Source organism: Talpa europaea (genome assembly GCF_964194135.1).
Source record: "Talpa europaea genome assembly, chromosome: 12".
Taxonomy (NCBI): Eukaryota; Metazoa; Chordata; class Mammalia; order Eulipotyphla; family Talpidae; genus Talpa; species Talpa europaea.
Genome location: NC_140079.1, coordinates 84495691 through 84639869, shown reverse-complemented (window position 1 = coordinate 84639869; position 144179 = coordinate 84495691). Strand labels below are relative to the sequence as shown.

At 45.3% G+C, this 144179-nt stretch overlaps 2 protein-coding genes across 2 annotated transcripts; one reads left to right on the top strand and one right to left on the bottom strand.

The window, feature by feature from the left end:
- Positions 1 to 34062: 34062 nt before the first annotated feature.
- On the top strand, positions 34063 to 113783 carry BAIAP2L1 (BAR/IMD domain containing adaptor protein 2 like 1; the record flags this gene model as incomplete). The annotated part of the gene is made up of 14 exons (XM_084250511.1): positions 34063 to 34248; positions 59046 to 59121; positions 63771 to 63857; positions 89379 to 89440; positions 89544 to 89615; positions 90857 to 90994; positions 91974 to 92126; positions 95099 to 95266; positions 97612 to 97756; positions 100223 to 100430; positions 101322 to 101399; positions 102771 to 102951; positions 113145 to 113182; positions 113708 to 113783. Exons 1-14 carry the CDS (start codon positions 34198 to 34200, stop codon positions 113781 to 113783), a joined length of 1533 nt encoding a protein of 510 aa, XP_084106637.1. The 5' UTR covers positions 34063 to 34197.
- Positions 113784 to 115585: 1802 nt separating this feature from the next.
- On the bottom strand, positions 115586 to 124849 carry BRI3 (brain protein I3). Its single transcript, XM_084248897.1, has 3 exons — positions 123982 to 124849; positions 123216 to 123318; positions 115586 to 115893 (listed from the first exon to the last, which is right to left on the bottom strand). The coding sequence occupies exons 1-3, from the start codon at positions 124121 to 124123 to the stop codon at positions 115761 to 115763; spliced, it is 378 nt and encodes a 125-aa protein (XP_084105023.1). The 5' UTR covers positions 124124 to 124849; the 3' UTR covers positions 115586 to 115760.
- Between the last annotated feature and the right edge of the window lie 19330 nt (positions 124850 to 144179).

The window sequence follows — 144179 nt, the reverse complement described above, 5'->3', positions numbered from 1 at the left end:
TGAACTGGCATGAACTAAGTACAAAAAAAGGTGATAAATAAACCACAATGCCAGTTTAGTGATTTGCCCTGAGACAGACATCTGTCAGCTGTGCAGGTGGGCAGGCAGTACCTCCTCTATCTGGCTGACCTCAAGGAGAGCAAAATGACCACTTCTTGTCAGCCACTTTGGTTGGACAAAGTATCTTGCAGATTGATTGTACTTTCTTGGCCAGGAGGCAGGCCACCTAGAGAATTGTGATGTCCCAAAATTCACTTGACTGGCCTGGAATCCTACAAGGAGAGTGAGATAAAGTAGGGTGGGGGCCTGGCTTAGGCAGTCTGGCCCCCTCCCCTGCCCTGGGATCAGCCCTGACAAGACAGCTTCAATGCCTGAGCCAGGACACCCCCTTCCAACCCCAGCTGGACGGCTCTGCCCACAACTATCTCCAGGCCTTGGCTCACCAGGCCCCTTCTTTCTGCATGTCTTTCTGCAAACAAGGTATGATTCAATTGGCCATGTTTCCACTGACCAAAATGGCAAGCCCATGCCAGGCTGCCTCCTGCCCCCAAGCCCTGAAGTACAGGCGTTCTGGATCTTTCCAAATCCTCTTGCTTTACACTTACTCACAAATTCTGGATCCCACTGGAGGTAAATCCCAGCCAGGGCAGAGATGTGACTTCTCTGTATAGCATCACTTTCAGAAGCAGATCTCAGGAAAGCTAACAAAGTCCTGACAGCAGGACCCTCTTGGAGAGATGGAAGAGGTTGGGAGCCATATAGTGTTCTAGGGAGAGAGAGAACCCAGGTTGGAATCAACCAACATGACTAGTAAATTACCTTCAGGAAACACAGAAGAATCATGGGATGCCCCTGGAAGGTAGGTTGACCTGATGAGCCAGAGAAAGAAAGTTTTCAACATATGAACCTGGGTGTGTGGTGGGACCTGGGGCATGAGCTCTGCCTCTGCAGTGAGGAATACCCGCTGTCCCGCAGCCCTGCCCCAGACCACCCTTCCTGGGTACCCGCTTGCCTCCCGCAGCCATGTCTTTCCTTGAAGGGTTATTGGTTATCTCTCAATAACCACTTCCTGTTCCTTTCCATTTTTAAGCTTTACAAATGAACTTTGAACATTGCTTTTAAAAGTTAAATCATGAATTTGTGTGCCACCCCCTTAAAACCAAAATAATCTATTTTTGCAAATGACAGCAACATCAGACGTCTTCCCTTAGTCATCTGTCTTTCTGACTGACACATTTTTAGGGACAGGCAGTTGCAGTGCTTAATTTATGTCTGTGTATTGTAACGAGCTTTGTGGGTTCCCTTTGAGCCAGGAGTTACAGATGGCTGGGTGTCTCCCTCCTCTACTTGCCTCGGTCGCCTCACCTGGGGAAGAGTTCCCCTCAATCCTGACCTTTGTTTTGCATCTGTCAGTGCCTCCCTTCTCTCCTCCCCTATGTAACCTGGGCTCCATATGGGACCGTTTCAGGTGCCAAATCCCCACACATGGGTGGACACTGTGAGAGTGGCTGTAGCCAGGACCTTGTTGATGCATGAACTGGGAAGTCTGGATGCCACAAGTACCTCACCCCACACCTCCTCCTCTGAGGGCTGCTTCCTCTGCTCCATACCCCCAGGCCCAGTTGGAATCCCTAACCCTACACCTTGGTATACAATGCCCGCTGCTCCCTCTATGGGCGTGCCACCTCGCTGAGCAGATCGTAGGAGCTCATGCATGATTCATAGGCCGCTCTTGGCCTGGGAGTAAGCACCCAGGGAGAGAATCATGAGGCCCACAGAAGCACTCTGGTTCAGGGAACATTCTTTCATTGATGCACATCTGTGCTGCCTGGAAGTGCATTAAAGGAAATCAGATGAGCTGCTACTTCTAAAATAGCTTTTGAATGTGCAAAGTGCCCAGGGAATGTGGGGAATGGTGTACAGCTGCTAGGTGCTGGGCTCCTGGGGCTTCATTCAGCTTAGTCCTTGAAGCACAAACACCACGAGCCCTATAGCAGCCCTCCAGGTCGCCTGGGGAGGATGGAGGCCTGTCCAGGCAAAGGCAGGGCCACCGAGACTCCCAAACCCAGCCTGCACTCCCTCACCGAGCTCTGCTCTTTCAGTTCTTAACCATTTCAAAAACAAGAATGACTCTGCCATCCTAGCCTAACAAGGAGAACCCCTAAAGCCTTCATTAGGGCCACAGACTCAGGCAAAGCAGCCAAGAGTCCCTACATCCTGGCTCAGAGGCAGGAAGCCACTGCACTGGAAGTCAGACTCTGCCTCTTGCTCGCTGTGGGATCTCGGAAGCTCCCTTCTTGCTGGGTTTTAGTTTCCTCCTTGGGACTCTGAAAGCTCTTATGTCCCTAATGTTCCCTGTGAGCTTCTGCAACCAGGATGTTGGCTGCTTTCTGCGGTGCCAGCCACCACCCCTACTCATCCCAGGGCACACACTGCCACCCTGCCTTTCTTTGTCCACTCTGTACTGCAGATAGCCGCGTCCCAGGCCCGCTAGTACTCTGGCTTCTGGGTGGTTTGGGCAGGGGAGACGCCGACTGCGGGGCATGGAAGATGCTCAGCATCTCCAATCATCAGGGAAATGCAGTCAAAACCATAAGATACTACCTGATAACCATTGGGATGGCTGCTATTAACAGGGAGGAGGAGGGAAAGAGAGAGAAATGAGGGAGAAGGGAGGGAGGGAGGGAGGGAGGGAGGGAGGGAGGGGTGCCACAGGCCTGGGGGTATTCCCTGTCCTAACAGACCCAAACACCAAGGTCTGAACCTTATCGGGGCCCAAAGGAAGTTCCCTACTCCCCTTATTCCAAGCCCAAGGTGCAGTTTGAGCTCCCCTCCTCTGCTTTCAGTTTGGTTCTGCTTTGGCTTCTGCCTCCCAGTGGGAGAGCATGCCGGGCAGCAATCCCTAGCACAGTTGGGGGGTGGGTGACATGTGGGCTGGGATGCTGCGCTCATGAACTAGAGACCACCTCTAACTGCAGTCTGGGCAGGGGCCTCAGGACAGTCGCCACCCATCCCTTGGGGACGTCACTTCCCTCCTCGGCCAGCCATGGATGTGGACAGCAGGCCCCAGCCCTCCACGCAGGCCCTAGCACAAGTCTCGGTCACAGACTCCTCTTACCACATAGATGCGGAGGAAGTGAGGCAAAGAGCAGAACCGAGGGCCCTAATCCCCTCTCTGTATCAAACTGTGTTTTTATTCTTTGAGCAATAGGATTACAAATTGCCTTGAGACAGAAGCCACATACCCTTTGAAATGCAAGTCCTAACCTTGCTTAGCTACAGCACACACTGTTTTCTGCCCAGGAAAAATGGCAGGGGTGGGGTGGGGGTCAGTGTGGGGCGGAAAGCAGTGAGGTGGACCCCGGTGGACCACGACCAACAGGAATGAGCCTCAGAGGCTTGGGCACCTCACATCACTTTCATTCCAGAGAACCTCCCGCTACCAGCCTACACCATTCATCAAGCCCAGAGCAAAATTAGAAGGGGGTCTATTCTGTCCCCTACTCTGGATAGTCTAACAGTGAGAATTCAGGGTCACTCCATTTTGTAGGGAAATCTAACTTATTTGGCAACTCTGGCCTCCAAGGAATTCTCACTGACCCAACGTGTCTGAATCTTCAAATTTAGTTCTATTTCTTCCCCTCCCCCCGCCCCACGTGGGGTCCATAGTGACCCATTTTCCCACCTTCGGGATGCTTTTTAACAAATGATATCCAGGCAAAAGTTCCTCTGGGCCAGAAACACTCCCCCTCAGAAATGCAAGCCTAGCTTCCAGGTCAGGGACACCCCCAGTGTGGAATCTTGCAGACTCCCATCTACCTGGGCTCTGCATGGCCACCCTACTCCTATGGCCTGTGTCCCTAAGGAGCCTCATGTCCCTCTAACAGGAGGGACCTTGTGGTCTCCAAGGTAATTCAGCTATCACTGTCTAGGACACCCGAAGGACGGGGCATGGGCATCTGTCACCTGAGTCCTCTCTCCACCCAGAAGGGACCCCATGATCTGGACAAATGGGGTACCTCTTAAGGTCAGGCTAAAAACGACTTTGCAGCCCTTAACTTCATGAAGCTTTGAGACCTCCTTGGTTGAATGAATTTTTGTGAAAATCTGGTCCTCCAATTCTGTGCCTCCTCCTAAAAATAGTCATCCCATCTCAGGGTGTTTTTCACAGTGTCGCCCCTATGACACCAGTGGTATTCTAAGCTTCTGAATTCCTTTAGTAACATGACATTCAACAGTTAGCTGGTATGTGTGGCTCCTACCACCCTGCCTGGCACCAAGTAAGCTCTCAAAAGAAACTTCTTGGTTGACAAAAGTGAAATAAGGTATGGTGTTCCCTGGGCAATTATGCCAATGCAATGCCAGCACCAACCACTGAATCAGCACAGATTTCGAGGGTTAAAGCCACAATACTCATGCAAACTGCTCTCACTTCAGACACCAGCTTCAAGAGTAAGTGTCCCTAAGCCACTTGTGATTCTGAGAAACTGGCCACAAATCAGGTGGGTTTGCACCTGATTGTTTGTTCCCATGAGCTTCAGAATTTCCTAGTATGACTCACAGAGCTCAGGTAAGTGCTGTACTGACGGCTACAGTGTTATTACAAAGGATACGTGGCTGGGCCAAAGGAAGAGACTCATAGAGCAAGATCTGAGAGTGTCTCACACGCACAGCTTCTGTGCCTGCTCCCCTTGGAATCTGGGCATGTCACCCTCCAGCACATCTGGTGTTCACCAACCAGAAAGCTGCACCCACCTCAGGGGCCACAGTTTATATTGGGGTTTCATCACAGGCATGATTGGCTGAGTCACTGCCCACGTGATTGAATTCAATCTCCAGCCTCCTCTCCTCCCTGAAGGCAGGGCTGTGCCTTAGTTGGGTTGGTCAGGCTGCTATAATAAAATACTATATAATGCATGACTTGGAGAATAAACACTGATGTCTCATAAGTCCTGGAAGCTGGGAAGTCCTGTAGCCATCTTTTCATTGTGTCCTCACATGGCCAAAAGGCAAGGGAGCTCCATGGGGTCCCTTTTATAAAGGAGATAATCCCATTCATGTGGGCTCAACCCTCATGGCCTAATCACCTCCCAAAGACCCCACCTCCTAGTTCTGTTGCCTTGGGTAGGGGGGTAGGATTTCAACATATCAATTTGAATGGGACATGAACATTGAGATCTATCAATAGCAGGTTGATATCACCTGGTTCAAGGCTCCAAACCCGTAAGTATATGGTTGGCCTTTCTGTTATGCCAGCCCCTGAGGTTTGCCTCTCACTAACATAAATTCAGGTGTGGTCCAAGGAGACCTTACTACCACTTGGGAAATTCCAAGGATTTAGAAGCTCCTTCCAGGAACCAGGGGCAGAGGCCATTCAACTTTATTTCTACACATCAGTTCAAATCTTGGTCATTATTTTAATAGGAAGTGTCACTGGACACAACCTGAGTTCTCAAATTCTGATGATCATTACCCAATTTAATCTCCAGGTCCCATGCAACATCATCCTCAAAGTAACACAACACTTTGATGAAAAGTATCAAAAGAAAAAAAAAAGGATCAAAAGATACTCTCACCAACACACTACAGTCGGGGGGGAGGAGAAGAGGGATTAGGGTCAGAAAAAGGGGGTGGGAATTGTATGGGGAATATAACCAAAATGAAAATGCATACATTATGCAAAAATGAAAAATGATATAAGAATTATATAAAATAAAATAATTTATTAAAAAATAAAATAAAGAAATATTAAAAGCAATCCCAAGGGAGTTAAAAAAAAAAAAAGATACTCTGACCTATGTTTCTGGCTCCCAAAGAATATTACACCTCGGTGCTTCTTAATACACCTGTCCCCATTTCCTCTCGTTTTGTGTCCCTCATCCCCTACAGCTGCCAGACTCCTCTCTCTACTCCTTAAGCTCAAATCCTCCAAGAACTCTGCCCTGATCTGGGCCCAGTAGCTCTAGACTTTCTCTCCTCCCCCAAGGAATAAGCTGCACCACCAGCCACACCTCCCATTTCATGAATGAAAAGAAGTTTTCCCAAACTTGATGGTTAATTTTCTGTGTTGACACTGTTCAGGTGTGTCTGTGGGGGTGTTTCTGGGAAGTTAGCATTTGATTCAGTGGATTTAGTAAAATAGATTGCCTTGCTCAAAATGGATGCTCATACCCAGTCTCCTGAAGCTTGAATAGAACAAAGGCAGAGGAAAGAGAAATTCACCACTTTTTCTTGCCTCACTGCTTGAACTGAGACGTTTCATTTCATCTCATCTTCCAGGCACAAAATTTCCTGGGCTTCCAGTATGCTGACAGCAAACCGTGGAATTTCTCAGCCTCCATAATCACATGAGCCCATTCCTTATAATAAATCCCCTGATACATACATGCAATATGTCATGCACACATGTGTGTAAACCTACATGCATATACAGATAAATGCACAGATATAACAGGATATCCTATTATAGGATATGTATGTGTGTGTATCCTATTTCATACATATGCATCCTATTGGTTCTGTTTCTCTGCAGACCTTGACAAAAGACAAGAAGATGTTTGGTGTTCTCTGCTATGTCATTCTGCCACCTGGTCGATTACAGCAGAGCAATTCATGTTGGCACAGGTATCTGAAAGTGGAGGTGAGAAGATAGCTAATCTCATTTAATGTGATCTTTACAGCATCCAGGGATGATTCATAAAAAAAACGCTGTCTTGCACTGCTAGGGAGGAAATAATTGCAGCATGACTGTGACCTTCTCAAGCCCCACAACCTGTAGGTGACAGGGCCCACCGCCAGCATCGGGGTCCTGACCCTGAGAACCAGGAGTTTCCAGACCCATGCTGAGACTTCACATGTGAAACCCCGACCCAGAAACACTGCAGGATCTTCAATGATTCAAATAAAGATGGAGCCAGACTTAAACTCCATTTACCAAAATGGACATTGCTGAGAATTTTTTCAGTGTGAATTTTAAAGTTTGAACGTGAGGGGCTTCTGGTGAACACTCAGTTAATCAGAGCCCCACCCCGGTTCCTCAAGTCCTCTGATTTCAGGAGTGCTCTGTTCAAATCTCTATTTCTAACTAACTCTGTCTCTGGATTTCTAAGCAATCCAGATACTCACTATTTGGAATGAAGAGGATGATCTATATGTCTGCCTGGCCTCATTAGCAACTGCAGTCTGTCTCCGTTTGGAGAAGCTTCTACACATTCCGGGTCATTATCCTTCACAACTCACCTCACCCACAAATACATGCAGTGGAGGTGCCCTTTCCTGCCTGGAGGCCTCCCCACAAAGTCCCCCCATACATTTTTTTACAACACTTTCCTGCCTTTGAAAAGGGTCAGCGCACAGCTCCTGCCTGGGAAGCAGCACACAGCTCTCACTGGGGAGGCCTAACAAGTTCACATCCAATCTCTATAACCCACTGGGTAATCTTAACACGTCGTTGGACTTGCTAGGCTGTTTCTCTGCCCACAAATTGGGGGCAAAGGGGACTCCCATGCCAGCCCTTCCCGGAGGCTGCGAGGAGAACACATTTCTGACAATGTGAAGGGGCTACCTGGCAGCAGAGGGGGCCTCTGGACACCCTTCTCCTTGAGACAGACCCCCCCCAGCCCCCAGGATGTGCCTTTAATAGCTCCTGGGGTGGGGGAGGGTGGTGAGCTGCCACCAGGTGGTATCAGCTCAGGCTGGTGGAGACAGAAGAACTCTACTCCCCTCACCTCGCTGTGGAGGCTGGGGGGACCCTGTGAAAGTTTCCCAGGTAACACACATCCAGCGACCTTATAAGTCAGACTTGGAAGACTTGTTCTGTTTACCTCTCTAAGGGAGGAGGAGAGTAGTGATGTTTCATCTCTCATCTCCAGTTCCCTCTACCCCTGCACTGGGCATTCTGAGTAGAAACCAAACTCATGAATGCCCAGCTGGGATCAATTTGGCAGACTCACAAGGAGTGAGAGAAACTAATAAGATCCACTCAACTTGAAAGTCGGTTTTGCACCACTATGTCCCTTTCTCCCCCAAGAAATTTCACAACTCGACACAAATGAGAATGAAGAAAGAGGAATTTGAGGTGAAGGAGCATTTCCAACTCTGAAGGGGTCCGTGAAAGTGTGCCTTCCTTTCTGTGGCCAGTAGCCCCAGGGAGACATACACGGAAGCTCCCTCCCTTTCACTTGCCATAAAGGAAGCGTCCCTCCATGACAATGGACCCATCTCAGAAGGACTTTGTCCATCTGATGTTGTCATTTGAAAGTTGTTCAACAAGAATGATACCTGCAGCTGCAATTTAGCTTGCATTACCTGGCATCAGTGGGTGCCCAGTAAATGTTACATGATGGATGGGGGAGGTGGGTGGAGATGAGTGGGTGGGTGGAAGGGTGGGAGTGGATGGGTGGGCTGGGTGGCTGGAGGGGTGGGTGTGTGGGTGGTTGGATAAACAAGGAATCAACTGTTCACTGGTCCATCACAAATTCATTAAAACTCTTTCATAATCATCTAGGTGAGGAAGAGTTGTTTATGGAAAGGCAAGAACCAAATTTGTAAACCCTACTGTCGGCTACACAATAATTCATGCTCATCTGCGTCTAATAAAATATGGAAGCAATTTTACAGGAACATTTTGTGCTTTAGCGATTCATTTAGCTGTTTCCTCTAAGGGGCAAGTCATATATTCTCATCCAGATGTGTGGGGAGTTCCATGAATAAATCTGCAAATATCAAGATGAGACGTTCCCCCGCCCCCTGTCCCCTGGGAGTCTAGTTAATGAAAGCATGAAAGTGGAGACCAGTGAAAGATATTCTGGTCCCCACCGCTTCTCTCAGCCGGTCACCAGACCCAGGCCACCTGAAACTGCCAGAGGAGCTGCCCCAAAGTCACTCTCCCTGGCCAAGTCCACGGCCATTCCATGGCAGGTCCTGGAAGAGATAAGCTATTCTCCACCTCACTGCCCTCCTAGGAATGCCACAGCTGCTACCCCCATCCCCCCAGGCCCATGGGGCCACTTCACTGGGCTGCCTCTGCCTTATGAGCTGCCCCCAGACTCCTTGCAGATTTAAGAACTGATGAATACAAATGAGGAATGCCTGCCCAGAGTGCCTATTGCTCCGTTTATGCCCTGATTTTCTGGGTCACCAATTTTTTTTAATTAAACTTTTAATTTTGAGATAATTGTAGATTCACATGCAGTTGTAAGAAATAATGCAGAGAAATCCTGAGTACATTTTATTGAGTTCCCTCCTCCCCACAGAGGTAGCATGTTGCAAAACTGTGGTACAATATTGAGTCACCATTTTTTTTTTAATATAACATTCAACCCTATTTCCTAACAGATAATGGGAAATATATTTTTACCAAATTGAGACTCTTGAGCCTCCCACTCCCAAACCTGCTGGTATGACTACCCAACATAACCCTTTGATAAAAGACACTCGAAGCCCAAGGACACATTCCAAAATTTAGGATTTTTCTCTCTCTCTCATCCTTGCATTCTCCACCCAAACCAAAATAGCAACCAATTCCAGCAGGTTCTGTACAAAAAGTGCTGAATCCGCCCACTTGTCACTCTCTCTACTACAAAGACCCTGGCATTAGCCATTGTCAATACTCTTCAGTAGAACCAGCCATGGAACATGCAGGTCCCAGTGAAAAGTGAACACAGAGTCCCTTGTTCAGACATTATTAAGAATTTCAATATGGTGGCAGCACAGCATTAAACCAAGAGAGGGACCCTTCTGTTTAGGGATCTGTGAACCGTGCAGGCCCCACCCCACAAAGTCCACCCCAACCTTCAACCAGATTGCTCAGGAACATACTTGCAGGGAACAAAGTTGGATTGTTGATATAATGCAATGACAGCTGCATTGCAGGGAAGCCGAAGTCATCTCAGAATCTATTACAGGATTGGGGCCTGTGTTGTGTGACTTAGGGGAGGACGGTGCTCTGGATGGGATATTTTCAGGAATCGGGGATTATTCTTCTCTAGAAGGGAGGAGGGTTAGATCTATGACTGGTCAAAAAAGGAGTCATCACCACTTTGGACAGGGTGGGGGAAATTAGGTTAATTTTATGGTTTGTACAATGTCTGTGTTTGGTCTTTGTTCAGACACGATTTCAGAGGGATCATAGAGGGCCCTCATCTGAGTTTGTGATCTGTGTTTATGTCCAGCAGAATCATTTTCTCTGTCTCACACATCATTTCTGGCCCAACTGCCTGCAATCCACCCTAAGGTGCTCCCTGCCCCTCGGCCGCTTACAGGGGCCTTGTCGACACCTCAGTCATATCACACCACTCCTCAGCCTAAACTACCAATGGGAGTTGAATCCCCAAAAAGGTATTTCTAAGCCCAAACTTCCAGTACCCGTGACTGTTGGGGTGGGGGGAGATGGAGCCCGTTGAGGGGAGGGTGAAGGTGGGGCAGGAGGTGAGGCTGGCGCGGTTTGCTGGCATTTCCTGTCATGTTTTATAAAATATTAACATTCTGTTGCATAGGTAAATAATCCCAGGAAGCAAAACGAAGTGGGTGGATAGAGAAATTTCAAGAGGAAAACGGAGCACTGAGCAACGACTAATCAGAAACGGAAACGTGAGCCACACCTGCTCCACGGGAAGGCAGACAGGTAGCTCCCAATCCAGTGTAGATGTAAGGGAAGAAATCAGAGGCGGGCAAGGTTGGAAATGAGCGGGGAAAGAGACCTGAGAGAAGAAAATGGAGCTTTCACACCACCCCTGCTGCGTCCAGCCAGGAGGAGCTGCTCCCGCAGGCCGCTGCCTCGCCTCCGGCCTGGTCAGTGCAGGTCTCTGAGTCATACACCGGCAGTGGAATTTTATTTATTTTACTTCAGGTAAGAGAAAATATATAGAACAAAAGCTCTCTTCGGCAACCTCTTTCCCTCAGCGGTGCCTCAGCCCCCGGAAGGCTGTAAACAGAGTCTATGGCTGCCCTGGGCTTCTTTGAAAGTCTGAGGAGATTCACGTCCGCTGGCCTCTGGGTGGAACCAAAGGAGAGCTGGGCCTCGACTGCTGGCTCCACCCTGGTGGGAGGACTGCAGAGAAATGGCTCCTTCTGCTGGTCGGGTCGATGGGAAAACTGACTGGAAAGGCAACTCCCGGCTGTTTCCCACGTCTCCTAATTAGCACCCTCAGAAGCAATCAGGATCCAGAGCGAGGGCTGAGGCAAGAGACTTTCCTGGAGTTGTGAGTTCTCCTCCACCTTTTAAAAATTTATATCCACCATATACATTACACTTTACTATTTATAAAGGAGTTTTGCAAACATGGTTCCACCCACCTGTCTCGTCAGTCCTCTAAGGTTGCCCACTGTGGGACTGCAGGCCAGCTTGCTGCCTTGTGCTAGGGGGCAGGCCACCATCGTCATCTGCCTGGTGCTGTCTTCTCTCCTTTGGCTTCGCTTCCTGCTGAGGCCAGGGATGATGAGACTCAGGCCAGCCCAGCCCTCCTCGTAGGCCCCCTCCTCCCATAAATCCCAGAGGGAAAGGACTGAGCGGCAACATCCTTCCTGCTCCCTCTTCTCTCAAGAGGAAGCCAGGCCATCCGTCCAGGCCAACTGGGTCTTGGGCACTGGGGATGCATGTGCTTACTCTCTGCTTCTTTCTGATTGCGTTCACAGGTGTAGGTAGATGCAAACAATTGGCCTTTTGTTCCAGATCCCTAGACCTTAGGAAGGAGGGTAAGCCACAGGGTCCAGCCCAGATCACAAAGTTTCAAGCCCTGGAATGGGGAAGCCAGACCAAGAGACCCTTTCTTACATAGGGACCATGCAGGAATGGGGAGATGGACAAGGCCAGAGGAGGGCATTGTTGAATTTCCTGATGTATCAGTCAGTAAAAGTTAGGTTACACTGCTGTAAAAACCCTCACATCTCAGCAGCAAAGAGAGAGAAAGCAACAGAGATAGACAGAGATAACAAAGGAGGAAAGGAGGGAGAGAGAACGAGAGCTGGGAAGGAGGTAGGAGAGGGTTGGATTTTCATTGCTATTTTTTTAAGATTTATTTATTTATACAAAATCTAGGGTACAAGTCAGAGATGTGGGGGGGTGAGAGGATTCACCAGAGACAGAGTGGGGAACAGAACGGGCAGACTGACAAAATGCACTGCTGAGGGGAGCAGTGGGCGAGACAGGAGAGGTCTGCTGTGCCATGTGTGTATCTCCCCTGCTGGCCGGGATCGAACCCGCGCTCCAGAGGCTGCAGACAGCTTCACAGCACTGTGCTCAACCCTCTGCACCACCGGGGAGGCCCTGATTTTCATTGCTTTTGTTGTCTGCAAGGCAGCTCAAGGCATTCTAGGACCAAGACTAAAGGAACTGCCCCTATCTGGGACATGGTGGGTTCTCTCAGAGCAAATGGGTAAAGGCAGAACAAGAAAATGTCTCTTAAAATTTCTGCTCCAACACAGCCTGTGCCACCTCTTCTCCATTTCCAGTCTCACAGCCAAGCTTGAGGTCAGTGGTCTGGCAAAAGCAGACCAGATGCTCCTTCATCCTATCGTCTCCTCACGGCGTCAGAGAAGATGACAATTCCCAGGCTCCCTGCCAGGGGACTGGACCTCGGCACTGGCTTCCGGATGACAGACTATGCCTAGGACCCATGCCTTCCATGCCCATCCATGACCACAACCCCCTGGACAACCTCCCACATCCTCTCTTCCCTCCATGGCCACTGTGAGAGCTGTGCTTCCAGATGGCAGTGTCTTGAAATGGGAGGAGCAGTGGTCCTGGGAGCAACACTGGGAATCAGCGCTCAGCTTGCTCCTAGGAATACTCCCAGATCTGTAGCGCCCTGAGATGTGAGGGGCAGGCCTCCATCATGCCAGGGCCTGAGAGCCTACAGCCCCCGCTTGACTCAGGAGTCAGGGCTGAGAAACAGGGAATCTGGGAGGCAAGCCTCAAGGGTCTCCATTTGGGTTGCCCCCAAAGCAGAGCCTATGGCAAGGATTGGGTGTCGTTCCCCAGGAGGTGACACCAGGAAAGAGGGGTGAGGGAGCAATAGAATGAAGCAGGTGTGCTGACGTCTTAACCTCAGCCTGTGACCTTACTTGGAAACACATTTTTGCAGACACGAAGAGGAGGAGAAAAGTCGGAATTATTATTTTCATTTGCAGGTAAAGAACCTGAGACACAGGTACCTGATGTTTTCCCTGGTGGCACAGGTAGGGAACAGAAGGGCCAGAATTCATACTAAGTTCATCTGATTTCCAAAGCCCACAGTCCTCTTGAAGAAGGTGATTTTTTTTTTTTCCTTTTGAAACCTGAGCAAATCCACTGTCACAAGCACACCTGATATTTTTAAAGAGAAAACTTCCTTCTTTTAAAGGAAGAAAGCTGGCTGAAGCATTGTTCATGCTTGCGATGCATGGCCTGAAAATGAAAGATTTATTTGTTCAAAGAAATTGCATAACCTTGGCCATGGATTCACATGATTTGGGACTTTGAAGGTGTAAAATGAACGAGCTCAGATTCCTGACACTGATACCGTATACTCTCCCTTTTTAAGCTGGGGGAGATTTGTATGTTTTGCTCTTGACCAATTTAAGGGCAGTGCTAGCTGCTGTGACACACACACACCAAGCTGCATCAGGACTCAGAAACACTGCTCATCATAGCAGCTACTCACTTCGAGTCCTGAGTGGGGGTCTGAACTCATGGGTGGTCTCCTAAGTGGTGATCTAGCAACCCAGGTGCCTACCACCTATGGCTCCTCAAAGGTCACAGCGCTTGTCTGCATCACCCCAAGGGAAGGAAAGAGAAGGCACGCCTGGTCTCACTAGGGGACCACACCACCTTTCTCCCAAACCAGGACACTTTTGGGAAGGAAGGGGGTGTTATTAAGAATTATGTCAGGGCCTCCCCGGTGGTGCAGCGGTTGAGCGCTGGGTTGCGAAGCTGCCTGCAGCCTCTGCAGCCGGTTCGATCCCCGGCTGCTCCCTGGCCACTGGAGGAGGGTCCCACATGGCGAGCAGACCTCTCCTGCCGCCCGCTGCTCCCCTCAGCAGTGTACTTCGGTCTTTCTGCCTGCTCTGCTCCCCTCTCTGGCTCTGGTGAATTCTCTCACCCTCCCGCGCTTCTGACTGTACCCAGTGCATGTATAAACCAAACAAACAAACAAATAATAAATAAATAAATAAATAAATAAGACATGCCTCTAGAAAATTAAAAAAAAAAAAAAAGAATTATGTCAAGACAACAGGTTTAAACATCAAGTCCGGGCAAACTGGTGCTATGACCTCCCTACTTCTTAACCAACTTGATCTGGAATTCTGATTATCCGTATCTATTTTGCAAATGTGCGGTTGTCACGGTTCAGCAGGGCGGTTCTTGCTTGGAGCCCTCACATGCTTGCAATGTGGGGGCTGAGGTCATCATGAAGCCTTCCATATCCGGTGCAGCACCAGGAAGACACGACCGGGTGGACCCCAGGCCCCTGTACTGCTGTGTGATTGATCTCCAGCGGGGCAGCTCCAGGGCAGTCAAAAACGACACCAGGCAGCTCTGGCACCAAACAACGTGTCACTAGGGAGAGAGGCAGGCTGAAGTCACACCACCTCCTGTGTCCTGGGCTCAGAAGTCACCTGGCTTACTCTGTTGTTCAAGGGTGTTACAAAGACCCTTTCCTGGTTCAAAGAGGAAGGACGCAGCTTCCACCTCTGACGGGAGAGCAACAAAAACAGATGGGACCAGAAATGGTGTTGACGTCATTTTGGGAAATTGCAATCTGCCACGTGTGTGCCCACCAAAATATAAGGTATGGGCGCTGCTGGGAGCTGGAGACAGGCTGGGCAGTCCCTCCCCACCTGTTTTTGTTTGTTCAAGTTGCTATAACAGAAATACCACAGACTGGATGGCTTCAGAACAACAGTTTATTCCTCTCCGTTCTGGAAGCCAAAATTTCAAGATCAAGGCAGTGGAAGATTCCGTGTCTGGGGAGGACCTGCCTCTGGTTCTTGGATGGTGTCTCTTCACTGTGTTCTCACCTTGGTAGAAGGGAGCTCACTGGGGCATATTCTGTAAGGGCGTTAGCCCATTCACGAATACTCACCACCTAATCACCCCCAAAGGCCCCACCTCCAAACACCAGAGCCTTAGGGGTTAGGATTCCAACATATGAATTTTATGGGGCACATTCTAAGCATAGTCCCAGCCCAAACCTAAACTCTAGCAGGCAGTGCAGGACTGTGGTGGGCACTTGGCCATCTCCCCCTTGGGAGCACCCCACTTGGGTCATCAGGCCTCAAGAGGATGCCCAGGTCCTGCGTGGCACCTGTGGAAAGTGGCTCCTGCTCTGTCTGGGCAGCACATGGCCTCCTATGGGATGAAGACCCAGGAATGTGGGTGGTCGCAGCTTGGCCTGGGCTGAGTGTCCCGCCATCGGTCAACACAGGCCAGCAGTTCACAGTTAGCCCATTGGGAAGATTTTATTTTGAAAAATGATGGTATTATTGGTGTCTAAAATTCATAATTAAATGAACTACTTTGTAAGTGTACCATGGAAAAATTTTTAAATTTCAGTTTAAAGAAAACTGACTGTTTCTGCTCTGATTTAGTTGGAATCTCATGAAACTGCAGCAAAGCACAAATTGTGCTTCCCAATGCCAGGGTATGCTACCACATAGATAGAAAAGAAACAGCTCCTAGAAGGTTCTAGAAGGACCCCCTTGCTGCATACCTAGTAACCCTCTATGCAGCCACTCAAGGCCCCTTACCCAGGCTCAGCACATAGCAGTCACTTCCCAGCCCTGTCTGCTCCTTCCTTAAGTTCTAATCACATCTTGTCTCACTTGGTAGGCATAGCTTTTGGTTCTGTTTTTCTGGAGACACCTGACTAATATAATTTCATTTTTTGTGCTTATAAATCTTCCTTTTAAAGAGATTTTTTTTTCTTTTCTCCGTCAGCTTATCATCAGTATTCTACAAATATTACAAGGCAGAAAGTAATTAATTCACCTGCAAGAGACAGGGAATTCCTACTTGGAGATCAGGCTTTTGCCCTCTTGTTTAACTAGGAGTTTCTATTGAGGGAACCATTTGAGCTTCATTTGTATAAAAAATGACAGCAGTTTTCTAAAAACATCTGACATGTGTCCCAAGGTGTGAAAATGAAAGTTCTCTCAGGCAAACTGAAGTCAGTCCTCTTTAAACTACATTCTAATGAGAAAGTCCAGTTCTCACGAGGGCTGAGAAGACAGCTTTCCCATTAAGCATTTTCCTTGCGTAAATGGAAGTTCCTCAATGAAATCCTTGGGCCCCTCTGCTCCTGGAAGGCAGAACCTTCTCCTGACTCCTTCCTTCCTGCCACCGTCAGCAGGTCCTGACCATGATGGGCAGCCCACCAGGACCCAAGACCATGTGAGTCTCTTCCCAAATCCTCTCTTAGTGGCTCCATGTTGGTAGTTTGCAATCAGCCTTGCTCTTCCCAGTAAGCTCATCAGGGTAAGACCACAGTGGGCTGTAAACAAAAGGGATTAAGATGCTCCCAGACCTTCTCAGTCCCAATTCCCCATCTTTGGGACACTCAGCCCCATGCTGCAGGTAGGTGGATCAATACCTGCTCCCTGAAGCTGTCCCCACCCCACTGGGTCCATACAAGCCCGCATGGCTCCCCAACAACTGAGCCAACCGGACCTGGAATCAGAAGGTCATGTCTAGATCCTGAATGTCACTGAAATAGAGACCCACACGAACAGGTCGGGGGTGCTGGAGGCTGCTTCGTAAATGGCTGGGACTTCAAGTGTGGTCCCAGTAAGGAGCAGTTTCTTAACTTTTACCAACAGAAGCTTGTTCCCAAGGGGCACATGGCCCAGGAGAGCCGCAGCCACAGCAGGCCTTCCCAGGAGAGCCTTGGAGCTGGAGTCACAGGTGAGGTCACCTTGCTGGGTGAGACAGGAGGGACAAGCTCAGGTGAGAGGAGGGCTCGATCCAGGGCCCCGGACTCATGCAGGTCCCACTCCTGTCTATCTGTCTGCCTGTCAAGCTGTCTGATACCCCCCTCCTACAGATGACCATCTGACAGCTCCATGTGTATGCTTCTGTTTAACATGTTCGGAAACACCTATGGGCAGCCTTGTGATGTGCTCAATGGCAAGGGGTTGTGGGCCTCGTGGCATTTCTTCCCATTTCCAGGAGGCACAGTCTTTGAAAACTCGGCTGTGTGTCCATCGTCATGCCCACTGCTGCACACAATCCTGTGGTGTGTTCCAACCACTCACCTGCCAACACCTCCAATCCCCAGGGCACAAACAATGGCAGGACAAGCATCCTTGGGTGCTCTCTCTTACAGACTTGTGAGCGCCCATCCCAGGTCAGAGTCAGCTGCCCTGGGGGTGCGATCCCAGGTATGTCCTACATGGTTGTGGAGATGTCCTTCTCTCACCTGTCTGTAGGGGGATGGTTGGAGCAGGGCAGGGGGTGGGTGAGAACACACCTGGGAAAGCTTCAAGGTGCTATTCCATGTCAGAGCACATTAGTTCCTTTCTAGGAAGGATACGTATGAATCAAAAACAAGGGATCACGCAGAAGTCTGTGCACCGAGAGTAAGAACACCCCCATCCAGCCCAGTCTCCACGGGGAGCCAGTGGAAATGAGAAGAATGCCTGTTTCTAGAAAGCTGAATGACATTTGGGTCCTCAATTAAGGAAGTGGTTACACCTCCTTAGAGTGGATCCAGTCTGGAGGCAGGTCCTTTGGGGGATGATGGAATTAAGAGGGAAGGGCCATATGCTGGGGATAACCCTGCATGATCCTCAAGAGGGATGCATAATCGTCCTAAGATGTGGGTTTGAATAGTGTGGGGGCTTCAGGCAATAGCTGGGAGATGGCTCCCCCTGGTGGCCAAGGCAAGTAGGCATTCTGAGGCACATCTCCCAAACTTGGCACATGGAGGACCACCTGCTGAGGGGTAGGGGCGTTTGGAACAGCAGCTAGGACAGAGAGGCTGGTGCACAGCCCACGTTGCTCCTGTTATCGTCACCTGTGGGAAGATTCCAACTTGATTCATTGTCAAGAATAAAAACCAACAGTCTCCCAATTTGTCATTTCTCCTCAAAATATCTGTACTGGCCAGCTTAAAAATTGCTACCCTTGAGAAGTATATTTCCCTCCAGTAATAGAATTTTTAATTTAGGAAAGACCTGATTTAGTAGGTCTGGGCACAGGGAACCAACATCAGAATTTGCCTCCAACATATATTGTACAATTTTTCAAACTTAATGAAAAATTAAAAGAATTTTACAGTAGAATACTCACATACCCACACCCTCCCCAACTCTCCAATTAACATTTTTATTATGCTCACTTTGTCAATAGCTACTCAATTATCCATCCTTCTTCCAAGCCAACAAGCCATCTTATTTTCTTGATGCATTTCAAAATGAATTGTGACATCAGTGCATTTCAGCCCTAAATACTTTGGCACATGTATTATTAACTAAAGTCCAGTATTTATTTACAGCCCTTTGTTTTTCCTTTTGGGGTGAAATATGCATAAAATGAAATGCACAGATCTTAAGTGCAGCGCTCCATAGATTTTGACAAATGCATTTGCCCATGTTCCCATCAAGACGGAACAGCACCATTACCCCCAGCAAGATTCTGAAGCAGAGTAAACCCAGGGGGAAAATACAACTCGAAAGCAGACACATGAGGGAAACAATAATAACAAGATTTATTTACTTAGGGAGTGAGAAAAGGGAGCGCAGAGAGAGAATGAATAGGCCCACATGTCGCCACACGCAGTCTGCCCTACCCAGGGAACATCCATGGTGTGGCAAGCAGAGACCAAGCAGGAGCTGCCGTGCAGGCTGCAGCTGCCCCGCTCAGCAAGGCAGGGGGGACCAGCCACACAGATGAAGGGCCAATCCTACCCACAAAGCAGAGCACAGGAACCAGGGGTCTAACCGACACCATCCACCAAGAGGAGATAGTTCACTGACCAGAATCAAGGTGCCGAGACTGGACATGAGGCAGAGAGGAGGCCTGGTGGCCACTGACAAAGAGACTTGGCACTGGGACTGGAGTGCAAACCGACTGTGTTCTGGCCCTTCTAAAGTCTTCTTGACCACTCTTCTCCTCCTCTCACTCCCAACAGGAAGTCAGGGGGCTGGAGTGCAGAAAACTCCCCGTTCCACCTTTAAGCATCATCCATTGTGTTGGAGGCTGTTGTCTTTGGGTCACAAGGCAGGGCCAGGACAACCAGGAAGGCAGCTGGTCTTCTCACTGCACTGACATGGTGCAGTGCAAGGACACAGTGGCCACTGGCTTCAGCACACTTGGCTGACTAGCCCAGCACACCCAGGCTGATTGTGTCCCACTCCCACCTAGTGGCTGTGGCTCAAACTTCTGCTCTGGCCAAGGAGCCCATGGCCAGCCCCCAACCTCTGCACCCCAGCCTGTCCATGCAACCAGTGGGTGCATGCACAGTGCCATAGAGCACCCTGGCATACCATGCATGTACGCCTGAGGTTGCTCCTGAACAGGAGCATGCCCAGGCCAAATCCACCCACCTAGCAGATGTGCGTGCAGGCGACCAGCAGTAGGCAGAGTGCAGCAACTGCACTGGAGTCCCAGGCATTCTAAGGCACCAGCAGCTGTCTATGGGAGCTGGAAGCCCCAGAGCAGGGCCATGAGGGCCGGAGCCACTTGGGTCCCCATCCCACCAATGTGGAGGCCACTCCTCCAACCATTTCTCTGACCCCTCCCCAGTCAACCAACCCATCCCTCTCCTCCAGACAACTACTGTTCTGATGGTTCCTATTAGTTTTTGCTTGTTCTAGAACTTAAGATAAATGGAATTATAAAACATGTACTCTTTGGGGAAGCAGCATCAGAATTTGCAGGGCACCCCTGATGATCCTAAAGTACCCATAGGATTGGGAACCCCTGCTCTGGCCCAGGGCCCTTTCTTCCCTTAAACATGAGGGAACTGGGGCTCAGAGCAATTTGGCATCAGGTCACAGCTAACAGGCTACAGATCCAGACTAAAATTCAGGTATTGTACCCCTGCTATTAGCTTCTTTATACTGGGTGATGAGAGGGCTTCTAGAATAGCCATTCTAAAATTATAGACCCATCAGAATCCTGCAGAGCTGGGTAAATCCCACAGGTCTTGAATGAGTCCAAGAATTTGCATTTCTAACAAGGCCCCAGATGACACTGATGCTGCTGGTCCAGGACCAGAGTTGAGAGTCACTGTCCAAAAAATTGAAACCAGTGCTGTCACTCCTACAGCTGGCCCACATGATGGACATCAGAACAAACAAGAATTGGGGGAATGAGATGCTGGCACAACCACCTGGCAGTGGGGTGTCCCCCAAGCTGACTTTCTTAAGATCTTTCTGCTCAGCAATCACTCTACAGGTCTCCACTGTGTGTGTATTTCAGCAAATGTCTCTTCACTTCACTCATTTTCTCATTAATTGGAGGGGCTCTTCCTCTCTACTGAATCATTTACATGTGATTTCAACTTATGCCAGAGCCCCTCCTCCCTTTGGCCTGGTTTATCTTGTAGTTCTCAAAACCCACAGGCTACATCTAAAAGTGGGGAGCAGCCTTGTTCAGAGCTGCCCTCCAAAGGACAGAGCCCCTCACATGCTTTATAGGCAGCATGGGGTGAAAGAGATGCTGTTTGGGGAACGTGCCCTACCATTTTTTTATTTTAACACTTATGAATTGATATTAACATGTGCTGAGAAAATAGCAAACCCCTGAATTTGCACCTACTAGATATTTTAAATTAAGTAGTTCACCTTTAAATAAAGTTAAGTTTAAAGAGGAATTGATTTGAGGAACCAATGTCACGCTAAAACAAACAAGGACCTTAGGTATGTGGCAAAGTGAAGACCCAGGAGGCTGAATGAGTGGGCTAAGAAATGCTGGGTCAGAAAATTCCAGAAAAAAGGCAGGCTGTGGAGCCTCAAGAGCAGCATGACCTGTCAGGGAAACTCTTGCTTTTCCTGCAAGCTTCCAGTGATTGCACTAAAACATCAAAGTAACTCTAGTTATTTGTCACTTAAATTTTGTGGCTTATCGTGCATATTCTCCATATCTTAAGATAACTTATTTTCTTTAAAATCTGTGAATTAACCTATTTGCTGCCATTTTAAAGTATGATTTTATAACATTTTGAGACTAGAATTCTTTTCCTTGAGGAACCTATTTTCAACTTTATAATGAAAGTCAGCTGGATATAAGATTCTGCATGTTGAAAATTACTTTAGAGACAATTTCCAATATCTCTTTTTACTTATAAATGAGTCCTGTTCTTATTAAAAAGCAACTTTATTCAATTATGTTGATTCCTTTGTTTATTTTACACTCCACCTCATTCCATGTAGATTTGAGACAACTCTAGCAAGAACACATTTGATAAAATAAAAATGTAAAAAGTAAGACTGGAAATTAAAAGTGGAACTTGAGGTGAGAAAAAGTAAAAAAGCAAATATGCAGGCTCTACAGACTCGAGTCGCCAATAAGTTATAGTGGAGTTTCAGATTTGGCTCTGAGTTTCCTGGCCACTGAGGAAAAAAGAGACAAAATCTTTGCATAATTTCAACTTTGGGGAAAGAGGAAGTAGCAAATCAGCTACCCAGGGAACATGGAGCATTTCCCAGAATTTAGCAAAACATGAAATTTACTAGGATGGAGGGAGCGTTCACAACTGTAATGGATCATGCGCTTGATATTCCTAAAACAAAGAGAACAGAACAACCTCCCTGACACCATCCAGGACATCGGTGAGCTGGATGTTTTCCGTAATACACATCTAAAGTCCTCAGAATCAGGGCCTTCCTGGTGGCGCAGAGGTTGAGCGCTGGGCTGCGAAGCTGCCCACACCCTCTGCAGTGCGGGTTCGATCCCCAGCCACTGGCGAGGGTCCCACATGGCTCAGACCTCTCCTGACATGCCCAATGCTCCCCTCAGCAGTGTATTTCGATCCTTCTGCCTGTTCTGCTCCCTGCTCTGGCCCTGGTGAATTCTCTCACCTTCCCGCACTTCTGACTGAACCCAGTGCTTGTATAAATAAATAAATAAGTCTTTAAAAAAAAATAAAGTCCTCAGAATCAGCCCCATATGTGCTGCTGCACTTAAAGGTTTCCCTTTATAACCAACTAACTTGCTATATGATATTAAACTGTTGATACCCTTGTTCCCTCAACAGCTCCCAAATATATATTACCCCAACTCCAGTTCATATGTCCAATACCGCCCCTCATTTCTGCGTGAGGACTAATAGGAATTTTAAACTTAACAGGGCCAAAACTTCTGGTCTTTCCCTCCCAAACTTGCTTCATCTCACCCTCACTTGATGACATTTCCGTTCTTTTATCTGATGAGGCCAAAGCGTAGGATCTCTGCCATCTCCCGTGCACCCTCTTGGGAAATCTCATGATTCCATCAAAAAATATCAAGGATCAGACCATCTGACCACTTCTCACCACTCCTGCTGTCACCACCCTCCACGAGCCCCCAGTAGCTGTCACCTGTCTGGCTGTTAATAATGCTCTCACTTCCATCCTGCCCACCCCCGTTCACTGTCTAGTCTCAGCCCAGATGCCAGACTGATGCTTTGAAAAGTAGATCATATCGTGTCATGTTCAAATAACCACAATGGCCTTCGTCTCAGCGTCCTTACCTGACCCCATTACTCCCCTGGCCTCACCCTGCATTTTGCTCCGCTCATACCGCCTCTGTGCTGCTCCTTGAACTCATCACACCCACCTTCTCCTATTTCCCAATTGCTCCCCTGTCTGTGACACTCTTCTCCAGACACCAGCACAGTTCACTTCCTCTTCAAAGCTTCCTTCTCAGTGAAGCCTGCCTTGATGGCCCCCTTTAAAGTTCTGTCTTCCTTCCCCTCCACTCATCCACACCCTTTCAGTACCACTTATCCTGCTCAAACTTTTCTCTTTCCTGTGGCTCTAATCTCCTTCTGCAATCTCTATTATTATGGCATATAATTTACTTAGTTCCTGTACTCATCAGAATTAGCCAGGTTTTGCTGTGGGTAAAAAAAAAAAATCCAAATTCTTAGGGACTTGAAAAATCAAATACTGATTTCTTGTTCATGATACATGTCTCAGCGACCTGGGCTAACTGCATGAGCTCCATCTGAAATGTGACCTGTTTCCATGGCATCAAGCAGAGGGAACGCTCTGGAGGGTCCCACACAGGGAAGGTTTAAGGGGCAATTAAATGCTCTGGTCAGGAAGTAACATCACTTCTCATAATTCATTGATTAGAACTGGCCACAGGGCTCCTCCTTTACTTTGACTAGGAAGTAAAGTTCCTCCAGCAGGGGGAGAACTGGAACAATCTAGAGCATGGTACAATGGCTACTATGGTTTCGCCAAATTTTACCATTTGGCATCCCCTCCACAACGTGAGTTTCACAAAGGCAAGTACCTCTAGATCCTAGAACAGTGCCTTGCATATAGTAGGTGCTCAGAAAATACTTATAGAATGCTACACGCTTAGAGTCATATCTGAAAAGGGAAGCCAGGAGTTAACAATAAGCCCCAAATCAAGCTCATATATTGCAAACGTACAAGAAAGAGCTTCTTAATCTATTTCTGTGCTGTTCTTGAAAACCATGAAATTATCTTCAAACGTTTGCCAAGGAAGAATCCTTTAGCTTTCATCAAGGTACCTCCCAAGGTACCTCTAAAACAGACCAAGAAAACTGACTCAGGAAGGTACAACGCCAGGAACCATGAGCAATATTAACTAGGGAGTAAAGAATACCACCTCGCCACGCCTGAGCCTCCTCTTCCACACACGGACCTGGGGTTGGATCAACTGAACAGGTGTGCGCCCCAGGCAGGGGCCTCACAAAGCCGGGCTTCTCCACAGGAGCTCACCTGTGCAGCCAGCGCGCCATCTAGTGGACACAGTGCTGTGCTGGCTCCCAGGAGGCAGCTGGCGCTCCCCGAAGATTAAGAGGCTTCAGGTCTCTGCAAACTGCAGAGTAAAACAGACGTTCCGGCCCACCCTGAACTCCAGGGCCGGGCTGCATGGGGTCATCATCTGTTCATCCACACCTTCTACCCATCCACACCTCTGATTCATGAACAGCAACCGAAGGTCATTCAGGAGGGACAAGACTGGACAAGTTGGGGGAGGCACACAACTGAAAGAGGCGCCTATCAACTGAGGAATCGAATTATCAATGCAACATTTTAGAAAGTCACCACTAGTGCAAAAAATAAAAGCTCCTTGATGAAGAAAATAACAAATGCCTAGGTAAAGACAGGCTTGGTATTCCTGATCTCCCTAGCTGCCTGAGGCTCCAGCCAGGCCTGGCCCTGGGAGAGCTCTGGAGGGACGAGGAGGCACTGACCACACTAGATAGGTGGCCAACCTGGGTCAGAGCTAGGGGCCAGCAGCACACCAGAACCAAGGATTACGTGACTTGGAAGAGGATGACCCATCCCAGTCCGGGGGCGTAGGGCTCTGTGCGGACCCAGGCAAGAAGGTTGGTTTGTCTCTCGGCTGTGAGGAGGCAGGGCTGAGGCTGGGGGCAGAAGGAGCTCAAGACCCAGCCGCTGAGCCTACCCTCAAGGGCCCACTGTCTTTTATTTGAGACCCATGTGGACAGGAGCGGAGCATGGTCACATGTCGCTTCACGACATTCGGGTCAACGACAAACCACGTACATGACGGTGGTCCCTGCAGGTCACACCCTACAGCCCAGGGTGTGGCGGGCTGTGTCACTGCGCTCCAACATGACTGGGGTAAGGGAATTTAGCAACCTGCTGCAGGTGTCCTTACCCACAGCTAGGGACGCACCTGCAGCTCCTGATCACTGGCCTGAAGTGACAGGAGGTTTTCCCCACCCTGAGATGCTCAGGTCCATCACAGGCACGTCACCCCACAGTTGCCTGCACGGCTTTGGCATCCTTACCCACCCACTAGAGGCTCCTCCTAGGTGGTGACGTTTATCTCCAAGGCGAACAGGGCTGCCTCCCTTGGGTCACATGCCATGTTTGTTAATGATGTCACATCCCACCCAGCTTCATCATCGGTGTCACTCAAGGGTGAGCTGCTGGTCAAAGTGAGTCAGGCTTGACCCACCCAAACTGGCAAGACTCTGGTTCTGAGAATGACCTGGTCTTGGGAGAGTGAAGCTGGAGTGAAACCATACAAGCAGACATAGCAGCTGACTAGAGATATTGATGAGGGGGTGTCTGAGACACCCCAACTCTCATACAGGGTCTCGCAGACATCTCCATCAGTGCCATAGGTGTACAGCTCACCGGGCCTCGTTCCCATTCTCAAATGAGAAGAGGCTCAATGTGGGGAGGCGTGTCACCCAAAAACATATGGGAAGCAAGTGACAGCAGGCTTTGCTGGCTGCCTGGTGGCAGAGGCAGTGAAATAGGGCTGGGAGCACTCATTCCTAAGATGGGAGGGGAGAGGGAGATTCCACAGAGAGGTGGGCAAAATGCTGCAGGCAAGAGTCTACAGGTGACTAAGACTCCTCCATGCAGCTGGCCACCACAGCCACCAAGGCTGTCTCCTCCAAACAGTGACCTGGGAGCCTCTGGTGGCCCCAGGAACAGTGTCCCTCAATGCTCCCCAGTCAACGGGCACATCTAGGGTTTGTCCTCTTCTCCACCCTTGCAATTGCTAGAGGCCAGTGACTCAGAAGGGTGGGCCACCCAGAGAAAGAAGAGAGACAAGGCGGGGTCCGGGAAGATGGGTGAGAGGAGTTCATTCTGCAAATAATAACATCAATAGTAATAATAATAATTTAAAAAACATGAAATGTATTTGCACAGCAGTTGCACAACCTATGAGGGGTGTGGAAATTGCATGTGACTTTGCCAACCAGCCTCAGAGCCTGAGGTAGGGGTGGCATAGCAGCCTGCTCATCTCAGCTGAGCTGCAGTCTCTGTTGACAGTGATATGGAATGATCTGAAAATCAAAGGCAGCCTGCAAGGAGGGAGGGAGGCAGGCTGCAGCCTCAGAATGTGGACCCAGGACCTTCCCTGGGCCTTCCCCTAGGCAGCCCCAGCCTCTCCAGACCTCTTGCCCTGTAGTCTCAAGATCAGGGTGACAACTCAGCCTTCTCAGTTGCATCTCACCCCTAGGTGCTCCAAATAGGAGGCTGTCTTCCAGGGCCAGGCCATGGCACCTCCTGAGAAATGCTGCAAGGGAATGCATGACCTTTGGGTCATCGGGAGGACTGTCACTCCCATGCCTACTGATTGGGACACAGCCTTCAGGGACATGATGCGACCTGCTCCAAGTCCCGCAGAGGTCATCATCACTGAGACAGAAACTAAATTCGCCAGACTTGTGGTCTGATGTCCTTCCCACTATGTCGGGCACAATGGCATCACAGTCGATCCCATGTCAATGGCAGCAGGAGATTCCTGTCACTAGGTCCCATGGGGGCAGCCTCAACAGCCTAGGGTTACCCAGTGTTGGTCTAAGGCTTAAAACAGCCTGGAAAGATTATAAGGCACAGATGCTGCCCATTTTCCCAGCTGCTGATCCTACAGAGAGGAAGAATCCACTGAGTTGACACAGAAACTGCTTATAACCCAACAGCTAGCTCCATAGGAATGGAAGGAAATACAGAAACACAAATATTTTGTCTGTTTAATATCAAAGATCCAAATGCTTCAAAACCTAAGGAGGTCTGAATAACATTCTGTGCTGAGATCTCATCTCCTTTCATGTTTGGATGAAAGCCGCTGCTATAGGAGAAATTTTCCAAGAATTATGAACTCAATTACAGGCCCAGAGATGGATCACGATTTTAACTAATAATAATGTATGAATACTTTCCCGTTTGGGACCTCTGGGGATATTGGCATTGTTGCTGTTTGGGGAACAGTGACTGATTCAAAAGCAAAGTGGAAGATTTATCTTAACAAGGTTTTTATTTGCCAACGTTGAAAAATGACTCAGACATGTATTTCTCAGAAAAGTAGCTGTGAAATTGTTCTTTGATTAAAGTAAAATAAAAGTGCTTTTAGAAAGTGGCCTAAGAATAAACACACAGACATGAGGGAATTTTCCAAGAGACCCCTAATTTTAATTACATTCATCCCTCTAGTCTCCATAATTATATTCTTATTTGGCAGTCCATGGATCTTTTTTTGATCTCCAAAATATGGTCATCCCCCAAATGAAGAAGCTTCCCTGTGTTAAAAGTTTCAAGAACCCATTTCTCACTATTTGGATTTCTTTTTCTTTTTTTTAAATATATTTAAAGAGCAGGTTCATTAGGGAAAGGGACAGAAGAGTAAAGGATACTTGCATGGACACAAGCAGGCAGAAAGAGTTGCCCCAAAAAGGGGCAGGTTTGCTGAGAGAGGCCTGCATGGTCGCAGGCGGGCGGCCTTGAGGAGAGCTGCCTCTGCTAAGGGAGGTCAGTGAAAAGAAGCCCTGGCAGGTACAGGTCACGGGCAGGCAGGAGGCTGCTGCCCTGCAGAGGGAGAGAGTTGGTGAAAGGAAGCACCTGCATAGTCACAGGTGGGCAGTAAGATTGCTGCCTGTTTTTTTTTTTTTTTCTCTTGAAGGCGCATTATGTTTGTAGTTGATTTCAACACAATCTCAAATTCTCCCAGATTTTAATAATAATACACGTCACTAGGAAGCTTTCAGCTGCAAAGAACAGAAAGTCCAGTGCTCACTGATCCTACTGGGGTCCCACTCTCTCTCCACACACCAACCTCAAGTCTCAGCTCATGAAGTCCAATTCGTCGGTTACTTTGAGTTTACAAGATGGCAGCGTGTCCTTCACAAACCTACATCTGCTTTCTAGGAAGCTATCAGGGGACAAGCAAATGGCTGCCTGAAACTCAACTACTACACTTTTCAGCATATTCTTGCTGACTTCATCTCTTTGACCAGTACTATATCTATTTGTCTCTCCTCTCTGCAAGGGAGACCAGAAAAAAACAAGTTTTTTGCACTCTACACATGCTAGAGAAAAGGGGTCATTGAATATCCGTTGTGATATGCTTGCTTGTTGCCTTCCAAGACTATAGAAACCACAGACTTTAAATATCTCTAAATACAACAAGCCATGCATAGATTGCACACTTTTAATTGGTGAGTGCATCCTGCTGAAGTGCATTAAGGTAGTGAAATTCCTTCCAACAAATTTGTAACTTCCATCTCAGCCCAGAGTGCTGCCTGACATCATAGCCAAACTTGTGCTAAAAGTTTTATAGTGATCAGATTTTAATGGGGCATTACAACTGGCCTAAGTGGCGAAGTCTGCCTTCATACTCAGCAGAGTTTCCATTGATTCTTAAGCCTTTTTGTGCTTCTTGGTCAATGTCAATATGTTAGGGACATTTTTAAAGAAATATATAAATTACTACTCAAGGTTTTTGCTTAATTATTTATAATTGTATGCATTTGCCTAATGGAAATTTTGGATTTATGCTGAATTTCCAGATCTACGGGGCTAATACTTCCCCTTTTAGCAAAACGGTAGCATTCACTCATCATTTATTGCTCTCATAGATCCATGGAAATTCAGGGTCAGAATGGAGGTGGGGGGTAGACAGAGGAAAAGGTTACAGAAGGTCTGAGTTGTTCTGGAAACAACTTCACTGGAAATGCCAGGGCCCAGTATTACAGGGGCCTGTGTGGTGAGGTGAGGTGAGGTGGCACCTGGCAGGCACCTGGCTGGCACGTGAACACAAACGCGGTTTTGTAGTAAGGTGGTGATGGAGACAAAAAGTTCATCAGAGATAGGCCTTTGGTCCCCCTGAGAGAGAAATTAAAGTGTTGAGAGACAAAATCGGCCCAGTGGAAAAGAATATTCATATTCCACCCTTTATCCTCCCCTGCTGTTCATGTTGGGGAACTGCTTTATAATCCCAATGTTTGCCTTCTGGCTTTGTTGCTCTGACAGTCACAGCAGGAAATGAGAATTATTAATCCAGCTCAATAGACTTCTGTAAAAGCACTTTTACCAAGTCTTCCTTCTCAGAAAAAGCCTCAATGGAAGGCAAGTTTGCTGCAGAACATACTGAATTTATCAAGGAAAAATATGGGGTAGCCTGTATAAGAATCCATGTCCTAACAAGAGGAAACTGGCAGACATGGTTGATCTTTAGAACTTGGTAAACAAATCTGCTCACGCAAAGAAAATCTGGAACTTACTCTGTTGATGTTTTCCCAGAGGAAAATCAAGAGAAGGCCACTGAAGTTCAGCCAAGCAGATCCACTTCCACAAACCTGACCATTTCCCCATGAATCCAAATCACTGGGGAGTTTTCAGGACAAGAGACGAGTGTGTGTCCCTTTCTGCCCTTAGAAAAGTGAAGAACGTCCAGGTGACCTAGGCCTTTGCCAAAAAGCCTTTCCTCACAGAAACCAATATGCAAACATCACAATCAGACCTGTGGACAGACTTTTCTTTTAAAAAACAGATAATTTTAGAACAAAATGTAATTTGAAGACCAACTATCGTATTTCAGAGGTGAAAAAACTGGGACCAAAAAGTGAAAAGTGCCTTGCTAGCCCTACATTCCTACACAGGCAAAATGGAACATGATCCTTGGCCTCCTAAGCCAGTGCTTATCACTTCATGAGCAATCTCAAATGAAATCAACAATGGCCCTTTCAGGCTTTTGGCAGACTGGAAGCCAGAATTCCTCCAGTTACAGATGCTTAACATTATGGAAAAAATATAAGAAAAATATTTTATCATAGCTAAGAGAAAAATATTTTATCATTTATAAGAGAAAAGGAAATATCAGATACCAAAAACACAAGAGAAAGGGTATGGATGGGAGCATGGGAGCTGGAAATATTTCCAAGTGTCAGGCCTTTCCAAGGTGATGTGTTTTACCTGTGTAAGGACTTCACCTGTGGCCTGTGTAGACAGAGAGTAGACACCAAAGATACATTTACCAGATGAGCCAAGAAGAGGAGCACTAAGAATATTTATTGCCCCTAGGGGAGGACAGGAGACTTGAGTTGACTGGGTTTTTTTAGTAGGAAAAAAACAATATCTTCAGAATAACTAATCCACCAAACCTTGACATGGAGCAGAAGCAGAGTCTGAAATTTATATTCTTCAAAGGGGAAATTACACTCTTCAATGGGGAGCTCCTTGGAGAACCTGGCAGGAGAAAATGCAAAATTTGTCTGGAGGAATAGTCTATAACTTAGGCCCTATGGGTTTCCTACAGACAAAATGGATCACCGGGAAAGATAACCTCATAGTAGAATATAACCAAAACAGATATGAAAATGATAGGCCCACCATGACAGAGAATCAGCAGATACAACTGTAGCTGAATGAATGGATGAACAACCAAACTAAACAAAACCCACACAGAAATATCTCATAAATACCACTAGAAATACTGTAAATGATTAAAGAGATGAAGGAATAGAAACCACAAGGAAATAAAACTCTGAAAAAAGAAACTGAAAGACCTATGTCCCTTATCAATGTCCCTTGACAGTCAGCAACAAAATACTAACAAACTGAATCCAGGGCCAATGAAAAGGATTATATACTGCGACTAAGTGGAATTTATCCCAGGAACGAAAGGTTAATTCAAAATACAAAAACCGGGTCTGCCTAGCGGTGCAAGAGGTTACGCACTGAACTATGAAGCAATCCGCAGCCTCTGAAGCACGAGTTCGATCCCCGGCCAGCCAGGGAGCAACGCACATGGTGCAGCAGACCTCTCCTCACTCACCCGCTGCTCCCCTCAGCAGTGTACTTTGGTCTATCTGCCTGTTCTGTTCCCCACTCTGTCTCTGGTGAATCCTCTCAACCCCCTCCCCCACTGCATCTCTGGCCTGTACCCCAGCTCTTGGATGCATAAATAAATAAATCTTTTTAAAAAATACAAAAACCAATCATTGTGATAACCCAAATCAACAGAGTAAAGAACCAAAGCATACGTAATCATCTGAATAGACAAAGAAAAAGCATTTGACAAAATCCACCACCTTTTCATGATAATAACACTCAACAAACTAGTAATGGAATGGAATTTCCTCAATCTGTTAACAACTAGAATTAATAAACAAGTTTAACCAAGTCACAGATTACAAAACCAATATACAAGAATCAACTGCATTTCTATGTACCCACAATGAATGATCTCAAAATGGAAATAAGAAAGCAATTCATTATAATATCCAAAAAATAAAATACTTAGGAATGATTTTTTTAAATATAAAATTTATACTTTGAAAAGTACAAAGCATTGTTTGAAGAAATGAAAGACCTAAACAAATGAAAGGGTATTCCATGTTCATGGATCAGAAGAATTAAAATTTTTAAGGTGGTAACACTTCCCAAAACAATTTATAGACTCAAATAAATCCTTGTCAAAATCCTAGATGTTCCTCCTGCATAAATTAGCAAGCAAATCCAAAGAATGATATGAAAATACAAAAGCACCTAAAGTAGCCAAAATAATCTTGAAAAATACACATACACAAAGTTAAAAACTTACTAGAAAACTACAGTAACCAAGACAGTCTGACAGGGCGATGGTTGGATAGACATATAGATCAATTAAACAGAATAGAGAGTCTAGAAAATCTTTATACTTATGGTCAATTGATTTTTGACAAGGGTGCCAAGACAATTCAATGAGGAAATATTCACCTTTTCAATAGATAGTACTGGTTTCCTGCCCCTAAATGTGTGGTGCTCACTTCCAGAGGCCCAGCAGCTATTCTGCAGCCCAAGGATCTGGGCAGGTGGGGAGTGTCTGCAAGGCTTTCCCAGCAGGTAGAGAACTGTCTAGTTGCTCCTCCCTCCTTCCGAGTCATTCCTTTCCATTGATTCACTTCCCTTCTCTCTGAACATCATGAAGTCTCAGAACAACTAAGACTGCATTTTTAAGTTTGCAGAAAACTAAGAATATACTTGGATGGCCTGATAAGAATGGCCTTTTGAGAGTGCTCCTACTTTTTCACACCCACAATATCTTTGACAATACCTCTCCTATAGTTGCCACATGGTCCTCCTTAAATTCTACTCCTGTGTTCGTGTTTAAGGCTTAGGTCAAGCCCAGTTCACTCTACACACTACAGCTCCCAGCAGAGTGCCTGGTACAGAGCAGAAAATCAATATCCGCCCTTTTGTTCAACAAACACCTATCAGGCACCTGTGCGCCAAGCACCGAGCTGAGGCTGGACTGCTCTACTCAATGTCAGTCCAGACCAAGAACTGACCATTCCCAAAGACTTCGAAAGGAAAAGAATGAGCCTAATCAGGAAAGTAATTCCATTAAGGAGAGTTAAATATGTCCAAATAGGTGTTCGAGATTTTTGTACAATTATGATCCTATGATCAAATTCCAAACTTGGCAATCAGAGAAGCTTGCTCATTTCATGGTGGTTTGTTAAAAATCTGTCTTTTCTGGCTCTGAACCGCACTCCTGAGCTGTGGGGTCTCCAAGGTTAAGCCTCTGTTCTCTTTCCAGCTCCTCGGTTGACTGCCTGGCAACAGAGAGTGAAATGACCCCATTCATCAGAAGGCACAGAGGAAGTTCTTAGACAAAAGGGGATCTGCCAAGTTAAGGGAGAGTTTCAAGTTAAATGAAAACTAACAGACATACTTGAAGAGGATAACACCTGATGGTGGTAATTGTGAGGTCACGCCTGCATCTCACATGTGGCAAATAAAATCCATTTGGCAAATTTCATGAGCCAACTGCTAAGAATCTGTTAAGGAAGGAGGTATCTGTTTCCACTGTCTGAAACCTAGGGCTTATGTGTTATTCCCCCAATATCCAAGAGCACATAACCATGTGGATTCTGAACGTGGTATGTTTTACAGCTTGCAAAGTCCGATAACATTGTTTCAGAGTCCAAGTGTCACTTTCAGTTCCAAGTCCAACAGCTTTTCATACTCTTGGTGTTCCCCTCTGGGCCACAGTGTCTTCTTTGGGTGCATTTCCTGTGGACTTTACCACAGGAGCAGTTTAGATGCCTCATATCCTAACAGTCCATAAAAGATGCAACTGCAATCAGAAGTTTTTTTAAACCAGAATAAGATCTCCGGCCCTTGCAGGTTGTGTGAATGTCTCTGATGCTCAGGGACAGTCTCCCCTGGATGAAGACTGTCCAGATCCTCAGGGTCTGGGCTGGGGCTGGGTGGGAAACACAACAGGGAGCCCCAGGCGCCCCTCATCCACTCTTCTGCGCCTTGAAAGGAAGAGTTACCTCCACAACCCTCAGCTTGCCACGGTTTTATAAATCGTGTAATGATTTCATGAATAGCGCTGTTTAGGTCGTATTGAGTTAAAGTCGTTCTTAATGTAAAGTTTAAAGACGTTCTGGCATTTACTATTCTTGGCACTTATATTTTCCATATATCAGGAACTTCGAAAATGTCAGCCGCTTCCTTCGTCTGTGAGGGCCCGTACCCCGAGGTCCCCTCAGATCTTTAGGGTCTGCAAAAGGGATGCGCCGAGAGGGGTCAAGCAGGGAGACCAATACAACCCGGGGCCCCCAAAGATAGGGTCGGGGAGGAGGGGAGCGGTGGCGGAGAGCGTGGCTCCCGGGGTCTCCTGAGTCACGCCGCGCAGGGCACGGAGGCTCTGGGACCCCGGAGGCCTGACTGTCCTCAGCCTGGGCGGGCCCTGCTCCAGCAGAGCAGCAACGCGAGCACAGGACGCCTCGCGGGTGCGGCTTTCCGAGTCCCCAGGAGCTCTCGGCAGCGGCGCGAGGACGCGGCGCGCTTCTGGGGGAGAGTCCGCGCGCTCCGCTCCGCTCACCTGCGCGAGCTGCTAGGCCCCGCCCCCGCCGCCTCAGGGGGCCCCACCCCCCCACCTCACCCCACCCACTCGGCCCCGCAGGCCTCCGCCCCCCGACCGGGAGGCTCGGCCCCGCCCACCAGGGCCCGGCCCGCCTCCCCCCACCCACCGCGGCCTCCTCAGGTGCGCCGCCCCGCCCACCCCGCGGCCTGGCCCCGCCCCCAGGGCCGCCTCAGGTGGGTCGGCCCGGCCCGCCCAGCTAACCTCGACCGCGTCCGGCGGCGTCTCCTCGGCTTTCCGCGGTCCGCGGCGGCGCTCTAGTTTTGACATATTGGCGGCGGCGCGCGCGGGCCGTCCCGGACCGACTGCGGGGGCGAGGAGCGACGCCCCGGGCCCCACAGCCGCGCCCCGCCGCCCGCGTCGGTGGCCACGAGGCCCGTCCGCGCCCCCCGGCTCGCGGGCCCGGCGCTGCAGCCATGTCGCGGGCGCCGGAGGAGGTGAACCGCCTCACGGAGAGCACCTACCGGGTGAGCGGCCCGGGCTGGCGGGGGCCCAGGCGCGCGGGCGTTCGGGGGGCCGAGAGTCCGGGACCAGGGGAGGAGGCGCCGGGTGTTTGCGGGCGTCGAGAAGCCCCGGGGTCCTGGGGGACGCGTGTGCGAGGCAGGGAAGTTTGGAAGACCCGGGGACTCTAGGGGCGCCGGGGTCCGGAGTTCGAGGCGGGGGACCCTGGGGGCGCCCGGGTTTCGGGGTCAGGGAGGCCAGGGAACCCTGGGGGCTCCCGGCTTCGGAGCGCGCGGGAGTGGGGGCGGGGCGGGAGCGAGGAGGCCCCGCCGGCCACTGGGGATCCCCGCCCCGGGAAGGTCGGATTTTTCACTTTGGGAATAAGGAAGGGACTTTGCGTGGACACATCCTCCCCTCCCCCTGCGCCCCACCCTCCTCCCGCCGTGGACGCCCAACAAACGCCACCCTCACTCCGAGCGTCGGGCCGAAGGGGGGCTGTTTGTGAGGGTGGGATCTGTGCGGGCTCCAGGGGCCGCGCCCTCCTCCCCAACTTTTTGGAATCGGTGGCCGAGCTGGCGTGGCTGCTGCTGCGCATAATCGCCGAGCCCAAAAGCCGAGCTCGAGTTTCCTCTGAGAAAAGACTGTGCCCGGGAATGCAGGGGAGAAACTCCCGGGTAATTAGGGATCGCCAGGTGAGCGGAGCTCGCGCTGGAGGCTGCTGGGGGGCGCCCTTCTCTCCAGTTTGCTGAGGCAGCGGGCGAGTGGGCGCCCAGGCAGGCTTGCAACTCGCTCCCTCTGAGACCTTTACTCACACAGCTTGAAGTTTTCTCGCACAGCTTTAAAGTCGATTATTTTGTGAGGTTATTGGAGTCAAAAATACCCGAGGTTTTAAGGAAATCGCCCCAACCGTATGGAATGTGTTGATGATCATTCTCTGAACTTGAATTTATTATGAGAGAATTTTTCCAGAAACAGACATAGGCTTAGGATTAGTGGCCACTTTAGTAAGTTTAAGTACTTCTAAATGAATTCCAGTTGAAATAAGATATGTGTTTAATCATCTGCTATTAATAGAATACAAAACAACTTTTGTTTTAATTTGGCACTGGAACCAAAGTTTTCAAAATTCATGTGCAGTCATTTTTATAAATTATTTTAACCCTAAAATTTAGTTTCTAGATTTGCACGTTCTGAGTCAATTCTAGAAACCAGAAGTGTTCATATATCTTTGTTGGATAAGAAGTTTTTTTAAGCATGAAAACATAGTCATAACTTACCCTTTGAAATTCAAGATTATCTGAATGTGAATTCTGTAAATTATATTTTGTAGATATACATATATATTTTATAGATAGGCACAGTTGACAGCATTTTTGGGCTGTGTAAGTAACCAGCACCAAAATCTGTTATGTATTCGTGTTTCCTTAACAGAAGGCAATATTTAGAAATCCCAGAAATTTGAATGTTAGTCTTACATTTGTGTTGAGATGGTTGATGTTTAAGTGATTCTGAAGATGGTGAGGCAAGCAGTATGGGGTACTGACAAAGTGTATAAATAAAAGACTCTTACTCTTAGACCTGGGGTGTTCTAGCTACCCTGATTACTGTCAGGGAAAAACTGTAATTGAGGAATGTAGATCAATGCAAATTTGAAGTGGATTCTCACTATCCACTGGAGCACAAACCCAGTGGATATTCAGTGGATAACCACAGAAATTCCTTTCCCCCGCTTCCAAGAATAGACAAGAAATCTTCCTGATCAGAGATGACATATCAGTTTGCAAAAAGCAATCAGATGCTCCGGAATAAGTCTTCTTTTGGCTCTTTCTCCCACTTCTTCCTGAGTTTCACTTTTAGAGATGACTCAGTGGAGGGGCTGTACTCAAGTGAATGACAGCGTGACAAATACCGACCACGTTGACTTGTCACATTACTCAAAAGAACAAAATATAGATTTCATTACTTGTCTATATGAGTTGTAGATATAAGGCAGTGTAAATCATTCTTATATTTTGAAAGATACTAAAGATCAGAGACCAGGACCTTTTTGTTGTCCATTTCCAGTTGTCTTAAAACATGCTAAAAGTACACAAATGTCTGTTGATTGCCTTTAATCATTTCCTTGTTAACGTTTTGGTATCAACTTTTTTTTTTTTTTAATGTTGAGGTGGTAAGATGGGAATTTGCAGCTCTAGACACCTTTACATGTAATCTATAAAGTGAACACAGCTAGCTCATGCTTTGGCTATAATGGAAATGCACAGTAAAATTTTATATTCACATGTCTGCCTGAAAGCCTGATAGCCTTTCACCATTTCTCAGTGAGTTCTGAAAACAATTTAAGTTTGTTGTGGTAAAAATCTGGCAGATGAATCTAGTTCTTTAAAAAAGATATCCTTTTTGTTACCTGGTAATCTACAATATTGTACTAATAAAAACACAACCTAGCCAGGTGCATTTACAAAAGCCAACTTCATATGAGATTTTTAACAAAGGTTTTAGATTTTTGATTTTATTTTTTTTTTTTTTGGTACTCGGATTTCTCCAACTTTGGAATAAAGGAATACTTTAGAGAAAATGGGGGATTATAAAGTAGTGTGATCCTCTTAATGCAGTATCAAATATCTTTAAATATTTATTTTCACATTTGCTGAGTTTTCTAAAATGTATACTTAGACAAATGAGTACTGGAGATCCATGCTAAATCCCAGGAGGATGTGTGTTTTAAGGCTTCACAAACAAATGGTATGATAATAAGCTCCAAACTGTCACTAATTAGAGTTAAACCAGAGATCCCGCCTCCTCCCCACACTTTAATCTATAATATCCCCGTAATTACCCTGAGTACCTTCCTTGTGATTTTGCATGGTTTTCTGATGAGTAGCACATGCTTTAGTAGTACAAGGAAAGAATAAAGGTCAAAAAACCTTTAAGAGTAATCACAACCTTGCTAGAAACCAGAACTGTTGAAAGTCATTAGCGGTTGAGGGGGAGGCGGTGTGATGTTATACAGGGATGTCACACCACAATAATCTTGCTAAACTAGCAATGGAGGGGGGAAATGACAGAGAGGGAGGGAAAGGGGACATAAATGTTTTTGTTGAAATGTGACTTTCTCAGGGAAGCCTCTTCAAACAACTATCTTTAAAATTGCAGACAATGCCATCTGTCTCCCAACCTCACCTGATGCTACTTTAACCTTTTCCCGAGAGCACTTACTGCCTTAGGATATACTATGTAATATATTTACATATTGTGTTTATCTCTTTTACTGTGTTTGTCACTCCAACTAGAATGTGAGCTCCTCAAGGAAGGGACCATTGTTTTGCTACAGTTAGAACAGTCACAGGCCGTAAGCACACATATTTATGGAATAAATGAACTTTATTTCATTTATTTAGTAAGTACGTATTCAGTGCCAGGCTCCTCCTCCTCTGCCTAGTTAATGCTTTTCATAGTGTTTGGTCAAAGTGTACACCCGGCCTTGTTTGTTTAATGTTAAGAAACTATGAGTGACCGGCACCTGCCTGCCATTTGTGGCACCAGCCTCCATCCCTCTTTTTGTGTGGTGCTTTAGTTTCTAGTGACCAACAAATGCACCAAAAAAAAAAGACGTTTTATAATCTGGTGATCTAAGAGGTCACTCAAGTTTTCTATCATTCTGTTCATTTGTTATCATTGGCATGTTCTGAACAAACATTTTAATTTTTAAAAATGGGGTACTTTTGCTCTTCTATTGGTAAAGCCAGCAACCTCCTCGGCATGTGTCCTACGTTCTGGATGCGTGTTTAATGGCTTTTTAGTTTCTTAATTTGGGTATTATTGAGGATGTGTGAGTGAAATTCCTACCTAGTTGGTTTCTAGTGTGTACTACCCTGTACAGGTCTAGCCTTTGAAGCTTTAAATTGCCTATGTTTATCACTGTAGCTGTATACACGATGTGACATCTTCATGTGTCTCTGTGACACTACTCTCTTCATTTATGCTGAAGATCAGACAGCATTTGCAGAAGTCCAGACAAGTTGCTCTGAGTTCCATGATGACTAAAAAAAGGCACAATAAGAATCAGGTGCCAGGTATCAAATATTAAACTGAATAGCTTAGTATTGTGGCTTGTTGTCTGCTAAATGAAAGTGCAAAGCCAAACAATGACTGTCTTTTTCTGCCATAACATTTTTTTCTTGACTGGAAAGAAGTTTTAGAACTATCACATTATTGTTCAGCACCCAGAGTGGCATCCTTTATTATGAAGCCTGGGACCATGTAAACAGAGACACCACTCATAAGTTTCAACCTGTATTTTACTTTACATTTGTGACAATGCTTCAATATTTGGCATTAATCCTAGCCTTTAACTTCTATTGTAACAAGCCGGGGCAGACCCTTGAGGGAAACCTAATATGGGTGAAATTGCAGCAAATTGAAGTTTTGTTTTCCTCGACATTCCACTATTCTGCAGTTCAAGAGTAAAATTTATCACAAAAGTAGCAAAGACATTAGCTTATCTGTTGAACTTGCAATTTTATTTCTATGGCTTTTTATTGAACGTAAACGTACAGAAAGGGGTGCTTAGGTGTATATAGCTCACTAAATTGTCACAAACAGAACACACCTGTGTAACCAAACCCCAGCTCAAGAAGCTGATTGTGACCAGCCCTCCTGCCACCTACCAATCACTATACCCCCTTCAAAGGAACTACTCTCCTAACTTGTATCACCACTAATTAGTCTGGCCTATTTGTCTGCCTTCTTTCATCCAAAGTCAGATTCATCTATATGGTTGGAATCATTGTAGCTATTTCATTCTTATTGCTTTGTAGTGTTCAGCTGTGTGATGCTATCAAATGTGTATGTTCTCTTGAGGAGGATTTGGATTGTTCCAGACAATTCCAGGTTGTTATGAACTGCTGTGAACATTCTAGTACATGTCTGCAGGATCTTGGTCCTCATTTCTCTTGGGAGAATGGGTTTGCTGGATTATAAGGTATTTGGATATTTAGCTTTGGTGAAAACTGTCTAGCAGTTTTCCAGAGTGGTTGTACCAGTTTACATTCCCACAAGCAGCTTATGAGAGTTCTGGTTATTCTGAATCCTGGCTAACAGTTGATATTTCCTTCCTTGTAGTTTTGGTCATTCTGATGGGTATATGCAAATTTTTTTTTTTTAATGTAAAAACAAAACTATTTGCCCCAGGCTTAATGGTTAGACAACTGCAACCTCATCTCCCCTGATTTCTATAGAGGAGGTCTGAATGACACTGAATGTCTAAAGTCTGAACAGGGAGCTGGGGGAACATGGGTCTGAGAGACTCGGCCATGCAGCTATGGTATTCAATGGAGTAAACATAAATTTAACTTACTACACTTTAAAGAGGTTGTATTGAACACATCAAAGGTTTTATTGTGGAAGATATATGGGGGCACTAGACGGGCCATATTTAAACAAATTAGGATGCTGGGGGGCTGCAGAGTTATGTTAATTGAACCTTCTTGTTAATTAAGTACTAGTGAAAATACCTCTCCCTTTTTATGTGACTCTGAAATATGTACCTACTCTACAATTGGAGGCATAATAGAGTAGCTTTTTAAAAGAATTTGAGTGAGTTATCTTTGAATCAAGAGGTTTCAACACTATTACTTGCCAAAGGAAACATTTTTAATTTGGATCTTCTCCCCACTTAGATTGTACAGACTTGAGGACAAGTGCCACAAATTATACTTCTCAGCATTTTTTACAGTGGTTCATGTTTTATTTATTTGTGTGTGTGTGGTTTTAACCTTACAGCCTTTTTTAAACCATATTTTTCTCTGATACCAGAAAATTTCCAAGAATATTTACACAGAAAGTAAAAGTCAGGCAGAATCCCACAACCCCAAGATAACACTATTAACTCTGATTGTCATTCTCCATTATTTTCCAGTACATCTTACCACGCCTGTCAGTATTCCGTGCTTCATCATTTTGATGACCCCACAGTACTCCATTCTTCATCATAATTTATTGATTCAGTCCTCTGTTATTGGACATAAGATAATTGCCAGTACTTTGCTTTTAAAGCACTGCTTGAATATTACGGCAGGTAAAGTTTGCACAAATCTGTGGTGTTTCTTTTAAACTAAATCCCCAGGAGGGAGTGTGGATCAAAGGGTAGGTACATTTTAAAGCATATTTGCTACACTTTGCAAAATGCTTTCCAGAAAATATGCCTCAAATTATGCTATAATCTGATTGTATGAGATGCACCTTCCTGAACCCCAATCAGTTAAGCAGGCCTTTTAAAGCTATTTCCTTCTTTATAACCCATAGGGTTTTTGTTTTGTTTTTAAACAGTAGTAAATCACATATGCCTATAACACAGTAATTTATGGACATTGGCCAGAAAAACAAGCTATCATGTCTACCGCTTCTGGAAATAATTCCCCCCATAACCTTTGTACTTGTAGATGTGTACAGAGCAACTACAGCTTTGTGATCCTTCAGACCTGTATACTTTCGTTTTTCACTTTCCTCAACCTTGACTTAATACTTCCATTGATGATTTCCAGACCTCTACATCTGTCTATCTCTCTGGGTTATCATTATTTTAGGAACTGTATTCTGTTTGTGGTCTGCCTCAAGCCTTTGTGTATAATTATGGGTGGGACCTATGTGAATGAGAGAAAATGTTTGTTGTTTTCTCTTTCATTCAAAAATAAATGAAAAATATTGGGCCTCCCCGGTGGCGCAGCGGTTGAGCGCTGGGTTGCGAAGCTGCCCGCGGCCTCTGCGGCGCCGGTTCGATCCCCGGCTGCTTCCCGGCCACCGGAGGAGGGTCCCGCATGGCGCGCAGACCTCTCCTGCCGCCCACTGCTCCCCTCAGCAGCGTACTTCGGTCCTTCTGCCTGTTCTGCTCCCCGCTCTGGTGAATTCTCTCACCCTCCCGCGCTTCTGACTGTACCCAGTGCATGTATAAACAAAAAACAAACAAACAAACAAACAAAGAAAACATGCCTCTATAAAAAAAAAAAAAAAAAAAAGACAACTTCAAAAATAAATGAAAAATATTACCAGAGTGTGTTCCCAATTCAGATAATTAAATAAATGAGCACCCTTCAGAGAGATAACTGATTGTTCACAGCCCTCTAGAGCTGTGTGTACTTTAGCGAGAACAGCAGATAGGTGAGGCTGCCCTTGGGTTTGTTGCTTAAACTGTTTTTATTTTTATGGTCCTTTGGAGGTTAAAAAGTTCCTGAACATAGCAATGCCTTTATTGAAAATACCAAAAGACAATGGTAGTTAACTCTAGGACAGGGAGAAGGGACTTTTATCTTACTTATAGTCTGCCTTTTGGAATGTTTACATATTCTTTTTTTTTTTAAAGATTATTTATACAAGCACTGGGTACAGTCAGAAGCACGGGGGGGGGGGGGGGGGTGAGAGAATTCACCAGAGCCACAGGGGCGAGCAGAGCAGGCAGACTGACGAAATACACTGCTGAGGGGAACAGTGGGCAGCTGGGACCCTCACCTGGTGGCTGGGGATCGAACTGGTGCTGCATAGGCTACGGGCAGCTTCGCAACCCAGCGCTCAACCGCTGGGCCACAACCACTGGGGAGGCCCTGTTTACATATTCTTTATGTGAGTGGATTACCTTTATAATGTTTAAGCTATAAGAAAAATGTATGTATGCATTCCATTTTAATGGGTAAAAAGTTTTAAAGGTTAAGCTACAGGGTACCATTTTCTACATCTGTTTTGCAGACCTTTTCAAAGATAAATGTAATTTAAAATCTAACTGTCTCAAGCTTTTACTTATGGGAGTACACTTTTAATATGAGTCAATTACTAACCTGAGACTATAAAAGCAACAGAAAAATAATTCAACAAAACCGAGAACCCCAAAATTCCAGTTCTCACAACTATCTTTTGAAAGTTTTATTCCTGATGTTGCAAGCAACCATTCCCTTTCAAGTTGCAGCTGTGTCCTTGAAAGATAGTGATAATAAGGACAAGAAAAGATGCAAAAGTGATAATAACAACCTGTCAAATATAAGCAGGGATAAAAATGGAAAGATACATTGCTTAGAATGAACATGGAAAGATTGAATTAAGGTGTCAGAACACATCTCAGTGATGAGTTGGACTTCCAACCACCCTAAATGCTTCTCTTCAGGATCCTTGAGGGAGCAGCCCTGTCCTGAGTTAGGACAAGAAGTTAGCTCCTGGGCCTCCCCTGGTGGCGCAGCAGTTGAGCACTGGGCTGAGAAGCTGCCTGAAGCCTCTGCAGCGCCAGTTCGATCCCCGGCTGCTGGGCGAGGGTCCCACATTGTGCGCAGATCTCTCCTGCCACCCACTGCTCCCCTCAGCAGTGTATCCTAGGTCTCCCTGTTCTGCTCCCGCTCTGGTGAATTCTCTCACCCTCCCGTGCTTCTGACTGCACCCAGTGCTTGTATAAATAAATAAATAAATAAATAAATAAATAAATAAATAAATAAATAAATAAAATCTTTTAAAAAGAAATCCTACTTAAAAAAAAAAAAAAGTTAGCTCCTGTCTGCATGGGCAGGGGAGGCATGTGGCGGAGACACCTGGTCACTTTCTTATGCCTGTCAGATGTAGATGCCTGAGATCTGAGTTAACAAGTCATTCTGTTTTGGGTCACAAATCTCAAGTGACAAAAGAGAATCAGGAAATTCACATTAATAATTCCTTATACTTAAGTGTTGTGGTTTTTTTAATAAACTGTAAATGGTTTTAATTAATCAAAACAGTATGTTTTATGGATGTGTGAGCTTCATCTTAAACCTGGAATGGTTTGAGATTCAGGACATCAATTTGTCCCATTCATATAGGGTCACACCCTTATACACAAAGACTTGAGGCAGACCACAAGCAGAATACAGTCCCTAAAACAATGAATTATTTTTCTATTGCCTTTATAGTCTCAGGTTAGTAATTAACTCATGTTAAAAATGTACTCTCATAAATAACTTGAGACAAACACTAAGATTTTAAATTACATTTATCTTTGAAAGGTCCGTCTGCAAAACATGTAGAAAATGGTACCTTTTAGCTTAACTTTTAAAATATTTCACTTGTGGCCTTCAAGTTATGTATCTGTACACACAGTACAATATATTTCTAAGTGTGTAAACACATTTTAAACATCCAAATGCCGTTCTTAACACTTCAGTCCACTCGTACCCTGTGAGAAGATGACTGCAGCTAGCCAGTCCAGTTATTTGTGTAACCTCAGATTTTCATATGTACTTAGTGATGTCATATTCCTCCATTTGACCTTGTTCATAAATGAGGATGAGAATAGTACTGCATACAATGGCTGTGAAGATTAAATGTGATAATACGTGTCACTCTTAGAACAGTCTGTTAGCTACGAGTAGCAGAGTGGTTCAGAGTAGACTAGAACCACCTAAGAGCATTGATTTTCGTCTGTTTTGTTTACTGCTCACCCCCAGTATCTAAAAGAGTGACTGACACACAGGCAGAGCTGAATAAATGTTTGATGGAAGAACAATGTTGTAATGATTGGCACACATTTTTCTATCAACGAGCTATATACACTCCTTGAGGTATTTTTACGTTTCTCGTGCTGATGCATAGTGAGAACACAAAAGTATTCATTGAATAAATACTGAAGATTTATGATTCTTGCACAATTGTGACCAAAAGCTTCACCTAGTCTGTGGCCAGTGGGCTGTGATGACACTAACACAGTTACCATGGTTTGAACAAGCTTACCACCTACATTCATTTTTTTGCATCTGTTTTCTTGTGCACCGTTGTTGTGCCCAGCACTGTAGTTACCACTGGAAACCACACGAGAAAAGACAGCGTTTGTGCTTTTCTGGAGTTTATGGCTTATGACAGGACAATGCCAGTGTTTTTAGTAGCTCCAGACTTTCCGCTTTGCATTGGCTTGTCCAGTACCATAAGTTATGTTCCTTCCCCACCCTCTCTCCCAGTGGGGTCCTGTCCTTACCAGTTCAGCTCTTTGAATTTGTTTTGTTTCAGTATTAGGTAGAAAAAAGGGAAAAGATTAATATACATTTGGGTTAAATTCCTGAGGAGCTTTTTGGCAATATGACCAAAGAAGTCTTTGGAAAGTTGGATGTGAGAGAGGCAGATGAGAGAAAAACAAAAAGAACTTTAAAAGTTTTGGTTCCCCTTAATAGTAACTGGAAAATGTATGTAATAAACTGGAACTATTTTTAAATTATTTGGGGTTTTGAACACTATTTCCTAGATTGTAAGGACTGTGATTTTAATGCAAAATAGAATGATTCTTCTCATGGGCTAGAGTTGAAGGAAGTTCACTAGAATTATTCCACATACTATTCTAAGAGTGGCATTTGGGGAAAAAAAACAAAACTGTGAACTAAAAAGGATCATCACTGTATAAAATTGGCAACTTACTTTGATCTGGTCAAGTTCCTCTTAACTGCTAAGCCCTCTGGGGCTTTCTAAACAAATGTGACCCAGCATATGAGCTATTCTTTCCTGTAAACTCAGTGCTTACCTTTTATTCCATGATACACCTTTTAAAAACAGTATCTAGGCAGACAAGAATACTTGAGCAGCCTAGTGAACTCTATTGCCTTCATGGTGTGTATCTATTGACATCTACTTAAAATTCAGTGACTTAACTACTGTCTACTTAATATATGTCACTTACTTGTGATAGTTTTGTATTTCTAAGTGATGTTCAAGTAATATCAAATATGTTTGCACTTCTTATTTTTGCCATATCAACCTGAATTGCCTTGGTATTTTGCATATCTGTCTTCCAATTAGACCATGCATTTTCAAGGCTGGAACTTTACTTGTTCAACTCCATGTTTTCTATGCCTAGATAGGGCTGAGTTCACTGCAGGTATACAATCTTTTAGCTTGCTATTTGCCAAGACTAGGGATGCCCGCCTCCAGCCCCAACGGTTTGTTTGGCACTACCAAGAACTTACATATACATGGAGTTAAAGCACCTGCTGTACCTTGAACCCAGTATAATTGTCTACACACTTAAATTACAGGGGAAAGAGATTTTAAATGATTCTATCGACAGACAAATATAAGACTTTGTCTAGTGTTTAAACTAGCATGAACTTTCTAGTGTTGAACTGGATGCAGACCATTATTTTTTCCTTCAGGTTACTTTATCAGACAGTCATGAACTCAGACTGCTTATAAAATAGTTTTCCTTTTACAATTTTTAAAGAAAATTAACAATTGAAAACCTAGATGCCTACACTGGTTTACTGGGTGCACAGCTCTAGGACTTCATTTTGTAGAGAGACTTGATAATTTGATCCAAAAGATTTGAACAGTTATAGAACACACTTTTCTCCCACCAATGTTTTAGGACCTTTTCATTTTGCTTAATTATGCTTTTGCTTCAAACCACTTCTTGCTGCCTAAATGAGTAGGGAATAGAGAAAGTGGAGCTTGTCTCCAAAGTCTGTTTCTTTAAACAATGAAATAAAGGTCACGGAATGGTGATAATGTAATGCAATGTATCTTAAGAAGTAGCAATACATTCCTTTCTGGATGATCACGCTGCTTCTTATCACTTGGTTGGTTCTTAAGGAGCTCAGGATCTAACAGTTGCTCTCAGAACATTCAGAATATTCTAGGGGAGAGTAAGCCCAAGGAGGTAGCCTTGTGCTTTGCTCATTGCTGGCCCCATGGCTTCATTTTTAGCATGCCCCGACCCTCTACAGGACCACTTTTGCAAAGCTAATTTTTTATAAACCAAAGCCTGTATTATGAATGAAGAAAGGAAGAATTAAGGTAAAACAATGTTAAGTCAATAGTGAAAGATTTCTGAAGATTTGGGCTGAAGGCTTCCTATGAAGTTATCCTTACAGAAAGACACAGTAAGGATTTTTTGCCTGGAAAAACATTTATCAAACTCCTTCCCCAATTGTAGTTGGAAAGACAGTTGCTAATCCAGCAGGATATTTGTCTCAAAATAGCTGGGTTATCATTTCCTACTAATGGGTCTAATTGATTTTCACCCTAGAAGGGGAAATTGCTGCAAGCAGCTACATGGGCATAAATGCTTTGCAGGCCACTAGTGCTTTTCAGTGGCTCATCCTGGACCAGGGTTCACAAAAGAACAGTGGATGACCTGCATTTCAATACATTTGGCCCTTCTGCAGGCAGTCTAGTAGAAACAACCAAGAAATGAGCAAACACGTAGTTGGTGGCGTTCCAGAGCATTAAGGATTTAGAGTCCGAATCCTTAGCAGCCTGGCACATCAACAAGAGTCAAGTGTTTGTGCTGTTGCAGGTATTTTTTCCTTAAAGTAGTTTCCTTTTGCTTTAGGTTCCACATGAAAGTGAGATCATATGGTATTTGTCTCATTTTGTCTGACTTATTTCACATAATATACTGTTCTCAAGATCCATCTGCTTTCTCACAAATACCAAGATTTCATTCTTTTTAATGGGTGAATAATATTTCATTGTGGATATAAACCAGTTTTCCTTTTTCCATCCATTCTTCAGTGAGTATTCAGTTTGTTTCCATATCTTGACTTTTATAAATAGTGCTTCAGTGATTATGGGGGTGCATTTGCCTTTTTGACTTAGTGCTTTTGTTTTCTGTGGATAAATATCCAGAAGTGGAATTGCTGGATAATGTGGTAGTTCTATTTTTAATTTTTTGAGACCCCCTCCTTACCGTTTTCTGTAGTGTCTGCACCAATTTACATTACCATTAACAGTGTACAAGAAACAGTGTACAAGAAACAGTGTACATTACCATTAACAGTGTACAAGAAAAATAGCTTTATTAGAGGTATGATTTGTGGCTCATTTTAAGTGTACAAGTAAATGATTTTTAGTAAACTTGGAGATTGCACAACCATTGCCACAGTCTTATAACATTTTTATCATACCAAAAAGGTCCTTTGTGACCATTTGCAGTGATTTCTTATTCCCAGCCCCAGGCAATTATAATGTATTCTTAGTCTCTCTAGGTTTGACTCTTTAAGATACTTCATATAAATGGGATCATACACAATGTGATCTTTTGTGACTGGCTTTTTTCACTTAGCACAATAGAATTCATCCATTGTATGTATTAGTACTTTATTCCTTTTCATGGTAGATTACTATTCCATTTTTCAATGTATTATGTCCACTCATCTATACACTAGTTGATGACTTTGGGGTTATATCTAACAAGTTTTTTTAGGGGTCACACTACTGCCTGATACTTACAAAATAAGTTAAACATTAACTTTTAAATTACAGGGTTAGAAAGCAAGATTCACCAGGAAAGCTGGTGAATCACATTTTGTAAGACTGAGTAGGCCTTACAGCTTTTGAGACCTCAGTTGGGGCCTTTACTTTGAGCTAATGAAGTTGCAAAGCAGTGACCTGTTCCCATTACCTCATGCCTGAGCTTCACGGCTAATTGGCCCACTGGGTGATTTTGTCTGCAGCAGTGTGTTAGGTGAGCTGAAGGCAAAAAATGCAGCATTTTGTCCACAAGCACATTTATCTCTTTACAATAAAACTGCTACTGCTGAGTGAGGCATTAGGTGGTCCAGGCTCTGTTGTTGATGCTAGAGTTGTAGTGCTGTGTTCCTACTAAAGAGACAGACAGTAAACAGGTAGGTAACATCTTTTGAAGAAAGAACCAGGGAACAGTTGGAGAAAGAGGAAAGTGGAAAACGCCACCACCTATAGGGGAGGACAGTCAAAGAGAAAAGTCTGAGAGGTTTATAGCTAAGACCCTGGGAGGGTGGGTTTTCAGAAGAACTGTCAAGAGAGGAAAGCAAGTGTGAAATCCCGTGGTGAAAATGGGTTTAAGTTGTTCAGAGAATAGCCCAGAGGTCATTGCACCTGGAGACAGGGCATTGGGGTGGGGGAGGGTGGCCTCAAGTAAACATGCCTGATTGCAGGAAATGTCCACTCTTTTGGTACCTACTACCCTGTTAATAAAAGGACCAAAGTCACTACCTATACTAGGTCTGAGAGCTGAGGATAAAGCTTTTAAATTATATTAGTAAATCACCGTTCATTTTCCAGGTATGGATGCTTTTTAAAATTATTTTTTATTGGACCTCCCCTGGTGGTGCAGGCAGTTGAGCACAGTTCTGTGAAGCTGTCTGCAGCCTCTGCGGCACTAGTTCTATCCCTGCCGGCCAGCGAGGTTCCCACATGGCGCAGCAGACCTCTCCTGCCACGCCCGCTGCTCCCCTCAGCAGTGCATTTCGTCAGTCTGCCTGTCCTGTTCCCCGCTCTGTCTCTAGTGAATCCTCTCACCCTTCCGCAGTCTGGCCTGTACCCCGGTTCTTGTATAAATAAATAAATCTTTAAAAAAACTATTTTTTATTAAAGTAACATTAGTTTACAGGCCCATATGTGATTCAGAAATATAGGATCCAGCCGTACTACACCACCACTAAGGCACCCAAAGTCTTCCACATATCAGCCATGTGCCCTCCTCCCACCTTTGCTCTCCACTGTCTCCCCTTCCCCACTGGTAATCTCAGCTTTACAGTCAAATTTCTAGGGTTTGCTTTTGGTTGGGATTTGTCTGACTCTTGCATGTATACTTTTTTAATTCTGACAACGGAAACAATTTATGGTACTTTTAAAAAATCGGTGCTGCTTTTCACTAAACAGATGGGCAAAAAGCATGCCCATACCAAGTGCTGGTGAGAGTGTGGTAAAATGGTACTATTGTGGAGCATAAACTGCTGCAGCCACTTTCTCTAAAGTATTTGACAGTATCTAACAGAATTGAGAAATCAATCACATACCCTATGTTCCAGCAATTTCATTTCTAAGTAATTTTTTACCTGTGTGCAGAAAGAGGCAAGTATAATCCCTTGCCAAATAGTTGTTGTTAGCAAAAGCCTGTAAAGCCATCTAAACATCTCTCAATAGAGGAAATCAAGAAATTTGCTTTTGTGCTTATAGAGAACTGGAAAGTCTGGAACCTGCAGGGCAGGCCACAGACTGGAAGCCTACAGTGCAATCTAGAAGTGAAATCTTCCTCAGGGAAACCTCAGTTTTTTCATAAACTGAGTTAAGTGAAGACCACACAGATTATTGAGGGTAATCTGTTTCACTTAAAGTCAGCTGATTATAGAGGGTAACCAACCATATCTATAAAATTCCTTCATAGCAGCTTCTAAAATAGTGTTCAATTGATTAACTGGGTACTGTAGCCAGGCCGCACTGACATAAAATGAACCATGATGATGAGATACCACGTAGCAGTTAAATAGGAATAAATTCAGGGCCTCCCCAGTGGCGCAGTGGTTGAGCGCTGGGTTGTGAAGCTGCTCGCGGCCTCTGCAGCGCCAGTTCGATCCCCGGCTGCTCCCCGGCCACCGGAGGAGGGTCCCACAAGGCGCGCAGACCTCTCCTGCCGCCCGCTGCTCCCCTCAGCCGTGTACTTCGGTCCTTCTGCCTGCTCTGTTCCCCGCTCTGGCTCTGGTGAATTCTCTCACCCTCCCGCGCTTCTGACTGTACCCAGCGCATGTATAAACAAAACAAACAAACAAACAAACAAATAAATAAATAAATAACATGCCTCTATAAAAAAATAAAAATTAAAAAAATAAATAAATACATTATAAAAAAATAGGAATAAATTCAGTCAGTTTATATCAAGGTGGACAGGTCTTAGAAGCCTGATGTGGAATTAAAAAAAAAGATGTACATATAAGCTGGTAGGAAGAACCATCTAGAAGTGTAATGAACTATTAGAGGCCCAGTGTGGCTAGCATGAGAATATAGAACCCCTGGGAGCCACATACCCAAGGGGAATTTGTACCCAGATGTAGACTTTTGTCTCAGCACTATCACCTCTGTGGCCTGAGTTTGATCCACACACGGCGCAGCAGACCTTTCCTGTCTCACCCACTGCTCCCCTCAGCAGTGTATTTCAGTAGATCCACCTGTTCTGCTCCCCACTCTGTCTCTGGTGAATCCTCTCACCGCCTGCACCTCTGGCCTACACTCCAGTTCTTCTATGTATAAATAAATATTTTTAAAAATTAAAAACAGAATTGCAATATGATCCAGTAATCCCACTTTGGGACATTTACCCAAAGAATATGGAACAGTATATGCACCCCAATGTTCACTTAAGCACTATTCATAGTAGCCAAGATAGAGAAATACCCAAGCACCCAGTGATGGATAAAAGAAAGAAAGATAGTAGATATAGATAGATAGATAGATAGATAGATAGATAGATAGATAGATAGATAGATAGATAGATAGATATAATGGAGTACCATAAAAAAGATGAAATCTGGCAATTTGTGACAAAGATGGACCTTGATGGGATTACACTAAGTGAATGAGTCAGAGGAGAAAGATAAATACCATATGATTTTACTTGATCTGTACAATAAAAAGAAATAAAGCAAAAATAAATAAATAAATAAATAAATAAAGATGTAAGAGTCAAATGTATTATAGCATACCATTTATTTTATTAAATGCACAAAGCAAAATTATATAGCCATCACGATTGAATATGTGTATTATGTGAGTACAAAATATGAGTTAAAAAGTTGACAGCAGTAATTAGCAGTTCCCTCTGAGGAGAAAAGAAGGGAGGTGAGACTTGTGTGGGGTAGTTAAAGCATCCTATAGTTCTACATTGCAGTTCTGTAATGTCTTACTTCTTTTCAGCAGAAAGCATTAGTGTGACAGTGTTAATGACATTAAACCCTGTGAGGACTACAAGGCATTCTGGAATCTGCTTTTTCTTTCCTTTTTTTTAAGGGAAAGAAAGGAAGATCAAAAATAATGCTAAGAAATAAATTTGTTTGCCTGGGTGGAACTGGTCCATATTGAGAAGGAAAATATTGTAGAGGCTCACATAATTTCTCACACTAAAAGAGTGCTCTGTCGCCAGGCATTTTCATCTTACTTTGTTGCACAACTCACTACCAGGAACTTGATTTGAGGCCTGAGCAGTGAGTGCAAAGGTTAGTCGGGAGGCTGTCCAGGCCTGGCTCTGCCTTTTGCTGCCCCTGAGGCCTTGAGCAAGGGTGTCTCATCTGTATGTAACATAGAGATCACGATAAATAGTGTTATTAGGATGGAGCAAGACAACCCATGTGCAACATAAGGGAAGAGCCAGAAGCATATAGCACTCTATAAATGTCAAAATCTATCTCAAATGGCAAAAAAGGAATAAAATGTTCTCAATTGAATAAAGAAGATAATATATTTGATTTCCTTTGCAGCTCATACTTTCTAGAGGTTTTTCTATTCATAGCCTCTCTCCTCTGATGTGACACTTTGAGGTGGGAGAGCCAGTATTGTTTGTTTGTTTTCATATTACATGGCGGAAGTGGAGGAACCTGGAGACATGTGTAAATGGGAATGTTTACCTATTTAAAGAGTAATATTTTAGAGCTTTTGTCTTGATTCAGTGTGCTGTCAAGTATGTAGAAGAGCAATTAACATTAGCTATCATCTCATTGAAACCTCATACCCCTTATGAGTTGGGAATTAGGGTTATTCCCATTTTATAGAGAACGATACCAAAGCTTAAGGAGATAGCAATGCAGTTTACCCAAGGATTCCAGGCCAAAGTTTTTACCATGCCAAGTCCCCTCCCCCCAGGTCCATTGCTTCTTGGATTGCATGTTGCAATTAAAGATAATTCAAACTGATACATAATGCAGGTTGATAGCTTGTGGCATAGATAGATAATATAGACTGAAGGGGAGCCAAAACATTCACATTTGACTGAAGTGTTTTGGGGCATTTATATATTCAGAGTATGATTATTTTCTGCTCTCATTTAATACTGCAAACAAAAATCATCACAGTTCTCTATTTTCTTTACTTGGCTCATGCTTCCCATTCAAGATGGGCATGAAAAACATAATTCTTCTGACCATCTGTTAGCCCACAAACAGCTGCCTTTTGCCAAATTTACTCAGTAATACTTTCCTTAAAGGCAGGGAGGTAATCAAGTATTGATTATGTTAGTTCAGGAATAGAAGCTTCCAATAACATAGGGAAGGAGGAAGTGATATTTTCTACAAATGACCTCTATCTAAAAGTATTCTCAAACAGCTGTCCCTTATTGATGTAGACTTGTCACATGAAATTAGAGTGATTGTTTATTCTAAGTATTGATGGCATTGCTAGATTAATTTATGAGACTGTATAGAATAAAATAAAAATCTATAAATATCTAAAATTTCAAGATGCATTACCTGCATAATCCCTATTTACTGAAAGATTCTTAAATCACTTCTAAAGCTTATTTCAGTGTAAATAATATCCACATTTTTCAACTGGGAAAAATAAAGCAGTGAAATCAAATAATTTGTTCTTCGTCATGTAGTGAACTGGAAAAAGAGATGGAAAGAGAAACCAGTTCTTAGAAATTAAAGTCTACTCAGTTTAATTATCTGGTTAGTCACAATTGTTTAATTTATACTTCACACTCCATTGTTTCATGTTGGTAAAGGTAATAATTTTTCAAAAGTGAAAGAAAATTCTAAATGGAGAGAAAGTAAAAATCAGGGTAAAGTTGTATAATTCACTTTAAAATTATGATCTATAACTTTACAGGAGGCAGAAACTGGTGGAAAGTACCTGTAGGTTTACTCAACATTTTATTTGGAAAAACTAACCCCTATTTCTTTTTTTTTTTAATTAGATAATAAATTTTATTGTTATATTCCCCATACAATTGCAGCCCCCCCATTCTGACCCCAATCCCTCCCCTCCCGCCCCCGCCCCCCTAAAAGTGTCTCTGGTTCATAGTTTTTTGTTGATTTTGATTTTCACTTTCTTATAGTTATTCATTTTCCTGGTCCCTTATTTAAGTTTTCTAGATTCCTGCTATGAGTGAGACCATCCGGTATTTTTCTTTTTCTTTCTGGCTTATTTCACTGAGCATGATCCCTTCCAGCGCCATCCATGTTGCTGCAAATTGCATGTGTTTATCTTTTTTGAATGCTGAGTAATATTCCATGGTATATATGTACCACATCTTCTTGATCCAGTCATCTATTTTTGGGCATTTGGGTTGTTTCCAAAGCTTAGCTATTGTAAACAGTGCTGCTATAAACATAGGGGTGCAGGTGTTCTTTGGAATTGATGTTTCTGTGTCCTTTGGGTAAATACCTAGGAGTGGAATTGCTGGATCCTATGGGAGCTCTATGTTTAGTAGGTCCAGAAATCTCCACACAGCTCTCCATAGTGGTTGGACCAGTTTGCACTCCCACCAACAGTGCAGAAGAGTTCCTTTTTCTCCACACCCTCGCCAACATTTGTTGTTGCTAGTTTTTTTAATATGTGCCATTCTCACTGGTGTAAGATGGTATCTCATGGTAGTTTTGATTTGCATTTCCCTGATGACAAGTGATGTTGAACATTTTTTCATATGCCTGTTGGCCATTTGCATTTCCTCTTCAGAGAAGTTTCTTTTTAGCTCTTCTGCCCATTTTTTGACTGGATTATTTTCTTTGTTGTTGTTGAGTCTCATCAGCTCTTTGCAGATTTTTGTGATCAGTCCTTTATCATTAGTGTTGGGTGCAAAAAATGTTCTCCCAGTTGGTGGGGTTTCTCTTTGTTTTTGTTATTGTCTCTTTTGCTGTGCAAAAGCTCTTTAATTTGATGTAGTCCCAGCTGTTTATCTTTGCCTTCACTATCACTGCTTTGGGTGATGTGTCTGTAAAGATGTCTTTGATGTGCAAATCCCGTAGTGTTTCGCCTATATTTCCTTCTATATATTTTATGGTTTCAGGTCTTATGTCTAGTTCTTTAATCCATTTTGAGTTGATTTTTGTGTATGGTGTGAGGTAGTGGTCAAGCTTCATTCTTTTGCATGTGGCGACCCAGTTTTCCCAGCACCATTTATTGAACAAACTTTCTTTGCTCCAATGCATAGTCTTTGCTCCTTTGTCAAAGATTAGTTGACCATAAATCTGTGGGTTTATTTCTGGATTTTCTATTCGATTCCATTGGTCTGTATGTCTGTTCTTGTTCCAATACCATGCAGTTTTGATGATTATGGCTTTGTAGTATAGTTTGAAGTCTGGGAGTATGATGCCTCCATTCCCTTCTTTTTTTTTCAGGAGAGCTTTGGCTATTCGGGCTAACCCCTATTTCTTCAGTGCTGCTGAGCTTTACCATAGAACCAACCCTTCTTCATATGAAATTTGGTGCAGGTAGACAATGCTATTGCCAGACATTATAACCTAGTCTCTGGTGGATCCTATCACCCTCCCGCACATATGGCCTGTGCCCGGGTTCTTGTATAAATAAATAAAATCTTTAAAAATAAAAAAATAATAATTTTGTAACCTTAACGCTCCATATTCATTGCTGAATGGAAATGAAACTCATTCTGGTTGAAACTGGTTTGGCAAATTATCGTCCTTGTCAGGCAGTAACTTGGAATTCATACCAAGCTTTTATTGTTTATAACAAATTCATCCTGGTTTTATACATGGTATCTTAAACTTTTTATTCTTTGTGCCAATGTTCAGTTTAAATCGATTTATTTCTTATTACTGGAGATCTGCTCCAAAGTTTAGGGTCCATGAACAATTCCTGTTTTAGACACAGCATGACCTTTGACTCTGCTGCTGATCTCACCAAAAGTGTGAGACCCATCTAATTCACAAGGACATCACTGCTACTATAAAATTTTACAGATTGTGGGCCTCCCCGGCGGCGCAGCAGTTGAGCGCTGGGTTGCGAAGTTGCCCGCAGCCTCTGCAGCGCCGGTTCGATCCCCAGCTGCTCCCTGGCCACCGGAGGAGGGTCCCACATGGTGCGCAGACCTCTCCTGCCGCCCGCTGCTCCCCTCAGCAGTGTACTTCGGTCCTTCTGCCTGCTCTGCTCCCCGCTCTGGCTCTGGAGAATTCTCTCACCCCCCCGCGCTTCTGACTGTACCCAGTGCTTGTATAATTAAATAAATGAATAAAAAAAAATGAATGAATAAATAAATAAATCTTTAAAAAAAAATTTTTTACAGATTGAAGAATATAAAGCGGCACTGCTTTTTTGTTCCTCGGTTTAAAAATACATGTACTTCAGCTAAAATGACTAGATTAATGGCCAAGAGCCAATGTAGAAATGGATTTTCCACTGTTCAAAGAGGCCAACATTTCTGGGGAAGGAATTTCTGAGGCTGAACCTAAATAATACAGGATTGAAGTAAACGTTGAGCTTTTAAACTAAAAAACTCTTACGTTGTTTTTTCTCTGAAGCTGATTTTAGTCTCATCTTAACCTTTTTGTTGTTGTTAGAATCATTTCGATAGTGGTTTATGCTCGGTATAAACTTTAAAAGTTCACACTAATTCATTGTTTTTGATGTTGTAAGTTATAAACATTTCATGAACCATATCAAGAAATCAAATTGTATTTCCCTTATTTTAATAAGCTAACTAAGAATATTAAGAAAGAACACAGAGGGGTCTCCCTGGTGGCGCAGGGGTTAAGTCTCAGCACTATCGAGCTACCGCCAGTCACTGCAGCATGAGTTCCATCCCTGGCCAGGTTGCTGACCCACAAGGCTCAGCAGACCTCTCCTGTTTTGCCCACTGCTCCTCTCAGCAGTGTATTTTGGTAGATGTGCCTGATCCTCTCTCTGGTTGAAGAGGTTCCACCTCTCACACCCCACACCTCTGGCCTACACCCCAATTCTTGTATGCATAAATAAATAATTTTTTTTTTTAAAGAAAGAACACAGATGTGGACTACTATCTGTGATTGCCTGTCTGCTGTAGGACATAACTAACTTTGTATTGGTTTCCTTATGCTTTTACCATGCAGACTTGGCTTTATAAGATTATTACAAGAGTCTTAAAATAGTTTCATCTTTTTATTAGTAAGTAACCATTTTTTAATGTTATTAGAGTTTTAAAATTATTGAAACCTTATTCCTTCCCAATGGGATTATAAAATGGTATTGCCGCTCTGGAAAATAGTTTGGCATTTTCTTATAAAGTTAAACATGGACTTGCCATATGATGCAGCAATTGAATTCCCAGGTATTTTTCTTAGAGATAGGAACATTAGTGTTCACACAAAAACCTGTATTTGTTGATAGCAGTTTTATTTGTATTTGTCAAAAATTGGAAACAACCATAATGTTTTTCAGTGGGTAAATTGATATATAAAAGGTGATGCCTTCACACTATGGAAAACTACTAGGGAAAAAGAGGAATAAACTATTGAAACATTCAGTAAATGAGATGGTTCTTAAGGGCATTGTGCTAAATGAAAAAGTCAATCTCAAAAGGTCACGTGCTGTATGATTCCATTTATATAACATCTTACAATGTTAAAATTGTAGTGATTGAGACCAGTGATTGCCAGGGCTTAGGACTGGTGGGGAGGATGTGGTTATAAAGGGGTAGCATGAAAGAAATCTGTGTTAATAGAACAGTTATATATCTTAATTATGGTCATGATCATACAAACCTATACATGTGATAAAAATTCAGAATGTAGTACGTAACACACACATAACCCAAATAAGTTATATAAAAATCCAGATAAGGTCTGTAGTTAATAATCTTTTACCCAAGTCAGTATCCTAGTTTTGACATGTACTATGGTTATATAAGTTATCATTGGGTGAAGCATACATGGGAGTGCTATGATATTTACATCTTGTAAATCTTAAACTATTCCAGAGTAAATATAAACTTAAGAGATCCCAAAGAACCTGCAGAGGGGAGTACTGATGAGAACTGAGTCATTCACCCCAGAGAACCTCAAAGACTGAGGAACAAGCCCTACAGAAGGTGGGGAACAGACAGGACATATAGAATTGGAATTATACAAGATGGCTGGACTGCTGGGTTCCCTTTACTACCCCAGTCACCACTACTACCAGCAACTCCCTCTGCCTAAAACTTCTCTGGAGAAAGCTTGCTGCCCCCTGTTACTGTTTTGTGGTTAGTTTATCTACTTGCAAATCTATATATCACTTGCTATCTAGTTAACAGCCCTGTGTGTGTACCCACAAGTTCCTAGCCAGCGTTTTAGGACTTTACTCTAAATATGAACTGACTAGCTCCTTGAATCCTTGATTGGGTCATCAGATATTTTAGGACAATTTCAAAACACAACCAGAAGATAGAGAAATACCAAGCAATAAAATGAAGTAATCAGATATGGGGAACTAGAAGAAAACAAAAAAACCCTACAATTTAATCACAGAAGAGATTGCATCTATAAAACAAGAACAGGATGCTTTTTAAAGGAAATAATAAGAAAACTTGCAAGAACTCAAATTAGATCTTTAAAAGCTTTAAAAATATAGTAGAAAAGTGAGAATATAAAGATGGAGGTATGTCATAAATGTAGAACAAAAAGACAAAAATTGGAAAATTGGGGGATAAGATAAGATGATTAGTTAATAAATACAGTATGAAAAATCCTCATTAGAGTTCCAAAAAGACAGAAGATAAAAGGAACAAAACTTCATACCTGAAGGACATAATTTTCTATGTGGATAGTGTCTGTTCAGCTAAGGAAAAAAAAAAAAAAGTACCAAACTACTGAGATAAGACAATTATGTAGTTTCAGGACACAAAGATAGAGAAGTCTTCCAGAAATAAACAAGAGAAAAATGTCATGCAAAGATAGAAGAAATGATGGCTAACTTCTCAACAACTAAAGATGGCGGAGTAGGGTCTCCCTGGTGGCGCAAGGGGTTAAGATGCAACCTATGAAGCTATCTGCAGCCACTGCAGCACAAGTTTGATCCCTGGCCAATGAGCTACCCACATGACGCAGCAGACCTCTCCTGACTCACCAGCTGCTCCCTTCAGCAATGTACTTCAGTCAATCCGCCTGTTCTGTTCCCTACTCTGTCTCTGGTGAATACTCTTACCCGCCCCACCTCTGGCCTGTAACCCAGTTCTTGTATGCACAAATAAATAAATCTTTTAAAAAAAAAAATGGCAGAGTAGTGTCTTAAAAATTCTAAGGGAAAATTATTTTCAATCTATAATATTTAGCAAAATATCCATCTAATGTCAAGGTAAAAATAATTGCAGACACATGAGGACTCAAACTTCTTACACATCATTTCCTAGGTCATTCTTAGAGAATAATCTCCAGCCAAGAAGAATAAATGAAGAAAGAGGAAGATGTGGAATCTAGTTAATGAGAGTTCTAACACAGGAGACCAGAAAGGGACATGCAAGGGCAACCATGTGTCAGGGAGAGTCAGGCCAGGCTAACCAAGAGGACAGAGAGTCCTTGAAGTTCTGGATAAAAATGGAATGGAAGATTAGCTGACAATTTTGTACAGTTGAAAAACAGTGCCAGTATACTTATGCTACATCTGATGGGGCATATAGAAAAACTCAAGGTAGTACATAGAAAACTAAGGGGTTGTAGGGATGAGCCAATTTTTTATCCCAGGAAAATCAAAAAGCTGCACCAAGAAAGGAAATGCAATTCTTAGTACATTCCTTGCTTTGTAGTGACCAGTATTTACAAAATCACACTAAATCTGACTATTGATTTGCAGATTTGCCCCACTATCTGAAAGTAGAGCGTTCCTATTTGGTATGATTTACTAGGTTATTTGGGGGATCTGGGAACACTAAAAAATTGTGTAATATAAATTAATGATAGCAGCATTCCTAGACCCAAATAGAACAACCTGTGGGGTTATAGATGCCTTGCAAGCGCCCTGCTTTATTGATAAGGAATATGTGCCATTCATTTTTTTTCAAGCAATATTCATGAGTTTGTGGAATGTACAATTGAGCGTACATAAGGATCCTTAGCTAAATATCACATGGTCTACTGTTTGCTGCTTTTATTAATTTGTTATGTTTGTTTGACAGAATGTTATGGAACAATTCAATCCTGGTCTCCGAAATTTAATAAACCTAGGAAAAAATTATGAAAAAGCTGTTAATGGTAAGTGTTTTTATTTTCTAATTTATACATAGAACAGCTATAAAAGCCATTTAGTAAATATTTTACTTAATCATTTTTAATGCTTAATATTGAATTTTTAAAATATCTTCAAATTGGTAGAAACTATAGTTTAATCTATAGAACTTTGCAGTGATAATATATTAGTGTATTTAAAATGAGTAAATTAAATAATAGGCTAATCTAGATTATGTATTTTTAATCATCAAATCATGCTTTTGACATGGCTTAATCTTTTATATCATTGCCATAAACACTGTTTTCTACTTTTTTAAACCAAATTCTTTGTGAGCAAATAACATACATAAATATGTACTTAAAGTATTTATGTTGATATCCTGCAGCATGGGAGTATCCTTTCTCTTTTCCTCTTTGTAAAAGAATTTCTTGATTTTGGGTACATCATTTGATATTAAGTAAAATGAGAAATAAGATGTTTAGACTAAATGGACAAACATCTAAATTAAAGGTTGAACTTAGATTCTCATTTCAAATTGTGTGCTTTATTTAAAATTAATTCAAGCATTGAATTGACAACTGGTCTTATCTGTCAGTTTGAGCAGTTTCTTTGAGGAAGCTGACTCACCTGTAAACATGCATTTCCCTACTAAAAGGAGAATGTGATCGATGATCACCTTATAACCTGTGATGTTAACAATCACCAAATGCCAACACAGTCAAAACAGTTCTTCCTAGGTAACAATCGTCAACTCCCAAAATAGTCAGACCTTGGTTCACCCTCTATCCTAAGACCACCCACTAAATAAGGAGGAAATTTAGTTTTCAAGGATTTTAGATTCAAAGACAACTTCAAATCAAGTTTTGTCTTTCACATTATCTCTTCTTTCTTTCATCATAACCCACCTTTGGCTTCTCCCTGTTGACATTTTAAAAATAAACCTTGGCCTCACACACCCTCAGTAGGGGCTTTCCCCAGGAAAGAGGGTATTCTGGCTTGACTTTGGACTTTGGTTGTCCAGCACATTATAGCTACAGCCACACTTATTTACTTTCTTTTGGAGCTCTGGGCTCTTTGCCTTTACAGGGTTGGGAAATGCAACAGTACTGGCATTTTCCTCTCTCACCCTCCATCAGTATCAGTGACTTCTGGTGGATTACCCCCCCCCCCCCTTTCAAAAAGCAGGGACCTTGTCTTGGAAGTCTTGTACAGCTGACTCTCCCTTGGCAATTGCTTAGTCACAAGGCCACAAAGTCATTGCTGTAGATGTCCCTGTGAAGGAAATCACTGTGACCTACAGTGTTGGTTTTTTTTGTTTTTTTTTTTTGTTTTTTTTTGTTTTGTTTTGTTTTTTTTCTTTCTAGCATGAGCTACCCCTTTGAGGCACAGTTTTACAAGGTGACTCAGGAAACTGCTGGTGGCTTAACATCCTGCTAACTATGCTTTTCCCCAAAGGGCTCTTATCACTTTAATGCCTCCTAGGGACAATTCTGCACTTCATAGGATATTTCCAGAATTTCTGCAAGCCATCTGTATTTGATGAGGCCATTGAGAAATTTAAATAAATTCGTAAAGTTCATGTTAAGAATTTATAGTATAGTTGTATAGTTGAGGAAGTACAGTCAACAGTTAGATTAACCTAGGGCTAACAAAGAGCATGGGACAAGCCCTGTCACAGGAATGTGAGCGGTGGAGGTCTGTGGGGAACAGAGCAGGCCCAAAGCCTGGTAGGAGCTGAACTAGCTGACATATAGTAGGTTTCAACAGGCAGCCCCTGCTTATGAGTGCTTATGACAGAAGAGACAGCATCCAAACCAAAACCTTCCCCCACTGTCATTGTGAGATAATCGTGGGGAATGGTGTCAGATTATTAATGTATTTGAATGCAACCTTATTTATCTATTGCCACATAACAAACTTCCCCTAAATGTGGTTGCTTAAGACAAAAGTAGCTTATCATTTTTCATGATCCTGGGGTGGCTCAAGACAGCAATAGTTTATTATTTCTCATGATCCTGTAAAGTTAGTACAGGTCTCAGGACCCCTGGGGCTCACTCCTATATCTGAATCAACTGCAGCTGAACTGGGCTGGGGACTGGGCATTCCCTTCCACAAGCCGTTCCAAAAGTACCAGCCCCCTGGTTGATACTCACTGATTAAAGCAAGTCACTGAACCCAGCCACCCCTTATGTGGAGATTCTGGGAGATGTGATGCATTGAAGGCAATTATTGTAAAATTCTGCCATGAATTCTATGGACTTACCTGACGGACAGTCCACATATGTTAAAGAGAAATTATCTGACAGGAGTAAGTAGATTTAATTGATGAAGTATTTGGTCAGCCACTAAAATTGAAATAACATGCTTCATTCCTTAAAACAATAAGTGGCAGAAAGTCTCTTCAATTGTTCACAAAGGGGGTGAAGGCAAAATTATGAAAATAGTATTTTATTCTTTATTATTCTGGAAAAAGTTAATTCAATATCATAGAAGCAAGGATATTTTACTAGACTGAGAAATTTAAAGAGTTTTAAAAATAGGGCCTCCCTGATGGCGCAAGGGGTTAAGCACCACGCTATGAAGTAATCCGCAGCCTCTGCAGCACAAGTTCGATCCCTGGCCGGCCAGGGAGCAGCCCACATGGTGAAGCAGACCTCTCCTGTCTCACCCACTGCTCCCCTTAGCAGTGTATTTCAGTCCATCTGCCTATTCTGTTCCCCACTCTGTCGCTGGTGAATCCTCTCACCCCCCGCATTTCTGGCCTGTACCCCATCTCTTATGCATAAATAATAAATTAAAAAAAAAGAGTTTTAAAAATAAGTAAACAGTAAATGAAAAATTTCAATTTAATGTGGAATGCAAGCCAAAAATTTTGTTTAAATATTGTGTAATCCCGTGTGCTGTTTTCCTGCTAATTTGCTTTTTTTTTTAGCTTATCAGTACCTTGCAATTTGAAATTTTCATGCTAAAATCTTATATATATTAACTTGACAGTTTACTGGCTACAAGCCTTGTTGTTGGGTGGAGTTATCGTCTCTTCAGCTCCAGCTGAGACCAAAGAGCCAAAAAGCACCATAAGTTAAAAGTGAAGTATTTTATCTGGAGTTATGTGCACTGCCTCTGACTCCCCATTGACCTTGGGCATATCCCAGAATATCTCCACTCCTTCATGAAACGGGGTAATAGCATCACTGATCCATGTCTTAACATTGTCGAATAGATTGACTTACTCAGTGACGATATGGAATGTCTACATAAAGTTAGCCTCAGTCTCATGAAATGACAGTATCATAGGCATTGCATTTCCTAAACTTACACATAGAATAAAAGCTACCACTTTAATAAGTTTTAACTCTACAATAAATGCTAAAATGGATTACTTTGCCATAAAAATACTACTTTTGCCTGCAGTATTTTCAACTGGACTTATATATTCATGCATTCCGTGACATGCCCTCCCCACCTTTTTTATACTTGAATGCATTTTAAAATCCATCTTTTAAAAAGGATACCCACTCTAAATTAGGGCAAAGCATCTGGGATGGCCTCTAGTTTTCTTCATAGTGAAAGAAAAGGAATCTCAAAGAGATCCTGAGGGTTCTTTCAACCCCCCAAATCCTGTGGTCTCCCAAGCTACAGGAGAAATGGATTTCTATGCATGAAGCCAGACTTTGAGTAAAATGAAATAAATTATTTTCTTCAAAATCACACTAACTAGGCAGGTCTTGTTGCAAAGAGTGCTTGTTGTATACCGACAGTCTCCCCAAACTTAGCTTATTGTGAAGTGAGAGAGGTACTGAAATGCAACTTCCATTTGCTTATCCAATGCTCACATTAGGACATTTTATAGAAGGTCATTCTTTGTTTCAGAAAGGGTAAGTAACTCAGACAAGCAAGTCATGTTGTTAGAAGTAAGGGTAGTATTCAAACCCAGGTGTTTCTCCTGATACCCCCCACCCACCACCCCCAAATGAACAGAAAAGAGAAACAAGTCTAAAGCAGGTTTCTATACCTTTAGTCTTCATAGTCTATTTGAAAGGAGAAATTAGATCCCATTTGTACAGTAATACATTTTCCTGTCACTGCCAAAAGAGAAAAAATAATTCAGTTATTTTTTAAATAATTTCATTGTTTTTTGGAATGATAATGTATTTTACATTCTATAGACTTGCCCCTGGCAGTGTATGTTATTATTTGTGTCTCACAATGTCTTTTTCAATAGAAAAAATAAAAATGCCACTAGAGGACCAGGTTCCTGGGCCACCCTACTACGCAAGTCTGACTAGTAATGCTGCAGACCTGTAATGCTGTAGAATAACCAGCTGGGAAAGGGTTTTTGCTGGAGTAGATGTGCTCCCAGCCCTAGCTCGATGTTAGGAACAAATCTGTGCTGGCATCTGGAGCTTACAGGACCTTCTCTGGACTTCCAGCATCTGCTCCTGAAGGCTCCCCAGGGTTGGTCTGAACTGGGGCCCCCCTGGGGGGGGGGCCCTCCCATGGGTGAGGCGGGGACTCCTGCCCCAGCGCAGCTATCAAGCACAAATCCTGCCTCTGGAGCCACACTTGATACAGCCCAAACCTTCCTGCAGCCAGACCAGGTGTTTGACGGGAAACCTGTGTCACTTTTCCTCTCCTTGTCTAAGTGATAGTTTTGTTGTCTCTTTCTGTCTAGCTATGATCTTGGCAGGAAGAGCCTACTATGATGGAGTGGCCAAGATTGGTGAGATGGCCAACGGGTCCCTTGTGTCAACAGAACTGGGTGAGCTGACCATTTGTTCTATGTAAACCCAACTTGAGCTACAGTTGGGACCTTTTACCATGTGAGCCCTGATAAGAACACAGAAAGTGGCCCCAATCCAGAATATTAAGGAGAGCTGGACAAGCACTCCAGAGTACGCACTTCAGGTGATTGAGTTCTTTGCGGTCTGTTGAAAGTGGAGGCTCCAGGAGAGCAGGCCAAGGCCTGTGACCCACCTCCCTGCTCCCTAAGAACTCAGCTTCTGCCTGTGGGGCTGGGGCTGTAGCTCTTCCCTTCTGATCCCTAAATCAAGCACCAAGCCCAAGGAGCTTTGACCTACATTCTTAATTGAAGGAGATGGGCAGACGGGGCCTCCACACTCTGGCATGAGTGTGTCCTGTGACTCACCGGGCAGAAAGTTAGACTCCTTCTCGCTGGGCTCTTGGCTCTTGCTGCTTCCAGGATTGCTCTCAGTTGTGATTTTTCCGGTTTTGCTGGTATGAATCGGTCTCCTGTGCACACGCAGAGGGTAGCCACACCTTCGGTTGGGCCAGCTGCGGAGGAGACCTGGTTTCTATTTACAGAGTCTGTTCACTGCACCATCTCCTGAGGGGAAAGGTTGAGGTTTTTAATAGCCCCACATACAAGCATCATTTTAAAAAATTGTTGGGTGTTTTATTTTACAGAGGGTCAATTTCTGGCTTAGAAACATTTCTCATAATGTAAAAGCTTCAGAAAACTAGGAGGAAAAATTGTGTGGATGTGTGTGTGTTTAAAGAATAGTCTATAATTAAAAAGTGGAAAAGGAAGTAGAGGAGGGCAGAGGAGCTTGTGTTTAAGAGTCAAATAATTCACGCCATTTCTCTCTCTCTGTATACACATACAAATGTCTATATATACATACATATGTGGTTCGGTCTGTATGCATATATATGCATATGTTTTTTTTGTTTTTTTTTTATGTTTTCAATTACTAGAGTTTATTTTTTTATAATAAATTTTATTTTTATATTCCCCATACAATTTCAACCCCCCCATTTTGCATATGTTTTATTTATATATGTGTGTGTATATATATATATATATGTATATATATATATATATAAAATGCCTTGAGTATTTTCACGATTGTTTGGAGAAAACTCTTAACTGACCCACAAATTCGAGGTGTGATGATGGTGCTGGGGTTGGGCAGGGTTGCCAGGTATGAAGTGGACCTGGGCCTTCCTGGGCTTTCACCAACATTCTCCAATAATCTCCAACATTCTCCAGTTTGTATTTGAGGAGTTTACAAGAGTCTTCACCTGTAAACAAAAGGTTGACTATAAGCTTGCAGTGATGCTATATGATGAATACGTCAGCACTGCTATATTTAACAGAACCAGTTACAAGCAGAAAATTTTCAAAAGCCTGATTTGTGTTCTGTTAGTGCCATAACTTCTGTGTGTTCTGGCGAGGTCTGCACTAGAGTAACTCTATCCTAAGCAGGATCAATTTAATAAAATACACACAGCGTTATGGAGACAGAAGCCAACAGTAAAACTTAGGACATTTGGGGGGGGTGATTGAGATGATTACAGGGTTCCAAAAATAGGACTAAGTTAAAAAGAAACACCCTATCATGTCAGGCATGGGGGTGGGGAATGCATGCCCCTTGCTTTATAACATATGGTGCTCTGATTCACCATGGTTCCGTTTGCCTTTTTAATCTTTTATGATTCTTGCCACTGTTTAAATAGGACTTCTGTTCCACACCTTACTTTATTCAGCTGAGTTCATAATGTTGAATTAACTTTTTTTCCACAGCAACCATGTTGTTATAAACATGGACTTAAAACGTCAGTTTCAATAAGGAAAAAGTGTTGCAATGGTGAAGTTTCTTTCATGTGGATATGTATTTTATTCAGAGGAAATGGAAATAATTTTTGCAGTGTTTTATTTTTGTTTCAAGTTGCTTATATTCACTATTGTCATAATGATTAATTTTCTACTCATTTATGGCAACTTCATGATAAAATACTATACCAGTAAGAGCATATTTTAGAGGGTTTTTTTTTTTTAATTTGCTTAGTTTTTTTCATTTTGTTGTTGAAATTTAAACTAAAGTACTGCCCTGCATCTGTTTAAAGTCTCTGTATGAGTTATGGACAATGCATAGGAAAAATAGAAAGGCCTCAGGAAGATTGCTTTTTTCCTCATTTTTCAAGAAGATTTTGCTGTTACTAACTTTTTGTATTGGTATCCATGATTATAAAACTTACAAGTAAGCATAAAAATTCCATTTGATAAAACTGAAGGGGTAATACTTATGTGACTCATCTCAAAATTCTCATTCCTTAAAGAACATTGTCTGAAAAATCTTTATTCTCCCACAAAAATAATCCTATAATTATAAAAATTTCAATTTGAAGATTTTGTTATGAAGGGATAAGAAAGGGACTCTGCAGAGTTGTCATTTCTAGAACTTTGATTTCAAGAGGATTTTTCATTTTAATGTTGAAGTTTTTAAAAAGAGCTAGAAACTGGAGAACATTGATTCGTCTGGGCAACTGTGATAGTAAAGGTTTTGTTTCAATGAATTTTTTTTTTTAAGATTTATTTATTTATTTATACAAGCACTGGATACAGTCAGAAGCGCGGGAGGGTGAGAAAATTCACCAGAGCCAGAGCTGGGAGCAGAGCAGGCAGACTGACAAAGTACACTGCTCGGGGGAGCAGCGGGCGGCAGGAGAGGTTTGCAAGCCATGTGGGACCCTCGCCAGCGGCCGGGGATTGAACCAGCACTGCAGAGGCTGCGGGCAGCTTTGCAACCCAGCGCTCAACTGCTGCGCCACCAGGGAGGCCCTGAATTTCTTTTTTTGTTGTTTAAGATTTTTTTATTTATACAAGAACTGGGGTACAGGCCAGAGGTGCAGGAGGGTGAGAGAATTCACCAGAGACAGAGCGGGGAGCAGAACAGGCAGACTGAGGAAAACACTGCTGAGGGGAGCAACAGGCGAGACAGGAGAGGTCTGTCTCACCATGTGGGTTTTCTCCCTGGCAGCCGGGAATGGAACTGGAGCTGCTGAGGCTGCCAACAGCTTCACAGCGCTGCGCTCAACCCACTGTGCCACCAGGGAGGCCCTTGTTTCAGTGATATTCAATGAAAGGAAATAAAAGTTCCCACTGTAGCTATGCTGTGGAGGCAGCACCTCTGCATTTTGCTTGTCTCTCTCATTGGAGTAATGTTTTTCTCCCCCATGGGGTTTTACTATTGTGGGTTTACTTCATTGCTATTTCTCCTGGGCCCTTACTGCTGGACCCTTTTTCTTCAGAAGACCCCTGCCATCCTTCTCAGTCCTTCCTATTTGGGAAGTGGGGATCCAAGTATAGGGGAGCAATTACTGGGTTAGCTTTTGTTTTTTCTGCCCTTTTGTTTTTCTTTTCAAGCCTTTAGGCATCTTACAGTCGTGATATGGATGTACTTTCTCTGCCTCCCTTTCTCCTTTCTTTCCTTCTCTCACCCGCCAGTGTCTGCACGGTATCATGCTTTAAAACTGGGGGACTAGAGAAGATAAGAAGACATCACCTGTAATCCCTCTGCTGCAAGCACTTTATAATTGCTGCATTTCTCTCCAGTCTTTCTTCTAGCAAATATGCTCTATGTTGCGTCATAACCACAAGCAATGAGGACTTGCTCATGGCTGGGCACCTTGCATTGGCACTCAGTGCTCATGACAGTCCCGAGTTAGGTGTGGGTACTTTTACTCTCTACCTTTAGATAAGACCCAGAATGAAGCATGCACCCTGAGTTATACAATAAGTGGGTGATCTGACTTTAGAATTAGTTCGTCTGTACTGTACTGCACTGTACTGCACTGCACTGTACTGCCCTTCAATGAGGTGAAGGAGAAAGGAAAGAGCCAGCCAAGAAGGTGGCTCCTGTGAACTTGTGTGACCTTGAGCAACACTTCACCTTTACCAGTGGCGGGCATCCCCAGAGGAGACAATGGCAACACGTCTGGGCTGTTTGAGGATAAAGGGGATAACATGCCTGTGATTGCTAAGGTTTCAAGGTCAGGAAGATGTGTCTCTGCTACCACTTCAGTATTCACAAATGTTTGAGAACTCAGAAAATAGTTCCAGTTTTTTTGGAAAAATTTCTGTAAAATGGTTAATATGAGTTTGTCAGGATATACATTTTTCCCTTGATTATTCATGAACCAACTTTTCGTTTCTCGCCACTGTATATTTGGTTTTTATTTCATGAATCTCTACTCATACCTTTGTTTTCTTGAACTGTCTTTGGGATTACTCTTATTTTTTCCCCCTTGCTTCGGAATGGTACCTTTAACTTGTCGATTTTAAAGACAGCCAGTCATCACTTTGCACAGCATAGAAACAACCATGCAAGTCAGCACTATGTCACCTGAACAGCCAGTGGGGAAAACTGTGACTGTCCTGTGCCCTTTAAAAAGGCTCACCAAAAACACTAAAAGCACTCTTTCGGATGTTTAAAATTTATAGGGGATTACAAAAAATAGTAAAACTAATATTTCTTTAGCACACAGTAATGGAAAGTATTAGAAATACTGAGAATTAAAGCATTTTTATTTATTTCTAAAAAAAATTATATTCTTGTTTCAACAGTGCTTGTCTTATAACTTAAGCTACAGAGTTGAGCATCTTATCTATGCTTTTCAAATTGTCATGCTTCTAAGTTTAGATTTGGTTATACTGGACACTTCATATAAATGGAATCATAATATGCAGTCTTTTGTGACTGCTTTCTTTCACTTAGCATGATGATTTCAAAGTGCATACTGTAGCATCTATCAATACTTCGTTTCTTTCTATGAATAAATAATCTTCCATTATGTAGATATATCACATGTTGTTTATCCCTTTGTCAGTCAGTGGACATTTTTGTTATTTGCACCTTTGACTTCTACAAATAATGCCACTATGAGCATTTGTGTACACATTTTGTGTGTATGTATGTTTACATGGGTGTGTCGTTGCTGAATCAAATGATAACTCTAAATCTAACCATTTGCCAGACTGTTTTTCAAAGTGACTGTACTCTTACACATTACCATGAGCAGTGTATAATCATTCCAGTTTCTCCATATCCTTGTCAACACTTGTTATTGTGTTGTTGTTGTTTTTTTAATTAAAGCCATCCTAGTGAGTGTGAAGTAGTATTTCATTTTGGTTTAGATTTACATTTCCCTAGTGTTTGATGATGCTGAGAACTTTTTCATGTTCTTGATGGCCATTGCTTGTCTTTGTAGAAATTTGTATCTAGATTCTTTTTTTTTTTTTTAACTTGAGGGTTTAATCTTGCTGGAGCTATTATTGCCTCTTGGCTCCCATTCATGAAGAATTCTGTCTGTAAGGGTTTTACTGTTCTCTTCCCTGCTGGGTCATCTATGTATGACCACACTTTCTTGGTGACATAGATGTCACCAAGAAATGGAAGGAGAAGTGCTGAACAATAGTGGAGCTTCTCTAATTTAAATACTGTAGTTTACTTCTGAGAAAGTAAAGATGGCTAATGTAATATCACTTTCCACTTGATAAAATTCTTGTAAAATATTTAGAATTAACAAAGCAATAGAATACCCCCTTATTTTCTGTTGTAGCCATATGAACAAAGGCAGCCTGCAAGTTTTGCAAGGGAAAGTGAGCCAGACTTAATGGAAAATACATCCAAAATCTGAAAGTTATTCTAATTATCTGAAACTACATAAAGGCAGACTTTAATTTTCTCTATATCTGTCAGATACACATCCGTTCTCCCCAAAAACCATTTCCTGGTTGTTTTTTCTTTTGAAAATAAAAGCTCCTTTATGAATAGCCTATTCTCCTATTACAGATAAAATTCAGAATGTATCCTTCCTTTTCAACTACAATTGAAAGTGATTAGAAAATATGACTTAAGAGAAATAACAAGTCTAGTCATTTGTATACTAAATGCTCTCAAATCACTTGAAGATTACAATAAAAATTCTTATGTATTTTGAAGTCTGTTCTAAATTGATTTTGTTCAAGTTTTATTGTGGGAGTAAGCAAACTAAAGCTGGGGCTAGCCAGCACCTATTTGTAAACAAGATTTTATTATAACAGAGCCACACCCTTGTGTTCATGTATTTCCATGGCTGCTTTCGGGCTATAGTGGCTGAGTTGAGTGGTTGCAATTGGAGGTGTTTGGCCCACAAGGCCTAAAATATTTACAATCTGGTCCATTATAGGCCCTTGCCCTGCTGGTAGATAACCTTTAGTGTCCTACAGTTGCATAAATGTGAGGACTGAATGATCATGTGAGAGATTTGATATCCTTTATCCAAAGAAAAAGTAGTTCCATACCTTCTGCTATCCTAAAGGTTGAGCTTAACAAACACATTAACAACATGATCCTAACAACCACATTTGTGTAAGTGGTATAAGAAGCTCAAGTGCATATTTACCTTGCCTTGTTGAGAGGAACAAACAAGCCAAAAGCCAAAAACCAGAGCTCTGTAGTCAGGATTTGGCAGGTAGAATATTTTAATCCACTATGTTTGATGTTAAATAATCAGCCATGAATAATAATTCATGTGACTCAGGTTGTCAGGGTGTGTACCTGCGGTAACACACGTAAATCTTTATCACGTGTGCACAGTTTGACTCAAGGAACAGTACTCATTTAAAAGAGGAAACTGAGATTTGTGTAAAACTTCCAGTTTTATCCCTAAATCAAGCAACGTTTATTTTCAAAAACTTAGAAAATATTGAAAAGGCAGAAAAGGAAAACAGAATGGTCAGAGGAAAATGTTTTGGCAAAATATTTAAAAGAAACCTTGAACCACTTTTTTTCATCTTTAAAGCATAGAAAAATAAAGCTTCTTCTCATTTACTTCTCAAGAAATAACAGGGGACTTTCTTTAGGGTATTTATAAATTTCTCTGAGGTTCTTGAAGCTTACCATCACATAAATTTAGACTATGTTATTTCATTTCAGTTTGGTCAGCTGTTACATTATTTCAAATTGTGTATTAAATAGTTTGGACAAACTTCTTAAATTTGGCACAAAACAGAAGATTTTATCTCCTCACCGTCAGAGAATATAGAAAATAGGATTTTTCTTTCGTCATCAGTAGAATGTCTGTAGGTCATGTAATTTTTTAAAAAATATTTTAGTTGTGTTTTGTTGACACTCAGAAAACCCAACCTTAGATCTTAAAAATCAAGGCAGAAAAAAAATCTGAAATATTTCTCAAAGAAATGTTATTAATTGATAAAAATATTGCAAGTATATTTGTAAGGTATAGATAAAATACAAGAACTCATACTAGAGTCAGTGAGAAAGTTAAACTGAGTGAAAGCTGTGATTATTATGAAATTGTCTTTTAGTTGCAGGTTAGGCTTACTTTAAAGAGGTTAAAATCCTTCCCTGAAAATAGGAAAGAAAAGAAGCAATAGGAGAATTATTTAATTTACTTACAGTAGCATATGCTATATCCCAGGCATTGTTCTAAGCACCTTGCAAAGATTAACTCCTATATTCTCATGACAGACCTTTAAAGTATATACTGTTACTATTTCCATTTTACAGATGAGGAAACTGGACTTCCAAAAGTAGTAAGAATCTATCTTGCTGAGCTCACCCAGTTGCTTAATGGCTAGTTAATTTGATCTCAGATAGCATGCCAGCTCTGTGACCTATCATGCCACATTTAGTTTTCTTTATGTCAAAAGATACTTTTTTCTGTCTTGTTTTATCCTGCCCATTATAGCTCAGCAGACAAAAGGTTGTGTTAAATATAGAATCATCATATAGTCTTAAACTGATACAAGTATAAGTCTGCATTTTGTATTTAGAAGCATTTGTAACATGACCATTTATTCCAACTTTTTAATTTAATTTTGATTTGGGACTTGGAAAAAGATTGTTTTTTCTTGGAATTGTACACATGATAAATGATTTAGATTTTGCATGTGACTTTTGTCATTTCAATTTTTTGTTGGCAATTGCCTTAAAAAGAAGATTGTAGCTATAATAATTGTAGCGAAAGACAGGTTTATAATTTATAAATGTATAAAGTCTAAATAACTGTATACCATCTAAGTCCATAATCATTAAGGAATATTAGTATAAATACAATATTATAAATTCCTAAAATTTTAAGGGAATATTCTCTATTGTAAATTGTACTTCTTTGGAGAAGTTTAAGAATAGCATTCCTTCACTCAGCTTTGAAGAAGCTGTGTGTGCAAGTGCTGCACTATAATTAATATAAACTTCAGATGTAAAAGCCAAGTTGTCAAATCAAGTTTAGTCAATTTAACATTTAATGCTTCCTGACTGCGTGGTGGGCACATCCTGAGTACAAATCTGAAACATCATTGCCTATTTTTCGCATTTTATTATAATTGCCCACTCTATTAAATCTTTGAATTTTGAAGTATGTGAAAATTATCTTGTTTAGACCCAGTTTTCCTGTTTATTCAACTTGGTCTTTTTCTCCTAGAAGGTTATCCTGTGTACTATCAGCTCAAGATGGGGAGAATGTAGGGTCCCCTGTTCTCACCCTCTCAGCCAGAAAATAGCTAGACAGGGGCTCTACAATTGCGCAGGTCTCTGTGAGGGGCCAAGAGCTCTGCCTCACAGCCGCCAACATCCTTCCCAAGAGCTACTCACATCCTCTTACAAATGCGTGCAGATTTCCTACTCCTTTCATGCCCACTGTGTTACGCCTGAAACTGTGTGTCAGAAACAAAAACTCTTAATTCTAGAATGCAAATGGAGGAAAGGACAGGACAGTAGAGCACACCAAGAAAGACTGGCTCTGGTCAGATGCACAGAAACAGCAAAGGGGTTTGGCCCCTGTGACAGGTTGAGGAAAGAGGACAACTAAATAAAAGGAGAAAGACAAGTCAAAGACAGATGCAGTTGGGGTAATGACGGGAATGAGAGCTGGTTTGACCAGGCACCTGTTCTCAGGCATATCACAATGCCATGAGAAGAGTAATGATGTTGATGGCAAGATTAGGTGCATTTCCTACGTTGGGTTCTGAGAGTTTTTTGGTTTTCAGTCATTTTGGTGTAAATATACTTCTCCAGGTACTCTTTTCTGTTCTGGATGACTTAACAAAATCATTAAAGTAAGGATGCCAACAAGCACATGAAAAGATCCTCAACATTATTAGCCATTAGGGAGATGCAAGTCATAACCACAATGAGATACCACATCATGGCCAACAGAGCGGCTATAATTAAAAAGATAGACAATAACAAGTGTTGGCAAAGATGTAGAGAAATTGGAGCCCTTTTACATTGCTGGTAGGAATGTATAATAGAACAGCGGCATTGGAAAAACAGTCTGCCAGTTCTTCAGAATTTGAGAGCAGTTACCACAAAACCCAGCAATTCCACTCTTCAGGTATCTACTAGAGAGAAAGAAACGTGCCCACACAAAATCTTACACATGAAAGTTCATAATAGCATTATAGGCAGGAGTTGGAAACAACCAAATGTCCAACAGCTGATGAATGGACAGACAAATCATGTTATAGCCATGCAATGAATATTATTCAGCCATAAAAAAGGAAAAGGTACTGATATGTGCTACCACATGGATGAACCCTCACAGCATGCTAAATGAAAGAAGTCAGATAAAAAAGGCCGCATATTGTATGGTTTCATTTATATGAGATTTCTGGAATCAGCAAATCCATAAAAAGCAGATTGTGGTGACCTGGGGCTGAGGGGAGGAGTGGATGGGGAATGACTACTCAGTGGGTGCAGGTTTCTTTTGGGGTGATAAAAATGGTTTGAACTGGATAGTGGTGATGGTTGTAAACATTTTGAATGTATTAAATGTCACTGTTTTTGGTAAATGTATGCTACATGTAGTCTACAAAAAAAAAAAATCCAACAATAACCAAAAAACATTAAATATGCCACTTCTGAGAAGTTCCTGATATGGGATGTCCTAATTAATTCATACTAAAAAATCAACAAAACAGACATTATAGTAATTCAGTTGCACACACCCTACTTAGAAATCTGTAGGATTAGCAGTTTTTCAGGTGTTTCCTGGCCCTAAGAAAATTCAGGCAGCCCAGCAGCAATGTCATGAACATCTAGTCATGACCTTATTCTTCTCAATTTTTTATGAGAGGAGAAATCTGAAAACCTGAGTTAGGATCCCAGTTGGTTAGAAACCTTTTAAAGCAGTTTGTGCTTTTTACAACTCGTCTCATGTGCTGCCTCATAGCCTCACCCTAACCCTGGGAAGTTTTAATTGACCCTGACTGCAGGCAAGTAACAAAACCAATGGATGGCATTATTGGAAATACAAAATTATGGCATCTCATTTCATTCTCACAATAGTTCTCTGAGGTAAGAGGTATTTTTCCCATTTTTATCAATGAGAAAATGAAACTTAGGTTAAGTAACTTGTCTAACTTCACACAACTAGTAAGGAATGAACCTAGAGTTTAAATTCCACTTTGTTGATTCCAGTGATAATAGAGGGTGTCCCACAAAGTTCGTAGAGCTTAAGTTTACGGACCCTGTTAAATTTTGAATTTGTAATTTTTTTTTTTTTCTTGAAGTAGACCCCACAAAAGTTGGGTTTCTATGGAAGGAACACACTGTGAAAGTAGTCTTTAAAAACAACTGAAAGATTGGGCATGTGAAAGAAATAATATTCAGAATATTATTTCTTAAAACCAGTCAGAGAACTGGGCCTCCCCTGGTGGCGCAGCGGTTGAGTGCTGTGCTGCGAAGCTGCCCACAGCCTCTGCAGTGCCAGTTCGATGCCCAGCCACCGGTGAGGGTCCCACATGGCACGGCAGACCTCTCCTGCCGTGCCCACTGCTCCCCTCAGCAGTATATTTTGGTCCATCTGCCTGTTCTGTTCCTGGCTCTGGCTCTGGTGAATTCTCTCATCCTCCCATGCTTCTGACTATACCCAGTGCTTGTATAAATAAATAAATAAATAAATCTTTTTAAAAAAACAGTGAGTGAACTGAACAGGTGCCAGAATTTGGTTCAGTATAGAAAATGGCCTTGGGACAAGCCCTCCTGTGAAACCTGCAACAATATCTCCAGGGCTCTGAGACTGGGGAAGGTGTCTTGATGGCTCTTTAACAGAATATGCTGTAGGGTAGTTTCAGAGGGAGAGGAGGTGGCAGCAGTTTCAACAAATATGCCATCCCTGCCCTGCTTAGCGAAGCTTTTGGTGAGGCCGGGATGTGAAAAGTAGGTATATGATAGGATGAACTTAGAAATGCTTGCTGATTGGTTAAATGAATGTATCAGATCAGGGTGTTGGACTCTTCCATTCTAACTACAAATCAATTTTCTCTTGACTGTCTTGAAACCATGGCTATCATTTGTAGCATTAATAAGATGGTCCTCACCTTCAGGATACCTACTACGTAGTAAAGGATATTATGGAAAAAGCTTCATTTTAATATAGGACCAAGAGCCATGAGTAAAAGGTGCAAAGCTGCTGGGTTTCTCATAGGAAGAGATGATCACACCAGCATAGAGGTGGAGGAGGTGGAGAGAAACAGCATCAGGATGCCGTAATATCCTGATGGTCAGCAGGGAAAGGGTGGTAGCTTCTGGTGGAGGGTCAGGAGATATTTCAGTTTGCCTGGGATTTCAGACTCATGGAGAGGACCATGGGAGATAATACAAAATTTCATATTTGGAGTCTTTTTATTTTCAGTGCTATGTTAAAAGTTTGCCTCATTTCAAATTGAGTAAGAATTAATATTAAGGCTAAAAGGTCTTGAGTTATTAAAAGCTGACTAATAGTTTAGGAGCATGGGTTCAAAGATAAAATAAGTTCTGAGGTGACTAAAAGAGGCAAATTAAACAGCAAGCTCTTTGCAACTAAGAACTGGACTCACAGAGTCCAGAATAAGTCTATTTCTGAAACTCTTGAGTGCATAAAGATGATGTACATATGACTTAGGTATTTATAACTCAAAGCCAGTTAGTAGTCAGCAGCCTCCACTTTCGTAACCATAGAAATTTGTGATATACAAAGATCTCTTTTTTCCCTGCTAATCTATATGATTAAATGTTTTAATTATGTCCCATTTTTCTCAACTCAATCCCACCCAACTTCCTATTTCCTATGCATCTTTTAAAATTAGGAGTCCTCTAGGAAGTTTAGAGCTGCACTTGCATATTTTATAATGAGTGTTAAAATATACTTTTTTAAAAAAGTATACATATACTGAAAAATTAACCTAATAAACACTTCTGTATTATTTTAAAATGTGTTTTTCACATATTTAAAATCTGTGGCTATATAAACTATTTTCTGCTCTGCTTTTTTTTCATGCAACATTCCATGTATATGTCTTTCGGTTCATAAGTAAGCAATTTATTCATCATTTTTGATGACTTTAACATCCTGAGATTTTCTCCTGTTGGTGCTATGGGGAAGTCCCTACACCAGGGAGGTGGCTGAATGCTGTAATATTAGGATGAGTACATGGTTTGTATCTTTGCTTTTTTGAAAAATTGTCCCTTAACTGAGGGGGAAAAAGAAAGTCATTCTGTGATATTATGACAAGCACATGAAACCAAATATTCAGAAGTTGAGAGACAATAATCTTTCATTGCTCATTTAAATCACAATGCCATGTTCATTCAAATGAGCCTCAACTACCTGGTACACATTGTTCTAATCACAGGGATAAATCAATAAATAAAAGTCCTTCTGGGGAAACTTACATCCTGGTGGTTGGTAAACAGACAAACTGGTCTTTTATGTCAGGAGCCACTGAGTCATGGAGAAAGGGATGAAGTAGGGCTGGTTTAGATGGACTCATCAGGAACATGCAGTAGGGAGGAAATTTGTCTTGAGGCCGTTCCAGTGGAGGCTGGCAAGTGCAAAGGCACTGAGGCCTGGTGAGCTGGGACTACAGTTCAGAAGCTAGTTTGGTTGAGGTGCATTTAAGGATGGGGGAGGAGGAGAGGCTGAGGTCTGGAGGTAGAGAAGGCATGAGGGTAGGGCCAGGTCACATAGGGCCTCATGGGTCATGGTAGCAAAGTTGTCTTTGAACTTGATGGGGTTGGGGAGCCTCTGAAGTTTTTGAACTGTGTAGTGACACAGTTTGGTTTACAGTTTAAAAGGCACTTCGAGGCTTCTGCACAACAAATATATAGCAGAAGTGTAGAAACAGGGAGACAGCTGGGAAGCTCTCATAGCAGACCAGGTGAGAAAGCATGATGCCTTGGACCTGGGGCCAGGATGAAAGGAGGGGAAGCTTGCATTTGCTGTGCATTTAATGTCGGTGTGAAGAAGTGGATGTGGTGGGTGGGAGAGTCAGTGTTTGCTCTTAGATGTCTGTTCCATCTGCGTGCCTGTTAGACCAAGTGGAAATGTGAGCCCAGAGTTCTTTGTGTGAGCATGTAGCTCTATATCCCTGTGAACAAGACAGCCCCTGTTTTGCTTGCCCAACAACAGTGATACTTAACACTCTGTGCCCTGTGGCTCCCCTCAGTCAGAAACCAACAATTACGGGGGATCATAGCGTGTCAGATGCTTCACTTCCGTTTTCCCATTTGATTCTCACCAGGTCTTATGAGGAGCTAGTTACGTGTCCATCTTATAGATGAATGAAGGGAGGCAGGGCAGAAATGGGACCGGGGAGGCCCACTGCCCCCAGCTCTCCCCACCCCACACAACACCTCATGGCAACAGCAACATGCACGTGAGGGTGGTGGCCCGGCCCTTTTCTAGGTGCCCCTTCTCCAATGTGGGTTCTACGGCTGGCAGATGGGTCCCCAGCAGTTCGTAATGGACAGTCATCTTTTTATGCCTTCCTACTTCCTCTCCTAATGTGTTTTTTGGTTTGCTTGAACATGCAGGTGCACCAAGCAGATAGCCACTGACTCCTCTGCTTGGCCAGTTCAGGCCTCTGTGTTTAGGCCCTTACAGGTACCTGGGGAGCGATTCACCCGTAGGACCTGGGCAGGCAGTCCACTCCTTTGGTTTTGCTTCCTGCACAACCCCAACATTCTGAACTGAAGTGGCTTCCAGTGACCAGGTCACCCTTGCCTGGTGTGTTTGTGCCTCTTGTAATGCCCAGTCCTCCTGCTTGCTGCATTTCAAACAGCACAATAATCAAAATGTTCTGGTTGGTGTTAAGTAGACATTTGAGGCCCTGAAATTCACTGAAACTGGGCAACGTTCATTAGATACCCAATAGAGACAATGCCATTCCTCTTATAGGAGATTTCAGTTTCAAATAAGGATGCTACAGTAGCTCAGAGTGCAGGCTCAGGATCAGACCCAAGTTCCCATCCTTGCTGCACCACCGTTAGTACTCGTGTAACCTGGAGAAAATCATCTAACTTCTCAAACCTCAGTTTCCTCTCTGCACGGCAGGGAAAGGGCCTACTGCCTCAGGGTGTGCTGACCAGAGGCGGTCACCTGTGGGAGGCTGGGCACAGCGTCCTCGGTAGCTCTGGGGATCCTAAGCCTCGTTGTCATCTTCCCCTGGAAGGTGGGGACGACATTTGATAAGAGCTCAGAGTCACTCTGTTCTTGTTCTTTTTGTTCTTGTTGTCATTGTGGCGCGGAAGATGCAGTGAAATGGATTTGAGATTTTGTGGAATCTCCCTTAAATTCACCTCATGGTAGGAACACCCTGCATCTACATAGGGTGTGCGGTTTCAGATCAGAGGAATGTAAATAACTTTTCATGTGGAGGTTGGGAGCTGTCGCCCTGTTTTATGTTATGGGTTTAAATTTTTTCAATTAGAAGTAGTTGCTTTAAAGCAAAACAAGAAATAAAACCTCAGTTCTTTTGAAAAAAATTCATTAAAAATTTTGAAGAGGTTTTGACTTAGTAATACTGAACTGGAACCTACCTCCTAGGGCCGTCTCTTTACTGGCGTACTGGGCTAACTAAAAAACCTCATGTTTGTGTTTGAGGTAATTTTAATATTTTTAAAGAACTTTTAAAAATTTCATATGTAGCATATTTTAAGCTTGAATGAAGATGCCTACAGTTAATTGGTGAAACCATAAGAATAACTAGTTGTCATCTTCATTCATTATTGATAATACATCTGCTTTCATTTTTGTTAGCTTCAAATGTTTGTATTTTAATCTTGATATACTAATTGGTGAAAAAATGAAAATGAATAATTAATGTTAACTTAGCCTTATTTGATGTAATAACTTGTAGAAAACTTTCATTTTTTTAATGCTGTATTTTATATTCAGATATAAAGGAAACAATACCTTGTAATCTATATGTGGATGCAAAATTAATAAATTATTTCTGTGTGATATATAATTAATACAATTGAATAAATTGGCATTTTCCTTTAGCTAAAATAAGAGTAGTACATTAAAATCCATCTTGGGAAAACAGTTTTTCTTCTTCACAAATCCTGTACTTTGTTTTGCTTTCAGGAGTACAGCAGATAGCCTAATTTAGTTTAATTGGTAATCAAAAATGAAAGGGGAAATAAGCAATTTGCTTCCTGAATCTCCCCAATCCTTGACATAATATTTGTTATAACTTTCCAAGAATACATCTCTACTAGGTATTACCTTAGAAAGTGAAAGTCTACCTCTCTGGTAATCTATACTTGCTGAAAAGACTTGATTTTAAAATAGCCAGAATGTTTTCTAATTCCCATTGCAATTAGGTTCTGCTGCAAGGATAAAAGCAATGCCTTATTTTAAAAAGCATTTCAGGGCCTCCCAGGTGGCGCAGCGGTTGAGCGCTGGGTTGCGAAGCTGCCCGCGGCCTCTGCGGCGCCGGTTCGATCCCCGGCTGCTCCCCGGCCACCAGAGGAGGGTCCCACATGGCGCGCAGACCTCTCCTGCCGCCCGCTACTCCCCTCAGCAGTGTACTTCGGTCCTTCTGCCTGCTCTGCTCCCCGCTCTGGCTCTGGTGAATTCTCTCACCCTCCCGGCTTCTGACTGTACCCAGTGCATGTATAAACCAAACAAACAAACAAACAAATAGATAAATAAATAAGACATGCCTCTAGAAAATTAAAAAAAAAAATTTAAAATAAAAAAATAAAAAATAAAAAGCATTTCATATATATATAATTCAATATGTCAGTTGTGAGGCTTATTGTCTTCCATTTATTTTTCCTTCAAACCTTATTAAGCCATCCCCTTTAAGAAAAAATTAATATTTCTCTCTCTAGCCACCTTCTTTCACTTTTATTACCAAACTTCCCAAATGAGTGGTTTATACCCATGTCCTCCTCTCCCCATCCTCTCTCCCTTCCCTCCCCACTTTTTACCAGAAATCAGACAGCCGGGAGAACTCTTAACACACTGAATGCCCAGCGTGCGTCCTGCTCTTGGCGCCTTTCCCTTGTGGGACGATTAATCCTCACGGTGTGGGCTGCCAACTGTCCAACCCTGAACCCACATAGTCTGGTATTGTCCTTTCTTGCCTGGCAAAGTGAATATTTTATAAACAAAAGTGCCCCTTGTTGTTTTTTTTTTTTTTTTTTTAAAGTTATCTTGATTTTGGCTCAGGATCCTCTGAGACTAGACCTTGGTGTTAATAAGCCTTGATGGTAGGAAACAGAAGCTGCCAGGAATTTGCTCCTGGAGGCTCTGAGGATGGAAATAGTTCTGGTCAGTGCCAGCCTGCCCAAGAGGACTCGCTTTACTGACTCCGGGTCATACAGGTGGACGCCCCGGCGCTCACATGCCAATGTAACCAGGTCTGTGCTGGTCAACAGGAATTTCTCCTCATCTAAAGACAGTTGTTCCAGTGGCAGGAGAAAGGGAGGGGACACATTAGGGATCAGGCATTCAGATTCAACAAGTCATTTTTCCTGTAGGAATTTCTGTAGCAAATACGTGTATAGCAAATTGAATACTACAAACACTACCTTTTGCTGGGTCAAGCTTTACTGACTTTATTTCCCTGCCCTCACCATAGTTCTTTACATTCTTTTCACTATAATCACCCTTCTGATGACTTATTCAATATATTTATGTATTGACCAGACTTTTAAGGCCTGTTGTATGACAGGTAGGCACTCGGGACACATAGGAATTGAGAATGAGACCAAGTTCTCATCCAAGTGTTACTTCCCAAAGCATTCAGACACAGCACCTTTTCCTCCCAGCAGGACACTGCCTCCCAACCATTGTTAGTCCAGAAAGCAGCTACTTTTTTTTTTTTTTTTCAGTCAGTAGCCTTTACTTTTTAGAGTAGTTTTAATTAACAAAATTTAACAGATCGTATGCAGAGTTCCCATACACTCCTCTCTCCCCCACTCACAATTTCCCCTATTTTTTTTTTTATTTGTTTGTTTTGTTTATACATGCACTGGGTACAGTCAGAAGCACGGGAGGGTGAGAGAATTCACCAGAGCCAGAGCGGGGAGCAGAACAGGCAGAAGGACCGAAGTACACTGCTGAGGGGAGCAGCGGGCGGCAGGAGAGGTCTGCGCCCCATGTGGGACCCTCCTCTGGCGGCCGGGGAGCAGCTGGGGATCGAACTGGTGTCGCAGAGGCCGCGGGCACCTTCGCAACCCAGCGCTCAACCGCTGCGCCACCGGGGAGGCCCAATTTCCCCTATTTTTAACATTACGCATTGGTGTGGTACCTTGGGGGGAATGTAGACTGGTTCAGCCACTATGGAAAGTTGTGTGGCGGGTCATCAAAATACCAAAAATGGATCTGTCATAGGACCCAGCAATTCCACTCCTAGGTATCTACCCAAAGGACATAAAAACACTAATTTGAAAGGAAACCTGCACTCCTATGTTTATTGCAGCACTATTTACAATAGCCAAGATAGGGAAACAACCTAAATGCCCCAAAACAGATTAATGGATCAAGAAGATATGGTATACATACACACACACACACACACACACACACACACACGGAGACATATATTGAAATACTACTTAGCAATCAAAAAAGATAAACTTATGCCATTTTCAGCAACATGGATGAAACTGGTAGGAATATGCTAAGCATGTCATTTAGTTGGAATTGTACATGATGTAGCCTTTTCAGACTGGCTTCTTGATTTACGTTTCCTCCATGACTTTCTTATTGTTTCTTTTTTATCCCTGAATAATAGTCAGTTATATGGGTATATCACAGTTTGGTTATCCATTCATCTTGGTTGCTTCCAGGTTTTGGCAATATGAATAAAGCTGCTGTTAACATTCCTATGCAGGTTTTCTGTGGACATAAAGTTTCAAGTCATTTGAGTAAACATTTAGGAACTATTAGATTGAATGGTAAGACAGTTTATGGTTACATTTCTAAGAAGATGCCAAACTGTCTTGCAAAGTGGGTGTACTATTCTGCATTCCTGCCAACAATGAATGAACATTCATATTGGTCCACATGTGGACACCATATTTTATAACTGTATTCCTTGTCATTTTTCATTGTTTTTTTTTTAAATCTTTTCCTGCCTTCTCTGATTTTTTTGTTGAGCATTTTATATTCCATTTTCTCTACTCTTATCAATTATACTACATTAAAAAAAATTAGTGGCTCCCCTCAGGCTTGTGGCAGATTTTACAGCTAATCTAAGTCCACTTTCAAATACCACTGTACCACTTCTTGGGTAGCACAGGTGCCTTATGACAGTATCACCCACCCTCCTTCCTTCTGTGCCACTTCTGTGATAGCATTCATTTCATTTATCCATAAGTTACATCATTCTGTACATTGTCACTGGGATTATTTATTTACTTCTATTGATCACTTCTTTAATGCTCTTCATTTCTTATGTAGATCCAAGTTTGTCTTATATGATTTTCTCCCAGAAGAACTTCAGTTTTCTCTGGTATCCCTGCTCTGTTTCCCCTGCTGTCTTTGGGTTTCTTTTGAAAATCCTTCTAAATAGAGCCTCTCAATTGTGATCCACTGTTGTTATTATCCTGTTGTTTTGTGGTGTGGCAGTATTGGAGAGGGGAGAGTTCTGTTTAAAACTTCATTTTTTTTGGGGGGGGGTGTATTTTTTTGTTTTGGGTAGGATAAGACCTTCAGAAGAGTTTCTTAGGCTTACTTCTTTCTCCTTACCTGAAACTGGAAGGCTAGAGGGGGACTGGAGTTAGCTCACGGACCCCCTCCAGATCATCAGATAAGGCTTGAGTGAGGAAGTTTCCCTTGGCGTGGCCTGCCTTAAGAAGACAGAAAAAGAAAGGAGCAACCCTGGGCTGACCTCAAATGTTTACCTTCCCCACCCCCTTACCCCCCCCCACCCCGCACTGTGTCCCAGGGAAGTTTCCTTCATTTTTCACTCTGAGAACTTGGTGGGTTCCTGAGGTAAAACTATGAAAGTGTGGGGACAGCAAGCATTTATGCATTGACATTTACATATTTTAGAAATGTGTGAGGTCCCGCCCAATAATATCAATACATATATATACATTTTCTCAATCCTAGGATACATCTAAAGCAGTTTTAGAATTAAAAACTTTGTAAATTTATAAAATACTTACAGATTAGTTTCTATTATAATATTAAAGTTAAAATAAACATTTTATTTGAATATAAAATATATTTTGGGATATCAGAAAAAAAAATGATCCTACTATATTACCTTCCTCTAGAGAGTGGAGTTTTATTCTGGAAGTCAGTTAAATTAAGGATGGGTTACCCTAATTTTATGGAGATGTAGACTTTTTTCCTGGTGGATCTATTTTGGTTTTGCCCTTAGTCCTGTGGCTGCGTCCTGATTCCTAACCTATGGCCCTTCTCAATTCCACTGGAAAGTCTGTGCCACCAAGTCTTTCTAACTTGGTGGTGGGACTTGGATTCCAGACTGTGTGTGTCTATCACTTTATCTACTGAGTCTGCACAGATCTCCAGCCACATTTCTTAGACTTTCCCTGTGCTTGTGCTGTGTTAGCCAAGGATTTGTAAGATTTGGGTGTTTCTGTTCCATTGTGTGAGTATTGCACAATTTACCCATTCTAATGTCAGTCAATGACTTTGGGTTGTTTCTAGCTTGGAGATGTTATAAATAAAATAGCTATGAATATTCTTATGCGTGTCTTAGTGAACACATGTTCATTTCTCTTGGGAATTTATCTATGAGTGGAATTACTGGGTCATAGGGTAAGCAGATTTGTTTATCAAAATTGTCACTGTTGCCTTTTCTGGAATGTTTTGAAGTGGAATCATACAGTATGTAGCTGTTTTGGTTTGACTTCTTTTATTTAGCATAATGTCTGAAAATCATCCATGTTCTATCAGTAGTTCTTTTTATTACTGGGTAGGATTCCATTAAATTACTGAAATGGATGCTTAGAGCATTGATTTTTCACTCATTCTTTTCTAATATATGCACTTAAAAACTCTAAATTTCCTGTTGTATCTTACGTGTTTTATATGCTGTACTTTATCATTTCGTTTCAAAATAATTTTTATTTCCATTGTGATTTCTTCTTTGATCTGTGGGTTTAAAAGTGGTTTTTTTCAATGTGTAGACATTTTCTAGTTACATTTTTATTAATTACTTCAAGCTGAATTATGGTGTGGTTAAAAAAACAAGCTCTGTATGATTTTAGACCTTTGATCTATAGTGAGGCTTGCTTTCTACCCTCTTTTAACATTCTGTGTTTGCTTTTAAAAATGAAGTTGTTAGATATAGTCCTCTGTGTATATCCACTAGATCAAATTTACTTATTATGTTATTCAGGTCATTTATTATCTATACTGATTATTTTATTATACAATGTTTTTCAATATGTGTTCTATTAGTTTACTAAAAGGGGTGTATTAAAGTCTCCTACAACTATTGACTTAATGTATTTCTTTTTATACTTCAACTTTGATTTAAATATGCTGAGAACTTATTAATAGATGCATAAAAATAAAATTTTTCTCTCTCAGGTGAATTGAACTTTTTGCATTATGCAATTGGCTTTTTTGTCTGTTATAATGCTCTCTTTGGCTAGTTTGTCTTGCTTGATTTTAATATACCTACATTTATTTTGGCTAGTGTTTGCCATATATTTCATTCTATCCTTTTGTCCTCAACCTTTCTGTATCCATATATTAAGGTGTGTCTCTTTTAAGCAGAATATAGTTGGGTGTTGCTTTTTTAATCCTAAGAACTTCTGCATTTAAACGAGTATGTAGCCCATTTATATTCTGTTAATTATTTTTTGCTCTCTACTATGCTGGTTCATTTTCTCTCTTGTCCTCTTTTTGACTGATTATTTTTCCCCTCCCCCCTCTATTAGCTTGATAGTTACATGTACTTTATTCTTTTAGTGATTTCCTTAGAGATTTCATCACACATCTCAGCATGATTTTTTCTTATCAAAGTCAAGACATTGCTTGGCACTTTTAGTGTCATTTCAGGCAATGAAATAACTTGAGAATTCTTTATAATTCTAGTGTAGAACTTCTGTTTGTCCCATTTGTTTCCTTAAGGTGGTAAAGTAACTAGTCTCCATTATAAGACATTCAGTGCTGTAGTTGGTTAAACCAGAAACTAGACTCAAGGAGGAGTGTTCAATGAGCTGCTTACCCTGTCTCTCCTTTGGCATTATCCCTACATGTACACCATTTACTTGGACATTTTGACACTGATCAGGAACAAGCACCTCCTGCTGCATGCAGGGACTGTGGGGACAGTGCTAAGAGCTATTCTCAGACACTGCTGAACCTTTCAAGTGTGGTCACAGGCCCATCCTCACTAGTCTGCCTCTGACCTAGAGAGAGCATACTCAGGTAGTTAACATATCCCACTTGTATGTAGTTTGTGTCTCCTTCTATATCACTTTCTCCTTATCACGTTTGATATTTAGAAAATTATCAGAAGTATGCCCTTTTTCCAGTGACATTTTTATGATCAATTTTACCTTAAGCCATACAGTACAACTTTAGGCAAGTGGTAGATTATTCTTTGTTCTTTTATTGCCTGTTTCTACTTAAAGTAACACAGAGGAAGTGTGTATCATTGTGCTGTGCTCTCTAGAAATAATAAATATGTCTGATTATTCATGATCAAATATAAATAGCAAAGAATATGTGTGCCTACATGGTCTGTGCTTCTCAGATTCAATGGTCTCCATCTGGTTCCTCTAAATTTACACTGTGGGGGCCTCCCCGGTGGTGCAGCAGGTTGAACAAGCACTGTGAAGCTGTACGCAGCCTCTACAGCCAGGGTTCAAATCCCAGCTGACCAGGAAGATTCCCACATGGCGCAGCAGACCTCTCCCGTCACACCCACTGCTCCCCTCAGCAGTGCTTTTGGTCTGTCTGCCTATTCTGCTCCCCGCTCTGTCTCTGGTGAATCCTCTCACCCTCCCTCACCTCTGGCCTATACTCCAGCAATTGTATAAATAAAAAATAGATCTTTAAAAAGAATGAAAAAAATATATTTACACTGAATTAATGAAAAATTATCTACTTGAAAATATAGTAATAGTGCAACAAGCTGTATTTCAAATGAAAATTTTCTATGTGTTCATACCAGCAGTACTGTTTGATCTTTGTTACTTATGTCAAGTCTATGATTTTGAACTTTGCATATATTTAAATTCCTTTAGTATTGAAATCTAAGAATATGCTTTATTCAGACTGAGTCACATTACTGTAGTTACCATGAGTTGCTTCCCAAAATGTTGACTCAAAACCTAAAAGGGAAAAGAGGAAATGGTTGATCCAGTACATATGAGCCTGTGATTTCTGGGATCAACAAGTTGATTCCTGTTGGGGCGTGTTTGGTTCTGCTCCATTAGAGTCTGAACTGTACTTTCTCAACACCCCCCCCCCTTTCAAAATTTCTTTTTCTTCTCAAATATAATTTATGGAAAAGAAGGTTTCTGTGTGATACTACATTTCAGACATAAAGTAACACTATATTTAAGAACATACTTCTGTAGGTTGAACATAAAGGCCGTTTTCATTTTCTGTTTCAAGATACAACTTTGGCAGCTTTTACCTAACAGCAGCAAAGATGTCTTTAATTCTTTTTTTGACCGAGGACTCAGTGACTGCTGCTATGAGGTCGGCATTTAAATTCCACTAACTGTGAGGGACAGCAATAACAAGGATAAGGTCAGGTGTTCCATGCCTGCTTGCAGAGTGAATGGGCTGTTTCACTGAGCCTTTCCACCAGGCTGCCCATGGGGAGAGGCCACAGGAGGGGGAGGCGGGGGATGGGAGTTACCGGGGTGTGTGGGCACCGAGTCTGCGATGCCGCCATCCACAGGAGCAACCACGCTAGCACGTACTTCTGTTTTGACAACACACTTCCCAGAGATCCACATAGTATAAGGTTGTAGAAATAAAGTGCATGACCCTATGGGAAAAAATGTGACTGCTTTGCTTCTAAGTCACTCTTAATGATTTAAGCAGAATTATTTTTAGACTTTAAAAAATAGATCTGATTTGCCAAGAATACAGTGCTTGATTTTTCAAATACTCTAAAGTGGTTTTGTTTTTTTCTTTTTTTTTTTTTTTTGACATCGTCATTCCTGTTTTTCATCTCCAACAAGGAGCTATTTATGGGTTTAAAATAGATGTGAACGTAACTCAGATTATTGCAGTATCTGAAATCACAAATTAATGTGGTCATGTTCTTGGTCGTGTGAAGGCTTCCTTTGTGAGGAACTCTGCTTTGTTTCCTGTTGAATTAATTGTGGGATAAATGTCATCAAGGATGTTGTTTGGTTACCTTGACAACTTGGCATGGCGGAACCACGGGTGCCAGGGATGTATCTTCCCTCATCCTTGTGTTCATACAGCTGGCTGTTCTGTTAGAGATTCCTAGAATGTCACGGTGCTTCAGGACTTACAGGTTGTGTAAGGCCTCTGATCTTATTACTTATAGCCTTATACAGTTTTATACTCACAGGAGAGTCTCTGTCCCCACCACCTGCCATGATTATGTTAAGCAGCACTGTTCTTGCTGGGCTTGGTGCTAATGAGCTGGTTTATCTGGACATCACGTGGGGGGTGGGGTCTGGGCATAAACATATTTGCATCTAGAAAGATTCCTGGTACCTGTGAGGAAGAAGATCTAGAAGAATACAAGCTGGGAGTCAAGAGAAATGATAAGAGCTTGAATGAGGGGATGTGGGGAGTAAAGGGGATTCCTAATAATCTGGTCCAACTGGCTGGTTTGACTGTTGGTGGGGGGCAACTGGGGAGACTCTTCCGCTGGGTCTGGCAGAACAGATAACTGGGTAACCATAGACTTCACATGTCATTCCCACACAGACAGGGAAGGGCTGGTACATTTGTTGTCTGAGAAAGCAGGATGAGTAAGGAGCAGGCCTCCACCCTGGGGTTGGCCCAGGCGGTGGCACCGGGAATGAGCATGACACATACGTGAGGTGTCGTCCTAGAGACGGGCATCCAGGACCTGAGATTAGAGACATGGAGTGAGCTCATTTTTAGACATGCTGAGTATGAGCTGTCTAATGGGACATCCAGGTGGACGTATCCAGGAAGGAGTTGACTTTCTAAGTCTGAAGATGTGGGAAAGAACGGGTTGCCAATTCGAGAGTCAGATATCTTAAGGTGTTTCCAGAACAGTGCATGGCAAAGTCATTGTGTAGAGGAGACAGCTGAGGTCATCCTCTGGTCAGTGTTCTTTCTCTTCCCCATATCCTACCATTGTCTTTTTTTTTTTTTTTTGGTAGGATCCTTGCCGGTGGCCGGGGATCGAACTGGCGCTGCAGAGGCTGCGGCGGGCAGCCTCGCAACCCAGTGCTCAACCGCTGCGCCACCAGGGGAGGCCCCCCACTATTGTCTTAATTTTAATTCCACCTCACCTACAGCCCTTCAGTTCACCAAAGAATTATTTATCCACCAAGCCACATTTTGTGGCTTGCACATTTTGTTGTTTGTTATAGTTGCTGGTGATCCAAATTATTTCTACATGTTTCCCAGCTCTTGAGTATCTGATCTGTTTGGCTCTTGTTCATCTTTATCAGAGTTTGGTAGCAGAGATGCAGCAGCCATGGTTTGTATGATGTGAGCTTTGCAAATCAGTGGTCTTGTCTTCTGTTGCATGACTATACTTATTTCAGAGAATTGACATCATCCTAGGAGGTAAGACACAGAGCAGTGTCCCTGCTGCATTTCTCAGGGCATTAATATTTTCTAGGACAAGAAAAGACTCAGATGAGATAAAAAAATATAAAGTTTATAATTTATGCTTGACAGATAAACAGATTACTCTGGGGATTAAAAACAAGTCATTTGTTCCTGAAGTTAGTTACTATAATGATTAAGGTAATTTTTTGTAGAGAACTTCAAAATTAAACCAGATAAATAGAATTCAATGAGGAAACTAGGAGATATAGAAAAAACAATGTGAATTTAAAGACCAAGTTGGCATTCTTTTGATGAAGATGTAGAATAATCTTGCCCTCAGCTGTGTCCCTTGGAACCTACTCCCATCTTGGGGACACAGTTGGTGCCCAACATCCCGGACTTGATACTGATAGTTACTGAGGACAGCGATGCACGTGCTTTTATGATTTCACTTTCCTTAATGTCTTTACAAAAATCACATAAGGACTTCCCTCATCCCTAACATATCTGGTTTTGTCCACAGGTCGTGTTCTTATAGAGATTTCCAGTACCCACAAGAAACTCAATGAGAGTCTTGATGAAAATGTATGTGAACTTTTTCAACATTTACAAAATCTATTTTATTTTTAAATCTTATTCTATTGAGAGACTCATATGATATGAATTTTTAATTTCCTTTTGTTAACAGTTCAAACTATTTCATAAAGAGATTATACAGGAGCTGGAGAAGAAGACAGAACTTGATGTAAAATACATGAATGTAAGTACAGGTTTTGCTCCACATCATGAGTGGAGTTGGGTGTGGTGTGTGGGGCCTGGGACCTGGCTTTCCCAGAGGCTGTGCTTAACTGATCTGAGCCCAAGAAAACTTGCCCTGCTGTTTACTCAGTCACAAGTACACATGGGGCTTGGTGTGGTCTCTACACAAATGCAGAAAACCAAAAAGTTCCCTTTGGGCTGCATGGGGTCATTTTTACTAACTCTTGGGATCTTTGTTTAAAAGCATAGAAAAAATGTTGCAAGGAATCACACCTGTCCTGGAATGCACTGTGTTCAAAGAACATGCATGTGTGGAGGGCACCTTGTCCATGTTCGTGCAGCTGTTGCTTTCACTAACCACACTTCAGGAGGTGGGACGTGTGTAGGGTAAGGTCATCTGAGGCTTCCTGGCCACTCATCAGAGACCTCTCCTACATGGTGTCTCTTGCCTATCTGCTGGTATTGTGACTTCTAGCAGTTTCCTCCTTCTGCCTGGCCTTGCAGCCCCAGCACAGTGTCTGCTGTGGAGTAGTTGCTTTTTTTTTTTTTTTGCCACCTAAAGTCTCCTTTCTTCCCATGAAGCCCCCCACTGTGGCCGTAAGTGGCGTGGGTTACCCTGTTGGTACCACTGCCCAGGCGTGCAGGCGTGCCCTGTGTACTCCGACAGAAGGCTGCTGAGTATATTTAACACTGAGTGCTTTCCATAGACAATCTGATGTCTTCCCCTCTAGAAACTCCTCACTGTACAAATTAGAAGGAAAAAGTGGATTTTAGAGAAATCCAGTCATGCTGAGATCACATAGGACTGAGGATGAAGCTAGAATTCTAACTCAGGCCTGTTGGACTCCATGCCTGGTGCCTGTAAGCACTCTGCCACATGGCACCCAGAATAACAAGAAGTGACCACACTTGTTCATGCTGTTTGTTGAAATCATAAATCTTGCAATTGTCAGGAACATATGACTTAATGTTGTTAATTTCTCCATGGCACTTGCTGACACCCAGTGTCTCAAAATCTTTGAGGAGAGAAGAAATATAAGAAGGAAAAAACATTGTTGTCTTCAAAGAGCTGCCCCTCTGGTGTCCCCTCATCCAAATGAGAAGCTTCAGGACAGACATAGGGATGGCAGTATGAAGTGAGGGTGAGGTGTGGGCCACAGTCACGCCCAGTGGAAATGTTAGCAGAAGTGACCAAATGGCAGTTTGTATGTTGTTGCAGTAAAATAAGTATTTACCTTACAGGTAACCCTCAAAAAATACCAAACAGAACACAGGAGTAAATTAGATTCTTTGGAGAAGTGTCAAGCTGAGCTGAAGAAGATCAGAAGGAAAAGTCAAGGGGCACGAAATGCACTCAAATATGAACACAAGGAAATCGAGGTGAACTTTTCATAGCTACCTTACTTTGTTGTTGGCAATTAGTAGGATTTGCAGGGATGCCTACTTACCAGGGCACCCACCCATTGCTATGCTGCTGTTGAAGTAAAAAATAAGCAGTTGACTTTGCATGAGCTGAAGGCTACAGAGTTTTCCAGAGTTAAGAATAATCAGTCAGTAGGTAGCCTCCTGAAAATATTGGCCTTTTCGGACCAGGAAAATGAATAACTATAAGAAAGTGAAAATCAGAATCAACAAAAAACTATGAAACAGAGCCACTTTTTGGGGGGTGGGGGGCGGGAGGGGAGGGATTGGGATCAGAAAGGGGGGTTGCAATTGTATGGGGAATATAAAAATAAAATTTATTATTTAAAAAAAAAATGGTTAGGGGGGAAAAATAGTAACAACAGAACAATGCTCTTTTGCCAGGTGTGAAATAACACGATATTCTAATTGTAGTGTCCATTTGGTTTTTAATTTCACTAATAAAAAGTTTTCTGGAAAAAAAAAAAATATTGGCCTTTTCTCCTGACTTGAGGAGGGTAAGGGGCAGCAATCATTAGCAGTTGCTTTCCCCATCTGACAATTGTGGAAAATGAGGCATGAGGCCTACGTTCAGCCACATGATTGGCATTTGGAGTTGGGATTTGAACTTGAGCTTTCTAGCTCCACAGCCCATGATTTTCCAATAGAGCATAATCATACCTTTGGAGCACAAAGTCACATTTTGTGCGAATTGCTCAATGGAAACATCAGGCCTTTGGCAACTTCTCTTCATGGGTGAGTCAGGGATCTTAATGAGTATGATGGTATCTTCTCGTCAGGTTACAACTTTGTTATTTTGTCTAATGTTTGTCTGCATTTAGTATTTGCTCCATTACCAAAATAGACTAAATGTAAAGTTGGCAGAAGATAAATGTCAGACTGTGCAGCTGTTTGATTCCTCATGTCATATACGCGTAATTATTATTTCTTTTCCTAGTATGTAGAAACCGTTACTTCTCGGCAGAGTGAAATCCAGAAATTTATTGCCGAAGGTTGCAGAGAAGCTCTGCTCGAAGAGAAAAGGCGTTTTTGCTTTCTGGTTGACAAGCACTGTAGTTTTGCAAATCACATACATAATTATCATTCACAGGTGGGTGTAATGGCAAATTATGCTAGCTGCATTAATTATGTATTTATTAATATCAATATTATTGGTTATAATTAATATAATTTTAATAATTATTGATAGTGTTAATCTTAGTAAATTTTTCGTTGATCATTAATAATTTTGTTTCATAGTTAAATGCCTTTGAAATACCTCACTTCCACATATGCCCTAATATGAAGTGATGAGCCTATTTTGCCAATGAAGACTCAAAAGAAATAGGTTTTTGCCAACTTGAAAATGTAAACTTTTAGAAATTTAGATGAAATGGTCAAATGTCTGCTTTTAATAATTAAATTAGTAATGTTTAAAATTTTTCATAGAAAATGTTTAATAATTGACAAATGATACTTTTTCTCAATTACAATATAAGTCAACTTTTCTCAGACTCTTTCTGATGCTTCCCCAGTACCCATGTCTTCCTCAGAGCTGTGGATAAGTCCCAGCGGGCCTCTGTCCACCCACCTGTGTGGTTTAAGATTTTTGCCTTGGGTTGGGATGGGAGGAACGGATGGGCTCCGTGCATAGAGGTGTCCCTGAAAATTGCATTGGAACTGTGGTCACGATCACATCATCATTCCTCTTCACGGGGTTTGTTTCATCATGGAATGCCTGGCTTTGCTGCTCTCCTCCTTGATGGAGGTTATGACCCCAGGAATCATTAGAAAACATGTGTTGGATTTCTTTTCCTCCTTCTTTTAAAATTATGAATTCTGTTGGATCTATCTAAGCATCCAAAACTAGCATCTACTAAAGTTAAATATTCTTTGTAGTTCACAGTAAAGTAACTTAAAAAGTGTTCCATGATATGAGAAACTTTGTAAAAACTTGAGTATAAGGCAACTGCCTCTTTATTCAGGCAGGAAGAAAACCTGACCTATATGTAAGCATGTTATATTCCATAGAGTTTTTGCAACTTTAAAGAATATTTACCTGCCTAATCTACATACCTAGCATCTAAAATTATTACATAAGGGCCTCCCCTAGTGGTGCAGCAGTTGAGCACTGGGCTGTGAAGCTGCCCGCAGCCTCTGCAGCACCAGTTCGATCCCCAGCCACCGGTGAGGGTCCCACATGGCACAACAGATCTCTCCTGCCGCACCCACTGCTCCCCTCAGCAGTGTATTTCATCATTCTGCCTGTTCTGCTCCCCACTCCGGCTCTGGTAAATTCTCTCACCCTCCCGCGCTTCTGACTGTACCCAGTGCTTGTATAAATAAATCTTTTAAAAATAAATAAAAAATAAATAAAAATAAAATTATTACATAAATGGGCCACGGTCATAGACCAGAAAGATCTTTTCCTACAATGAACTCCCCCAGCCCTGGATACTCACACTGTCATGAGCCAACCTGGTCTATTTCCAGAAAACTAGTTGTTGGAAAAGTCCTCCTTATACTTAACATTGGGTCCCACATTTGCATTTTTTTAAAAAAGATTTATTTATTTATTTATACAAGCACTGGGTACAGTCAGAACCAGAGCAGGGAACAGAACAGGCAGAATGACAAAGTACACTGCTGAGGGGAGCAGCAGGAGAGGTCTGCGTGCCATGTGGGACCCTCGCCGGCAGTCAGGGATTGAACTGGCACTGCAGAGGCTGCGGGCAGCTTCACAGCGCAGTGCTCAACTGCTGCACCACCCGGGAGGCCCCACATATGCATTTTGGCATGAATCAAATTGACCTCTTTTAAAATGGGAAATTTCTTCAACTCTCTGAAAACCACTCTAAAGTATCCCAGTCCTTTCAGAAGCTCCTTAGATATGGATGAAGCAGGCCCAAGCGACTGGTCCATGGTGCATCAGTTACAGTCCAGGGCGTGAGTGGTTTGGGGGAGGAGATTTACCCTCCCTCAGCATTTACATCAATAGCCCAGCCCATTCCTGATGAACGTAGTGTCTCAGTAAAAAACTTTGTGATTGCTATGAAAATAGCTTCAAGACAGGTGTTTACTTCCCTTTCCCAACCAGATTGCTGCCCTGGAACAGAGGTTTTGTGGAAGGTTTCGGGGAACCTTGGGGAGCCCAGCTATTTTTTTTTTAAGATTTATTTATGCATACAGAATAGAACAGGCAGACTGACTGAAATATACTGCTGAGGGGAGCAGCGGGTGAGCCAGGAGAGGTCTGCTGTGCCATATGGGTTGGTCCCTGGCCGGCTGGGGATTGAACTCATGCTGCAGAGGCTGCGGACAGCTTCATAGTGCTGTGCTTAACACCTTGCACCACCACAGAGGCCCCAAGGAGCCCAGTTTTAAGAAGCAGACCAGACTTGTGGGAGCTAGAGACAGCTGCCTCTGCTCCTGGGGCCGTGGGCCCTCACCTCTGTCATTCTTTGTCTCTGCTTTGCAGCCCAGATTCTCTGGAAAGCTCCAGGACTCCAGTCAGACTTTGGGCAGGGTGTCCCCTCAGTACTAGTCCTATACCAAAGAACCTGCCACATCCTGCCTCTAGTCCTTCTGTCTAGTTGGTGAATTTCTCAAGCTAGAGATCTGATCCACCCCGCTAACACATAAATCTGGTTCCCCCTGGGGTCAAAAAGTCCACTGCTGGTCCTATCACCTGTGTTTGGAGGTGCTTCTTTTAGAAGGAATGGGAGGAAGAAAGCAGTGATTGGCATTTCCAAGGCCAGTGGAAAAATTGTTCAACCCATCCCTTTTATTTTTTTAACTTGTTCTTAGCCATTTACAGTCCCTGTATTAGTCTTGTACTTTGCATTCACACTGAGGGAGAAGATAAATTCCTTAGAACAGAAACCTACATCCCTTTCAGCAGATAACATGATCAGATACTCCTGGAAGCTTAAACTACTCACTGCACTTAACTCAAAGCTCCCACTTAACTCAAAGCTTACACTTCTGGAAGCCAGTAATACATACTCACTGGTATTACTTGATGTACTTTCAACTCTGAACAATGTCCATTTGACTTTAGCTTTGTTTCTTTTGTATTTACAGTCTGCAGAATTACTTAATTCCAAACTACCTAGGTGGCAGGAAACATGTGTTGATGCCACCAAAGTACCAGAGAAAATCATGAATATGATTGAAGAAATAAAGACCCCAATTTCTACCCCAATATCTGGAACACCTCAACCCTCACCAATGATTGAAAGATGCAACATGGTAGGAACTGGTTACCTCTTTATTTTCGAATATGTATTTACATGATTTGGGCCAAATTTGCCTAAAGACCAAGGCTGACTTTATGGACATCAGGGGTCCTCCTCATTACTTCTAGGGTCCCTTTCATCCCCTTACCTTCAAATTTGAAATTAGCTGTGTGTTTTACAGTGTGTTTGGCACTGTTATCTCTGTTTTTCATTTTAATGATTCCAGCTTTGTAGGTTAATTCCCAATGAAAGGAGATGTATGTCTTAGAGACTACATCAGCAATACCCTATTCATCACAATGTAAACACCTTAGAAAAAGAAACAGCCACCAAAATATTACAGGTAATGAATGTAAGCATCATAATTTGCTGTCCTTTGAACCTGAGCTTTATTCCTTTTCACATATACACATGAAGATGTGGATCCAGAAGGTCAGTGCTCCAGGTAAAACCATCTGAAATGACAGCAAGAATTAAAGACCAGCCAAGAACTTACAAACTAGATCCATAATAGATCTGTAGCCACATGAAAAGTTTCTGACAACAGGCTAGAAACACTGAAAATCTCTAAAAGAGAGAAAGGCAAGATCAGTGCTTAGAGAATCATAATAGAAGGAGACCTAAGCCTGAGGGTGTGTTGGGCAGGACCCCTGCAGAGGTGGAATAGTAAGCTCAGAGCCACCTGATATGGGACTGGAAGCTGGCTGGGCCATCTCTAGGTGCAGTTGGCTGAGGAACTGATTCAGACCACTAGGCAGGCTGGGCCCTTCCCCTTCCCACTGTGCTAGACAGTGGGCAGCAAGGGCTTCTTTCTACCAGCCAGTGTATTAGGGCTCCAGAGGCATGACACTACCAGAAGTGTTGCCCTTTATCTATTATCATGGAGAAGAACAAGGAAAATACAGAATATACAGAACAAGCAATATACAGTAACAAGAGCAGGGACTTCCATCCAGTACAGTGATGGGCAGAAACCAGGAATCACTGAACAGGTGAGGACACCAATATCATAAAAATGCACCCAAATCAAAGACTAGAATGACTAACATTAGAGGCAACAGAACCGATAGGAGTGAGGAAAAATCTTTAGAAATCTTTAGTATCTAGTTGGTACTATATCAACTAGAGATCTTGGACATTAAAAATGGGATTATTATTTATAGTTAAATGATACAGCTAGTATTTGCTTCAAAATAATCTGGGCCAGGGGGAAATGGATGTGACAAGCTCTCTCTCCCCCCTCCAGAAGCATTAAAAAAAAAAACAACAAACCCAGGTGATGGGTCACAGGTGGTGGTAGGAAAACTACAGGCACTACACCTAAGGGGAGAAATCAAATACTGTCCAAAATTTAACAGTGATGTAAGAAATGCAATTTAAAAAGAAAGACAAAAACAGTAGATGGGTTCATTAATAGAATGGAACTGCTTGGAAAATTGAACCAAAGTACTCTTCTAAAACACAATAGGAAGCAGAAAGAGGACAAGTGTGTAACATGAGACAGGTGGAAACATGGGCAGTATGTCCAGCTGTGCACTCAGCATCACCACCCAGGTGTCTAGTAGGGAGCTCAAATTCAGCTTGTTGAAAAACCAAATGCCTGATTTTCTCTCTCAACCTGCTCCTCCACAACCTTCCCTTCTAGTAAACATCAAGTTTCTCCTTCCAGTAGCTCAGATATAAGCCCATGGAGCAGCATCTTCTCCATGGGCTTGCTCTTTTGTTTCCACCCTCAAAGCATGTCTTAAGTCCAGCCACTTCCCAGCCCTCCACTGCCCTGACCACAACCCCACAGCAGTGTCAGTGGCCTTCTGCCTGTTCATTAATACAGCAGCCAGAGTGACCCTGGATGAATGGAAAAGAACAAAACTACAATAGAGTGTGGTCAAGTTGCAGAATTTGGGGAATAAAGAGAAAATTCTTAAAACTTCCAGAGAGGGGGAAAAATAGGTCATCTTACAAAGAGAACCCCATTAATTCCAGACTTCTTGCTAGCAAAACAAGATTAGAAATTAATGGAGCAGTGCACTTAAATTTCTGTGGAAAAATTATTTTAAGTGGAGAATCCTGTAGCTTAATAGTACTTAAGAGAGAATCTAAAATCCAGATAGACCAAAAGTAGATTAGTGGTTGCCAGGGGATGTCAGGAAATGAGGAATAGCTGCTTTAAAAAAAAAAAAAGGCAAAAATGATAAAGAAAAATGTGGTACTCTTGAAATAACTCAGAATGGTGCATTGTACAATTAAGAGAACTTTGGGGGGAAAGTAGAATTTAAGGCATGTGATGCAGAACAGCCCTGGGGGTCTGTATCATTCCTTTGCTGTGTTATACTCATGTTAATAAAGAATTTTTCACAGGTTGGGAAGGATTATGACACGCTTTCCAAGTACTCCCCAAAAGTGCCCCCCGCGCCTTCAGCCAAAGCATATACCAGCCCTTTGGTTAATATGTTTAATAATCCAGCAATGGTGGCACAGAATTCAGAAAAGATAAATAATTCAGGTAAAGTATTCAGTTTCATTTCCTTTAAAATATATTTTTAAATTTTTAAGATAGAAATTGTAGGTCAGTGTGTTAGGAGATAAACACGTATGGTCGCGCACACTTAGCGCTGACTTTGAGGAACACCTCAAAACAAATAAAGGTCGGGGTTTATATAAGACCATTAGACACTTTATGAGTGACACAGAACTTTGGCACATACTGAGTCTCTGGGCTGACTGATGTTTACGTAGAGTAAACATCCCATTGAAAGGAATTGTGTTTGAATGTAAATGGAACGTAATATTCAAACCGCTCACTGTGTTCCATACTTGGTGGCCACTGTAATGTGACAGTTCTTTATTGACAAAATTATAACTGGTTTCATTACAAGTTATAAAGTTGTGTGAAAAAAGCACAGTTATTAATCTTACCAGTAGGCTTAATTTGATTTAAAATCAGTGTTTTTCATCATCACTAACAGACCATTTCATGGTCTGGAGACCTAAGTTCTAACTGTTTACATTTCTTAATTCTGTTGACTCTATTTCAACAAATCGGGATCAGTTAATGTTTGCTGACATTTCAGGCGGCTCTGGTTAGGCTCCACTCTGCCCACAAAGTCTGGCACCCGGGGTCCTTGAGATTATTCCCTGTCTGGGTATGGGGTGTCTCATAGAGCCTGCCAGTGTGAAGGTCGTGCCCAGCACATCGTGTGCTGTTCAAGAGCCCCAAAATCCCAGCATTGGCAGCTTTCAGGGGAACAGTGAGAGAGCTTTAGAGTCACTGCTGGGAAGAGGAGAGCCCCTAAGTTATATGCTCTATAGAGTTAAAATAGATAATGTTCTGTGCAGCCCAAACATGCCAGTGGCTCTGAGTCTTATTGGCAAAAGTGAACTACACATTACCAGTAGAATCCATACTATCACAGTAATTAGGGAGTGACATGTTAAGGAAATTGCAAAGTTTATATTGTAATTGCTAAGAGTTTGTAAGAATAAACCAGAAAGATACTGCATCATTTTGAAGTAAGTGTGTTGGATACATTACTAGGCTGGCAAAATTTTAGTACAAAAATATTTAAAAAGAAGGAAAAAATCGGGTGTTGAACCTTCTGTGGAGTCTCCTTATTCCTACCACTAAATTAGGCACTTACATAAAATTACAATTACCTTTTCTATACGATAAGCAATGTGTCTTCTGGAAAAGCACAGAGTTTAAATGTGAGAAACTTTGAATCCCATTGTCCCCACTGGCTCCATAATTCTAGGCAAGTTGTGTAACTTTCTGAGCCTCAAGTCCTCTCCTGGTACCAGCATGTGTTAAATAAAGAACACCTTCCCCTCCCTACCCCAGGGTTGTTGTAAGGATCAAATGAGTTCATATGTGCAAACCACCTTGCACTGTTACTATGAGCGATGTTAATGTCCTTCTCCGTCCTGGGTACTGAGTAGGTGAAGTAGTTAGGAGGGTAAGTTTATGACTAGAAATTGAGGGGACTTTTTTGGCTGAAGACAACAAATCATCATTATATTTATGTTATCTAGCAGCTGCTTTTACTAATGCAATAAAGATTGTTTTACAAAAAAATACTTTTGCAATAAATATAAGCAAAACTTATATCATCTGGGTATTCTCGATATTCCATAACCCCTTGGTTATTCCATAACCACTTTCCCAGTTTTTACTAAAATAGTCTTGGAGGGGGGAATGAATTTAGCTTTTTGCTTCGGTTCATCTCCATTCTGATTTTTTTTTTTCTAATTGGTTTATAGCACCTGCATTTGAATTGAGACTTGAACTGGCAGTGCAGTGTTTTACATCGGGTGCAGTGTGGGCTGTGGGGCCAGCTGCTGCTTCTGAGTCCTGGCTCTGCCTGCTTAGCGATGTTCCCTGGCAAGTCACTGTGAGGGGTAACTGCACCCTCAGCAGCCGTGAAGTCCTGAGCTCGTGGACTAGCACCTAAGGGGGCTCAATAACTATTTGTTCTCACCATGCGCCAAGCGGCTGGCAGAGCAGCGGGGCAGACTCCTTGGGAGATCTTCCGCATTTCCATTTTTCTCCTTTAGTGGCACTAGACGTTGGGCAGTTTGTTTTCAATTAATGCTTTAAATTGCCTTTGTCATTTGTACTAGGAGAGCAGGAGAAGGCAAAGCATCAGATATTTCCCAGTGGGTGACTTGCCTCTCAGGGCCATCCTGAGTAAGTCAGAGTTGAAACTTTGCAAACACTTATCTATCCTCCCATCTAGAAAAGACTCTCTAGACCCAGGGACCCTCTGGGGGACTTCGGGCCAGGCTTCTGCCTGTGTCCCTTCAGCCCCTGTCCACCCAGGCCAATAGGAAGGTAGGGAGACATGACACATTTGGGGTTTCAGTAGAATATGTGCTGTCAGGGTGGGAATGGGTGGTTTCCTGGGGTTGCTCACTTGAATCAGCCTAATTGTCAGTCTCTGGAATCCATCATCACTGTGTTCATGCTTTACAGATTCTTCAGGTGATCCCAGTTTACAGCGATCGGTTTCTGTTGCAACTGGACTGAACATGATGAAAAAGCAGAAAGTAAAAACTATTTTCCCACACACTGCTGGCACTAACCACACCTTGCTCAGCTTCGCAGAGGGAGATGTCATCACACTGCTCATCTTTGAGGAGAAGGACGGCTGGTTGTATGGAGAGCATGATGACACTAAAGTGTAAGTCTCAGAGAGGATGCCACTCGCCGGAGTCGCCCCATCTGGCCCTTCAGAGACCTGCTGTCTCTCCTGTTAGCAGCAACTTGTCTTGGTAGACATGTTAGCATTTTAGTCAAAGTTAAGTCCGTAGTTTAGTTGTAGTTAACTGGAGTCACACTGTTCCAGGCCATCTTCCTGGTGTGTGTGCATATATAGATAAATTTGATGCGTGTATAGATTAGATCATATGAAGTCACCTCTGAAGATAAAAAAAGATTAAAAAAAAGATTTATTTTTGTTTATGCATACAAGAACTGGGGTGTAGGCCAGAGTACAGGGGAAGGGGGTGAGAGGATCTACCAGAGACAGAGTGGGGAGCAGAACAGGTGGATCTACTGAAATACACTGCTGAGGGGAGCAGCAGGTGAGACAGGAGAGGTCTGCTGCACCATGTGGGTCAGCTCCCTGGCCAGGGATCGAACTCAGGCCGCAGTGGTTGGTGATAGCTTGATAGTGCTGAGACTTTAACCCCTAGACCACCAGGGAGGCCCATGTAGCCTTTTTTTAAAATGTATATCCTGATTCCTTAAGGGTAACCTGCACAGCAGATATACTTTTAGATTTAGCACAAAAATGACTTAAGTAGCATCATCATCATTTCAACCATGAGAATATGCTCAAGCCTTACTGTAGATTAAATATGTTCTCTATGTGGATTATTCAGGTATTAAGTAAACCAATATGGAAAAATGAGAAAAAGAGGCAATCCATGTAAAATTAATGCTGTATATGAAATGCACACTATGTATTTTATACCAAATTTGTCACCAAGTTGCTTCTTAGCGCCCTGATTGCTCTCTTGTCCGCCCCTGATATCACAGCAAGATCTTTTTTTTCACTCTTCACCTGCAGAAGGGGTTGGTTCCCATCATCATATACAAAGTTGCTGGAAGAAAATGCAAAGGAGATTGTGAGTGTGCCCAAGCCAAGGTAGGATTTGCCTGTGGCCCAGATTCCCCAGGGACTGAAATCTCACCTTTGACATAGTGTTCTCAGGAGTGCCAGAATTCTATCTAGTGTGTAGCAAAAATACCCTCAGATCTTGCAGTGAGTGCTACACACAGGGGTTTCCTTTGTGATTTCTGTTGTCCACAGGCTTTACATACTGACTGTTGGAAAGAGGCAAGACCCAGACCCCTGCCCCTCACCCCTCCCTCAGCCCTCTGGAGCCCTCACTATCTCACACCACTTACTGGGCTAAATCCAAGGCATGGTTTCCATCTAGATCTTACTTAGCAGCCTCTAACACTCTTCTTCTGAAGTCTTCTCTTGCCTTGGCTTCTTTACACTCTATCTTCCTTCTCCTTCACCAGCAGCCCTTCTCAGTCTCTTTTGGGGCCTCTCCTGCCCAATACTTAAACACAGGTTTTCCATAGGATCCCTCCTCACTCCTTTTCCCTTTTCCATACTCCCTGGGCCATCTTGCCCTCCCAAGTGAGTTGAACTGTGCTGATAGTGCAGTTAGCTCCTCTGTGCCAGTAAACCCCAAATCTGTACTCTAAGTCATCATCTTTATCACTTAGAAATTTTCCAGAAGGCTTTACATTAATCAGTTCATTTGACCCTCACAGCCTTTAGAACTAAAGTGGAGGAAACTGAGGCACAGAAGGATTTAATGACTTGCTCAGGACACACAACTAAAAGTGGGTGAGCCAAGGCCAGAAGCCAGGAGGACCACCTTCCTAGGCTGCAGTGTGACTATATATTGGGCAGTTCTAGTTGGCTATCCCGTGGGACCTCAGGAATGACATGTCCAAACTGAACTCATCCACGGCATTCCTCATGCCAAAGAATCCCTCCTGACCCACCCAACTGTCCTCACAGCCCTTGACCATGACAGACACCTCCCAGGGCCTTCCCTCTGGCTGCTCACTGTCATTTATGTATTCTCAGCCCTAGTGGGATACACCAGCTGCCATTGTGCCAAGAAAGAAAACTAAGCATTTTTAGGATGTTAAGATTGTGCTTGATGCTTTTACTAAGACTTTCCTGTTCTTATTGATCCCCTTGAATGAATCAAAAGCCAGCCCTAATTAAGCTAGTTTTCCTCTCCCTTTGTCCTGTCTTATAAAGAATGTGTTGAATGTACCTTTATAAACCAGCCAAAACAAAAGCGAACAAGAAAGTGAACCAGAAGCCACCTTTCTGCCCTGTGCATGTGTGTGCAGCTCGTGATCTCCTCCTTCCTCACCCTTTTTGATAATTCATCTGTGGCCATTCTCGCCGTCAGATATTTAGGATGTTTGGGATTCCAGTGGCAGGATCTTATCTGACTTGTATTCTCCTGCTTTTGGTTGCCAGCCCTGCGCCTGTGAGAAGCATCAGCACAGTGGACTTATCTGAGAAGAGCAGTGTTGTCATCCCCCCACCAGATTACTTGGAGTGTTTGTCCTCAGAAGCAGCTGCAGATAAGAGAGTAGATGTTTCCAAAAGTACTTCTACCTTTAAACCTCCGGCATCCAAACCAGAAACCACATCTCCTGTGAGTAAAGCTGCAGTGTCATGTCCTGTGTGTCCAGACCCTGCGCGGTGGTCTCTGGAGGTGGGGCTGTTACTCCCACCACCTTCTCCCATTTCCCCTAAATCCCTTCTTCATCAGGTAACCTTTCAACTTCGTAACTCCACTCTGTCTTTTGTTTTTATTTTATCTGGTAAATGATCATTTACACACCGTAAGTCCATGGCTTGCCAAATTTTGTCAGGTTCACGCTCTTCTTACTGTCTGTCCATGACGGCAGATGTTGAGTCACTTAATCACTGTTGTCTGCATTTTCTTCCATTTTCTTATTTCCTGAAGGTTAAAGGTGATAACTTTATCTTTACATCTTCAGAAAATGTTGGCTTTGTACCAAATGTCATATAAATACTACACGTGTACCTTCTCTTTAATCCTTAACATCCCAGTCAGAAATGGAGGATGTAGATGGAAAAGTCACCTCTCATTCCTGCAGTTACTGTGTGTGCTGAGAATCAGGCTCTGGTGAGGGCTCTGGAGACAGGGAGGTGCACACAGTCTGTTCCTGGCTTGGGTGGAATTTACATTCCAGTGATAGGGAGCAGATAATAGGAAATACACAAACATAGCCATGAAAGAAGCTATGCAGAGAACTAAAACAAGGTGAGATGGTAGAGGGAGTGTCAGCGTGGGCAATGGCACAGGTGGGGTTTGCTGGGGAGAGGACGCTGAGATTAGCATTCAGGGTGCTTATGAGGGATGCCCTGTAGTGAGCCTGTGAAAGCAAAAGGAAGGCAGCAGTTGGGCGAGTAGACTTTGGACTGTGGTGCCTCCACCATATCACTGCTGCCAAGAGCCCTGTGCCTGGCACGGCCCTTGGACCTGTCTGGATTGGGGAAGAGGGAGGCCAGCATTTCTATACCCATGTCCAGGGTGAGATCTTCAGCCTGGGAGATTCCTGAGGAGCACTGACAGCCAAGGGCCCTCCACCAGCAGCAGCCCTGCCCCCAAATAGGCCACACGGGCCTGAAGGGGCCTAGGGGCCTATGACAGTGTCTGCAGCAGAGGGCATCTCTGAGAAGGTGGTGTCTAGGTGAGACCCACAACAAGGAGCCCACTGTGCAGAGGTCAAGGGAAACAGCCTCCCAGAGGGAGCAAAGCTGAAACCCCCAGGAGGACACATGCTCAGCAAGCTTAAGGAACAGAGGAGGAAGGGATGGTTTCAGGGTGAGTGGAGTCAAGAGGAGTCTTGCATTTAGATGTTTTCCTTCAATATAGAGTTTACCATAGAGAAGAAGAAAATGATGATGACTTAGCAAGCAAGGAGCACTGCGTCTGGGTGCCGCTGGGCAGGGAGGTCCTGGGAGGTCCCGTCTGATGATATCCTTTGTCTGTGGCAAAGATCACCAGGCAGCAGAGTGGTGCAGAATGTGGAAAAGAAGAGCTGTAGAGCCAGAGTCTTGAAGAGTGAGGACATGAGCCTGTTCCAGGTGGTGCAGGAACAGAAGACAGCCCTTTTTGAGTCTGGCTATGGTTGACAATGAAAGTGTCTGAGTGGGGTTTCTTCAGCAGCATGTTGCTGCTTGGGTTCATAGGGAAAACTAATTAAAAGTTGGGGTTACCAGAGAGATGGTGCTGAAGGGGGGTACTTGAGGGTACCCGTGAGGATGGGGTTGGTGCCCCAGACTCTGGAATCCAAGCTGGGTGGGGAAGCAAGTGGGACATGAAAGGCAAGACAGTGGGAAGGGAGCCGGCAGGTGCACTGGCAGTCCCTGCAAGGTCGCGCGGCTGCTGGAATGCAAAGAATGGGAAGGAACCTGGCGGTCAGGGCCAGAATGTGGAATGGTTGGTTGGACTTTTGGAGGCTGTGCAGCCGAGCTGAGAGCCCAAGGTTGCAGAAGGGCCGACCAGCACCAAAGCCTGCTTACCTTCCTCCCAGAAGCATTGCCCAGGGCGCTGTTGGTATCAACATTTGGTTCACCGATAAGGCCAGGTCACACTCACTGTTTTTTGACTTTCAGATCTCACGTGGTCTTCTCTAGTGTGTTTGGAGGCTTTCTCTCATGGCTGCGCCCCCATCTCCCTACTGCTGGGGACTTTCATTCAGCTATGGGTGATGCACAAGTGATTCTGTCCATTACACGACACGGAAACTCTCCTAAAAACATGCCCTGCATGTTGACATGTGAGCCGCCAGTGGGTTCAGAGCACGCCCGCCTCCTCTCAGGCCGCCTGGGCACATTTGGTCCAGGAAGTGCAAGGTGTTGAAACCTCATTCAAATGTCTCTGGCTTCTCTTCTTAGCTAAGCATATAGCATGATATATTGCTCGCACCTTTATTTTCCAAATTACTTCAAACACCTGACTCCAAAAATTGTCTTCAAAAGAATGACACATGATGACAAAAACTGGAGCTTTCCATTCTGCCAACATGGAGGTAGCAGTAGATAGCAAGAAATTGCTTAGAAGGGTAAAGACATCAAATGCTCTTTCATTAAAGGAATACATTTTAAAAGAATACATTTTAAAAGAATATTCCAACTATTTAGAGATGACCGTAAGGTATTCTAGCAGCAGCATAAAATTTCCTTTGCTTTAAAGAAATCCCCACGTTTACAACTCCATGTCCACAAAGCTCAGACTCGGGCAGGCAGGTACACTGCTCAGGTGTGGCGACCTCTTGATCTATAGTGCCCCCTCTTTTGTTTGATTTTCAACTTCTGGTGACAAAAATCAGATATACATAAAAATATAAAGAACAATCCTGGTCCCTCCACCCCCAACTTGAACAGTTACTGGTTAATTAACCAACCTTGAGTCCTCTCTCCCTTACCCACTCCCAGTCCAGTTTGAAACTAATGCCAGGCTTTTTATCATCTGTAAATATCTAAAAATGTCTCTTTTTTTAAACATAACCACTGTACATCATATCTTTTAAAAATTGACAATACTGAATATCAACTGGTCTCATCAAATTTCTGACTGTCTCAGTAAAAATTTGTTGGCATTGTTGTTGGAATCTGGACCCCAAGCAGTCCATACACTGAGGGGCCAGAATGTCCTCCGGTGTCGTCTTGTATCTACAGGTCACTTGTAACTTATCTGTAGAAGCAGCAGCTTATGGTCCTGCAGGGGTTGCCAGTCTGGGTGGCATCCTCATGTGTCCACCTTCCCTCACTGCTTCTGGCCTTGTCAGCGTCTATGCTGTTGCTTTGTTTGCGGCTTGTTTGCTGGGGCATTTCCTCACTGGCAGAGGCTAGTACGGCAGGAGGCACAGGCGCTCGCCCTCTTCTTGTGATGTGGCAGCCCTGCCAGCTGAGGAAGCAAGCACTGCCAGTGCACCCTGAGGTTGGCACCGCCCTGGTGATAGCCAGGCTCCCCCTCTGTGTCTTGTGGGCCAGAGGCTTTTGGAAAAGTCTTTCATTTTCACAGCCTTTAGTTTTTTGGTTTCCTATATAAGAACATTGAAAGGTCCCAAGTAGCTAATGAAATTGTCTTCCTATGTGGGTTCCAATGGTGATTTCAGTTGTCAGTGATTTTGCAAATGTTAAAATAAGGAATGTTGATTAATACCATTCTTAATTATTAGAATCTTCCCCCCAAAGGCATGTTTAGCAACTCAAACAGGCATGGAGTCGATAGCTACAGTGAGGTCGCGTTGTAACCGGGTGACATCATTGTAACTAACGCTCGACAGCACCGGGCTGCTGTCACCACCTACACTTCTCTTTTAAACACTGTCAGACATGCGAAGAGGTCCATGGGCCAGGGTGAGACCTCCTCATTGGGGTTCATCTGCTGAGCGCCTGCGAGCATCAGCAGAAGCATCTTGGGGGCAAACGTTTGAACCAGGTTCTGAAGGAGGAACTCCATTGGATCACAGCTTCCAGCCAAGCGTCCTGGGAACGGCGGTGGCTGAGTGTGGGGTCTGGGGCAGCAGTCGGAGAAGAGGGGAGACAGACAAGCCAGAGTAAAGCACGCCGACCGAGCCAGGGTGTCTGGGCCGCCTATGTCTCCCCTCCTCCTGGGTGGTATCCAGGAGGAAAGGATGGGGGAGCCCCCTGTTCCTTGGAGATGGGGAGGGTGACAGGAGTGATTTAGGGAATTGACAGAGCTGGTGACTAACTGGTGTGGCCTCCAGGGATAAACTACTGGTCTGCCTTAACTCTGGAGCTGGCCTGGTTTACTTGTGTTTGCATATTTTGGTGCCTTTTTTTGAGGGAAGGGGGTGGTAATCCGTCTAATTTTGAGCTCCAGATCGCTAACATGTCAACATTAAATAGGAAAAACATTTTATTTGAAATTATGTTACACTTTTAACTACTGTTGAAAATTTTGTTTTAGAGGTTCTGAGTAATTAAAAACAAATAGGCAAGTATAACTCATCCACTAAGCGTGATCAGATCCATGAAAGACAGACTTACTTTTGGGTTTTTAAAGCACCTACAGTTTAAGAGACTCCCCCCATTTTCACTTTTGATTTAAATAGATTATGATTTACATAAAAAAACAAAAGTCTTTCATGGGGGTATTTATGTATTTTGTGATTTGATTACCTTTAAACATAGAAAGGGATGGCTTCATGGTGAAAATTTTGTTTAAAGTTTTACAAACAATCAATTGATAAATTGTTCCCACTCTTGAGATAGATGTAAAGGTGAACATTTGAATTAACATTTATCAATTCCCACCCAGTCTAAAAATGTATATTTTAGTATTTTTCACCTTGAATGTTGGTGTTTGCTAGCTAAGCCTGGACCCATGCTGAGAGAAGGTTGCCTCTGCAAGCTAAAGTACAGTCACAGCTCTGGGTTTTGACCCAAGAGCAAAATTCAAGTTTGGTGAGAGTCCCTTGGTAAAAATTTAAACTTCTAACCGTAACACTTTATTTAAAATACTTCCTTTTAAAATAACACTTTTTCCTCTATAGAGAAATAAACCAGGGAATTTTTATTTTGATAGAAAATTTGGAAAACAAAATACAAGAAAATTTAAATTATAAGTTCACTTCCAAGGAAACTACTGTTAACATTTCATTATCTGTCCTTTGAGAGCCATATAATAGGTAAATGTATTTAAATATGTGGAGACTTTATCCTCCCTCCCAGCACCCACACCCTGTGGACCAGAGATCTTCTATCTCCTTAGACCTCAGTGCGGCCTGCCGGCTGCCTGGGCTGACGAGCTGCAATTCCGCACTGGCCCTCCCAACCCACCCCCCTCCTCACGTGCTTCCCTGGTATGGGCCTAGTTTTCTAATCTCACAGGAGGCGCTGGGTGTGGGACTTTGTGAGATAGAGAAAAGAGGAAGCACAGGAAGATGAGAATTGTGAAGCACATTCTGAAAGCCCAGTTGGCAGCATCTGGGTATTGCCATGGGAACTCTCAACTGATAAGACAGACACCCTCCCTCAAATGGCACTGATAGATTGCTATATTCCTGATCTGGAGGATAATGGAAAAAATGCTAGTTAATGAGTCACAAAAAAAAAATTTCATTGGCTTTTAAAAATCATATTTTAGAGCTTCTACTGGCCACGGTTTCAAGGGCTTCAGAAGTCACCCTCATCAGCCTTTTCCTTATCTATAGAACAATAAAGGGCACGTCACCTTGGAATGAAGAAGGGTCATGAGCCCAGGCGCAAGGTGCTTCCCAGATGTGCAGGAAGATTAAATGACTGGTTTAGATTCCATTTCCATCACTAACACTGAAGTAGTATTTCAAGATCCTGTGCGAACTGCAACTCAGTCACCAGCATACTCCCCCGCCTCTCCCCCCATGCCTCCCCTGCTGGCCCTATCCTGTCAGACAGGCTGCCACCTTTCTTCACGCCAAGTCCACTCAGGAGTCCTGAGGTCACAGCTGTGAAGCGGGCAGGCCTACAGCAGGCAAGCCAGGAGATCCAGCACTACCCAGAGACACGGCCCTGGAAGGGGGACTGCCTGGTTACCTCCCACAGCAGCAGCAGGAGAGGCACAGGATCTAACCGTGTGTCGGGGTGCGGGGGGTGCAGGGGGAGGTGAGAAGTGCTTTAGCAAAAGAAACTAGAAACTAGAGAATATACATTTCTGACCAAAATGGCCCAGATCTACGCTGCCACAACCAGCTGATCACTTGAGGAGTAGACGGTGTAGCTGAGGACCTGGGGTTTTATATTTTGTTCTTCTTCAGTTTTAATTAATTTTAATTTAAAAATAGTCATGTGTATCTAGTGGCTGTCATAATGGACAGTGAGGTATCGATCATAGAACACAGAACAAGATTCCATTTCAAATCTTGATCCAGAATGTGCCCAGTGCCCTTGAGGGTTGAGGACGGTCCTGGAATGTTGTGTCTCAAAAGTTCTTAGGCCTGACCAGACAGTTTGTTTCTTAAACTAAAATCCCACTGACGATGTTGGAGGAGAGTAGGTTCAATCTCAGCCAAACGCTGGGATCTGTGGGACCTGGCAAAGCGTCCTCATGCATGCTTTGACTCACAGCCATCTCTGTGATGGGGAGTGACCGCCCATGGCCACCAGTCACAGAGTCACACAGCTCAGGTGTGCTAAGCACCCAATCCTAGGAAAGTCCCTCCTCGGCAGAATGTTCCTGAACCCACTAACTGTTAAGTTTCCTTTGCTGCTCTGAGCTGTGGCATCTCAAAGCATCTTCCATGAGACTCTTCTCCCTCAGGGGAGCGGCCGCTGGGACTGGGCTGGAGGGCCTGCCCAGGTGGTCACTTTGTTCTCTGCAGTAATCGCAACTGGGCTTTAAACAATCAGATAGTAGCTGAGTTTCTTAAAACTACTGAAAAACTAAATCTCTAACTTTCATGTCAAAGGGCGTTTGCTGGCCTGTCACAGCTACAAGGGCTCCCCTCATGCATCTGCTCCCCCCTCCACAAACCTGGCTTCTTGGTTTCGGAAAAGAGCCCTGTGACCCTGAGCAGTTGGCTTTCCACTTTCTGGAATTCAGTGTCCCCATTTTAAGAATAAAGGGGCTGAACTAGGCTAGAGGTTGTGGCTTGAGAGATAAGTCCAGAGCTAAGACACTTAAGACAAGCATCAGGACGGCTTGGTAACAGAAATGGCTTCCCCTCCAGGCTCAGAGGGAAGCAGCAGGTGAGAAAGAGCAGGTGCCAAAGACACCCTCGGGCCCACCTCCCATCTCATCCTGTGCCTGCTCTCTGCAGGTGGGCTGCACTTCATGGGGTTGCAGGCAGATAGCGGAAGGTCCCCACTTCGCACTCAACAGGACCCTGCCTCACCCTGACGAGGGACCTGACGAGGTCCCTTGCTCATCTCAGTGTCCACCTGCAGCAGGGAAAGGGGTTGTGCTGGGCAATCTCAGCTAACCAGAGCCGCCCTTAAGCTGGGAACAAGTAGTCCCCTTCAAGCACACGGACATGTGGTGGACACCACAGCGTAGCCAGGGACAGGAGCAGGGATGGACGCGGCATGGCAGGCGGCAAACGCCCACTAGAAGCCGACCTGGATTTTTGGATAATCTGAGGGAAAATTCATGAGCTGTGCCCCACTCTGCTTGCATTCCTGCTGGTCTTGCTGTCCAGTCCCTTCACTGCCCTTATTGTGTGGTGGGCAGCCCGGTGCACCCTAGTGACATGCCCGGCTGGCCGGCATCTGGCTTTGTGCTTGATGACACTCCCCACCCGCGCCCCCTCTTCGCATACACTTGGGTCAGCACCGTGTACACGGCTGCCAAGAGGGCACACGGGATGTGCAGCTGTGTTGTGCTCATGCCTAGAGACCATGCTGCTTGCCGGACCAGAGGCAGCAGCCCAGAGTGCCTGGGTGCCCAGGTGTGGAGCCTGAGAAGCTTAAGACAGGGCAGTACTACTGACCAGAGCAAGGCCCAGGGCGAGTGGAAGGTTTTGTTTTTTCCATTGACTGACTGTGGGGCCTTGAGCAGTGCAGCTCACAGACATGTTCTGAGCACATGCAGAGGCCCTGTGCTCCGGGGGCAGCCCACAGAGGCAGTGGGCTGTGGTTCTGGTTTCCAGATGGACAAGAGAAGGAGACAGGAGCTTTGTCCCCAAGGAGCGGCAGGGACCAGTGCTTCCAGGGGAAAAATGTGGACCAGTAGGCTGGGGACTGAACCCGGGGAGCCTGGTATGGCACGAGGTGCCTTTTCCAGGAACAGTTGCCCTTCCTCCTGACTGCAGCAGGAGGCAGCGTCAGGGCACACTGTGGCACCCCCAGCCTCGAGGGTGGGGTGGGTTGGGCTTTCTGCTCCAGGCCTCGCTCTGAGCACTTGCAGTGACAGCCATCCCGGATGTGTTTTATATCATATTAGCCCTTAATCGTCATTTATATGGATGTTACAGCAGAAATGACTTGGGCTGAGACCTGCGAGTTTAGCCCACTGTGCCCTGCAGGAAGAAATCAGGCTGTGACCATTGAAAGTCCACCTGGGACGCTAAGCTGGGCAGGTGCCTCAGGGATGAAAAGTAGACACTTGATTTGGGGGTTGAACGCCCCTGGACACAGGCTGGTGAGACTGCCCCTGGAGCAGTGGCTCGCTGAGACCGGCCTGCTGGCCTGGGGCTCATGGGACAGAAGGGGCCCGGCTGAAGTTGGCCTGGCTCCCCCGGCCCCTTTCTGCCTTAGGTAGATCCGAGAGCCCAAAGGAGCCCTGGTCTGGGCTTCAGCCACAGGCGGGCACGGAGTGCGAGCAGCTCTGCTGGGGCAGGGCTAGAGGGAGCCCCGAGCCCAGGGCAGCCTGGACAGCATTCAGGACAACAGGGCCTGGGCCGGTGGCCTGTTGGTCAGACAGTGTCACACTGCCCTCTCCTGGGCGGCTCTGAGTAAGCCTGCAAGCTGGCGCCAGTGATTTCTCAACAGCCAGAGCAGATACAAAGCAGATCCTTTTTTTTTTTTTTTTTTTTTAAATCTTTATTTTTCTCACAGTAGCTTTCTCCTCTCAGGTGCGGTCACTAAGGAGAGGGAAAAATCAAGTTATCACACTTCCAGACTTCACATTGTAAAGCCATACTAATTAAAACAGATTCTTAAAGCCTGCAAAGCTTTTTGGAAATAAGAGGGCACTGCCCCCTGGCCACACGGGGAGATGCTGGTCCCTGGGAGCTGGAGGCCAGGCTCTGTGAAGGCTCCATCTTCTCTCCTCCTTCGGGGAACTTCCCGCAGGCTCTCTGGCTGCCGCCGTCACCCCTCTATGCGTGTCAATCTCCAACAAGGGTTCATTTTTATTGTCTTTTCCTGGTATCCTTTAGGACTAGGTTTCCAAAATGCAAACCATAGTTTTGTACCAAAAAGGCGTGGGGAGGAGCGGCAGCATCTATATCCCCACTGAGGCTGAGCCCTTCTGGCTGGGGGCATCTACTCCATGGCGCTCTGGTGTTCAGCACCATCTGCTTTGGAGACAGCCCTGTTCACGGCGCGCACCAGCCAGCGCCACATTCCCTGAGGTGGCCGCGGCATGTCCAGCACATGGAAGGGTCCCTCGCTGTATTTTTTTTACACTCCAGGCAGGTTTTGGGTTTTTTTTTTTTTTTTTTTTTTTTTTTTTTTTTTTTACAGCTGTCATGTCATGAATTCTTAAGAAATGGGCTCCAGCTCCTGCCCAGGTGCTTCTCTAGGGGGAGCAGGCTGGCACTTCAGTTGAACCCAAGCACTTTCTCTGCGGCTTCCTTTTCTGCTCATTTTCCTTCACACTTTTCACACATGCTGTCTCTGCTCTTCGAGTGCTTGATATGCTCAATGCAGACATGGATTCTCCTGGCAAGACTCTGACCCTTTACTCTTTTACAACTGCATGCTGGGTCACCCCACACTCTTCCAGGTTTGCCATGGTAACTATAAAGGGCGTTCCTTTGTGACAGTGCCCTGGATGTCCAGCATCACCTTTCTTGGAGATCCGCATGCATGTGGCCAAAGGAAAAAGCCATGTTTTCTAAAAAGCCTGGAAGACATGCAGCGGGTGCCTGACCGCTTCCCTGTGTGGAGGCAAATTACATAATTTTGGCAAATTACAGAGGATGGTTCTGGCCAAAAGGCTGTCTTTTAGGCTTTCCTGCCCCTATTCTTCCAGCTGAATGTAGGTAACCCAGAGGGTCTCCAATGAATTACGACTCCAGGGCACTTCTACACATGCCAGGCTTTCAACAGTCCCATGTTTTAGATGTCCTTTCCTTCAGGGCTTATTTAAAATGTCCCAATTTTAGGACCCTTCCTTAAACCTCATCTTTATCTTCCTCACAGAATGAAGCAAATGGGATCGCAAAGCCTCCTTTCCTCAGGTACGTGGCCCCTTGTCCATAAAGCCCTGCCCTGCCAGTTGAGTGACCTGTAGCATTCCCAGGATGTTGTCCCTTCGTGCTCAGCCCAGGATACCCATCCTGAGAAAGATCTTGGGCCTGTGGGGTCAGGAAAATGTGGCCACCTTGTTGCCATCACCTCCAGGGAGAAAGGCCTGGAGGGCCAGCCCAGAATCCAACAGGACCCCAAGGTGGGTCTCCTGGTCAGCTGCTGCCTTTGACAACTTAATCCAGACCCTGGGCTCTCCCCTAAAACCCCCTCCTAATAAGAGTTAAAGAGAGGTGGGCTTCCTGTGTCAAAAACATTTAAAACTTTGGATCCTGCTTTCATGGGCGGCTTGGGGAGAAGTGCCAGAACAAAAACCCGCTTTCAGAAAATGCCATCCACAACTTACAAGCAGTGGAAGGTGGTCAGAAATTTTACAGAGCAAGAACAATAGTTATTAGCAGTTGTAAAACCTCATTCCTACTTTGTAGTATTTCTGCACATTTTATCCCCTCTCACAGTGGAGAAAACCCCTTCGCTACTGTGAAACTCCGGCCAACGGTGACAAACGATCGATCGGCACCGATCATTCGATGAGGCGGCGGCGGTGGAATTCTTCTGGCTCCTCTAATGTTAAGTTCTCACTTGCAAAATGATAGGTATATATTGTTATGTGCTCTAACTGCTGTAAAGCTTCACCAGCGGGTGCCTGATTTTAAATGTATTCTATTTGAGCAAATCAATGCATTTTCTCAATTCGATGTAGCTGGATTTATGCATTTGTCTGGAAAAAGATAGTTTAGAATCTACTCAATCATTTAAAATCTTTTCTTCCCAGGCTGTTCAAAAAACAGTAAATTTTGCTCCAGTCCTCACTGTATCATTTTTTTAAATATTCTGATTATTTTTTTTAATAGCCAGGATAAGGGCTAGCCCATGCTTTCAGGCTGGCTTTCTGCACCTGGTCAGTTTTCCAAAGCATGTGCTCATAAGTAGCATTATGTTTCTCTAAAGAAAATAGTGTAAATTTGCATATGAGCATGCAGGTCATAATTTTAAGCAATATAAATTATAAGAGTATTGTATGAAATTTAACTTAAAATTTTTTAAATCTGTTTAATCAGATGTAGAGCTACCCCAGATGGGAAAAATCGCAACTTTTCTGCAACCTAGACATAGCTGTAGAGTGGTAAGACATTTTGCCTATTCCTGTTACCACCATGAAATTTAGTACTTGAATAATTCCTGAGAGCTACTGAACGTGGCAGTTATGAGTTACCAAATAGGCTGAGAAGATCCCGGGTCATGCCCACGTGGGCGGGCTCACAGGGCCGCCCCCTTGGATCCGAGGCACTAACGTGTGGAAGCCCGAGGTGTTCTCGGTAAGCTAGCTGACCAAAACTGCCTCCATCACGAATTGACTCGAAACTTCTCGGGATCCAAATTTGCCCTTCTGAGGCAGATCCTGAGCTGCAAGCAGCACTTACGAAGCCAGCAGGACGCTGTGGGCTGGGTCCAGTCTGCATTCCAGCTGAGACCGAGCATCACACACTTGGAGTCCGGCTTCTGTGGAGGGAACCAGCGCCTGGCTGGATCTGTCTCTGGCGATCAGGGACTAGATCTTATTCTGGAGGCGTGGAGATGGTAAATAAAATTCACAGCCAGGCCCCTCACTGTGTGGGCAGGAGCAGGTTCTTTGTTCTAGCTTCTTTATGCTACGAGTTTGAACTTGGTCCAGGTCAAATGCAGGTAAATCAGGGTGAGGATTTATTCCCCTCCAGGACACTCCAGAGATTGATCCAGTCAGAATAGAAAACAGACTAAGTGGTGCACTGGTCTCCTCACCGTCTAAGAGCAGGTGACCAGATGCGCAATGGGAAGGAGTGCAGGGCAGGGTTTAGAAGTGTGTTCATGAGGGCAACTGGGTGGGGCCCCTAGAGCCTGCTCTTCGGGTCTTCTGGCTCTGCTGCAGGAATCTAAGAGTAGTTCTCAGGAGTCAATGCAATTTGCAAGCCCACTGGCTCACCCAGCCTGTGTCGGAGGGGGTCACAGAATGGAACTACAGGGGTCACCTACCTGCCTGACACAGGCTGGGAGGGCCTGCCTTAGGCCAAAGCGCCTGCTCTGTGAATGTCAAGGTGTTATGTTTCATTCTAATAATAAACGGACTTGAAAACAAGCACATGTTCTTGAGCTGGAAATGCCCATCGAGGAATCCCACACGATCCAGATGGGCGATGGCACGTCATCCTCTCCCCTAGGTGACAGTGAATGAGCAGAACCAGATAAACAGTGGTATGAATCTCATTTATTTAAAACAGTATTTCTCACCTTTCTCAAATTGCAGACTGCAAAAAATAAAAGCAGCGCTTTACTGAGTGGTCGTCACTAACCCCAGGAGCAGTGCTGCCTGTCCACACTCCGTGCCCCCTGTGCCCCCAAACCTGGGCTCACACAGGCCGACTATCCACTTTACAAAACAGTCCTGAAGCTTAATCAAATAAAGCTATTGTACACGACATTTACATTAGAAAAAGATAGCTGGACGTAGGAAAGCCAGGTGTATTGTTCCCTTTAAGTAAAGTTTGCACCACAGTTGGGGCATCTTCGCTTCCTCAAGGCAAAACAGCAGATGAACCCAAAGGGGAACAAGATGATGGCCAAGAAGATGCCCAGGAAGGTGAAGGAGTCCTCCAAAACGCCGACTCTGAGAAGAGAGGAGGAGGCACTAGGTTAGGGCCCTGCCACAGCCCAGGACCTGCTGTTCCACCCGACCTTGACCCAGATCCCTGCCCGACCCGCCGTCGACCATAGGGACCAGGCGGGGATCCACGCTGACCTCGGCCTGCCTTCCGCAGCAGGGCCCTCCGGCTCCAGGGCCCAGAGCCGCCTGCAGCCCACTGCGAGCCCGCTGCCACTCAGAGGCAGGGAGGATGACTCGAGAGGCTTCGTGGCTGACTTACAAAGGCCAGAACTTTCAGTTATTGACAACAGACTGTGCCACGGTTTTTCTTACAAAATCAGGGACAAGAAACAAATGCTGGTTTCTATAAAAATTCCTGCATCTCTGAAAATAAGGTAAAGAAAACCCTGTTTTAGGGTATTTTTTTCCCAGTGTGGGGAAAGTTTTAGGTTTATTCTTCCATCCCTTAGAAATTCCAAAATCAGGGAAAGGAGGGGGAAAAAATTCCAAAATCAGTGACAGGGATTTTATTCTGGGTGGGTGGGAGTGGGCGGCAGGTTTTAGAGAAAGACAAATGAAACATGTTCACACACTGTCTAGAAACCCGACGCAAGGCTTTCAGAACTTTTTCCTCAGAGCGCCTCTTCCAAAAAGAAGTGGGGGGGGGTGCAGGTAGCGCACATCACGCACCCTGAAGGCAGACCCTTGGGGACACGACCCAAATCATCAGCCAGGGAGTTTGGGTCCAGGGACCTGAGGCTGTCGGGTGCGAGGGTTACTCTCCAAGGACCCAAAGGTGGGTGGGGTGCTCATCTCAATCCCTGCTCTTTACGCTACCTCTGATAAGTTCTGTACGTGGACCTGAAACTGAAATGAGAACCCAGACAGCCAGCTCACCCCGACTGAGAGACATGTCACTCCACCACACAGACTCAGGGGCCAGGGAAGATGGGGGTTGGGGGTAGACTTGGACCCCCCACACTGTGAGGGTCTGTGGTGGAGGCTCCAGGGACGCAGACCTGACCTTCTGGCGCTTCACCAGAACGAAGGCTGCCGATCACACTGCTGAGCACCCAGGAGGGTCTGCTGGCTTCAAGGGCGCAGGTGCACACCCACAGGGCCTTAGGGGGCAGGGAGCAGCGCCTCCCAGGAAGGCAGCCAGAGTTCTCCAGAGCTTACCTTTACACTGCTGAAGGGGGAGCCCTTCTCACTGGCCTCCAAGGATCCCTTTCCACTCCCCTGACATTTTCACCCCAACATCTCAGTCTTTCTAAAGCCACTTCCTCCAACCCCTCTTCAAACCCTAAGGATCTTTTCTACCCATAACTTTCTGGAAGCAACTGCTCCTCGTGTTGCTGCCTATGTGGACGGAGTAAAGTCACAGCTTAATAAACAAAAAGTCAAACACGCCTCAAGACTTGAGGGCATAAAACGGCTCCTCTATTCCCAGCGCCAGAGCTGCTGCTGCCGCCCTTCTCAGAGAGCCCCGTGAGCACCGCTGCCCCAGGCCGCTCTGACACCAGGGCAGAGATGCAAGAGGATGGCTCTGCCCACATCCAGGCGCGGGACCACAGCAGGGCCGGTTCCACCAGGGGCTGAGAGAGAAAGCCAGCTGTTGGAGGGGGAAGTCTAGGTTCCAACTGCTTAAAGACATAGCCACACTCATGCCCGCCTGCCCCGGGGGAGTTGCCTACAACACACCTACAAGGGACAGCACACTGTAGAACATTTTCCAGGGTGCTCATCCTGAAACACTAGTCTCCCCGAAAAGCTACAGGGAAGAGGGGCTGCTCTGGTCCATTCTGGGAAAGGCATGCATGTCTTCTGGTGTCACCGTGTGCCAAGCCCACACCACTCCCGCTGCAGCTTCAAGGACACAGGTGGCAGGCAGGTGAGGGCCGGCTGAGAAGGCACGTGAGGCCAGCCACGCTGCACAAGTAGGGGGTGGAGGGCTTCAGGAAGGCCCTGAGCCACTAGCTTCGTCCCCTTGCAGAAATGGACCTGATACCCCACTTATGTCCACGGTCATGACCAACAGCTCCTACAACAACCGACACTAATCAGGTCACCTGCAGAGCGGCTGGAGGGGGCAGGCAGCCGCACACCATCCAGACTGCATTTCCTGCTGCTGCCTGGCATCCCTAACCAGGTCTCCCTACAGTTGGAATCCCAACAATCACCTCTTTGCACATTCCAGTCAGACTGTCCAATGAGAAAGCAGAGGGCTTCACGCCTGGCCACCCGCACCAGCAGGTGCAGAGACACCTAGAACCCAGTGTGTCTGCTCAAAGGCTCCCAAAACCTTGGGGGAAGTGGGGGGGCTGGGTCAGGGTGGGTCCTGCACTACTGACCTCAGGGCCCTGAGTGGGGTATAGAGGGGGACCAGCACCCTGGCTGGAGAAGACTTCTGGGGTGGTACAGTCCCCCAAGCAGTGCAGAAGGCAGGGTCTCCCCCCGGCCCCAAGCGCATGTCCACATGAACCAATCCGTCTGCCAGTCATCCTGGGACCAAGCCTTAAGGGGCTGCAGTTCCAGTTCCACCTACCCCTCATTCTCTGCCCAGACCTCAAGGCCCTGGTCTACACTGTCTAAAGCTGGAGGTGGCCCAGGAAGGCTGGTCACTCATCCCAGGCCTCCCTGCCACAAGAGCAGCACCTCATGTTCCCAGCCTCGGGAGTGAGTTCCTTCAAGTTAGGCAGAACGATGGACACAACAGGATGACCAGTTACCCCAGGTCCCAGGTTGGAGGACGCCCCCCCTTCCTCCCCCACGGGCCCGTCGCTCATCCAGCCACAGCACAGCAGGCAGCTAGGACCTGAGTCTGATTCCTTCAGTCAAGAGGAGGGGCTTGAAGATCCCCACTCCCCCAGCAGGGACCTGCCAAGCCACCATGTCCCTGGGCAGAGTGAGGACGGTTCTCCTCAGGCACAGAGGGAGCTAAATCAAGTTCAGGCCCTGCCAAGGAGTCTGTGCCCAGACCCAGCCCACCTTCCAAGGAGGACTCCAGCTGAGGCGGCAGGAGGCTCCAAGCAGGTGTTCACACCACCACCCCAAGAGCCGCCCCTTCTTACCCACAATTCCAAATGACAAAGATCTCTGAAAGCAGAACCCCTTTAGAAGCATGTAGCAAACTCACCTGGCAGCCACACGGGACTTGAACTGACGTGTGACCATTTATAGTCTTAATTTATCCGTTTACGGCGAGTGCTCGTTTTCTACTGCAGAAATATTAGTGTCTGACCGTGGGGATGGCCCCAGCCCTTAGAGGGGTGTTGGCTAAAATAATCTGAACTGAGAAAAACATCTGGCCCCTGGTCTCTGAGGCAGCAGCCCACAGGCTGGAAGGCAGGCCCCCCCTGCGAGCCCCCCAGAGGGGAGACCCCCGCCCCAGGGCAAGAGCTGCCTCCTTCTGGCCAGGTCAACCCAAGGGCCGCGCATGCCCCCAGGAAGCCCAATCATTTCAGGACAAGTTTCAATTCCATCAACCAGCAAAGATTCGAAACTGAAGTCCCAGCTGTGGCTGGAAGGCCCGTCCCCATGCTAAAAAGGCAACAGGTCACGTGAGGGGAAGGGTCCAAGAGGGACATGGGAGCTGGAGAAATGAGAGAACTGACTAATGCTGACGCCAACCTTACGGAGAAGCGGCGGCCACGCCAGTCCTGACAGATGACATCTGCCTGGGGGTGGGGGGGTGGGGGCGCCCGCCTCACAGAGGAAGGCAGGCCAGGACGAGTCTTGTCCCCACCGCCTCCCCTGTTCCTCCCAGCGAGGCCTCCCAGGTGCCATCTGAGCCCCCTTACAGGAAGTGGAGCCAGAGCAGGACCTCCCGGCTGGAACACCAGACCTCACCTCCGCGGCAGCGCCCCTGCCCCAACCGCCCTTCCAGCTCACAGATAATTCATTTCCCCCGAGCGGGAGGCCTGGAAACGGCATCCTGCCTAAACCGGCTAGCCCTCCCTGGAAGAACATGCCTCCCAGGAGAAGGGGAGCAGCCTGGGGCCCCAAAGCACCAACTAGCCCCCTCCAGAGACCAGGTCACCCTCAGAGGCACCTCTTCCACCAGTGAGTCCCAGAGTCCCCACTCCAAACAGGCTCTCGTAGCGGCAGAGCAGCCCTGTCGGGGCAGTTCTCGGGCCACTAACCACTCCAGGGTAGTTCTGACAAGCCTGGTCACTCAGGCCTCCAGGGCAGGGGCCTGGAGTCAGCCCCTCCCCTGCAGAGGCCCAGGGACAAAAATGCCTGCAGTGGGGACTGAGCCTTAGGTCAGACTCAGGGAGGCCCACGAGGTGGCCAGGTCAGCCAGACTCGTTGTGAACCACGCAGGCTCAGCCAGACTGGAGGGTTCCAGCTCCCCCTGGAGGGTCAGCAGGTGACAGCCAGCCTCGGGTCCCCACGGCTTGCACATCCTGTCCAGTGCAGCCCAGGGCACGAGGACCAGCTCACCAGTCGGCTGCCCCTCCAGACAGAGCCCACAGAGCGGCAGACATGGGCAGGATCCATCCTGTCAACCTGTTTCCAGAATAGCCAACTCCCCAGGGCAGGCTGGGATCCTGGCCTCAAGGCCTAGGATCAGGTACCCTACCAACAGAGAGCTGCCCCTCCACGGCCCTGCCTCTCCAGAGCCTCCACACATTCCATCCTGTGCCTGGGCCCTGTGTCCGACTCGATGTTTGCCTCTGGCCTCAGGGTTCTCCCAGAGTCCCCAGCACTATTCAGTAACCACCCACGCCCCATCCTGGACTTACTCTCTGACCTCTGGGCAGCACCTGACCTTGATGGCCATCCCATGAGCCTCAGTCTTGCCTTCTAAGACCCTGCGCGTCCCTGGATTTCTTCCAGCCTCTCTAGTTATCACAAAACTCAATACTCTATGACACCCAGCCACACAGGCCAGGTCCCGGCACCTGCTGCTTTCCACACGCACCTGCACATAAACCTCAAAACTGGCTGCTCCACAGCCCAGGGTGAACCAGCCAGGCCCAGCTCCAGCCCCACATCTAGGGACAGCCTCCTTCAGGCAGGGGCAGCCTTAGAGAGCCAGGGGCTGGAGAGGCCTCCATGACCTGGGCAGGGCAAGGGCGAATGAGCAGCACACCTGTGATCTGCTGCACACGCGTCTGCGCAGCGGCCGACAATAGAAGATGCCATCGGGCCGCTCAAGGGAAGCTCTGACAGACGGCAAAGTGACAAGGGACTGAGGCCTCTGGGCCAGGCCACACCAGGAGGGACCCATAGACCTGTGACTCGGGCAGATTCCTGCCAAGCTATCAGGAAGGGCAGAGGACAGAGCGGGGCAGGCTGGGCGGGGAGCGGGAAGCCTGGTCATGTGAAAACCCAGATGGTCAGTGCCACGCGGCCAGAGCCCGAGGGAGGCCTCTCCCGTCTCCCCAGAGAGAAGTCAGTCCAGGGACAGCACACCTACCCCCCCAAAGCACAGCAGCACTTCCCTCTGCCCCCTCCTTCCTGCTCCCCAGAGGACCCCGCGCCTGTACTGCCCACAGGCAAAGGGCTCAGCAGGCACGTGGGCACAGGGCAAGGGCAAGCACAGTGAAGAACCCAAGTGCCAGTGGCCCCTCACTACCGGGGCGTGCTCCTCACCCCAGGAGGACATGCTGCGAAGGGAGTCCGAGTGTCTGTTCCCACGCAACTCTTCCTCACTGCCTGCCTTCCACTGCCCAGGAGGCCGGGATCCCAACCAAAAAAAGGGAAGTCTGTGCCCAATGCAGGGGCCCACCCCAGCACCTCCAGGTGGCCCGCGCCTATGACTCGCCCAGAAAAGCAGAGAGCGCAGCCTGACCTTGACGTTCTGCAGGACTGGAGGCCCCTGGGGGCCAAATCCACAGGTCTCCCACCACAGGAGGAGGGAGGATGCGGACAAGTGCTCCCCGCCTGGCAGCAGCAGTGAAAGTGCCACAGTCCTGCGCTATCTTGTCCGCCCGGCCACAGGGGCCACACTGGCAGTCCCCCTTCTTTAAGCTCAGGACTTGGGTGACAAGGGTCTCACATGTAATCCTACCAGACACCCTAGTTCCCAGACGGGGAAGCAGGCCCCAGGTCCTCGGGCAGGCGGGCACTGCTGGGACAAGGCAGACATGGTGGGGTGCCCCTCTGTGGCAGGGGTCTCTCTATCCTCAGCTCTGCCAGCCAGACACCCCTCCTAAAATTCGGGAGATCACTCAAATACACCCCTCCCCACCAAAAAAACTAGGCCCTGGGAAACCCTGGTGCCCCACCTGTCTGAGTGGGGGCCATCCGGTGTGCTCACAGCAGGGGTCTGGGCACAGGAACGGCCTCCAAGCAAAGAGAAACACCAGTCGCAACCTCTGCCTCTCCAACGCAGGAGGTCCAGAGGATCTGGGCCCACAGAGCCCAAGCCTTGGCGCCTGCCCTTCCTGCAGCAGACAGCAGGCCTTCCAGTCCACAGCCCCTCCTGTCCAAGCCCACCACAGGCCGTCAGACCCCACCACCACCTGGAAAGAGCAGCATTCAGAACAATCACACCCCACCCCTACCCTTATTCTCCAAAGGTCAGTTTCACCAGCCAAGTCAGACACCCCACTTTGGGTTTGCAAAGGGGCTTCCTGCCCACTGCCCCCTTTCTTGGACACAAGGTTGGCTCTTTCTTGGACACAGGGCAAGCAGTCTCTTGCCCCATTTCTGTCATGCTCTTCCTCTTCTGAGCCCTCATCGCCCACATTCTGAAATCATTAGGCATCGGTTGGACTCCACTCTAGACTGCCCAGATACAATTTTGAAATTCAGTCAAAATTTCTCAATTCCACTTCAGAGACTTCTACTTCCTCCCTCCAGACTAAGGCTGGCCTTTGTTAAGGACAGGGGCCAAATCTCCACTGAATCCGAATCCTCGGATGCTCACAGAGTATGTGTCTAGCTAATGGTCTTGGGTGCTATAAAAAGTCATCAGAAAGTTCTGGAGACTCCAGATTGACAGTATGAAAAATGACTCCTGCAGCAAAGGGCCATGGCACGCCTTATCCAGCTACTGGTCTGCAGCTCTCGTGCCTGTGCTCCCAGGCCTTGGGCACCTCTAGCCCCAGGGTGCTCCTGCCTGGCAAAACAAAACCTTACCCACCCTAGAGAAGCAAATGCAGAGCAAACCTACAGACCCAAGAGACTGTCAGTCTGACCCTTTAAATTTCTGCAGTACACCCACTAGGGATCAAGACCCCCAAAGCACTCAACTCCCCACCCCGCTTTACCCCATGAAACATTCAGAACCAGGACGCCTGAACCGACTGGACAGGTTACAGCTTGTCCTGCTGCCCCCACAAGGCTCCTTTATGAGGCTGTGGGCATGAATGTGCTTAGACAGGCATGTGACATACCTGCAGACTGGGCAGCCTCCGACCACAACGATGGAATTGGCAGGGTAGCGGGTGACATGTCGACTGTGGATGCTGTAGACCCTGGGGTGATGGGTGGGTATCCCTGTGGGCAGGAAAGCATATCAGCAGGGGGCAGAGGAGGTAATGGGGGAACGTGAGCGCTTCTGCCCTTCTCACCGGCCCCCCCACCCCTTACTCAACACTCATCCTCCTGCAGTCAAGACCACAGCTGCCCTCGCTAAGTGCCCAGGGTGGGCTTCACCTGGGTGCTACTCTGCAACAGCACCTCCGCTTAAAGCTGATTTGAAACAGGAACTTGGCTGTTCCTAGGAATGCCGGGCCTGGGGCTGGAGATCGCCCCCGGGCAGGCTGAGGTCCTGGGGCATCGCCCAGACGCCAGAGTCGGTCAGCACGTTCCGGGGGCGGAAGACTCCCCCAAACCCTCGCCCCGGGGCGCCGCGCCCCCCGGCCCGCACTCCCCGCGCCAGGTCTGCACCGCGGCAGCGCCCTCGCGGGGGCCCGGCCCGCGCCCCCGGCCCCCCGCGGCCACTGAGCCCGAAGAAGTTAGTTTTGGGGTTAAAGGTCGCCACGGGACACGACCCAAAGTTTGTTCCCTGGGCCACCCGCGCGGCGCCCCGCCCGCTCCCGGCCGCTCCGCCCCCCGCCGCGGCTCGGGAGCCCCGCACCCCAAACCCGGCACCCCAAGCCCCCGCCCGCCCCCTCCGGCCCCCGCCCCGCCCGCCCCCCGCGCCGGCCCGCGGCCCACCTGCGACCAGGTAGGGGTAGGGCGGCGGGGGCGGCGCGGAGGGGATGGCGCCGTAGCCGTGCGGGCCGCACGCGAAGTCGCCCTGGCCGGCCTCCAGGCTGTAGGCGGGCGGCCGCTCCTGCAGCAGCGGCTTGTGGTCCATGGCGGGCGGCGCCACCGCGCCCGGCCCGGCCCGGCTCCCGCTCGCGCTCCCGCTCCCCTCGGCCGACGCCGGACGCGCGGCTGCGGGACCCGCTCTCGCGGCGGCGGCGGCGGGGTCGGCGCCTCTGGAGGCGGGCGCGCCCGGCTTCCCTGCGCGCCTCCCCCCGCCGGTCACAAGACCCGCGTCACGTGCGCGGCGCCGCGGGGGGGGCGGCGTCTTAAAGGGGCCGCGCCCGCTGCTGGGCCCCGCGTGGGGCGGCTCCCCGTCCCGCCCCCGCCGCCCCCGACCCCCCCGCGAGGAGGCGCCGCACCCCCCCACACGCACGCTCGACCGCCGGGAGACGCCGCTCCAGGGTCGTGACCTTCATGGCCCGCAGTCCCCGGCCCCCCAGCGCCAGGGCGGGTCACACCCCTCTCCGAGGGCGGGGGCCGGCTGGGGTCCCCCGCGGCGCGGGAGGGTGGGCGCGGCCCGGGGGAGGGGCCCGCCGGGAGGCGCGCGGGTCGCCCCGGGTTGTCGGCGGCTCCTGGGCACTGGGTGCTCCGCCTGCCGGGTCGGGGTGCGACCCGGTTCCTGCTGGAAAGAGCCGCGCGCGCAGTGGCGTTAACCCCTCGGTTCTGTTTGTTGTTTTTTTTTTTTTTTTAACAAATTAGGTGATTTGCCCACTGATCCAGGTAACTGATTTGGAGACCAGACCCTGCACTGGACACCTGCTGTGCGACAGGCACCGCCCTACAGTAACCGAAGAGGTGCCTTCCGCCCCGAGTCCGCAGCCCGGGGACCGACGCTCAGGGAGGCGTGCACCACCTAAGCTTGACCACAAAACCACCCGCCCTCCCTGAGGCAGCCCCTTGTCGCGCGCAAACGCTTGATGGGTTTGTAATAAATTTTTTAAAGACCTGCAAGCTTAAGGACGTTGTCAGTGGCGGCTCTTTTCCAAGAACTTCTGCGGCATTTGCTCATTCCCATCCTTTTTCCTGTCGCTTGCAGTTTGCTCTCGCTCCAGGACAACTGCAGCTGGGCTCAGACCCCCTTACTTTTAACTTTTCCTAAGAGACCATCTTATTTCTTAATCACAAGTTTGGCCCTTGGAAGCCCGTTCCTGTCTTCCATCTTCTCTGCTGGCCCTAGTCCCAACAGTCCTGTGGGGAAATCATGGGCCAGACCAAGTGAGGCTCTGGCTAGCACTGGGGGAGGCTGGAGAGAGTAACCAAGGACTCCAAGGGGCCAACAGAGGTCCCGGTCATTAAGGCGGAGACTGTGGTCCTGGGAGCAGTTGTGAAAGCAGGAACCTTAGCGTGAGCGCCCTGTCAAGGGGAAGTGGGGAGCCTCCTGTGCCAGTGAGAAATGGGCTAAACTGGCTACCAACACCTGATCATGTGAGCCCCATCTTTCCCCACCTTGCAAACTGCTAACATCAGCTAATGCCCTTTTTCCCATTAGATCAAACGGAAGTTGGTAAATGTCCCTTCAATTTCATAGTTAATTTTCTCTTGCTCTTAGGTCTGTTTGCTTATCAAACTCCACAAAATCCAGAGCCTCTGGCTTCCTTCTCTTCCTAGTAATTGACTGGCCACCCCCCCTCCAACCTTGCCCCCTACTTGGGAAACCCATATTCATGAGTGGTGGGTGTGGCTTAGGGATTTCCAACCTCTCCTGGGCAAACGTTGTCTACAGACACAAAGCAGGCCCCACCCCTTCCTTCAAGCTGCTCCGCCCCTGGGATCTGGATCCCAGGTTCTGCCACAGACGTGGGGGGACAAAGACGACAGAGCCAGACCTGGTAGGGAGCCAGACAGTAAACTTGCCAGGGTAGTGATATGAGATTTGTGCATGAGAGGATAGGAATTGTAGATGAGCCCCAGGCACCCCAAGATAGTGCCAGCCCAGAAGCTCCCTAGAAGGCCAGTGGTCAGTCTACCTGAGGAGCAGGGAGCATCATTCCAGGCAGATGGGCTGTGATTCCAAAGCCCACACAGCAGCCCATGTCATGCCAAGACTCTAGGTCACTTGGTGTGGTCTGAGCCCTGGAAGGGTCTCCAGGTGACAAGGGTGAAGCTGGCAGGGGGAGGCAGGGACCAGATGTTGGCACGGGGGTGACATCCTGTAAGAGGGCATTGGAGAAATGTATAGTTTAAACTGGAGTAGGTGCATCAGAGTTGCGTGTTAGAAAAGTGACTTTGGCAGCAGTGGGGAGGGTAGGTTGGAGGCCAGAGGTTAAGGAGGAAGAGGTGGCTGTGGACAGGGAGAGGGAAGGTGAGGGGTGCAAGAGGGCAGGATCCCATTCAGAGAAGGTGACCTGCTGGGTGCGTGTAGTAGACTTGAGAGGCTCAGGTTTCTGATTGGGGAAGGGTGCTGTCAGCACTCAGTTATGGATCAGCAGAAGCCAGCTGGAGGGGACAGGCTGACTTGGGGTGTGAAGTGGGGAGGCAGCTGTGTGCAGATGACCTGTGAAGCATTAGCCTTGTGGTAAAAGGTCCAAATCAGCCTCATGGCTAACAGCCATCACCAGGAGTACTCAGTGAAGCACACACTCTGGGCAGGATGCAGCAGGGCTGGGCTTTCCTATCTTCTGGGGCCCACAGCAATGGGATGGGGCAGTTTTAGAAAGTGGTAAGTGCTCTGGAAGGGGGCGGGGGGCGCTGTGCATGGAATGATGGGGCGAAGAGAGTAGGTGCTGAGACAGGCAAGGCACCAGGTGTCTGACCTTACCTGAGCTCAGAGCGAGGGCCCAGCAGAGCCTGGAGGGAAGTGAGGAGTTAGCCATGAGAAGACCAGAAGGGCCAGCTCGTATGTGTGCCTGTGTGTTAAGGGGGGAGGGAAAGTAACATCAAAAGGCGATGGGGCCCCATACCCAGTGGGGGCAGCCCCTGCTGGGACCCCAGGTGAGTCACCCCCAGAAACAGGAGAAGACAGAGAACCCAGGGAAGGGAGAGTGGGCTGGGGTCTTCTGGTTGCTTCTGTTTTCTGGATGGAACAGGAAGCAAGGTCAGCAGCTGAGACCAGGGTCCAAGGGGCATGTTGGGGTTTGAGAGAAGATTAAAGGGATGAAGTTCGCTGAGGGGAAGGGCAGGCTGGAGTCATGGTGACTTCACCGCAGCAGAAGAGCTGAGGTTGGTGACGCTGACTCTGAAGCGAGGCCAGAAATAGTCTGGGCCACGCCAGGCTCCACTCAGAGCACTGAACAGCTTAACATCTCGGTTCATTCTTGGGGCTGCCCCATGAGGTCGGCGTGGAGGTCAAGAAGGAGAAGAAGGGGGGCTCCCTGGTGGTACAAGGGGCATCCCCAAGTGCTTGATGAGGAAGCCGAGGCACCAAGAGACTATGACCTTTCCGAGGTCTGTCAGGCAAGGAAGGAGGATCTTCAGACCCCAGAACCAGCAGGGGTGACCCTGACCCCCGGGGTCCACTGCCTCCCAGGCGCACACACGGGAAGCCGGTCGCCTTGTCGATTCTGACAGAAACACATACCCGATGAAGCCGACGGCACCTCCCTTCCTCTGCGCGTTATTTTTTAGAACCCTGCAAATCTGCTCTTTACCGGCGTCTACAGCGTGCGGACATTAAAACGATGTTTTCATTACAGCCATGTCCCTCGGTGCGTAAGTGTGGTTTCCAGTGCCGTGTGTGCGTGTTTTCTCTGGGCGCGCAGGACACGGGCCCGGCGGGGCAGTGCCTCGGGGCAAGAGGGGCGACCGCAGACAGACAGTCACGGGACACTCCTCAGATGCCGCGGGAGGAAACCCAGCCCAGGATCCTGCCTGCCTGGCTCTGTGCAAAGCGCTGCTAACCGCTCTCAGGAGAATCTCGAACCTTTAAGTTCCTATCTCCTGGTTGGCAGTGTGGCAAAAAAATTAAATAAATAAAGGAAGCAAATACCATTCCAAATCCAAGGCGATCCCTAGTTACAACTGCCTGCCTCAGAGAAGGCCCAAGCCAAATATTTGCTGAATATTTGCTAAATGTTTATCTTAGATAAACACTAAGATTTCAGTTTTCTCGTAAGCCTGTGGTAAGCCTTACAATTCTACTAGGCAAATATTTATAAATATTTTATAGATTAAGCACACACACTTCGACGTGGTGCAGACCACTTCATGCTGACTCACATGATGAATCTTATTACAAGGAAGGTATATAAATACTTCAATCCACACTCCACCCTCCCGGGGGTGGGCCCACGACACCACGGGCCCGGTAGACCTCACTTGTCATGAAACATGGAAAACGTCTCTCTCTGGGTCAACATTTTCTGGCAGTTCTCGTAAGAACAAAGCTGGATGACAGGTTTCTGCAGCTGCACCCCAACCCTGTATTGTCTTAGGATGTGCCGGTGGGTCTAGGCTAACGATGGCTGGCCCGTGGAAGTCACCGCACTTGAGGCAACAATGTCCCAAATTAACTTAGTGCCTTTATTCCCTGCCAGAGTCAGAGAAACAACAGAATGGGGTGCTTTCTGAAGACTTCTTGACCAGAGGTAGGAGTCCAAGAAACCTCAGCAATACTGACTTGTTAAGGGAGAAGAGCGGGGGGGTGGGGGGTGGCAGAGGTAGACTGTGGAGGGACACCTGGTTGCCATGGGGCCATTCTGTAAACCCCCTATGTGGCCTGAAGGACCTGTGTGACCTAAACTCCCCCTGGACTCCACAGGCCAGACGTTCTCATACCCAGTCTTCAGAGATCCTTTCGCAGTGAGAACAGTATCTCTCCTGCAGGCATCTGGACCGCGTCACCTTCCAGAATGACAGAACCACCATTTCTACAGGGACGTTCAAGGGCAAAACCTTGATCTCTGTCCTGCTCCTATTACACATCAGGCACTGTGTGGTGATTCCTGCTTCCATGTCCAACTATCACCTCTAACCTCAGGGCTGGTACTCAGTTATGATCACCCCCAATTCATGGATGAGGAAAGAGCCTGTCTCCCCACCATGCCAGGTCCACTAGATTTCTGGCCCCAGTGCCTGCAAAACAGTGGTGCACGGTGGCTGTTTAACTGAACTCAAAGTCACTTGGCTCATGAGGAGTCAAACCTAGTCCTTCTACCTCCAGAACTGAGCTCCAGCCCACAGACTGCGGAGTGCATCCCCCTTCTGGCTAGAAATAGGTCTGGACCATTCTAGGCCATCCAGGTTTTAAAAGGTCCACAGCGCACAGAGAATGGGTAGGGAAGATGCCCATGAAGATGATAAACACTTTCCAGGATCTCCCTTGGTATTGTTTTGTGATGACGGACTATCATTCAGGGGACATGACGTACTGATATCTCCAAAATGTCTCTACCTTCTGTCAGGTGTCAGTGAAAAGCTAATTCAGATTTACAGAAGGCCTTTCCCTGTGAAATCTATCACCATTCTTAATACATGATGGAGAGAGAAACCAGGGTGCACCTGAACTTGTTACCACTTATCAGAGCACTGAATTTGGTGACAAGGCACCTTCTTTGCGCAACAGGGAAGCAAATAACCACTCCCAAGCTGAGATGGGGAGTTCACTTCCTTAGATCAGAAAAGAACTTCCACGAACCCCCCCAGAGTATGTCTTTTAGGGGATGCTTGCAGCTCTACATGGTTTTGGTCTCCTCTCTGTCACTACTTGTCTTGCCAGTTACACCCAGAACTCAGTTCTCCTGCAAGCCACAGAGTGAAGCAAAAGAAACCGAGGTTTTGGGGGTGGTGTCGTGGAGTTTTGTTTTTGTGAAACCCGCGCTGGAGGACAGCAGTGCACAGGGGTCCTCAGGGAGAGGCCATCCTGGTTGTAGGAGGACCCGCTCCTTTTCCAGTCCCTTCTCCATCTGTCCGAGTCCTCCCACCCCTCACCATCCACCCCCGCCCTGTTTGCGGCCCCTACCTGCTTCTTGAACTATGGACATGGCTGGCTAGCTTCTGAGAGATGCCCCTGGGCGGTGGAAGAGAGCCTGAGGATGGAGCTGGGAACAGCCCCCTTATGATCCAGCAGGAGCCTGGGAGTGGCAGACATGAAGGATGGAGGACAGGGCCGTGGGGGAGGAGCCATCCAGGGGCAGGAAGGCTGGGGAGGAACTGGGCGGCTGACAGAATAGAATGCAGCCTCACAATCCCACCTCGCTGTAAAGATTCTCAGGTTCTGAGCCTAGAGACCCGCCGCTAGGGAGCAGCTCCTGGTGCCACCAACCAAACTCCGCCTTTGGAGGCTGGGTCGGTTTGGGGCAGTAGCTCTTTGAATACTGCTGCCAAGGGGGTTTGTGACAAAAAGCCGTGACTGAGGAGAGGCAGGCACTTTGGAGCCAGCCCAGGGAGGCAAAATGTAACAGGCACCAAAGACAAAGGCCCAGCATCAGGCTTGTCCTGAGTCTCCAGATGGCGTCAGTTGGGACAGGTGGGGCAAGATGGTCGGCTCCGAAATCCCAGGAACCAAACTCCGCCTCAGATGAGATCTTCATCCCTTCTGGTGTTTTGTGGGTCACTTCCTTTACTTTCCAAGGTCAAGTTTCTTCCTCAGTTCCAACGTGGGTCAAAGGAGGAGGTCAATCTAGTTCCACACCTCTGCCCGGAGAAGGAAGTCCCCAGGGGCTGTGCATAAAGCTGGTGTCGGAACCCCCAAAAGTGAGGGTGGGCAGGAGGAGCCCAGCAGGACCCCTGCCCAGGCGTGTCTTGGGTCCCTTGACTCTAGGTGCTCCCACCTGGCTGCTGAGTTAAAAATCCTAACAGGTGGGACATGTGGAATAACAGTTCCCGGCAGCGCGCTACCTGCTGCACGATCTGAAGACTCCGTTTTCAAATCTCAGCTGTCGCCTCAAGTTGACATCATTCTGCAAAACTGCAGGTCATGGAGTAACTTTTGGTCTTTGGGTCACCCGTCCATCATACAATATCCAGTCCTCTCTAGTCCTGGAGACACCCCTTTTGGGAAACACACCCCCTTGCTATATTCCCACACGTGGGAATAGTAGTCTATTCCCAGAGGTATCACTGTGTGGTTGTTCTCTTGAAGGCACACAGCCTTCTGTCCTACCTCATGACAGCTGGCCCTAGCCTGTGGCACCCACAAGCCTCCCTAATGTCTCCCAGCCCCCGGTCTCTCTGCACACCTCTCTCACCGACCATCCAACATCAGGAAATCATCCCTAAGGGCCAAGGTGCACAGCCATGTTGAGCAGCTGTCCCTGTCATTGCGTGGCCCCCGTGATGGTGCTGCCCCGCAGTGTGACATCCAGCCTGGCTGGTGAACCAGTCAAGACCCCGTGCCCCTGCGAGGACCTGTAGGCTGGCCCTTCCTTCCACCGGCACCCCTGCTCCTGCACGTTTCCCTGGGACCCTAGTTCACTGGCATTTACACTGTTGGCAGACATGTCCTGCTCCCTGCTGGACAGAAGCACAGTGGGGAGGGCGCTGACGCAGCTCCTGGCTAAGCACAGGGAGCCCCGGGGCTCAGGGCATCTGCATCCCAGATCTCCATTTCTCTTAAACAATTCAACCAACGGTTGTACACCTAGGACGGCTGATTCTTCTGAATACTGCAGACACCTTAGACAGCAAATAAAGTGCATACTAACATGATCGCAAAACCAATTTTGTGCTCTTAATATTCAATACATATTGCATTTAACTACCATCATTTCCCTTAATTTGAAAACACACCTTTCAAGGGTGAGTTATATTAATTTTGATGTTTCTCCTGGGTTGAAGGCCCTGAAGAAAAAAAAACACCCTTCTAACCGGCTGGGTGGAGTCCCTCTTGCTAGCATGGGTGGACTCCTGCCTAGGTTGCTCTTTCGAAGCCAATTCAAACCAGGTGATGGGATTAAAGCCACACCCATCAGATCTGGAAAGCCCACACCCCTTCTCATAGTTCTTTGCAACCTTATGTCACCTGCTAAAAAGATGTATTTTAAAAGTCTTGCTGGTACTGTAACAGGGTGGTCCCCAGGAAAGGGGGAGGTTCCCTGCCCCACCCAAGGGAGGGTGGAGCTGAGCAGGAAGAGGAGAAGCTGCAGAAGAGACGGAGGAAGGAAACAGGATGGAGCCAGGAGACCTGGAGGAGCCTAGAGACACGTAAAGAAACTGCGCTTGTCTTTTGGTCGTGGACTGGGTGACACAGATGTGGGTGAGACCCGTGGGGAGGTGACAATGGCAGCTTTTATCTGGATGTTGATTTTGCTCTTTTCCTTCCGGGCTTGTCCGGTTGTTTCTGACCCTTTTCTGTGGGTCCCCACTGGAAGATGCTTTAGACTTGAGGCAGGCTTTGGGGCCTTGCTCTGGGCCAATCCCATTTGGATGGAGTTTTACCCACGAGGGGATGGGTAACTTTGGGTGCTTCACTTAGAAACTAGACTCTTTGCCTTACCTGTATTGTTTCCTAGTTTTATTAAAGTTCCTTCCCATTAAAATATCCTATGTTTTGTGTTGATGCGGCGGATGGCAGAACCCATTTAGAATAGGCAGGTTTGCGGGGTTTGGGCTGCCCCTCTCCCTGTCCTATAACAGTACTATTACATAAAGCCCCATCTTGGGGGTTTTATGTTTGATTAACCTTATCCTGTCATGAAACAGTGACTTGATCTGTTAGCGTGATTAAAATTTTACAGTTGCTTTATTAGTATTGTATTAAAATTAGCAAGGCCAGTTAGAAATTCCATCGCCGGGAAATGAAGGATGAACACTTGTGGTCACGTCTTCTTTTTAGGACAATTGGGTAATGAATCATGTGGGGACGCGCCGCCAAACCTGCTCTGGGCCTCACCACTCTGTGAGCACCACCAGCAAGGGCACCCTCCAGTTCTCGTGAGGACCCCGTGTGGTGTTTCTGCTTTTTTCTGGGGCCATGGGTTTTGTTCCTTTATCCTATGTGTTTACTGGTTTCTACCTACCCAAAGTACACGGCATCCCATTATGTTTGGGGAAATACCACCCCCAGGTGCAGCAACCTCCTACTGTTAGAGGGAAAGGATGTCCTGAACAAACTCCACGCAGGTTTTGTGGACCCCACCCCCACTCCAGACCAAAGCCATCAAGACACTGGGAATGACAAATCCCATCATCACCAAAGGGAGGGTTTCTGGGACCTGAGGGTGGAGTTAGGCAGCCAAGTTCGGTATAAAACCAGACATGTGAGCCTTGGGTTGCTCTCTCAGCCTCACGGCTCTTGGCTTTTTGCCAGCTCTCAGCGTGCCATTGGGATTCCAGGTCAGCAGAACTGTAGGACGCATTCACGAAATTATCTCCCTGCTTTTCTCCCTGAGATATTCATTTCCCTTTCTTTTGTAAATAAACCTTTATTAACCTTGTGTGTGTGCCTGCAGTTGAGTCTTAACAAATCCCTTTTAAGCATGGGCGAGGACCCACAGTCAGGCAACCTGTTTCATATCGGGGTTGCCTGTAACATTCCTACATCACAGGTACTCTTTATAGTCTCCTTCCCTTGCTATGAAGACCAGATTTCCTCTCCTTGGTTAAAACTTTCTTTTTATATCTGCCTTAACTTTAAGATTCGTGAGGGACTAAGACAACTCCAGTCAGCTATTTTATTTATTTATTTATTTTTAAAGAGGCATGTTATTTATTTATTTGTTTGTTTGTTTGTTTGTTTTGCTTATACATGCACTGGGTACAGTCAGAAGCACGGGAGGGTGAGAGAATTCACCAGAGCCAGAGTGGGGAGCAGAGCAGGCAGAAGGACTGAAGTACACTGCTGAGGGGAGCAGCGGGCGGCAGGAGAGGTCTGCGCGCCATGCGGGACCCTCCTCCGGTGGCCGGGGAGCAGCCGGGGATCGAACCGGCGCCGCAGAGGCTGCGGGCAGCTTCGCAACCCAGCGCTCAACCGCTGCGCCACCGGGGAGGCCCAACCAGTCAGCTATTTTAGATGATACAGTGTCAGAGATAGGCCTCTGATCCTACATTGTAAATCATCAACTTAAACGCCATAGGGTTTCCTTGTTAACTGGTATTGAGATGAGCCATACATGGGCCAAGTACAAGCCATCTTTCTTTTTTTTTTTTTTAAGATTCTATTTATTCATACAAGAAGTTGGGTACAGGCCAGAGGTGCGGGAGGTGAGAGGATTCACCAGATACAGAGCAGGGAACAGAACAGGTAGATAAACTGAAGTACATTACTGAGGGGAGCAGTGGACGAGTCAGGAAAGGTCTGCTGTGCCATGTGGGCAGCTCCTTGGCCAGCCGGGGATTGAACCCGTGCTGTAGAGGCTGTGGACAGCTTCACAGTGCCGTGCCCAACCCCCTGCACCATCAGGGAGGCCCATAGCTATCTTTCTTTAAAAAATTTCTAAATAGGAAGAGAGTCCGAGATGCCTTCCTTTCCATCCAGGAAAGAGAATGTCAGGGACAGATAGTAAGTTGAGGTCTGGAAATGCTCAGGCCTAGGGGAGTTCTCTTCAATGTGGGGACACCCACAAAAATAGGACTACTCCCCTGGGGAGTATGCCCGTAGCTACTCCCCACCCCATGGGGGTACTCCTGTGGCTTCTCCCACTGTCATCTGTCCGGGACAGGTTCAAGCTCTCTTTCAGGCAACTCACACATGCTGGTGAGACAGGGCAAGCTAGGGTTATTAGGCAGTTTTAGGGACAGTGCAGGAGGGGACCTCTGAAGAATTTAGGGAGGCTTCAGAGATAAGGACAACCAAGGAAATGTAACCAACTCCACTGGGAAAAACAAACATCCTAGGACCACAGACAATCTTGTTAAGGATGGTCCTGGTTTTCTTCAGGTGATAAAGATAAGGTATGGAGATGCTCTCCCGGAAGACTAGGCCATAAAGATAAAGATGCAACAAATGGGGAAAGACAGACCTGTTAGATAAGGAATGTGAAGATCCCCCACTCAGTAGCAAATTAAGTGAGGCAGCCGAGAACTGACCAATCACAAAGAGACTGGTGGAGCTTTAGAATAATCAGGGAAAGAAAGTATATATTCCCTGAGACATGACTCCACTTTGGCTTCCTTGCCCCTCCCAGGCCTGGTTCCCTGGCCTGGGAGTCCCACTTTATTTCTGCTCTTTTTCTCCTCAATAAACTTTTTCTTCTTCTAAACAAACCTGTCTTTGCTAGCTTGCTTGCCTGAGCATCTGCGAAGTTCCTGCTGTGGCTTCGTGAGACACCAACCCGTGGGGGTCTAGCGGCTGGGGCTCAGCACTGCCCTGCAGCCTGGAATCCAATCCCGGCTGGGAGACTAGGCCTGACAATTCCGGTATCACTGGGGTCTGCTCCCTCCATTCCCGCAGACTCTACTCTGGGTTCTCTCTTAAAAAACCTTGACATCTTTACATATTAACCCAAAAGCATTACTACCCACAGCTATAACAACATTCTCTAAAACCTTGCTTTGGCTGAGACAAAAGATGATAAAAATGCTGAAAAATAAAGTGGGAAAACACCACCCGACTGACAAGTGTGGGATGCCCCATTGTTCTCAGCTAGCAGCTGCCTGGACCTTTGCTCCAGTGCTGAGATCATTGGTATGTCCAACACCACCCAGCCTTGGGGGACTGGGTTTCTTCTTTCCATCCTGATAAATTCTTCTAGTCGAGGTAGGAATTTCTGCCATGCCTTCCGCTTGTAAGGTTTGTTTGGTTGGTTTAAGAAAAAATATCAAATTACTTTGGTCTTACTAACAGGATATGTAGGATACTTTATTGGTTAAAAGACAGCATAAGAGATCTTAATCTGTTGCCTCTCTTGTCCTCATGCTCTGGTCTGTAAATTAGGTGTTCTTTTGTCTTAAGGAAACTGGTTCCCTGCCTGGTTTGGACAAAAACAGAAACTTAAAAAACAAAAAACAATGCTAGAGTTTTTTTTTTTCTGCTTATCTTTAAAATTGTTGTCTTTGCTTCAGATGTAATTTAATGGTTAAAATTGGAAACTTATGTAAGGATTTTAACTTCTATCTCATTGAATATCTTGAGGTTTATCAAAAGGTGTATCAAAAACATAGCTAAATGGTTGCATCAAACTAAAACCTAAGTTATTCCAAAATTAGGTTGTTTAAGGTATTCTAAGCCTCTCCTGAGATTTAAAATGGTATTTTTTTCCTGACCTTAGAAAACTAATGTAAATTCTGTTTATAGCTTCTGTAAAGTCAAAGAGCCACTCTCAAAAAATGCAAATTTAAGATGTTTCATCTAAAGGAGTCACTAAATAACTAAGTCAATAATAAGTTTATCAGTGTCTTTGAGGGAGGAAAAGACTAGAAAGAGTGGAAAGGAGGTGCCCCAAGGCCAGAACCTGACTCATAAGGAGGTGGGGGTCTAGGGGAATAACATGACCATTAACCCAGCTGTAGAGGTCGTGACCCTCAGGCACCAGTGCCTTTGTCTCAAGTCATGAGACCCAAGCAGGATCAGACTGCTGTAGGGAATGGAGCACAGGCCTGAGGGTAAAGATATGGAGATTGGGCCCATTCTGGAATCTCTGATCCCCTCCTGGTTTTGCCTAGCTATCACCAATCAGCAACAAACAGGCCACTCCACGGAGGAGTGACCCCTCCCAGACAGAAGGGGACTATATCAGTGCAGTCTCTGCACAGGCTCGGGGCAGCACTCCCACCGCCCACCAGTGACTATGCAGGTGCCTCTTTTCACCAATTCCCTCTGCAGGGCAGCAGCCTCCTGCCTGCCAGTGACCTGTACCATGCCAGGAACTTCTCTTCACTGACCTTCCTCAGCGGAGCCTTTCTTAGCGAAACCTGTCCCTTTCCCTTTCCCTAATAAACCTGTTCTTTAAATATGGCTAACGTCTCTGTCTCATGGAGAAACTCACCTAGGAAACTCGCTGCCTGCCACTGAAATGGGAGCTCTGGTGAAATCTTTCCCAGAGTGAACCTGTTATAGGGCAGCCCCGATACAAACAGTCAGGGGTGCCTGACTGTGGGTCCTCACCCACACGCTTAAAAGGACTTATCAATGCTCTACTGCAGGCACACGCGAAAGGTTAATAAAAGGTTTATTTACAAGGGAAGGGCAAATGAGGAAATGTACAGCTCAGGGAGAGAAGTGGGAGACAAAGTTTAAAATGCGTCCTACCCGATCCCCTGATCTGGAATCCCAAATGGCACTCTGAGAGCTGGCCGCGAGCCAGGAGCCGTGAAGCCAGGAGGCGAGCGAGAGAGCAACCCAAGGCCCACGTGTTTGGTTTTTATACCAACTCTGGCTGCTTAACTCCACCCTCAGGTCCCAGACACCTTCCCTTTGGTGGTGACGGGATTTGTCTTTCCCAATGTCTTGATGGCTTTGGTCTGCAGTGGGGGTGGAGTCCACAAAGCCTGCATGGAATTAGCTCAGGACATCATTTCCCCCTAACAATTCCCCCCTTTCACTTTTTGCCACCATTTCCATGGTGATGAATATCAAATATATGGATGATGGGATATTGTCTCAGATGAAAATTTTCCAGGCTTCCAGTGTGAAGGAAAACCAGTCCCTCCAGGTATTCATTGTGGAAAGCAAAAGTCCTCCCTACCTGGAAAAACAGTTCATCCGTCCAAGCCAAAAAAAAAAAAAAAAAAAAAAAATCTGGAGGCATTAGCCAGAACAAGACAGCAAATATGTCAAAATCACAGGGAAAAAAATCTTAAAATGGTTCAACTTATGTAAAAACAAATTCTTTCAACCTTGATCCCAGATTTTCGAACAGCATAGCAAAAGTTTGCAAACTAAAGGTACTTTTAAACCATATTGCCTATTTTTGCATAAAATCACAGGGCAGAATAACTAAGCAGCAATTTTAGATGGCTTTGTTGGAATACTCCATATAAGATCAGAGCGAACTGTTGACATCCGGTCCATGTAGGCTTCAGGAACAAAGTTGGTCTCATCAGACTCCACCTGGGCTTTCCTCTTCTCGAGGGTACCAGAGACTTTTCGTTGGCTGGGCTGTCCAGTCCTGCCAATGGAGGCAAGCTTCCTCACCTTCTTTGGAGGTCTCTGGAATCCTACGAACAAAGCAAACAAGTTCTCCTCTTCTTGGTTCAGCTCTGTTTCAACTTTCTGGAAGAACTCCACTCAAAGCCACACAATGAAACTTATGTCCAATTTTTTTAGTTTAAGCAAACAAAATCCCTATGGAAGTTATGCAAAAACAGACTCTGAGATAAGTAGTAAAAGATTACTACCACTATTTTTATGCTGTGTTGGTATCAAGGGGAGAGAAATGCAAACACAAGCTAGCTTTGCTGGAAAAAAAATTGCAACCATGCTGCAGATCCTGGTCACCAAAACAAGAAAACTTTGTGGATTCAGAACAAAATGCAAAAAAATTACCAGTATTATGTCAAAGAAAACTTAGTAAATATCAGGTGTATTTTCAGGTCTATTCAGTCCTTAGCAGGAAAGTTTTACTCTCAACAGTTCCATCAATAGGAATCTGTTGAGACCTTTTTTCTCTATATTTCCAGAAACAATTTTTGTAGATATTAAACAATTGAAGTATACAATATTACAAGGTGACAATCACCATTGACAATTTACATTCATATCAGGTCAAGGTGTTACCCATTTTTCCAAGTGACAATGCTTCCCTTCTAGTTTTACTCTATTAGGTAAGCCAAATAGAACAAATTCATTTAATGCCTTTCCCAGGAGGAAAGGGAGAAATTTTGTGGAGTGTCTCAGGAGCTCTACTGAGGTTTTACAAAATTTCCTTGCATCAACCAAATGACAGGCTACCAAATTTGTACTTGAATTTAGATTTCTGGGAAGCTTTGCCATAAATATCAGAAAAATAACAGAAACAACAATGTTCAATCTCTATGAAGGCACTTGTTTAGTTCAGTAGTACAATGTTGACAATGAAACCATAATCTTTGTGTTTTCTCATAACTGCAGACTCTTTTTTTTTTTCTCTCAATGTCTATGGGCACCATGTATACCAATTTGTCAACCACTGGAGGTAAAATTTCACCTTTCAGTGGAACATCTTGAGTAAGTAACATCTGGAACCACAGAGCATGCTCTGGAGGTACCTGTAGGTGAAGCCTCTGATGTTTCGGTGAGAATATAATTCATACGTTGAGCTTACTTAAAAGGTCACAACCTTTTGGACACTCTTCCATGTATAGGAAGCTATGCTGGAGCTGTGTGGTACCCAGCTGGCACTCCAAAGGTTGTAAGAAGGCTTTCTGTTGTGGCCTTCCCGTAATCCCAGTGACTGCTACAGTCTCTTTGCTCATTTTAGTTAATTTTGAATTCAAAACTGAGTATGTCACTCCAGTGTCCACCAAGAAATCAATCACAATCCCCCACAGCGAGTGTTACCCAGGGCTCTGAATGGGCTTCTTTAGATCTAGTGGAACCCCCGGGCACCCCTATTCTGCATCTGAACCTTCTCCATGAATTATCATTTGTCTCCTTTCCTCTGCACTTGGCTCTAGATTCCTTCTATTCTGTCTATATTCCCTTCTATCTTCACCTGAGGCTCTACCCTGTGCTGTCATGTTTCCTTTCCTCTGTACTAGACCTAGTGCGCTTATGGTGACCAACGCAAGGAATGTTACTTTGGGCTGGTCAACCGCGGGTATAACTTGGAAACCACGTAGGGCGCCAAACTGTTATAGGGCAGCCCCGATACAAAATGGGTTGCCTGACTGTGGGTCCTCACCCGCACACTTAAAAGGACTTATCAATGCTCTACTGCAGGCACACATGAAAGGTTAATAAAAGGTTTATTTACAAGGCAAGGGCAAATGAGGAAATGTACAACTCAGGGAGAGAAGTGGGAGACAAAGTTTTAAATGCATCCTACCTGATCCGCAGATCTGGAATCCCAAATGGCACTCTGAGAGCTGGCCGCAAGCCAGGAGCCATGAAGCCAGGAGGCAAGTGAGAGAGAGACCCCAAGGCCCATGTGTTTGGTTTTTATACCAAATCATCTCACAATAAATTATGTAGAAAAAAAAAAAACTAGTTCAGAATGATTTAAAACAGGGCCTCCCTGGTGGCACAAGGGCTTAAGAAGCACTATGAAGCTATCTATAGCCACTGCAGCATGAATTCGATCCCCGGCCAGGGAGGTGACCCACATGGTGCAGCAGACCTCTCCTCTCTCACCCGCTGCTTCCCTCAGCAGTGTTATTACAGTCGATCCACCTGTTCTGTTCCCCACTCTGTCTCGGTGAATTCTCTCACACACACCCCACCCCCAACACCTCTGGCCTGTGCCCTAGTTCTTATATGCATAAATAAATCTTTCAAAATGATTCAAAACATGCCTTAAAGTTATGATGTTGCATATTAATACTTTGTTTAGATGTTGTTTACTAAACAAAGCTCATGGTATTCAGATAAAAAGGTAATAAAATCTGGTTTACTTTTCAATGTCTATACCTAGACATTTCTTAACCAAGTTCTGTTCCAGGAACACAAATTGGCTTATCTCTTTAAAAGGAACTTTCGATTTTCCTCAAAGAAAATGTCTTAACTTTCTTCCTCTTGGTCCTAACCAAAATCTAGATGACATCTAAAGTAGACAAACTACTCAGGGGTAGTGAGTCAGATTAAGTCTGATTTTTATTGCTTTTACCATCTTGATTATTTGCCAGCCTAGAAAAACCTTGGTATGTGTAATTGTTCCATTAACAGCCCTGCAATTTGGAATTCTAGTCCTAAGAAAAACTGAAACTACAACTGGTAGCTCAATCGTAAATCTGTCCTTTCATCATTATCTGCCCCAAAAAACCCTAACGATAACTTGTTAAATATCTGAAACAACTTTCAGGTCTACTTTCTGCTCCTATTATAAGGAGACAACTTTCAGGTCTACTTACTTTCCTTATTATAAGAAACTTAACTTTGAGGTCTAATTTTTGCTCCTTATTGTAACGAAGACAAAACAAAGTGTTAAATATCTAAAAGTATTTAAATTCATGTGCTGAAATTACTTGCTACTTAATTTACAAACTTTAATAACAGACTGTTTAAGTAATCTAACAATCTTGTTATTCATACTCTCAAGTTTGGCTAACTTAAATCTTATCCTACCAGTATTGCTAAGTCTTGTCAACAAATACATGTACTCAAATCATTCTCACAGGGGTAATTCTTTTTGGAAAATATGCAAATAGTAATATTAGTTACACTTCTAAAATATAAATGTCTTTGTATTACAAGGACTACTGAGACAGCCGTTAAGAAATTTCCATTGGGCCTCCCCGGTGGCGCAGTGGTTGAGCGCTCGGTTGCGAAGCTGCCCGCAACCTCTGCGGTGCCGGTTCGATCCCCGGCTGCTCCCCGGCCTCCGGAGGAGGGTCCCACATGGCGCGCAGACCTCTCCTGCCGCCCGCGGCTCCCCTCAGCAGTGTACTTCGGTCCTTCTGCCTGCTCTGCTCCCCGCTCTGGCTCTGGTGAATTCTCTCACCCTCCCGCGCTTCTGACTGTACCCAGTGCATGTATAAACAAAACAAACAAACAAAATAAATAAAATAAATAAATAAAGCATGCCTCTATATAAAAAAAAAAAAAAGAATTTTCCATGAAAAAAGCTTGTTTAATTTAAATATATTCATACCTCATAGGTAACATTGTCACCAAAGTAAGTATAAATAGATAAAAATGTTCTCAAGTATGAAAAAATACCTAATGCCAGTACCAGCTCAGTCTGGAGACTGAGGGGGTATACCAGCAGTCCTACCACAGCTCAGCCTGGAAGCTGGATGAGTCCACCAACAGGCCTACGGCAATTCAAACTACAGACTGAGGGGATCGATCAGCGGTAGAGCTCCAGGACAACATCAGCACTGATGGGATTGACAAGCATACCACACCATCTCAGCCTGGAGGATGATTTGTAAGAGCAGACACTGGACCAGACTCAGGCTGGATATACAGAGAGTAAACAGTCAGAATGAGTCCAGCTAAACCTGGAGGCTAAGGAGGTCGACCTGCAGGTTGGACTCAGCCCAGCCTGGGGGCTGAGGAGGTGGACCTGCAGGCCGGCCCCAGCACAGCTTGGTTTTGCGGAGGTTGACCTACAGTCCAGCCCCAGCCCACCTGGAGGTTGAGGAGGTCGACCTGCAGTCTGACCCAAGCCCAGCCTGGGGGGCTGAGGAGTTCAACCTGCAGGCCGGCCCCAGCCCAGCTTGGGGGCTGAAGAGGTCGACCTGCAGGCCTGCCCCAGCCCAGCCTAGGGGTTGAGGAGGTCAACCTGTTACAGAGCAGGGAGAGGGGCAGTCCAAACCCCACAAACCTGCCTATTTTATATAGGGTTCTGCCATCCGCCGCATTAACACAAAACATGAGACTTTATTTTTTTTTAAAGATTTATTTATTTATTTATTTATTTATTTATTTTTATTCAAGCACTGGGTACAGTCAGTAGTGTGGGAGGGTGAGAGAATTCACCAGAGCCAGAGCGGGGAACAGAACAGGCAGACCGACGAAATACACTGCTGAGGGGAGCAGCGGGTGGCAGGAGAGGTCTGCACGCCCAAAACATGAGACTTTAATGGGAAGGAACTATAATACAATTAGGAAACAATACAGGAAAGGCAAAGAATCTAGTTTCTATATCAAGCACCCAAAGTTACCCGTCCCCTCATGGATAAAATTCCATCCAAATGGGATTGGCCCAGAGCAAGGCCCCAAAGCCTGCCACAAGTCCAAAGCATCTTCCAGTGGGGACCCACAGAAAAGGGTCAGAAACAACCAGACAAGCCCGGAAGGAAAAGAGCAAAATCAAAATCAAGATAAAAGCTGCCATTATCACCTCCCCACGGGTCTCACCCACATCTGTGTCACCCCGTCCACGACCAAAAGGCAAGCGCAGTTTCTTCACGTGTCTCCTGGCTCCATGCGCCTCCTCCAGGTCTCCTTCTGGCTCCATCCTGCTTCCTTCCTCAGTCTCCTCTGCAGCCTCTTCTCTTCCTGCTCAGCTCCACCCTCCATTTGGGTGGGGCAGGAAACCTGGAAACTCCCCCTTTCCTGGGGATCACCCTGTTACAAACCTACAGGCCGGCCCCAGTCCATTCTGTTGGCTGAGGCGCTCGACTTGCATGCCAAACCCAGCCCAGCCTGGGGGAAGAGAAGGTAGACCTGCAGGCCATACCCAGCAAGTCTCAAGGCAGAGTAGGTCAATCTGCAGGCTGGCCCCAGCCCAGCCTGGGAATGACAAATCAACCTGCAGTCCGGCTCTAGCCCCACCTGAGGGCTGAGGAGGTACACCTCCAGTCTGACCCAAGCCCAGCCTCGGGGCTGAGGAGGTCAACCTGCAGGCCTGCTTCAGCACAGCCTGAGGAGGTGAAGAGGTTGACCTATAGGCCGGACCCAGCCCAGCCAGGGGTCTGAGGAGGTTGACTTACAGCCCGGCCCCAGCCCACCCTGGGGGCTGAGGAGGTCGACCTGCAGGCCCGCCCCAGTACAGCCTGGGGGCTGAGGAGTTCAACCTGCAGGCTGATCCTGGCCAGTGTGGAGGCTTAGGAGGGCGACTGGCAAGCTGGCCCCATCCGTGCTCGAAGCCGAGGAGGTGCACCTGCAGGCTAGCTGTAGAGGTCGACATGCAGGCCGCACACCCTGGAGGCTGAGGATGTCAACCTACAGGCTGTCGCCAGCCCAGCCTGCAGGTTGAGGAGTTAGACATGCAGCCCGGCCCCAGCCCAGCCTGGAGGCTGAGGAGAGCCAATACATGCAGGCTGGCCCCAAGTATGCATGAAGGCTGAGGAAGTCAACCTGCAGCTGGCCCATGTCACACCTGGAAGCTGAGGAGGTTGATTTGTAGTCTTGCGCCAGCTAGGCCTGCAAGCTAAAGAGTTCTCCCTGGTGGTCGGCTCACTTTCCAGGGTGAAGAGGTCGCCATACAGGCGGTCGCCAGCCCAGCCTGGAAGCTGAAGAGGTCCTACAGCAGGATGGCCACTGGCTTGCCTGGAAGCTAAAGAGATCGATCTGCAGGCCTGATATGGACTGCCTTGAGTCTGAGGAGGTTAACCTTCAGGGGGCTTCAGCCCAGCCTGGAAGGTGAGGAGGTCTACCTGGAGGCCAGCACCAGCCTGGCCTGGAAGTGAGGAGGGTGACTGTTATTTGGCCTCAGCCCAGCCTGGAGGCTTGGATTTGGGCCTGCAAGCAGGCCCCAGCCCAGCCT

Excerpts from the sequence above, each read along its gene's own strand:
- BRI3 (XM_084248897.1), bottom strand. The coding sequence starts at position 124,123 with ATGGACCACAAGCCGCTGCTGCAGGAGCGGCCGCCCGCCTACAGCCTG. Across the intron at positions 123,319-123,981 it reads CTACCCCTACCTGGTCGCAG|GGATACCCACCCATCACCCC; the intron begins GTGGGCCGCGGG and ends TCCTGCCCACAG. Across the intron at positions 115,894-123,215 it reads GGAGGCTGCCCAGTCTGCAG|AGTCGGCGTTTTGGAGGACT; the intron begins GTATGTCACATG and ends CTCTCTTCTCAG.